Source organism: Diadema antillarum, unplaced genomic scaffold (assembly GCF_040938485.1).
Source record: "Diadema antillarum isolate AM-2024a unplaced genomic scaffold, OU_Dant_1.0 seq00000620_RagTag, whole genome shotgun sequence".
In the NCBI taxonomy this organism is placed as follows: Eukaryota; Metazoa; Echinodermata; class Echinoidea; order Diadematoida; family Diadematidae; genus Diadema; species Diadema antillarum.
Window position 1 is genome coordinate 972902 of NW_027271543.1, and position 113480 is coordinate 1086381.

General features: G+C 38.0%; 3 protein-coding genes across 4 annotated transcripts; 1 reads left to right on the top strand and 2 right to left on the bottom strand.

The window, feature by feature from the left end:
* Nucleotides 1-33467: 33467 nt before the first annotated feature.
* Nucleotides 33468-71011, bottom strand: LOC139736053 (uncharacterized). The gene is made up of 29 exons (XM_071646801.1): nucleotides 70735-71011; nucleotides 66793-66878; nucleotides 64061-64104; nucleotides 62316-62381; nucleotides 60852-61023; nucleotides 60150-60227; nucleotides 59183-59369; nucleotides 57946-58063; nucleotides 56742-56859; nucleotides 55890-55991; nucleotides 54853-54966; nucleotides 51809-51908; nucleotides 50451-50473; nucleotides 48898-49192; nucleotides 48035-48229; nucleotides 47112-47295; nucleotides 45922-45992; nucleotides 44489-44606; nucleotides 43649-43766; nucleotides 42902-42997; nucleotides 41168-41272; nucleotides 40015-40108; nucleotides 39417-39471; nucleotides 38545-38616; nucleotides 37871-37937; nucleotides 37181-37326; nucleotides 36525-36617; nucleotides 35139-35301; nucleotides 33468-33652 (listed from the first exon to the last, which is right to left on the bottom strand). Exons 1-29 carry the CDS (start codon nucleotides 70817-70819, stop codon nucleotides 33611-33613), a joined length of 3207 nt encoding a protein of 1068 aa, XP_071502902.1. The 5' UTR covers nucleotides 70820-71011; the 3' UTR covers nucleotides 33468-33610.
* A 301-nt stretch (nucleotides 71012-71312) lies between these two features.
* LOC139736080 (protein misato homolog 1-like) lies at nucleotides 71313-84953 on the top strand. The gene is made up of 13 exons (XM_071646827.1): nucleotides 71313-71485; nucleotides 73601-73693; nucleotides 74304-74416; nucleotides 75828-75903; nucleotides 77203-77432; nucleotides 78252-78369; nucleotides 79015-79149; nucleotides 79623-79775; nucleotides 80013-80144; nucleotides 80917-81095; nucleotides 82212-82307; nucleotides 82823-82938; nucleotides 84510-84953. The coding sequence occupies exons 1-13, from the start codon at nucleotides 71402-71404 to the stop codon at nucleotides 84758-84760; spliced, it is 1776 nt and encodes a 591-aa protein (XP_071502928.1). The 5' UTR covers nucleotides 71313-71401; the 3' UTR covers nucleotides 84761-84953.
* Nucleotides 84954-102991: 18038 nt separating this feature from the next.
* LOC139736081 (synaptotagmin-5-like) lies at nucleotides 102992-111661 on the bottom strand. 2 transcript variants are annotated; one of them, XM_071646830.1, is made up of 4 exons: nucleotides 111532-111661; nucleotides 105719-106635; nucleotides 104630-104786; nucleotides 102992-104156 (listed from the first exon to the last, which is right to left on the bottom strand). In XM_071646830.1, the coding sequence occupies exons 1-4, from the start codon at nucleotides 111542-111544 to the stop codon at nucleotides 103846-103848; spliced, it is 1398 nt and encodes a 465-aa protein (XP_071502931.1). In that variant the 5' UTR covers nucleotides 111545-111661; the 3' UTR covers nucleotides 102992-103845. The 2 variants fall into 2 exon arrangements, with proteins under 2 accessions (XP_071502931.1, XP_071502930.1); XM_071646829.1 differs by having other exon boundaries at nucleotides 104630-104810.
* Nucleotides 111662-113480: the final 1819 nt, after the last annotated feature.

Below are 113480 nucleotides of genomic sequence, written 5' to 3' on the forward strand. Positions count from 1 at the left end.
CCTTCATTTGAGTAACTTCACGTTTTGTTTCATAATGTATGTAGCCTTAGCGGTTGATCCAACACCTTGTTTTGTGCCCACGTGTGCTTGAGCTGGTTGTGTATAGTGTTGTTTTGCTATAGAAATATTTTGCGATACTAAGTTTTATGAGAATCGTGTTGTATAAATTTGAGCAGAATATGTAATAAAGTCGCAGATAACGATATACAGTTCCAGCACGATTGACAGTTGTTGTTGTTGTTTTTATTCATGGCGTTTTATTTCAAAATTTAAAAGTTCCACGTGACTAACCTATCCTATGTACGCTAGCTGTAAGTTTCAAAGATGAAGAGATAAGGTTTTCTTGCTGTTTCTGGCACTTATTCACCATCTTTTGTGTTCAGAATGAACACTTATGAGAACATGTTGTACTTATGTGTGAGTTTTGATTAGTAAATTATAACAATGATATACTGTACATCGTACTAAAGGCGCATCTTACACGGTACGGTCTCCATGCGCTTTATACAGTTATAGGCATCTTTGATAATCAAAGTAAAATCGCCCGCAATACCATGAATATATTCACATACCTATATCATGTGAATATAATAATCCACACGTGCACATGCATATTCGTATCTATACAGTTAGATCATCCTGTATATAGGCAAAATGGCAGAAAAGGGAAATCAGCCACTCAGTGCAAGTTTTGATAAAGAAAACTTTCTTGTCATAAAACACGTTGTGGGCATGTAATCACTGCTCCAACTATTGTACATTATCCAACGTTGAAAAAAAATATATGCATATTTGATTTTTTTTTTTTACTTCTCTTTTTTTTTTGGGGGGGGGGAGGGGATGGAAGGGATAGGGGAGAGAGATGGGGTGTGAGCCACAAAACAAATATTTCGAGTGACAACTACACTTCGTTCCATTTATCATGCCCATGTTACCTGAATACTTTTAAGGACAACAATAGATATGAATGGGTACGGTAGGACATAAATAAATTATCGTCTACCTGGGCAGCTGTACAATAAGACCAAGAGACAATAGTAGATATTGTAACGATGCATTCTACATTAATACACAGAATAACAACTGATTGATCCCCTCCTCCTTGCTGCTGAAGGTGATGATATATTGTTCCTGCAATATAGCAATGCTTGAAACACCCTATCGTGAATACGCTAAGCAGCTGTGGCAGCTATATTACGACGTGTTTATTTTTCCCCAAACAAAAAACTCAAATGAATTTCCAACGCAAGTGCCGGTTACATGGATTCGGTAATGGCAATTGAAGTATCATGAAAATGTCAATATCTTCCTATCTGCAAAGTTAGATCTTAATCCTCATTTCATAAAGAGGAGTACTTGACCGTGCGTCTCTGATGTCTGTTAAAGGAGACCTCCGGATGATATTCAGACTTATGTATTTGAACAATTAGAGATTGGCTATACAGGGTTAAGAGTTTGAGATTTTATGGTAATTAGGGTGATGAATAAGAATGCTTTCAAAATTCCTAACAAATCACAATGAACAAGGAAGATGGTACACAGCTCCACATAAAAATGCATGATTGGGTGTTCAGGGAAGCAGAACAAAAGAAGAGAGCGTGAATAAATTTTACACAAGTGAACTTCACAAGCAAGTGTTATATTGTAATGGAATTACATCGCTACATGACTGGAATATCTGAGCCTCCTATTTTATCATCCTTGTTCAGTGGATTATATTTGGGTGTTTAGAGAGTAGGCATATATTGGTTTATTTGCTCAAGGATCACAATAATTTGCACAAATCTATATGGCACTATCGATGTATGTAGGCCTACTAAATGTTGAAAAATTATGTAAATCGTCTGGAATGTCCCTTGAATATCAAGAAAAAAAAATAACATATAGTACAGGTGGTTATACCTTGTGCAATGGGTTAACAGAACTAATTTCTAACAATTTACTCTATCTTAATTTCAGATATACCGAGTGTGTTTTTTTCTGGACCCCTCGGTAGAACAGCTCCACCATGAGGGCGGAGCAGAGTAGGGCTATCCAGCCGCAGTTTCATGTACTTTTGTGATAATTTCTTTGTATTATTCAATAAGAAGTGATGTACATATTTTTATTTTGCGGAAATAAAATCAATCAATCAATCAATCTCTCTCCCTCGATCCTCCCGACCTTCCCCCTTTTTTCTTATCTGATCACATTTTGTGGAATATATCCCTTGACTGCACACACCAATCTGATTCATCCACCGAAATTATAAACGAGATAATGAATAAAATTACAACTGTATGTTTTTCTCTAACATATGACCTGCCCCCCTGAAGTTATCGTATAATGATTTAGCATCGGATATAACCTGCTTCCCATTAGCGCCGAGGCAAAGCTTCAGTTTGTTGTCAAGCAAAGGACTGGAGACATTCTTATGCTGTTAAACAGCCTACAGAAGCTTCCTTAACACTTCTACCATCAAAACAAAATCAAATCATGAACAAATATAGGCACAATACAATGGCGATATGGAGTTAGCAAATTGACTCTTGAAACAAAGGTGAAACGTGAATCTCAACTCATCACAGAAACAAAACAGACACAACAGGCCCGTAACTATGATTTTTATGGGGGTCAGATTAAGAAAAATTTGACCTTTTTAGTCCAAGCTTGTGTTCAGTTCCGTACACATTGGGGGCACAAAAATATTTCTGGTGCCACTTCCGGATTTAATCAGCTGACAAGCAAAAAAAAAAAAAAAAAAAAAAAAAAGGAAAAAAGGCTCCCATGTACATTTTTTCTTTTTGTTTGTTTGTTGTGTTTTTTTGCTTGGACACAATGACAAAACGAGAGGAACACTCCGAGAGAGCAGACCTCCGCTAGGCGTGGTTAAAAGTTAAAACATCGGCATTTCTTTGGCAGTATGTTCAATAAAAACATAGAGGCATGGGGACATCTACGCAATACATTTGGTTGAAAATCTGACAGATTAAGCTTACTTCATGTCCGTTATGACCCCAATGAAATTTGACCTTTTGCTTCATGACCTCAATATTTAATCGTTTCTTTCCAAAGAGCTTATGAGTAAGAAGTGAGAAAATTCTCTTCATTTCATACCCTGCCCGATACACACCCTGCAAATGTTGTGAAAATCCATTCTCGAGTTACCCCGTACACAAACAGACAGACAAACATGCGGAGCCGAAAACGTAACACTGGCCAGCCGTAGATTTCACCTAATGGCTGAGGTAATGAAATGCAGATACGCTGCAAATAAGACCAGTGCAACGTGCAGTTATTCGAAGACAAAAATCTTCAACCAACTTGTAACTTTGTAGAGAAAAACTACTCAGTAATGAGATGAATAAAGAAGCTCTTTGTGACGTGTACCTCAATTTCCGTTTTACTACATTGCGCAGTACACAAATGAATGAACAAGGTCTTTGTGACGTGTACCTCAGTATCCAATTTATACGCAGTGTGTTACGCGTATGACCCAATTTGCAGTACGCTTTTATATTTGCGCGTAACAACCTTTGACATCTGATTTCTAACAACGTACCCGATTGGTTGAAAGTTAACCTTTATGCTCTTAGCCTTATATCATCTCTCCCGTGATTGGAGCTTTAGCAAGAGCGCAGTCAGACATCTGCGTGTCACGCATGACGCGATGAACGCCTTGGAGACGTCCTTCCAGCTTGTGTCAACAAAAGGCAGTGATAACTGAGCTTCTCGCTTGAGTACACTTGTTCTCAGAAATTTCTCTAGAAATTTCCTCATTTCTTCTCAGAATCTCGGTTATTTCGTCAGCGAATTTGCTTCAAGGTAACCATAAACCCTCTTTTTCACTTATATCATAACACATATAGATTCCCTTCCAGAAATCTTGGATTTTGTCGGAATTTAAGAGAGCCCACACAGCTTTTAGTTTTCTCAAAGTCACCTCAAGGTCAAAAGTAGCAATACCAAAGTATCATGTATATTGGATGGATGGTACAGTTGTTAGAAACGTGATAATCCCTTCTCTAATATCTCATAAGAAATGATCTGGGGACATTAATCTCTCATACATTTTTAAATTGCTGGATTTATCTTTCAGAATGTTTGAATTTCTGCGAATCTTTTCTCTTTGGTTGATGAGTACATCACCATCTCAACCTCTCAGCCAAGAGATCATCAGAAAGGCGCGGACTCGAACATCTGTGAGTCGGCTTTATTGACGTTGCGTGTATAATTTGAAATGTTGCACGACTTGGCTAGAATGATCACAACAGGTGGCAATACCACGAATACGCGCTACATTAGTACATGCAATCGACACTATTTGTATACCCGAAAATGGTTGTTACATATTTTTTCGTCATATTAACATGATTAAGGAACAGGAAATTTTCCCAGGGATAAAGCGTGTAATTACTAGAATTTCGGCAATTATTTTATTTATTTTATTTATCTATTTTTTATTCCACTTTATTTCTTGGTGGCAATCAAAAATACAGAGTGAAGGTGATCGTTATAAATTGTTATTGCTGATAGCAAATAAATAAATTTATGCAGGGATTGGAGTTAAAAACCAATACTGTCACAGGTAACTTTTACACATGATATTTCATGGGGAAAGACAGGGAATACTGTAGAAAAAAATATCTACACATCAGATCAACAAAACCATGAAAACACAGAGAAGAGACCCTTACGTTTAATGCAATGAAAAGCTCATGAGTAACGCAAACCCGTGTCATTGGCCACCGAGAGTTTATAACAATGAACCAATGAAAGTAGTCCCATAACATATTGAAATCAAAACATTTCACCACACCTATAATAGAACATGCAAGATCTCGTGATTCGCACACGAAGTCAAGAGCGGATCAAGTCTTCCGGCTCTCCTCCGGGGCTCAACTTGTCTGGTGCTTTGCTCCTCCAGATCCTGCACCTCCAGCAGGAACAAAACACTCAACACAGAGGATTACATTCGCGTAAGTATCTTTTCTATAAATTCATCGTATTTTTTTTTCATTATCTTGTTCAGTGGATATCAAATCTGCTCTGATTCTGTCAATCAATGTGAAGACCAGATCGAACAGTTTTAAAAAAAAAATCATGTTTCGCTCTTATAAATAATTTTTCTTCAATATTCTTTAAATTTCAGACTCTGACGAGTAGGATGGAGGAAAGTCGGCTAAGATATCATCAAATAGAGTCTGATTTAGAGGTAAGAGTGTTGATCATGGAAGATAAAGTGCACAAAAACGTTCAATCTTGTTCATGTAAATGGTAAATTTCATTCATAAAATTAAACTGACATGAAAATATTCTTTTAAATTTTCTTACAATAAATTTCGATCTCTAGAGAAAGCCAACTGTTCTGACTTTTTTCGATCATGTGAAGGTTCTTTCTCTGTGAGAGTTGTGGCATTCACGAGTTTCGGGGTTCAAAACTGTAATCCGCTCAAATTCACTCATTAACAAATAAGAATGTGCATTTTTATATCGACAAAAAAAAAATGAACTAATCCAGAATAAGTGAGATAAAGAATGCATGTCTGTCAATTTAACAGAACTTGGCCAGAACTCTGGGAATAAAGGTAAGTAATGAGCGAATCGTCGAAGACATCGAGAAGACGTGGTGGTCGCTGAAGGAGGAGAAGAAGGAGATAGAGAGGCAGTTGGAGAAGGAGCGTTTGAGAGCCGAGGAGGCAGAAGAGACTTTAAGTGTGAGTATAGTCAAAGGTTGGATCTATTCTCTCATTTTGCAGTAATTCATCTTTTCATCGTTACTTGTACCCACTCATATCTTATTGCAAGTTAATAGAAATTTATGGTCAATGCCCAAATGGAATTTAGGATACGCCAATAGGTTTTAGATTTATGCACTGTTTTTATATGTGAATTGAAATTTGCATCATCATGTCAGTTATTTCAGCAGATCTTTTTCCCTTTTATTCAATTGATAACAGGCCTATCTCAGAACCACAAAGCCTACCTTCTCAGATGTAGAGACTCAGACTCCTCAGTCTCAGCTGGAATCAAACACGAAATCTCCCCATATCGCTACGAAACAGGTCCAGACTGTCCACCTGTCAGGATCGCCAGAAGCGGCACGAGAATCCTCCTCCATTGTCACGACCTCTAGCCCTGGACAGTCACAGTCATTGGGAGGTACCAAAGTGGCTCCTTCATCCGACAGACTGGCCGCCATCAGTCCTCAACCAACACGTTGTGCAGCCTCCCACTCCTTGGATCTTTCCCCACCAGCAAAAAATATTTCTGTAGCTGGCCAGGACGATCTGGTCCCGTGGGATGCGTCGGAAAGTTGTCAGGAAATTGGCAAGGGTGCCTTTGGTGTGGTCTCCCTCCATCGCCATGCCGCCACTGGTACACCTGTAGCCCTCAAAATCCTCACCCTTCCGTCTACTACTGCCATCGATTATCAAAAGCGGATCGAGAAGAACTTCCAGAAAGAAATCGACATTCACATGGCCCTAGACGGACTGGAGTATTTCCCCAAGTTTTACGGCGCCTTCCGAAGCTCAGGGGATAAGCTATCAATGGCTATGAAGTTTCTCGGCGATGCTAGTACTGCAAAGGCACATTCCATCGCTGACAAGTTCGATGGAAAAGGACCCGAACTTACATACGTTGCCTGGTATGACATCCTCATTGACGTGGTCTGTGGGCTGAAGGCTATGCACGAGATAGGCATTCTTAACAACGATTTAAAAGAGGACAACGTTCTGTTGGTTTTGAAGGATAGATGGCACGGTAAGTTGATTGACTTTGGAATGTCGTCATTTGGTCCTAGAAAGTTGAACATGAACGACGAGGCCGTCATTGAGTACGAGCAGGGTGTGAATTACAGCCACTACGCACCCGAATGTGCCCTGGAAAACCAGCCTACCTCACAGTTGAGCGACCTGTTCCAGCTGGGCAGATTGATCGGCTTCGTCGGCCAAGAAATCAAGATCGAAGGCCTACTCGATATGGGGAATTATGTATGTTCATGCGATGCCGACAAACGACCGCCTCTACAGTCCTTTCTCGATGAACTTCGTATTCAGAGAGCTGCAGTGACAGCCGTGTAAATAGATCACTAGTGGAAGGTAAGTTTTATGGCCCTTTCATGGCTGACAAGCATTTCATGTCTTTGAGAAGGTAAGTGTCTTTTGCAAATCTGAAAAGCGCAAAATCGTTCAGCTGGTGATGCACAGCAAGTACTGGTATATAAACTCTTTCAATGAGATACACGCGGTAACCGATGGCATATAATGCAAGAAAGCAACGAAACTATGGAGTAAACTGGAAAGACAATGTTAGAATGTCAGAAAGGAACACAAACAAAATGTGACATTTTATCTGGCTGCAACAACAACAGCAAAACAAGACAACCAGAAAGTACTCTAATGCAATTTTCATTTGTCATATGGCACAACGATTCTGAGTAGGCCTACACGTGCATTATGCAAATGAACTTCGTATTCAGAGAGCTGTAGTGACAGCCGTGTAAATGCAACGAAGATAACTAGCGGAAGGTAAGTTTTATGGCACTCTAATAGCTGACAGGTATTTCATGTGTTTGAGAACGTAAGTATCTTAACATTTGCAAACTTTATAAAAGCACAAAATCAAGATGGTGCAATGGTCACTGAAAGTTTACATATTTCAAATGCAGAATGCCATTTCATTATTTTGAAATGCTTAAATAATCATGGTTGCCAAATTGTTCGTTGTCTATCAAATATTCGGATAAACATCTATACCATAGCTGGTGATGCACAGAGCTATACACAGTAGCCGATGTCACAGTGCAAGAAAGCAACGAAACTGTGGAGTTAACTGAAAAAGACAGTACTAAAAATGTAAGAAAAGACCGCAACCAAGATGTGACATTTTAACTGGTTGCAACAGCAACAACAAAACAAGAAAACCATAAAGTACTCCAATGCATTTTTCAATTGCAATATCCCACTATTCTGAGTAAATGCAAATCTCAACAATAATGATGCCGACACTGTTATTGCATGGTTATAAAACAATGCAGGAATTTTACGAATCTGTTGATGAAATTTCGATATGATAACTTCATGAAAATCGTGGCTAGTGTGCAAACAATCATTAACCAATGTTTCAGCATTTCTTTTCAGGTTGGACTGGACTCTATGCCGTGAATGAATTTCATGAAAGCCATTTTAACCGTCATTTCAAACTATTTTCCAAACACGTCATTTCATACTATTTTCCAAACACATCATAATCACCCATAAGCGAATCAACCTCTTCATTACCTGCTCAAAATAAACTGTTTCAAAGAAAAGAAAATATACAGGAAAACATTAAATTGAATAACCCTTGGCTTGTGTGCTACAATAACAATGTGAAACGTATTCACTACTTCAGTAAGAAAATCAAATGCTAGTGTTCCCATGGTGATTGACAACAGACTACAAATCAGGAAACGTTTGTTGTTGTTTTTGGTTTAAACAATGTAAAGTTGATGCATATGAATGTGCCAAAAATGCTATATAGAGTGATCTCTTGGTGCTTCAAAAAAAGTGGCCGAGTATCTTGCAACAGAAGGGTTAATAAAAGATGTACATATTGTATATACGTTTTTTCTTCTAAAATTTACACATGCCTCCTGGAGTAGTTTTTGGTGTCTTGAATTTGTCACAGTCGACCCAATGTTGAGAAATGGTACGGAGAGACATTTTTTTTTGAGAGAGAGAGCAAGGTATGATGAGGAAATGTGCTATCCTACTCAAACCAAAATACAGCTAGAAAAAGGAGAGAATGTAGCAATTACACTCTTAAAGCAGAAATGTTCCCGAGAGAATAATAAAGAATAAAAGAGAGAGGACAATAAAATGTGATGGTATTTAGAGAGAGAAGAGTGGAGTGCACCACGGAAGAAGAGTTTTTTAGAAGTTAAATACAAATCTGGATATACTAATGGACAGTAGATACATGAAGGAATGACATACCTATTGACATACACATATACACATCTGCAGTCACACACACACACACACACACACACACACACACACTCACACACACCAACACACTGTATATGTTTTATATGTTTTATTTGGTGTAATGTGAGTTTGTACAGGTTGAATTGGTTTGATATCATGTGTCATGCATTCAACATATCATTTCACACCTGCACAATACTGTAATCTTATACCAAAATGAAAATAGTATTAGAGATATGAAACAAAGATTCAAATACAGGAGAAAGTTGACTTCATAGATTTATCAACTGCTTCTTTTCTGTCTTGATTCACTCAAAACAATGATGACCTCCAAACAAATTGTTCTCACAAATATAACAAAAATGTAGGATATACACAAACACATAATACAGTGTACACTGTACATAACAGTCCTTTCACAAGTATTAACGGTATACTACAAGTCTCAGTTCTTGTACGTTCTTTACGTTTGTACTCTGGTTACATCTCTTGGCAAACTGCTCAAATGTTTCTGCAACAGAGGAACGCCACACTTGCAAAATCTTTCTCGACAAGTGCTCAAAATGTTGTCACCTGAAGTTCTCAATCGACATAAAAATGTGTTCTTCTTCTGAACACTTGAAACTCCACCATGATACATAATCATAATTATTAATAAAACTTTGTGTCAGCTCTGTAATGCCACTCTGTATGCATTCAGAGCTGCAATGTCAGGGTCAGGAAAATATCGAATGTACATACAAGTCATGATATAAATGTAAAGGCCCTACAACTTCAGTGAGACCTCCCCACTGTCTTAATTTGATATGACATCTACTCCTATCTAGTTTTTCTTGATAATTACAACAACAAAAAATGTATCAGCGAGTGATGTCTTCTTGTGTGCAATCATCAAAAAGCAGCGTCCAGGTTTTCTGCACTTGATCACCATCTAATGTGTTCAGAATAAAAATGTGTGAGAACATGAGCACTATTGTGTGACTTTTGATTCATTAAGTCACCCATACTCCCCATAAATATATGCACATACCTATACATGTGAATATATACACGTATGCATATAGCTACCTATACGGAAAAGGGAAATCATCAACACGTATCAAACTTTGATAAACAACGATCTTATTGTCATAACACACATAATAGATCAGAAGTGTGAATGTGATCTATATTTCAACCTTTTCATGTACAACTGCCACTTTAAACATGGGAAAATGTACGGACACTGAGGAGACGGGGAAGGGGGAGCCATCCCATGAATAGTCCATGTTTCAACTACTGTGCTCCCTTTGCCGTGCCAATGATAATTGAATTCTTTTGAACACGGGGATAAATAGGGGTATTTACTTCTAAATGGTATGACAGACCATATTCTGTTTGGGTGGTTGTACAGCCTGACCATGAGATAGTGGTGGACTTCGTAACATTGCATTACATGCTACACAAAATAACAAATAAATCCCCCCCCCCCCTACAATTACAACATTATTTTTGTTGCTGTTGTTGATGATGGTAAATTGTTCCTGTTATACCTTACCATGAAGTACTTGAGGCAGATGTCTTGAGGTTTTCGCCCAAGAGAAACTGTAATCCATGGACCAGCTAAATGGGCCCCGTAATGGAAAATTTAAGCCTAACTAGGAGGGTGGTCCTCGGAGACCCCCCCCCCCCCTCGAAATTCTGCGAAGTGTGTCACCATCGCAAAAAGTTATCACAGCAATGTTTCATGACTTTTTTCTTTCGAGTCTCCCGCATCTTTTGACACCAAATTTGTGATGCCCAGGCATGTGGTTCCAAAGTTATGCATACATGTAAATATATACATCCATGTCAGACCAAAAAATGCTTGAACACATGAATTCTTATACAATTTCCTGGAAGGACCCCCCACTTTATCATCTACTTAAATTGTCCGGCCTAGTTAGGGTTAAGACAAAACATATCTGCTGTATCATCACATTGTCCATATCTTTCCATCCACAGAGTTTGAGGTCTGTTAATTTCCCACAGATCTAACACATTGTGCTTGCGGTTACATTGTGCAATGGGTTAACAAAACTTAAAGTGTACCAATGCCCTGGAAATCAAAATTTGTGTATGGACAGAATATACAAAAACCAGCCATAATCCACCTGTGATAGCTCCTGAAAGTATACGTATTTCAATAAATCAGATCATATAGCCCTATAACAATTTGGCACATGTGCTTTTTAAGTTATGCTTCGTAAGCGCTGATACTGGTGTGCATGTTCTAGCTATAGGCATACGTTTTTTACGAATAATATCAAGATTCCATGTCGATCGCTTAGCTGATCGCATGCACGCATTGCATATCACTATGGTTGAAGACATATTTGAAAAAAATATTGATACCGCGATCGTTCCGACTGGGAGATTGACTTGTCTCTCTGACGTCATTTTTGTTTTTGTATCCTCTTTAAAACTATTTAAACTCCAATAAATAAAAATCAGAGTGACAAAAAATTATAATATTTTGCACAGGGCATGTCTCGAGTATATTCTTCAAATATAGCAAAAGATAACACATTAAACAAACACAATCACAAATTTAAAGCTCAGAAATTACACTACAAACGCAACAAAGACTCAATAAAATCTTCATACCTATAACGATCACACGTAATAAAGAAGAGAAGATAGATGATTGAACAAAGGTCATTGTGACGTCTACCACAATATACGATGAATACGCAGTGTGTACACGTGTCTGACCCCGTTTTCAGTATGCGCTCCCCTTTGCGCGTAACAGCCATTAACGTCTGATTTCTAACAATGTACCCGAATGGTTGAAAGTTACTCTAATGCTTTTTGGCTTCTTGTCATCTCTCCTGTGATTGGAGTTTTAGCAAGAGCGTTGTCAGACACCTGCGTGTCATGCATGACGCGCTGAAGTCCTTGGAGACGTCCTTCCAGCTTGTATCAACAAAAGGTAGTGATAACTGAGCTTCTCGCTTGAGTACACTTATTCTCAGAAATTTCTCTAGAATTTCCTCATTTCTTCTCAGAATCTCGGTTATTTCGCCAGCAAAATTGCTTCAAGGTAAACATAAACCCTCTTTTCCACTTATATCATGACACAGATAGATTCCCTTCCTGAAATCTTGGATTTTGTCGGCATTTAAAGAGCCAACGCAGCTTTCAGTTTCCTCAAGGTCATCTCAAGGTCAAAAGTAGCAATACCGAAGTATCATGTATATTGGAAGGATGGTAAGGTTGTTAGAAATGTGATAATCTCTTCTCCAATATCTCATATGATTTAGGGACCTTGAACATACTTAATCTCTGATACATTTTTAAATTGTTGGATTTGTCTTTCAGAATGTTTGAATTTCTGCGAATCTTTTCTTTTTGGTTGATGAGCGCATCACCATCTCAACCTCTCAGCCAAGAGATCATCAGAAAAGCGCGGACTCGAACATCTGTGAGTATGCCTTAATGACATTTCATGTATGACATAAAAAGTTGCACCACTTAGCTAGAATGATCATTACAGATGGTAATACATCAGTATACAAACAATCGACACTTAGCTATTTGTATACCCGAAAATTTGGCGCCAAATGGTTGTACATAATTATTTTTTTCGTCATTTTAAGAAACAATAATGTTCCAAGAGATACAGCGTGTAATTACTAGAATTTCGCCGATTATTATATTTCTTTATCTATCTTTCTATTCTTTCATCTATCTATCTATTTCATTTCAGGTTTTTTTTCCTGGCGACCAAAAATAAAGTAAAGGAGTAAAGGTGATCGTTATATATTGCTATTACGGATAACAATATGAATAAACTTATGCAGGAATTGGAGTTTTAAACTAACACTATCATTATAGGCAAGTTTACACTTGATAGTTCATCGGGGAAGACACGGAATACTGTAGAAAAAAAAAATCTACATAACGGAAAACATACAAAGAGAAGAAACCATTACATTTAATGCAATGAAAATCTCATGAGTGACGCAAACCGGTGTCATTGGCCACCGGGAGTTTATTACATTGAAAGTAGTTCCATAACATATTGAAATCAAAATATTTCACCATACCTGTAATAGAACATGCAACACCTCGTGATTCGCACACGAAGCCAAGAGCGGATCAAGTCTGCCGGCTCCCCTCCGGGCCTCAACTTGTGTGGTGCTTTGCTCCTCCAGATCCTGCACCTCCAGCAGGAACAAAACAACACAGAGGATTACATTCGCGTAAGCATCTTTTCTATAAATTCATCGTATCTTTTTTTTTTTTTTTTTTTTTGGGGGGGGGGTGTCATTATCTTGTTTAGTGGATATCCAATTTGCTCTGATTCTATCAATCAATGTGCAGACTAGAATGAAATGTCAAACAAGAACCCAACCATATTTCGCTCTTATAAATAATTTTTCTTCAATATTCTTTAAATTTCAGACTCTGACCAGTAGAATGGAGGAAAGTCGGCTAAGATATCATCAAATAGAGTCTGATTTAGAGGTAAGAGTTTTGACCATACAAGATAAAGTGCACAAAAACATTCAATCTTGTTCATGTAGGTGGTAGATTTTCATTCATTGAAATAAAATTGACATGGAAGAGTTCTGTCATTATCTTACAATAAATGTTGATCTCTAGTGAAATCCAAGTGTTCTGACTTTCTTCGATCGAGTGAATGTTCCTTCGCTGAAAGAGTTATGGCATTAACGAGTTTTGGGGTTAAAAACAGAAAACCACTCGAATTCACTGAACCACAAATAAAAGTGTGTAGAAGTAAATCAACAAAGAATGAAGGACAACTAAACCCAGAAGAAATCAGATGAAGAATGCATTTCTGTCATCTTAACAGAACTTGGCCAGAACTCTAGGGATAAAGGTAAGTAATGAGCGAATCGTCGAAGACATCGAGAAGGCGTGGTGGTCGCTGAAGGAGGAGAAGCAGGAGATAGAGAGGCAGTTGGAGAAGGAGCGTTTGAGAGCCCAGGAGGCAGAAGAGACTTTAAGTGTGAGTATAGTCAAAGGTTGAATGTATTCTTTCGTTTTGCAGTAATTCATCCTTTTATTGTTACTTGCGCTCGTTCATACTTTATTGCAAGTTAACTGTAATTCATGGCCAGTGCCTAAATGAAATTTATGATACACCAATATGCTTTTGGTTGACGCACCCTTTTTAGAATGTGAATTGCAGATTCGCATCTTCATGTCACAGTGGTTTCAGCAAATTTTTGCCCTTTTGTTCAATTGATGACAGGCCTATCTCAGGACATCAAAGCCTACCTTCTCAGATGTAGAGACTCAGACACCTCAGTCTCAGCAGGAATCAAACACGAAATCTCCCCATCTCGCTACGAAGCAGGTCCAGACTGTCCACCTGTCAGGATCGCCAGAAGCGGCACGAGAATCCTCCTCCACTGTCACGACTTCTAGCCCTGGACAGTCACAGTCACTGAGAGGTACCAAAGTGGCTCATTCATCCGACAGACTGGCCGCCATCAGTCCTCAACCAACACGTCGTGCAGCCTCCCACTCCTTGGATCTTTCCCCACCAGCGAAAAATATTTCTGTAGTTGGCCAGGACGATCTGGTCCCGTGGGATGCGTCGGGAATTTGCCGGGAAATTGGCAAGGGTGCCTTTGGTGTGGTCTCCCTCCATCGCCATGCCGTCACTGGTACACCTGTGGCCCTCAAAATCCTCACCCTTCCGTCTAGTACTGCCATCGATTATCAAAAGCGGATCGAGAAGAACTTCCAGAAAGAAATCGACATTCACATGGCCCTAGACGGACTGGAGTATTTCCCCAAGTTTTACGGCGCCTTCCGAAGCTCAGGAGATAAGCTATCTATGGCTATGGAGTTTCTCGGCGATGCCAGTACTGGAAAGGCACATTCCATCGCTGACAAGTTCGATGGAAAAGGACCCGAACTTACATACGTTGCCTGGTATGACATCCTCATCGACGTAGTCTGTGGGCTGAAGGCTATGCACGAGATAGGCATTCTTAACAACGATTTAAAAGAGGACAACGTTCTGTTGGTTTTGAAGGATAGATGGCACGGTAAGTTGATTGACTTTGGAATGTCGTCATTTGGTCCCAGAAAGTTGAACATGAACGACGAGGCCGTCATTGAGTACGAGCAGGGTGTGAATTACAGCCACTACGCACCCGAATGTGCCCTGGAAAACCAGCCAACCTCACAGTTGAGCGACCTGTTCCAGCTGGGCAGATTGATCGGCTTCGTCGGCCAAGAAATCAAGATCGAAGGCCTACTCGATATGGGGAATTATGTATGTTCATGCGATGCCGACAAACGACCGCCTCTACAGTCCTTTCTCGATGAACTTCGTATTCAGAGAGCTGCAGTGACAGCCGTGTAAATAGATCACTCGCGGAAGGTAAGTTTTAAGACACTCATTTTATGTCTTTGACAAGGTAAGTGTCTTTTCATTTGCTAATCTGAAAAGCGCAAAATCATTCAGCTGGTGATACACGCCAAGTACTGGTATATAAACTCTTTCAATGAGATATACGAGGTAACCGTTGACATATAATGCAAGAAAGCAACGAAACTATGGAGTAAACCGGAAAGACAATGTTAGAATGTCAGAGAGGAACACAAACAAGATGTGACGTTTTATCTGGATGCAACAACAACAGCAAAACAAGACAACCAGAAAGTACTCTAATGCAATTTTCATTTGTCATATGGCACAACGATTCTGCATAGGCCTACACGTGCATTATGCAAATGAACTTCGTGTTCAGAGAGCTGCAGTGACAGCCGTGTAAATGCAACGAAGATCACTAGCGGAAGGTAAGTTTTATGGCACTCTAATGGCTGACAGGTATTTCATGTGTTTGAGAAGGTAAGTGTCTTTACATTTACAAACATTATAAAAGCACAAAATCAAGATGGTGCAATGGTCACCGAAAGTTTACATATTCCAAATGCAGAATGCCATTTCATTATTTTGAAATGCTTAAATAATCATGGTTACCAAATTGTTGGTTGTCTATCAAATATTCGGATAAACATCTATACCATAGCTGGTGATGCACAGAGCTATACACAGTAGCTGATGTCACAGTGCAAGAAAGCAACGAAACTGTGGAGTTAACTGAAAAAGACAGTACTAAAAATGTAAGAAAAGACCGCAACCAAGATGTGACATTTTAACTGGTTGCAACAGCAACAACAAAACAAGAAAACCATAAAGTACTCCAATGCATTTTTCATTTGCAATATCCCACTATTCTGAGTAATGCAAATCTCAACAATAATGATGCCGACACTGTTATTGCATGGTTATAAAACAATGCAGGAATTTTACGAATCTGTTGATGAAATTTCGATATGATAACTTCATGAAAATCGTGGCTAGTGTGCAAACAATTATTAACCAATGTTTCAGCATTTCTTTTCAGGTTGGACTGGACTCTATGCCGTGAATGAATTTCATGAAAGCCATTTTAACCGTCATTTCAAACTATTTTCCAAACACATCATAATCACCCATAAGCGAATCAACCTCTTCACTACCTGCTCAAAATAAACTGTTTCAAAGAAAAGAAAAAATACAGGAAAACCTTTTAGATTGAATAACCCTTGGCTTGTGTGCTACAATAACAATTTGTTGTTGTTTTTGGTTTAAACAATGTAAAGTTGATGCATATAAATGTGCCAAAAATGCTATATAGAGTGATCCCTTGGTGCTTCAAAAAAAGTGGCCGAGTATCTTGTAACAGAAGGGTTAATAAAAGATGTACATATTGTATATACGTTTTTTCTTCTAAAATTTACACATGCCTCCTGGAGTAGTTCTTGGTGTCTTGAATTTGTCACAGTCGACCCAATGTTGAGAAATGGTACGGAGAGACAATTTTTTTTTTTGAGAGAGAGAGAGCAAGGTATGAGGAAATGTGCTATCCTGCTCAAACCAAAAGACAGCTAGAATGTGAAAAAAAGAGAGAGTGTAGCAATTATACTCTTATAGCAGAAATGTTCCCGAGAGAATAATAAAGAATAAAAGAGAGAGGACAATAAATGTGATGGTATTTAGAGAGAGAAGAGTGGAGTGCACCACGGAAGAAGAGTTTTTTAGAAGTTAAATACAAATCTGGATATACTAATGGACAGTAGATACATGAAAGAATGACATACCTATTGACATACACGTATACACATCTACAGTCACACACACACACACACACACACACACACTCACACACACCAACACACTGTATATGTTTTATATGTTTTATTTGGTGTAATGTGAGTTTGTACAGGTTGAATTGGTTTGATATCATGTATCATGCATTCAACATATCATTTCACACCTGCACATTACTATAATCTAATACCAAAATGAAAATAGTATTAGAGGTATGAAACAAAGATTCAAATACAGGAGAAAGTTGACTTCATAGATTTATCAACTGCTTCTTTTCTGTCTTGATTCACTCAAAACAATGATGACCTCCAAACAAATTGTTCTCACAAATATAACAAAAATGAAGGATATACACAAACACATAATACAGTGTACACTGTAAATAACAGTCCTTTCACAAGTATTACTACAAGTCTCAGTTCTTGTACGTTCTTTACGTTTGTACTCTGGTTACATCTCTTGGCAAACTGCTCAAATGTTTCTGCAACAGAGGGACGCCACACTTGCAAAATCTTTCTCGACAAGTGCTCAAAATGTTGTCACCTGAAGTTCTCAATCGACATAAAAATGTGTTCTTTTTCTGAACACTTGAAACTCCACCATGATACATAATCATAATTATTAATAAAACTTTGTGACAGCTCTGTAATGCCACTCTGTATGCATTCAGAGCTGCAATGTCAGGGTCAGGAAAATATCGAATGTACATACAAGTCATGATATTAATGTAAAGGCCCTACAACTTCAGTGAGACCTCCCCACTGTCTTAATTTGATATGACATCTACTCCTATCTAGGTTTTCTTGATAATTACAACAACAACAAAATGTATCAGCGAGTGATGTCTTCTTGTGTGCAATCATCAAAAAGCAGCGTCCAGGTTTTCTGCACTTGATCACCATCTAATGTGTTCAGAATAAAAATGTGTGAGAACATGAGCACTATTGTGTGACTTTTGATTCATTAAGTCACCCATACTCCCCATAAATATATGCACATACCTATATATGTGAATACATCCACGTATGCATATAGCTACCTATACGGAAAAGGGAAATCATCAACACGTATCAAACTTTGATAAACAACGATCTTACTGTCATAACACACATAATAGATCAGAAGTGTGAATGTGATCTATATTTCAACCTTTTCATGTACAACTGCCACTTTAAACATGGGAAAATGTACGGACACTGAGAAGACGGGGAAGGGGGAGCCATCCCATGAATAGTCCATGTTTCAACTACTGTGCTCCATTTGCCGTGCCAATGAAAATTGAATTCTTTTGAACACGGGGATAAATAGGGGTATTTACTTCTAAATGGTATGACAGACCACATTCTGTCTGGGTGGTAGTACAGCCTGACCATGAGAGAGTGGTGGACTTCGTAACATTGCATTACATGCTACACAAAATAACAAATAAATCCCCCCTACAATTACAACATTATTTTTGTTGCTGTTGTTGATGATGGTAAATTGTTCCTGTTATACCTTACCATGAAGTAGTTGAGGCAGATGTCTTGTGGTTTTCGCCCAAGAGAAACTGTAATCCATGGACCAGCTAAATGGGCCCCGTAATGGAAGAGTTAAGCCTAACAAGGAGGGTGGTCCTCGGAGGCCCCCCCCCCCTCGAAATTCTGCAAAGTGTGTCACCATCGCAAAAAGTTATCACAGCAATGTTTCATGACTTTTTTCTTTCGAGTCTCCCGCATCTTTTGACACCAAAGTTGTGACGCCCAGGCATGTGGTTCCAAAGTTATGCATACATGTAAATATGTACATCCATGTCAGACCAAAAAATGCTTGAACACATGAATTCTTATACAATTTCCTGGAAGGACCCCCCACTTTATCATCTACTTAAATTGTCCGGCCTAGTTAGGGTTAAGACAAAACATATCTGCAGTATCATCACATTGTCCATATCTTTCCATCCACAGAGTTTGAGGTCTGTTAATTTCCCACAGATCTAACAAATTGTGCTTGCGGTTACATTGTGCAATGGGTTAATAAAACTTAAAGTGTACCAATACGCTGGAAATCAAAATTTGTGTATGGACAGAATATACAAAAACCAGCCATACTCCACCTGTGATAGCTCCTGAAAGTATACGTATTTCAGTAAATCAGATCATATAGCCCTATAACAATTTGGCACATGTGCTTTTTAAGTTATGCTTCGTAAACGCTGATACTGATGTGTGCATGTTCTAGCTATAGGCATACGTTTTTTACGAATAATATCAAGATTCCATGTCGATCGCTTAGCTGATAGCATGCACGCATTGCATATCACTATGGTTGAAGACATATTTGAAAAAAATATTGATACCACGATCGTTCCGATTGGGAGATTGACTTGTCTCTCTGAAGTCATTTTTGTTTTTGTATCCTCTTTAAAATTTACTATTTAAACTCCAATAAATAAAGATCAGAGCGACAAAAAATTATAACATTTTGCACAGGGCATGTCTCGAGTATATTCTACAAATATAGCAAAACATAATACATAAAACAAACACGATCACAAATTAAAAGCTCAGAAATTACACTAAAAACGCAACAAAGACTCGATAAAATCTTCATACCTATAACGATCACACGTAATAAAGAAGAGAACTAAAGATAGATGATTGAACAAAGGTCATTGTGACGTCTACCACAATATACAATCAATACGCAGTGTGTACACGCGTCTGACCCCGTTTTCAGTATGCGCTCCCCTTTGCGCGTAACAGCCATTAACATCCGATTTCTAACAATGTACCCGATTGGTTGAAAGTTACTCTAATGCTTTTTGGCTTCTTGTCATCTCTCCTGTGATTGGAGTTTTAGCAAGAGCGTTGTCAGACACCTGCGTGTCATGCATGACGCGCTGAAGTCCTTGGAGACGTCCTTCCAGCTTGTGTCAACAAAAGGCAGTGATAACTGAGCTTCTCGCTTGAGTACACTTATTCTCAGAAATTTCTCTAGAAATTTCCTCATTTCTTCTCAGAATCTCGGTTATTTCGCCAGCAAAATTGCTTCAAGGTAAACATAAACCCTCTTTTCCGCTTATATCATGACACAGATAGGTTCCCTTCCGGAAATCTTGGATTTTGTCGGCATTTAAAGAGCCAACGCAGCTTTCAGTTTCCTCAAGGTCAACTCAAGGTCAAAAGTAGCAATACCGAAGTATCGTGTATATTGGAAGGATGGTAAGGTTGTTAGAAATGTGATAATCTCTTCTTCAATATCTCATATGATTTAGGGACCTTGAACACACTTAATCTCTGATACATTTTTAAATTGTTGGATTTGTCTTTCAGAATGTTTGAATTTCTGCGAATCTTTTCTTTTTGGTTGATGAGCGCATCACCATCTCAACCTCTCAGCCAAGAGATCATCAGAAAAGCGCGGACTCGAACATCTGTGAGTATATGCTTTATTGACATTTCATGTATGACATGAAAAGTTGCACCACTTAGCTAGAATGATCACTACAGGTGGTAATACATCAGTATACATACAATCGACACTTAGCTATTTGTATACCCGAAAATTTGGCGCCAAATGGTTGTACATAATTATTTTTTTTTCGTCATTTTAAGAAACAATAATGTTCCAAGAGATACAGCGTGTAATTACTAGAATTTAACCGATTATTATATTTCTTTATCTATCTTTCTATTCTTTCATCTATCTATCTATTTCATTTCAGTTTTTTTTTTCCTGGCGACCAAAAATAAAGTAAAGGAGTAAAGGTGATCGTTACATAGTGCTATTATGGATAACAATATCAATAAACTTATGCAGGAATTGGAGTTTTAAACTAACACTGTCATTATAGGCAAGTTTACACTTGATATTTCATCGGGGAAGACACGGAATACTGTAGAAAAAAAATCTACATAACGGAAAACATACAAAGAGAAGAGACCATTACATTTAATGCAATGAAAATCTCATGAGTGACGCAAACCGGTGTCATTGGCCACCGGGAGTTTATTACATTGAAAGTAGTTCCATAACATATTGAAATCGAAATATTTCACCATACCTGTAATAGAACATGCAAGACCTCGTGATTCGCACACGAAGCCAAGAGCGGATCAAGTCTGCCTGCTCCCCTCCGGGCCTCAACTTGTCTGGTGCTTTGCTCCTCCAGATCCTGCACCTCCAGCAGGAACAGAACAACACAGAGGATTACATTCGCGTAAGCATCTTTTCTATAAATTCATCGTATCTTTTTTTTTTTTTTTTTTTTTTTGGTGGGGGGGGGGGGGGGGGTTGTCATTATCTTGTTCAGTGGATATCCAATTTGCTCTGATTCTATCAATCAATGTGCAGACCAGAATGAAATGTCAAAAAAGAACCCAACCATATTTCGCTCTTATAAATAATTTTTCTTCAATATTCTTTAAATTTCAGACTCTGACCAGTAGAATGGAGGAAAGTCGGCTAAGATATCATCAAATAGAGTCTGATTTAGAGGTAAGAGTTTTGACCAGACAAGATAAAGTGCACAAAAACATTCAATCTTGTTCATGTAGGTGGTAGATTTTCATTCATTGAAATAAAATTGACATGGAAGTGTTCTGTCATTATCTCACAATAAATGTTGATCTCTAGTGAAATCCAAGTGTTCTGACTTTCTTCGATCGAGTGAATGTTCCTTCGCTTAAAGAGTTATGGCATTAACGAGTTTTGGGGTTAAACACAGAAAACCACTTGAATTCACTGAACCACAAATAAAAGTGTGTAGAAGTAAATCAACAAAGAATGAAGGACAACTAAACCCAGAAGAAGTCAGATGAAGAATGCATTTCTGTCATCTTAACAGAACTTGGCCAGAACTCTAGGGATAAAGGTAAGTAATGAGCGAATCGTCGAAGACATCGAGAAGGCGTGGTGGTCGCTGAAGGAGGAGAAGAAGGAGATAGAGAGGCAGTTGGAGAAGGAGCGTTTGAGGGCCCAGGAGGCAGAAGAGACTTTAAGTGTGAGTATAGTCAAAGGCTGAATGTATTCTTTCGTTTTGCAGTAATTCATCCTTTTATTGTTACTTGTGCTCGTTCATACTTTATTGCAAGTTAACTGTAATTCATGGCCAGTGCCTAAATGAAATTTATGATACACCGATATGTTTTTGGTTGACGCACCGTTTTAGAATGTGAATTGAGATCCGCATCTTCATGTCACGGTTGTTTCAGCAAATTTTTGCCCTTTTGTTTGATGACAGGCCTATTTCAGGACATCAAAGCCTACCTTCTCAGATGTAGAGACTCAGACACCTCAGTCTCAGCAGGAATCAAACACGAAATCTTCCCATCTCGCTACGAAGCAGGTCCAGACTGTCCACCTGTCAGGATCGCCAGAAGCGGCACGAGAATCTTCCTCCACTGTCACGACTTCTAGCCCTGGACAGTCACAGTCACTAGGAGGTACCAAAGTGGCTCCTTCATCCGACAGACTGGCCGCCATCAGTCCTCAACCAACACGTCGTGCAGCCTCCCACTCCTTGGATCTTTCCCCACCAGCGAAAAATATTTCTGTCGTTGGCCAGGACGATCTGGTCCCGTGGGATGCGTCGGGAATTTGCCAGGAAATTGGCAAGGGTGCCTTTGGTGTGGTCTCCCTCCATCGCCATGCCGTCACTGGTACACCTGTGGCCCTCAAAATCCTCACCCTTCCGTCTAGTACTGCCATCGATTATCAAAAGCGGATCGAGAAGAACTTCCAGAAAGAAATCGACATTCACATGGCCCTAGACGGACTGGAGTATTTCCCCAAGTTTTACGGCGCCTTCCGAAGCTCAGGGGATAAGCTAGCTATGGCTATGGAGTTTCTCGGCGATGCCAGTACTGGAAAGGCACATTCCATCGCTGACAAGTTCGATGGAAAAGGACCCGAACTTACATACGTTGCCTGGTATGACATCCTCATCGACGTAGTCTGTGGGCTGAAGGCTATGCACGAGATAGGCATTCTTAACAACGATTTAAAAGAGGACAACGTTCTGTTGGTTTTGAAGGATAGATGGCACGGTAAGTTGATTGACTTTGGAATGTCGTCATTTGGTCCCAGAAAGTTGAACATGAACGACGAGGCCGTCATTGAGTACGAGCAGGGTGTGAATTACAGCCACTACGCACCCGAATGTGCCCTGGAAAACCAGCCAACCTCACAGTTGAGCGACCTGTTCCAGCTGGGCAGATTGATCGGCTTCGTCGGCCAAGAAATCAAGATCGAAGGCCTACTCGATATGGGGAATTATGTATGCTCATGCGATGCCGACAAACGACCGCCTCTACAGTCCTTTCTCGATGAACTTCGTATTCAGAGAGCTGCAGTGACAGCCGTGTAAATAGATCACTAGCGGAAGGTAAGTTTTATGGCCCTTTCATGGCTGACAAGCATTTCATGTCTTTGAGAAGGTAAGTGTCTTTACGTTTGCAAATCTGAAAACCGCAAAATCATTCAGCTGGTGATGCACGGCAAGTACTGGTATATGAACTCTTTCAATGAGATATACGAGGAAACCGATGACATATAATGCAAGAAAGCAACGAAACTATGGAGTAAACTGGAAAGACAATGTTAGAATGTCAGAAAGTAACACAAACAAGATGTGACATTTTATCTGGTTGCAACAACAACAGCAAAACAAGACAACCAGAAAGTACTCTAATGCAATTTTCATTTGTCATATGGCACAACGATTCTGAGTAGGCCTACACATGCATTATGTAAATGAACTTCGTATTCAGAGAGTTGTAGTGACAGCCGTGTAAATGCAACGAAGATCACTAGCGGAAGGTAAGTTTTATGGCACTCTAATGGCTGACAGGTATTTCATGTGTTTGAGAAGGTAAGTGTCTTAACATTTACAAACATTATAAAAGCACAAAATCAAGATGGTGCAATGGTCACTGAAAGTTTACATATTCCAAATGCAGAATGCCATTTCATTATTTCGAAATGCTTAAATAATCATGGTTACCAAATTGTTCGTTGTCTATCAAGTAATCGGATAAACATCTATACCATAGCTGGTGATGCACAGAGCTATACACAGTAGCCGATGTCACAGTGCAAGAAAGCAACGAAACTGTGGAGTTAACTGAAAAAGACAGTACTAAAAATGTAAGAAAAGACCGCAACCAAGATGTGACATTTTTACTGGTTGCAACAGCAACAGCAAAACAAGAAAACCATAAAGTACTCCAATGCATTCTTCATTTGCAATATCGCACTATTCTGAGTAAATGCAAATCTCAACAATAATGATGCCAACACTGTTATTGCATGGTTATAAACAATGCAGGAATTTTACGAATCTGTTGATGAAATTTCGATACTTCATGAAAATCGTGGCTCGTGTGCAAACAATTATTAACCAATGTTTCAGCATTTCTTTTCAGGTTGGGCTGGACTCTTTGCTGTGAATGAATTTCATGAAAGCCATTTTAACCGTCATTTCAAACTATTTTCCAAACACGTCATTTCAAACTATTTTCCAAACACATAATCACCCATAAGCGAATCAACCTCTTCACTACCTGCTCAAAATAAACTGTTTCAAAGAAAAGAAAATATACACGAAAACATTCAATTGAATAACCCTTGGCTTGTGTGCTACAATAACAATGTGAAAAGTATTCACTACTTCAGAAAGAAAATCAAATGCTAGTGTTCCCATGGTGATTGACAAAAGACTGCAAATCAGGAAACGTTTGTTGTTGTTTTTGGTTTAAACAATGTAAAGTTGATGCATATGAATGTGCTAAAAATGCTATATAGAGTGATCTCTTGGTGCTTCAAAAAAATGGCCGGGGTATCTTGCAACAGAAGGTTTAATAAAAGATGTACATATTGTATATACGTTTTTTCTTCTAAAATTTACACATGCCTCCTGGAGTAGTTCTTGGTGTCTTGAATTTGTCACACTCGACCCAATGTTGAGAAATGGTACAGAGAGACAATTATTTTTTTTTTTTGAGAGCAAGGTATGATGAGGAAATGTGCTATCCTACTCAAACCAAAAGACAGCTAGAATGTGAAAAATGAGAGAATGTAGCAATTATACTCTTATGGCAGAAATGTTCCCGAGAGAATAACAAAGAATAAAAGAGAGAGGACAATAAAATGTGATGGTATTTAGAGAGAGAAGAGTGGAGTGCACCAGGGAAGAAGAGTTTTTTAGAAGTGAAATACAAATCTAGATATACTGTGTACTAATGGACGGTAGATACATGAAGGAATGGCATACATATTGACATACACATACAGTATACACATCTACAGTCACACACACACACACACCAACACACTGTATATGTTTTATATGTTTTATTTGGTGTAATGTGAGTTTGTACAGGTTTTGAATTTGTTTGATATCATGTGTCATGCATTCAGCATATCATTTCACACCTGCACATTACTATAATCTAATACCAAAATGAAAATAGTATTAGAGGTATGAAACAAAGATTCAAATACAGGAGAAAGTTGACTTCATAGGTTTATCAACTGCTTCTTTTCTGTCTTGATTCACTCAAAACAATGATGACCTCCAAACAAATTGTTCTCACAAATATAACAAAAATGAAGGATATACACAAACACATAATACAGTGTACACTGTACATAACAGTCCTTTCACAAGTATTACTACAAGTCTCAGTTCTTGTACGTTCTTTACGTTTGTACTCTGGTTACATCTCTTGGCAAACTGTTCAAATGTTTCTGCAACAGGGGAACGCCACACTTGCAAAATCTTTCTCAACAAGTGCTCAAAATGTTGACACCTGAAGTTCTCAATCAACACAAAAATGTGTTCTTCTTTTGAACACATGAAACTCCATCATAATACATAATCATATACGTTAAACTTTGTGTCAGCTCTGTAATGACACTCTGTATCCATTCAGAGCTGCAATGTCAGGAAAATATCGAATGTACATACAAGTCATGATATAAATGTAAAGGCCCTACAACTTTAGTGAGACCTCCCCACTGTCTTAATTTAATATGACATCTACTCCTATCTAGTTTTTCTTGATAATTACAACAACAAAAAATGTATCAGCGAGTGATGTCTTCTTGTGTGCAATCATCAAAAAACAGCGCCCAGGTTTTCTTGCTGTTTCGGGCACTTAAAGGGATCGTACAGTTTTGGTTGAGACCTAATTTCAGTACGATTGCTTTGTTTTACTTTGTTTTTGGATGTTTCAGTCATTACAAACCCGATTTTCATCAAATAAACTTTTAATTCCTCTTAAAATAGCATGCTCTGTACTATTTCATAAGTGTTTTCTTGGTATCTCGCAAAAAGTTAAAAGCCCAATTCTCATCTCCACCAATACTGTACCATCCCATTAATCACCATCTAATGTGTTCAAAATAAAAAAATGTGAGAACATTAGCACTTTTGTGTGACTTTTTGATTCATTAAATCACCTATACTCCCCATAAATATACGCACATACCTATACATGTGAATATATACACATATGCATATAGCTACCTATACAGAAAAGGGAAATCATCAACACATTGCAAACTTTGATAAACAAGACCTTCTTGTTATAACACAATTAATACATCGGAAGTGTGAATGTGATCTGTATTTCAACCTTTTCATGTACCACTGCCACTTTAAACACGGGAAAATGTACGGACACTGACAAGACGGAGGAGGGGGAGCCATCCCATGAATAGTCCATGTTTCAACTACTGTGCTCCCTTTGCCGTGCCAATGAAAATTGAATTCTTTTGAACAAGGGGACAAATAGGAGTATTTACTTCTAAATTTTATGACAGACCACATTATGTCTGGGTGGTTGTACAGCCTGACCATGAGATAGTGGTGGACTTCGTAACATGGCATTACATGCTACACAAAATAACAAATAAATTCCCCCCCCCCCCCTTGACAATAAAAACATTATTTTCGTTGCTGTTGTTGATAACGGTAAATTGTTCCTGTTATACCTTACCATTAAGTAGTTGAGGCAGATGTCTTGTGGTTTTCGCCCAAGAGAAACTGTAATCCATGGACCAGCTAAATGGGCCCCGTAATGGAAGATTTAAGCCTAACAAGGAGGGTGGTCCTTGGAGGCCCCCCTCGAAATTCTGCAAAGTGTGTCACCATCGCAAAAAGTTATCACAGCAATGTTTCATGACTTTTTTCTTTCAAGTCTCCCGCATCTTTTGACACCAAATTTGTGACGCCCAGGCATGCGGTTCCAAATTTATGCATACATGTAAATATGTACATCCATGTCAGACAAAAAAATGCTTGAACACATGAATTCTTATACAATTTCCTGAGAGGACCCCCCACTTTATCATCTACCTAAATTGCCCGGCCTAGGGTTAAGACAAAACATATCTGCAGTATCACCACATTGTCTGTATCTTTCCATCCGCAGAGTTTGAGGTCTGTTAATTTCCCACAGATCTATCACATTGTGCTTGCGGTTACATTGTGCAATGGGTTAACAAAACTTAAAGTGTACCAATACCCTGGAAATCAAGTTTGTGTATGGACAGAATACACAAAACCAGCCATAATCCACCTGTGATAGCTCCTGAAAGTATACGTATTTCAATAAATCAGATCATATAGCTATATAACAATTTGGCACTTGTGCTTTTTAAGTTATGCTTCGTAAGCGCCGGTACTGATGTGTGCATTTTCTAGCTATAGGCATACGTTTTTTACGAATAATATCAAGATTCCATGTCGATCGCTTGGCTGATCGCATGCACGCACTGCATATCACTATGGTTGAAGACATAATTGAAAAAAATATTGATACCGCGATCGTTCCAATTGGGAGATTGACTTGTCTCTCTGAAGTCATTTTTGTTTTTGTATCCTCTTTAAAATTTACTATTTAAACTCCAATAAATAAAAATCAGTGACAAAAAAAATTATAATATTTTGCACAGGGCATGTCTCGAGTATATTCTACAAATTAATATAGCAAAATATAATACTCAGAGTATTGGTACACTTTACGTAATCTTTGCACCTTACTCTTTCTCCTTCGTATCTCTACATGTCTTTCAGATTCAATCACATTTTGAGAAATATAACTGTATCTCTTGACTGCATACACCAATCTGAACTATCCAGTGAAGTTCTTAAACAGACATATGTCACTATTAAAATCACAACGGATATTCTTGTGTGTTTTTCTTTTTATGTTTATGAATTGCTTTCCTGAAAGTATCGCATGATTGGACCACCTGCTGCTACTCAGTATCCAGGTATTAAAACCTCTGCTTGTCGGCAAACAAAGGGCTGGAGACATTCTCCTACGATGCTAAACAACCTACAGCAACTTCATTAACACTACTGTTACCAAAAAAAAAAAAAATACAAATCATGAAAAATATAAAGGCACAATACCATGGCAACATAGTTAATTTTGATGCATGTTACAAAGGCAAAACATTAACCTCAAGCATATCAAAGAAGTATAATACAAAAACAATCATAAAACAAAAATATAGTTACACTACGAATAAGTCAATAAACAGGCAAGAGAAACAAGTGACAAAGAATGCTGACTGCTCTCTTTTGCTCAGTTTTACAAGAAATAATGGAATGTTATCACATACAAAGACAAGGAGATGTTCCATGGATGGTCCTTTGTTCGAGAATATACATTTTTTTTTAAATCCACAACAGTAATTTACAAGCACATCTTGCAAAATCTTCACCTGGGCCAGACAAATCAAGAAGTCTAAATCTATACTATGAAAGGCAATCCACTAATATCAGGACTATTTCCTTGCATCCTAGAAAAATAGTATTATTTTGGCAGTGAAGTCCTATAAACTCATGCATAGTATCTCTTACTTCTGAATGATTTACATCCCACAGCCCTATTGAGACAAAAGATGTAAATATAGAATGTAGGTTGTACATGTATGCTATATGATAAGTTTTGTGATGCAGCCAGGATGAAAGTGATATGATAGTTAGGAAAGATGGAGATTCAGAGTGTGAATTATCAGTGGGAAGTACAAGCGGGAGGTGTAGTCTGGCACTTGAGATACAACAATACTTAGTTTTATATGTAACATCACTGTGCAGAAATAACATTGTCACACATTACTAATTAATGCCTATGTTACAGCCACTAATGCATGATGACTTCAACCCAGCTTTGGATCAATTTCCCCCTCTTCTTCTGAGAACAGTTTGACATTCCTTGGTTATCTCCCCCCCCCCCCCTCCCCCTTCTTTCAGGATCAAGGCTGAATGGGGCAAAGCAGGTAAACACAACCAAGAGAAAATGTTTAATAAGTATACTACCACCACACATACTGACAAAGAAATCTGATATCATATTCCAGGGCATGGAACAATAATTTTACCAAGCTCAAACTGAAACGGTAATACCCCTAGAAAATCTATATTCAATAAGATAATGACATTGATTTAGTATTTTTTAGCTGAATTCCTGCTATAAAATTGTGGGGAGGAATAAAAGTAATATATGAAAGTGTAATCTAATCACTCACGGGAAAAGATACAAGATAGAAATGGCTATTAAAGTTAGCAATTACACTAAAGTATCGTGAAATATATAGTGAAAATCCAGAAGTAGTGTATGATTGATCTTTTAATGTAACTAAGGATTGCACATCAAAAGCACATGCTAACTGTAGTCTCCCTTTCTCTTCTCAAATTTATGTTGTATTCCTATATTTGACTTTGATATGTATCATGCTTTTGTAACTGAAAATAAACCTTGACCATTACTGCAGGTTTGTGTAATATATACAGTACTAGAACATAGTGTTTAAACTTCCATGGAGAGTGGTTACCATCAATGAATACTCCCTGCACGTGTCTGACATCTAAAACGATTACACCATTTTCACACCTGTTTGTCACAGCTAAGCAAATAGGTCTCTACTAGTTCCTTCATGGAGATCTGAGTAACCATTTTAGCACCTGCAGAGAAGATACTGTGCAAGTCGGAGAGAACAAAATGTATTGTGAAAAACTAGAAATGGCGACTGGTATGCCTCCGCTGTATCACATCATTCTGCAAAGGTCTACAGTACATCTTGATAATGTGTGACAACAGTTTCACATGATTGGACAGACCTCTGACCCTTCGACCTTTGACCCCTTGAAACAAATCTTATATAGAATCATTGTGCGATGATGCACGTTTATACCAAGTGTATAAAGTGAGTCATTTCCAAGGTATGGACAAAATAATGTAATTTCAGCAGTAAATAGTAAGTGTAATTTTAGAATTTTAACCTGACCTTTGACCCCACACTTCCGAAGAGAATATCTGTCAGACAATACATGCATATGTGCTAAGTTTAATGAAGACACCTCACCCCATTTCCAAGATATGGAGAAAAATGCAAAATTTAAGCAACTTCATTTGACCTTTCACCTTCCTTTTCCTAGAGAATCTCAGTCTGGTAATACATGTATACACCAAGTTTCATGAAAATACCTTCAGGCATTGCAGATATGTGGGAAAATGAGTGAAATTGACCTTGTCCTACCCGTGAACTTGGGGCGCATGCACCAAGTTCACAGGTTCATAGCTTAGCTGCTCATACATACATATGCCAAGTTTTATTTAAAAACCTCAAACGGTTCTTAAGTTACATCATCCACAAAATACTGACAGATGTACGAACAACCCCAAAACATAATGCCTCTGGCAACATTTTGTGGCAGAGGCATTGTCCTGCAAACTCCCCTAATCGCTTAATATTAAAACATTTGTGAGAACGGTAGATGTTACAGAATCAGTTTGTAGGTGCAACTCTAAATAACAAATAACAAAAGAACAAATCCTTTGGTGCAACAGCTAGAGCTATAAAAGAAACAACATGGACTACTTTTCACCGCATCATTGGACTGACAAGACAATGTCATGCATTAGATTCATCCACAAGACTGAAACAAGCCATTATGTAGGTCACATGTTTAGATATCCGTATCACAACCTATGCCTACTGTTTTTCACCACACAAACCCATGGAAATACTTTGAATTAGGGATGAGTAACAGACAGAGTCCCAATTTTACTTTTGCAACAGCATGCATAAGACAGAGAACAACTATCAACACAAATGCAGAAATGTGTGATTAGATTTTTGAACACAGTAGTAACTTTTCAAAAAACACAATCACAAAGAAAGCAGCAATATGATCTCTATAGTGTAACTCCATATCAGTTTGTACACATGATTAAATTGTCACTGGTCTTGTGGCCTTATTTCCTTTTTTTTTAAAACATTTCTCCATGGTTGAAAAAACAAAGGCATGCTTCTAACTACTTGAGGATTACGGGAGAATAGTATCTCTTCCGTATCAATATACTACAGAACAACAAAAAACAACACAAAAATAGAAGTCACACAACAGCACCTGAGTTTCACAATAAAGCATTAGAAGCCTGTACAGACTGCCAAGAAATTGATCGACGTCTAACCCTCACTGCAAGAACAACTTTCAATCTGCACATGCACAATTTCCATCAGATTTCTGGCACTGTATACCTTGAAAACATAGAATCCCATGTAGCAGACTTTGTACCTAAGAGCATGGTGCTACTGGCTCCACCCTATGAGCATATCACCTGCACCAGCTGTTAACTTTACATTACACAAAGCATGTAAGAAAGATGGCACCATATTTGCACATCCTGACAGCTTTCACAACATAAATATTCCTAAACAGCCATAGAAATCACCATGTGTGTAAAAATCTATGTGCTTGTTTAAAAACCAGAACAAACAAACTAAATAAAAATGACATAACCCCTGACTTTCTCAAGGTGTTGACACATCTTAGACTACCCGACATGTCACAGATAATTATGCTCTGTTGATATCTCATCACAGAGTAGGGGACTTTTGTGGCTCCTTGATGGTATGAAGAACTGATTTCAGCTACAAACATTCAATGTCTTTACAACCCTCACCACTTGGTCCATTACCTACCAGCTTCAACACATCCTTCCTGGGTTAATGCTGTAAGTCTGCTTCACTTCCACAGGACAGCTTTAGGATGAATGACATTGTGGTATTTCAAAAAAATAAATAAATGAATAAAAATAGCTAGAAAGTACCTGACTACATGTGGGTAGGTAGCTCCCAAATACACCCAAAGTAAGTTTCATAACAAGAGTTGAATCCCACAGGACTACAGAAAGCAGATAGACTTATTACCTCTGCCAAGGAGGTCATGTTTTTGTTGGTGTTGGTTTGTCTGTCTGTTTGTTCATTTTTCTGTTTGCAAAATAACTCAAAAAGTTATGAACAGGTTTGGATTCAATTTTCAGGAAAAGTTGATGACATTAAGGAATAGATGATTAAATTTTGATAGTGATCCGCATCACCATCTGGCTCCAAGAATCAATTTTTGAATTTTTAGGATTCTTCATCATTGGGAAATAGGGTAACAAAAAAGGGAATTCATGCTTGAGGTGTGCATATAAGCACTGATTATGCTTTTGAGACACAGCAAGAAGTTTTTAAAAATAGAGACGCTGGAAAGGACTCTTATCATTGGGAAATAGAGCCATTTTTAGTATATGAGTCTCTGGGTGGAAATGAGCTGCGTGGCGGAGGTCTGCACTCTCTGAGTGCTTTGTGAGTTTATCAGTTGATTCTGATTTGGACTCCACTCATGCATTCACAGCAAAATCATGGAGGGATAAGCTTCAATTTAAGTATATTTTTACAAACCTGAAAGAAAACCTCATGCTACTTCTTGTTAATTCCTTATACAAGCATCGGACGTTCTGATTCATCGAGATTCTGCAATAACACGTTGCTCACTCTTCACAAGCTGTTGGTTTGATGATAAAGGATGTGGCATCACCAGCCAACGTCCTATAATAAATATTTCCACTTTTATTCTTGAGCTCAAGTTGAACAACATCAAGTTAAGTAACTTTCAGAGTGTGTATAGCCTTGTGTATAGTGGTCCTACAGATAACAGTGCATCAAATAGGTAGAAATCCACCAAATAAACACGACAAAGGCATAGAAAGTCAGCTAATACATATCATAGGTATGATTTAAGCTCTTGTATTGTCTTCAACATCGTTGACAATTGCACATACATTTTTTTTTTCTCTGTGTCACCAAGAAGGCCAACAAAAAGTGGTGCTCGTCAACTAAAGTAATTCATGCAAAGGTTCAATGACAAGAAATATATAGAAAAACATCTAAATATCATACAAGTATAGACAGAACCCACATTTTCACAAAGAAAAAAAGTGACTTCCTTATGTAACAATGCCAGAAGTTGTGCTTTGTGCGGTATTAGAATTGAGCATGAAGTTTCCATATCTCTCTTCTTTCCCTGTACCGGACACCCTTTTCTGGCATATGAGAAAGAATATATCCAACAATCCTCTTTCAACATATCATGTGAGTGTATGGGAGGTAACTCAGCTTGCCAGAACACAGTGGTCAAACAATTGCTGGCTGCTGCTTCAGTGTGTCCTTAGTTCCGTCTTCCACCACCGCCTCCACCTCCTTTACGACCCTACAATTTGAGAGACATAAAATTACCATACGATGTATTTCAGACAAAAAATTACCATGCAATGTATGTCCGAAATCAAATTACCATACGATGTATTTCAGACATAAAATTACCATACGATGTAGTTCAGACAGAAAATTACCATACAATGTATTTCAGACATAAAATCACCATATGATTTATAACACACATAAAATTACCATACAATGTATTTCAGACATAAAATCACCATATGATGTATAACACACATAAAATTACCATATGATGGTATTTTAGACACAAAATTTTCTATATCGCTGCTGGGGTGATAAAACCTCATACCTCTAAAATGTCAAACTGTTCAGGAGAGAGAGAGAGAAAAAAAAAAGCAGGGCAGCTAAAACACTATAACAAATGGGACCACCTTTCCTTTGACATGTCGGTTTCATGGTGGCTCTATTCTTGGGGTAAGACAGTTAGGATTTGGACAGGACATTACTTACTTAATTATCTGAGAATTGATTTTTTTTTTTAAAGTGATTGCCATCAAAATTTGAGATACAAGGTGTTGTCATCCCAGCAACAATATGATGCTTACTTCTGCAAATATTCTATTTTCTCCAAACATTGGAAATCTGGATCTTGTATCATTTCAGTGGTAGCTTGTTTAGCAATGATGTACAAATCAAAATAAAAATATCAAAAGAAAGCTCAAAATTATGGAAAATTTGAAAATCGCAAATCAGGACATTACTTTTGAATACCAGGCTTAAAGGAGACGAGTCCAAAATTAAGTTTACCTGACATCATTTATTTTTTTCTTACACTAAACCTTGCTGCAGTTGAAGCTCAATCACACTGAATAACTTTACTGTTAGTAAAGACAATACAATGCACAAATTATTTTCGATTCGATTTCAAATTTCCACTTTACAGAGGGTAAACTGTGGATGGTAACAAATTCTTTTGGCTTAAACCATTATGATCTTATCATGATGTATTTATTTTTGGACAAATTTTACACAAGTGATCAACTCTCTTAAACCTTACATATCATGACTACTATTTGTTTTTGTTTGGTCTGGTTTTGCATTTCGATCTACTGGTTGCTCTATACCAATCTGATATTGTTACTACAGTATCTACAAGACCCATTGCAAATTGAATGACCACTGAAGAAAACCTGATATCAGTGTGTACTCCCAACATTAAAACTTTTTGTATCATTTGCTCATTAAAGTGGTAAAATTATTATTTCTTAATCCTGATATACGTATACTATTTGAATCATTTCACTCATGGTTTTTTCTGTTCCAATATTAATGCTAAAAACATTTCTGGACAAGGACTTGAGAATAAGACCTTGATTACGATTGCCCTTATCTTATACTTACTCAAGATGACTTCGTAGGGGGAAAAGTGGACCAATTTGACCATTTAAAAAAATCTAGACTCCTCAATAACTGGAAACCAAGTATGATAGATTGCTCGAGGTCTTTCTACCCACCTTCCTGCCTCCGTCACCACCCCACCAGGATGGCTGCTTGCCTCGGTCCCTTCCCCTCGTCATCCTGGGGCAGTTGGACTTCCTATGGCCCATCTCCCCACAGTGATAGCAGCATTTGGTATCCTCCCGGACATTGCCTCCCATGTAGCGGTTATCTCGCTCGCTAGTTTGAGAACGGAAAACACACCATAATGGGGGAATATCTCTCAACGGTCATGCTTCACAAAGTGGAATAATGGTATCAGGATGCATTTCATCAATAAAACCATTCTGTGTATACAATGTCTAAGATGCTTGCCTCAACCACAACTTATAGATTAGGTGAAATGTTGTTGGTTGACAAAAGTACATAACAATGTATGCCATGGTTTAATCTTATGTTACGGTTACACAAAGCTTGTCAGACTTCAAAATTATGCAGCATTTTGAAGTTTCCTATGTAAGAACACAACTCTATTGTAATAGAAGTAATTGGGTAATAGAAGTATACACCAAGTTTCGGAACAAAAATCCTGCAGGCATTGCATAAATATGAGGGAAAAGGTGAAATTTTGAAGAGTTGACCATGAACTTTTACCCCCATGACCTTTGACCCCATGACCCCAAAATTCCCTGGATAATCACTGCCAGTCATTACAGGAATATGTAGTATGTTCCATGAAGATACCTTGGATGATTTACGAGATATGGAGGAAAAAAGTGAATTTTTATCATTTTCACTTGACCTTTGACCTCATGACCCAAAACTCTAACCAGAGAATCTCATTGGGTAGTACAAGTATAAACTAAGTTTCAAGAAAATACCTTTAGTCATTGCATAGATATGGGGGAAATAGTGAAATTTACAGCATTTGAACTTGACCTTTAACCTTGAGCATCTGCCCAAAAGTTGATCGGCACAACTTCACTCCCTCATACATATACATGCCAAGTTTTGTTAGGACAGCTCAAGCAGTTTTTTAGTTACGCTGTCCTCAAAATTGATGATGGACGGACGGACGGATGGACGGACGGACGGAAGGACGGACAACCTGAAAACATAATGCCTTCGGTACCACTTTGTGGCAGAGGCATAAAAAATGGCAAAACTAACATGGTGACGTCATGACACATGACACATGAGATAGATGTCCAGTATCATAACATTAGTCTACAATTGGCATCAAATAATTTTCAGCAGTCAATACACACAGCCTTCTTACCAGGCTTTCGGCTAAGCATGTCCATAACTTTGTCAGTGAGACTGCTAAGAAAGCAGTTTGGCATAACGAATTCATAAGTTTTAAAACTTTCTGTCAAATATTGCAAAGGCACTGTCTTCAAAAGAAAAGACTAAAAACTAAATACAGTACAGCCTAGCTTTTGCTTTGCTTTTTTTTCTCTTACTTTACTGGATCATCCATAAGTCCTGGTGGACCACTCCTGGGTTCATTCTGACACACATCTGTAAGGGTAGGGGATGGCACAAAGCTCTGTCCTCTGTATACACACAAACATTAAAACAGTAGGAATGTGTAAAAAAAAAAAAATAGAAAACTCTTAATGCATATTTTCTGTTCAAATTCATATCAAACTTAACAACATGCAGATCTGAGATAATCACATGTTTATTAGCATCAAATAAGTGACATCTTTAAGAATGTCTGGCAGCAGCAAAAAAAAAGGTTCTTGTCTAATCACAATCTGCTATAAAACATACAAGGATGACAGACAAAAAGAAGTGGTGTAAGCCTGTATTTTTCATTTCAATGTGGCATGATTTCTTGAAATAACCTTGTGATCTTCTTTAGGTTGCTTCCACATCACCTGCTATTCATGCTTACTTTACAAGAATCATTACACTTGACAAGAATCATCTGGAAAATTCCCATATGACTTGTAAAGAAAGGACTATGGAGAAGCAGTCCACTGATTAAGGAATCCCACATGGCATCCAAACAGTGTGGAAGGCATTAACCCAATGCATACTGCAGCCTGCTGGGTCCTGTGTAATGCCTATAAAAAAATTTGAGAATCTTGCAGGGAATCGGTTAAGCTCTGACCTGATTGCCATGACAGTGACGTGGCGTGCGGCGTCCTGGTCGTGACTGTCTGACGACAGCAGGTAGCTCTCTGCCAGCTCATGGATGAATGCACGCTGCTCTCGGGACATTGGAGGGAAGGAGAACGTCTGGCTGCTCTGTTTGGACTTGGGTGAAAGTATCAATTTTATTATTGATGATCATAATAATAATAATAATAATATTAATAATAATAATAATAATAATAATAATAATAATAATAATAATAATAATAACAATAATAATAATAATAATAATAATAATAATAATAATAATAATAATAATAATAATAATAATAATAATGATAATACTGATAATAATAATAATGATAATAATAATAATAATAACTTGCATTCATACAGCACATAATAATCTCAAAGACTAGTTGCACTATTCAGGACTTCCAAGATATCAGAAAAAAAAACAACAACAACTTTAATCCACTGGATAAATCTTGAGGCTTACCATACAATAAATGGTAGAAATATGTTACATTTATCAAAATACCTATCACTTTAATGAAGAATCATATCAAATAGCTTGCTCTCACAAGTTAGCGTTCCAAAATATGAGAACTTATTGCAGTGTTGCCACACAGTTTCTCCTACAAGGATGTTTCTGTCATGACATCGTACATTGCTACAGCAACATGTTTATGACAACTTTGATTACCTCATTCACATCATTAATCAGAGCTGCAAAGTCTCTCTCCACATCAGCAACAAAGGGTGGTGATTTCCTGAAAGATGTAAGAAACCAGAGAAGTTATCTCAAATTTTGACAACTCCAAGGCCCTTTTTCATTCACATGGGAAACAAGTAATATCAAGCCAAACATGAACCTATAGTAAGGACAGATTCAGATCAGATCTGGTTGGGAATGATACATGGACATTGTTGATGTAATCTAGAGCATGGCAAGATGGGTGCAAGATATTGTTCCCAAATGGCTTGGTGAAACAGTTCCCAACTTCTAAGGACTAATTGACCTCAAAATTGTCCCTAATGTCAGTTGAATTGAACTTATGATTGATTTTAACTCGTACTAAAACAGCTCAAACAGTTCATAAAATCTCATCCACAAAAGTTTTGTCAGATATCAAATAGTGAAGTGCTGCAATTTGCTACAAATAACAAGCAACTATTCATTAAAACAAACAGATCAATGTTACACACAACAAAAATATCACTGAAGTGCATAAAGCTTATCAATAAGATCATGAAGCTAGTAGTGCCAATATCCTCTAACAATCTTTCTATGGTCTAATGACTAATACATTGATCACAAATGATTGTCATGGATACCAAAATAAAACCAAACTCAAAGATCTACACTTTCATTGATACCTGTAGACTTCCTTCAAAAATGACGAAAAGCCTGCTTTAGGAGCTGGTTTGGGTTGGCTATTGCTCAGATTTCTGCAACAAAATAACAATTAGAGAACAAAATCAAATATAAATACAATCAATCAATCAATACCAAATAAAATGGTCTCTGTTTCCCTACTTCCATCAATATTACCACATTACTTACATCAGGTAAAATCCAAGATTTCACCTGAATGGTCCTCCACATATGGGTGGGTGATATTTTCAAATGGTTTGTAATTTGTGCAAGCCAGCATTGTGCGCTGCACACCGACTCAATATGGGGCCAGGTGCATGTGTATACAATGTCTACAGCAATGAAATAGATTATTTTAAGACTCACAACTTTGTAAGTTCATCTGATATCAGGGGTGATTTCATTCAGACTCCTTGACATCAAGGAGGACCCATTCTACCTAATAATAACATCTTGATACATCTACAGGTAATTACCAATATCCCTTTGGAGTTTCCATCCCCTGGAAACTAAGTGATCACATCATAGAACTTTAATGTAGTGTGTTGCATTAGCCATGAACATAAAATTGAAACATAGCACTTTGGACACCTCAAACATATGTACTCTCGGAAATGAAGAGAAAGACATTATTTCTATTCAACAACAACAAAAATGGTCTGTCACATAGTCTACGTGAATTTCATTCAATTAAATTGCACTTGAGGTCCATACCATTCACCTGTAACTCCACAGCATGATACATCGCCTTGTATCATCTTATTCAAAAGTTGTCATCACAGTCAAATGACAAGGATATAAGATACCTCTGTGTTTTCAAACAGAAACATTGTACTGATACAAAGTTTGACAGAAACATATCAGCTTCACTTACCCCTGAGGTGGCACAGCACTTTCTTGCTTGGCTTTCTCGGCCTTCACTGCGTCTTCTGTTGAACACAAAATAATATTTGGCACCATTTGAACAGTGGCTGAACAAGATAAGCTAAGCACTATCAGCCACTCCACTTGTATTTACAATTACATCTTGTGTACAAGTCACATTCAATAACACAGCAAACTCTTTCTTATACTTACATCTTTGAATTTGTGATGACAGCGAATCCAACAGATATTCAGAAGTTTTGCCTAATGTATACGACATATATTTAGCATGTCTAATATTTCGCGAATTTGGACTTCCCGACAACTTCACGAGTTAAAGTCATGATTGTGGAGTACAGGACTGGACGGAGAAATGTATGCATGCACATCACAATTATGACGGGATCAGAATTGATATTTTCATGTGTTTTTAAATGTGAAAATAGTACCAGACTCGCGAAATTCGTGAAAGTAAAAACAATGCGAAATATTTTAGGCATATACAGGCATATACATTTCATCTCGTGTTTATCTGTTGCTAGTTACCACTTTGATATATAGGTTTTGGATTTTTGTTTACTACTTAATGGAGAATTTGAAGGACATACCATTTTTCGCCAGTTCTGCAAAGACGTCAACCACTTCACCACTCTCACCAGTCACATAGAGAGTGACAGATACTAAAACATCTGATGCTGCATCCTATAAAATAATCAGCGGGAGGTAATTCATGACTTGTAAACATTAATGAAAAAATCAGATGTCAACATGTCTTTTCCAGTTCTCATTTATTTGACCCTTGCACTTTGACCTGTCACCTGTTAGCCTGTCCTAACATTCACATCCTGAACATGTTCAGTGACATTAAAAACATCATGAAAAAAAATAAGAAGAAAAAAAAAAACCTGTCCATGAATCTATCTGTCATTATCATGTCCTGCATAATTTGATTTGATTTTTCTTGCTGTTGTTCATGAACTGTGCATAGTACTGATATTTGGGCAGTATTGACAGTTGGCCATTATAGTTTAATCCTTTACAGGAAATATAAAAAGGAGACAAGACCAAGACAGAGGCAAAAATTTGTCCTGAGATCTTGACCTTCGTGGCCTGGGTATGCAAACAGCAGACAGTAGGTGTTCAAATATCAGACTTGCTTCTTGCTGTCCCAAACACCACAATTCAAAATTCCATAGCAGGCTTTCCCGATTTATTCATAGTTTGGCGTACCCTTCAAGTCTTTCAGGTGATAATAGTGGCAATTATTTCAAGTTTTTGACTTGTTATACACTTAACCTGCAAGTAATAATCTCCCTTCTGTCATGCAGTTTTAAGATATGCAACATAACGTGAAAATAATTCCCAGAGTTGACTACACTAATCAAGCAATATAAATTCTGGAACACTCCAGAGCTGATGAATCAAATCCACATCACATGGAAGCAGATTATCAAATATATCAAAAAAGGAAGAAAAAAAAAAGAATAGGAAAAGAGGTGTGAAGCACCTGCAACATCAAGACACTATCATTCACGTGATTATATCGACAATTAAACAACAGCCATTAAAATACAGACATTTGTTAGGGATGTTTGTCACATTGTAGGGTGTGTATATTTATTTCTTTGGGGTTGGAATGGGGAGCAAAGCTTATTTGTCCCAAGATACATGATATATGCAAGAAAGTCACTGTACCTTTCAGTATGCATTGTACACAGGATTTTTTAATCATAAAATGCAATGTATAGCACTGATCCTTACCACTTTTGCTGTAGCATTCTTTCCTACAGTCAGGTAGTGGAAGAGTTGCCGAGAGCTCTCTGAGAAACTTGTCAGGTTTTCCTTTGCCAGGGTGCATTCCAACGCCTGTACAAAGACAACGCAAACAATTCAGCATCCACCATACTTGTCTACTGCCATGACCTTAATGATCCCATATTTTGGGGATTTATGAAGTTGGAAGGTGGATCCAGTTCGGGTACATTCCAGAATAATTGTAATGAATTGTGTGCAGCTTTATGGCTGATCTCTGTGTGAGTACACACACAGCCAAAGAATCTTGACTGGAGTGAATAGTTACTGATGAGCGTGCACTTTGATACACATATTTGCTAACATGTGGCTGATGGGTGCTATCCGTGGTTTCGAATGTAACCCCGATGGGCAGCAAATGAAGGTCAATTCAATCAGACCACTCTTGTTTCCCCACACTATAGGGTCTTTAACCCTTTAAGGACGAGTCCCGAGTATATTCAGGCAGGTGTCTCTGGGAAATGTGTGTTATAGCAAAATATGCCTGTCCTTAACGGGTTAACATCAGTCAGGAACCAGCTCTTCTTGAATGTGATTTTTTTTTTCTTTGCCCCCTCTGCCTACAAGAGCCTGGTGGGCCATGTGGACAGGTCTATGTCAATTTCAGAACTTTCTATGTTTTGGGTAAGATTTAACACACAATGGCAGGGTACAAAGATTGCTGTGGTTTGATCCACATTCCCACGAAAGCGTGCTAATTTATTGGAAATGTCATCTGCACATACATCTAGACTCCTCTGGAACTAAAAGCTTGAAAGTTTTCCTTTACAGTCAGCATCCATCCTGTAGACATGCTTGCATGATCTTAATTACAGATTTGTCACACAGTTAATAGGCTCTTCACACTGACAAATATATCATGACATCATGACTGAAGACTTGTACAGATATCATATCCTTCACCGTTCTTCTTTTATTACCCTAACTGAGAAAGAATGATAAAGTATTGTAATTCTTGACATAAAACAATGAACTGGTGATTGTAACAAACTATATATATCATGTGTCAGCTTAGGGCACTGAGAGCAGCTTTATGTCTAACATTACAAAAAGCTACTGCATAAGCTGTTATTTTCGCAAGGGTTTCATTTTCACAAATTTCATGAATCACTGTTGGATCACAAATTTAACAACGTGTGAAAATATCTAAAACTGACTGGCATCAGTGCACACCTGATAGCCTCGGTGTCAAAATCAAGAAAGCAACATCTCGCCAAAATGTCTGTGACCTTCTCATTCCCCAAAATATCTGTACGCAAAAATAACAGCTTATCAGTATGCAATTGTTAGATCTTGTCAATATCGCTGTTAAATGAGGAGATGTATACATAAGTATATCAAAATATTAGGAATATGGCAGGACTAGAAGTTTTCATGTTCTTGATCCCTGACTCTTGATATTGTAAAAATTTGTATCACAAGATGCAGGGCTAAAAGCAAGTATCAAACATTACCAAAAACATGCACTACTATGACAAAAACAAAACAAAACAAATCAAAAAACTCAAAACCTGGACAAATGGAAACTTTTTTTTTTTGGTAGTGCCCATCAATCAATTAAACTAGGGTATTCCCCAGGTGTTATTTGAAGGCCCTAGCTGCCATTCAAAAGACATGGTCATTGGTAATACCAGTATATTATCTACAATCACTAACATCATTGCATCAGCTTATGAAACTCACCTGGAAAGACATGTTTGTGTGGCTGATGTCCATTGACTTGAGCTGCGTAGAGTCTAGAGAGACGGCTGACCCAAAGTCACTGAGTCTTACGTACACCTGGAGGAGAGTATTGGAGGTATCTTCATTCAATTATGTCAAAAAACGTTCCCAAGTCGTAAGCTCTCCAAATAAAGCCGTTAACCTTAAACCGCCCTTCGTAAAACAAAGTACAACAAAGTGGTCCAACAAAAAGTGGGTCCCACCCTTTATTAGGACCTTCTGTTTTTTAATATCTCAGCCATTTCAAAACCGATTTTCATCAAATAAAGTTTTCACTCCTTCTAGAATTGTATATTCTCTGATATTTCATATAAGTGGTTTTAATTATCTTGAAAAAAAAAATTGAAACCAGAATTCCCATCTAAACCAAAACTATACCATCCCTTTAATGAATAAGAAACGCAGACAGTGATCTTCAATACAGAGAACTTCAGTCATCCCTCCTTATGCTTGCACAATTTAAAGTAAGAATATTCATATCATAGATTCCATTTACAAAGAAACAAGGAGAGACTTGAACAGAACATGATGATTTTTGCACAAATACATCTGTAAGAGAACAGAGTAGGGAGTAAACATAATTACGTGGAGATGACTGGTCAACAATTACTGCTGTCTGTAATCATCTGCAAAAGAATAAAAAAAAATCATGTGCAGATTCGAATGATGGTCATACAATATATCTCATTGAGCATATGACGGACATACCATGTCTTTTGAAATTTCCTCCACTCTGCCACGACACCAGTGACCCATCTCAGGTGGGAAGGCACACACCAGCTTTCCACGGTGTAGCTGGTCCATTGACAGAGGATCAGATGGGGCACTGCACAACAGGTTTTAAATGTTAACAACACAGCTTAATCATACACATTGCTACCTATGAATATCATGATGATTATAGTCTTGGTATATATTGTAGGACAAATTATGCCAAATCACTAACACAGAAATATGTGCTACCTCTATATAGTGAAGTAAAAACTTCTGCAGGCTTTATCGTGAAAAGTGAACACTAAGCACACACAACTACAGATTATTGGAAGATCTTGTTTTGTGCTATCTATTCATTTCATAACCTGCATAATTGAGTGCTTTTTACATTATGGCACAGAACACATACTTGGTACTTTCTTTTTGTTATGCAAAGACAGTTAAGCAGAATTTGAAACAAATACATTTCTTTCGTCAAATAAATACATTTTTCAGAAATACTTTCACAAGTATCAAAACAGAAGAGGAAAAAGACTTACAAGACAAAGAATGGGGGGGGGGATATATATATATATTTATATAACGAAGAATCAAGAAATAAACTAGTAATGCATTATTTTGCCAATAAAGAATGAGTTTCTTGATTCTTCGTTGTATTGGAGCCAATACGTGAATTCGCAACATATATATATATATATATATCATGTCTTCAGGAATTGCGCACAGTATTATATCAGATGGACACAATCAATACTTTTTTGGCTGCTTTGTCAACCCTGACACGCACTCGACTGACTACTGCACACCATATACTGACAAATTCCTCACACTTACCCAATTTCTTGCATGAGCCTCCTGAATTTGACTTCTTGGTCGTGACCTCTCACCTTAGCAGCCCAAAAGGTTCCATCGGCAGTTAAGGGGGAGGCAACATGTACCCCATGGCAGGAGCCTGGCAGAGTGATAAATAGTCAATGGGTTATCACATCATTCCCTAAATCAAATTATGTGCACTGCACTGTTAATCAATTCTCTCCAGAATTTGTACATCTCTGACCTACTGTCACAGGTGGAGTGTTGACAAATACCATATATTATGATACTGTGAATTGAGTCTTCAAATAATGCCATCAGAACTGACCTAAGAATCTCAAAGGCTCGTTTAAATGCAAGTTTCATATTCAGCTAAACAAAAAGTCACATTTTAGTCATCACTTCAATCATTGAAATGCCATGAACAACTGTATATGGATACCTACATAAAATACTTCTCTTTTTGTTTGTTTTTTTACTGTGTATGTGACTTGCATAGCATTAATGTTATTATCAAAACTTTGAATATTTGAGGTTCACTGCTTCTGGGCAGTCTAACTTTGCATCTTTACATCTGCTCTGCATTCTATATGTTTGTTAAAATCTGATCATGATCACCTCATTAAATGTTTATTTTGCCTATTGGGCCATTCCAACTTGTTTAAAGATACCTCTTAGGTGCTCAATCCCTACCACTAACACAAACATATTCTTTACTTCTCAAAGCATTTAAATGCAATACAACAAGGTTGTACTACCTCTAGATTGTGAAAAAAAATATTTGAAATTCATGCAGTTGGAGTGGTGAGTCCCACCCCAGGCCCCAATGGGGACTATCTACATTATTTGTACAACTCTAATGCCACATAGAATGATGCACAACAAATTAGAAGCAATCACAATAGCTCCATTGACCCTTTTGCTAAGAAGAGTAGTAAACAATCAAAACAAAACAAAATAAATGCATAGTAAGGATTGGAAGTTCAATTGAGTCCTTGTCTCAGAAGAGTAAAAAAAAAAAATACAAAAAAATACAAAAAAACTAGAAAAGCACTCAGAGAGAACAGACCTCCGCCAAGGCAGCAACTCATGCAATATCCCAAAATAAAAACCTTTTGTTTACATTATTGCACGGCACCTTGCCGAAGCAGAGCACGCGCTTTAGTGTGCATATGTAAACCTCCAGTACAAGCAGCTTGAACCCCAAGTTCGTTGACCTTATATGCCAGGTGATAAAAAATCCTTCAAAAATCCATGAAAATTTCCGGATCACTACCAAAATTGAATGAGGTGTTCCTTGTTTCAATATTGACTCCTTATGCAAGTTTCATTTTAATCCGTACACAACTTTTTGAGTTATTTTGCAAACAGACAAACCAACACCAATGATCACTTAACCTCCTCCTCCCTTGGCGGAAGTAAAAAAAATACAGGATAAGGTTTGGTAGACTTACCCACTCCATAATTATGGCCATTCATGGATAGGTTAGCAGTCACAAGGTGGGCCTCATCAGCTCCAGAAGCTCTATGAAATTAATAATTAAGAAATTAAAGTGTAGTGAATCAACATAGACATTCAACATCCTGAAGATAATTTTGCTTACAGATGATAAAACAAACATGCACACAAACAAACAAACAAACAAAAAAACAGAGCAAGAGCCTCTTGCATCTCAGTAACATAGCACACATACTGCATTGGGTTGCTGTTGTGTTTTTTAACCAGTCACATGGTAAAACAGATCTGCAGTTTGTCCTTCCAGAGTCAGGAAAAAATTTTCCTGGTATCGCATCGCAATTTGCTATGCATTTTTAGACCACTGCTATGCAAACTAGCTTTTGTGTAGCAGTTTTCTTCCACAGAAGTGTATGGGATACCATTTGAAATATTGTTCATCAGCAGAAATTGCTAATCAAATTTTAGTTGGAAAATTATTCCCTGAGAGTTATGATTGACAGTTTAGTAATAAAAGGCTGCAAACCACTTAAAAGTGGCTTTAAAAAATAATTAAAGAGCCATAAACATAATAAAAACCTCAAAATATGAACATACGCAGTTATTCAGCTATCATTCTTCAACCCATTTGCTGCCCTTTCCTTCATATGAAAGAGGCTCGTGTACAGTTAAATACATCATGCAAAGCAAACTTTCTTCCTAAGAACAGTCTTTGAGGCAATTTTTCCTACACACAGGTTCTCTGTAAAGATCTGTAAATCATTTAGTAGTTTCTTACATGATGCATTGACAGATTGTAACATCATTTGAAAAACAGAAATGAAATCTTCAGATACAGTGTCATAATATTGTGATCTCACTAGGCCAGAACAAAAATGTAACAAACAGCTATGCAATAAAAGCCTTATCTACAAACTCTACTCCACACTAGCAGTAAAGGAATATTGCAAAAATATAATAATGATGTTAATAATAATAATAATAATGATAATAATAATAATGGTAATGATGATGATGATGATAATAATAATAATAATAATAATAATAATAATAATAATAATAATAATAATAATAATAATAATAATAACAAGTAGAAGAAGAAGAAGAAGGAGGAGAAGAAGAAGAAGAAGAAGAAGAAGAAGAAGAAGAAGAAGAAGAAGAAGAAGCAGCAAATAAATGGCTCCTCACCCCAAGTTTGGAACAACAAAATGGCTGCCGTAATGTTGGTACCATCCCATCCTTGGGTCTGTCTGTGGCATGCCATATGGTGGTAATGCGTTGCTGCCATCAGCACCACTGCCTCCACTGACTGCTGTGTAGCTGCCATGAGCTGCGATGAATGCCATGGGGGACGTCTCCATTTCCTCCAAGACTAGAGTGATGAGACCGGGAAAAACATTAATATGACTACCTGAAATCCATCTGTCCACATTAAAGAAAGAATCTACCTACCAGTTACTACTCAACATACATTAGAATATGATGCCTAGATATAAGTACCAAGATCATTTGGCAACAATGGAAGAGTGCATTTGGACTTTTCTATTCTGCTATCTCTATGACCATAGCACTCTAAAAGTGGACATTTTCGCTTAAGTAAATTTATTGCACACGGCCACGTAAGATGAATTTTGTGGAATGAAATATTACATAGTGATACATATAACAAGTAGAAATATTCACGTGCTACTATTTTCAAGCTAGCTTCTGGTTGCGTGAAATGCATGCGTGAAATGCAAAAAAAAAAATTCCACTCATACACTTAATAGTTCTGTTGAGATGCCATCCTATCAAAAACACAAATTCCCAAATAATGAAAATTGTGTCACAACCACCTTTTCATTTTATATACTCAGATTTAGTCATGTCTAGTCCTGACACCACTTTCTTGCAGAATTGCAAGACAAAAGAACCCCATCCTGCCCCTCTCCCCTGTTTACTTGAATGTCTCTCAGCATTTAATTCTTGCCATCAAGAATCACCTCCATTTTGACTTTAAACCCTTCAACAGGATGTACAAAAAAATCAATTCAAATGGCAACCATTTGTCTCTTTTCTAAGTATATTCTATCCTATCCATCCTTTCCTAGACCATGCGGAGATCTCCTTACCCGTTTCTGGCTGTGCTGGAGCAGAGTCAGCTTGCTTCTCCAACGTTTTGGCCAGGTTGAGGTCATCCAGGGCTTCACTTGCATCCTTGAAGCTATCGTCATCGTCTCCCTCTCCGTTCTCAATTTCAGCCTTGGCCTCATCTCCATCTACATTTGATCCAGAGTTTGCCGTTTCTTCTTCATTGCCTGTATCATCTGTGGCAATCAAACCAACAAACAGATATCAAATGAACTTAGAGATATTTTGTATTGTTTTGTTTTTGCATTTCAGAAATCACTTAAACTCTCCTGGTTCACTGTCACATATTTCCATCCAGTTCAAACTATGTATTCTTTAACATAGGTACAGTTCAATGTCAAGTAGAATATATACAAATGAAGTCAAGCAAAATTCCCTAAATTTGAAAGTAAAATCAAATATTCAATTAAATAATTTCATTACTTTTAAAGCAATCATAGGTGTTGATATAATATCTATACCTGCTTATCAACCTAGACATCAATTACAAAGCACAAGAAACACAAAAATAAATGAGCAACCTTCAATCACCCTATATGCAGCTCTAAGTTTGCAAACTAACCTAGTGAATCCTAATGGTCACCTCCAGACACACAGCCTCACATACTCACACTTGACCAAGCACACATACATGAATACACACACAAATACACACATGCACACTCACACTCACACACCCCAAAAAAACACACACCCAAACACAAACTCACAAACACACACACATATTAAAGACAATGATGGATTTTCTCAACAATGACTTCAACGATGGGCTCCTGTTGATTGCCTTTAGATAAGGAGTTAAATTGTTGACTACTGTCAGTCTTGGAGTGGTGAGAATCCTTACTTTTGCACCCGCTAGTTTCTCCCACTTGTCCCTCACATGTTGTTCCATCTTCTTCTCCTCCTTCTTCTTCTTCTCCTCCTTTTTCTTCTTCTTCCTCTTCATCTTCTTCTTCTTTGTCTCTACTGTCCTCACCCTTCTCTCTGTCCTCCGTTTTGCCGTCGGCTTTCTCCTCCTCATTGCTTCCCGACTTTGGCTCGTCTGAGGTCTTCTTGCTGGAGTTCACCACCTCCTTGGTCACAACGATGTCCTTGGAATCCTCGTGCGTGAGGCGTACGTCTTGGTATGCGATTGGTCCCTGTCGACATGTCAGAGAAAGAGATTGATTATGATTCTTCACCGATCAGATTCAGGCATTGGGGGACCGGTGATCAACTATTCAAATTGTGCATAGTCATCCATAACTCAATCCAGAGGTTTGAGTCTTTCATTTATCATTCATCTATTCTGTGAGTTTGTGTGTGTAAGATTTGTTCCGTCAGTTAGTAAATTAGAGAGAATTACAAGATATCATGTCGCCTAGAGGTGTTATCCCAGGCTAGTCAACTGCCTATAACAGTCTCCTCCATTGGTACCTTAAATTACGATAAAATGTAAGTTCATGTATACATCAAATCATATTTATTTACTGTAAGCACTTATTACATGTTGATTTTGCAGGTGATTGTTCCTCTATTTCTTCACACACTCTCCATTATTTTCTCCTCACTTGAAAAAACACTACATAGCTTATCTTTTGTGAGGCTATCATGTGACAATCTGATGATGCACATGTGAAAAATCACGTGACATATCTACGGATGACCATGAGAAAAATAAGGGGAAATTTCGATGACCAGGGGCCCGTTTCATAAAACTTGTCATCAGTGACAAGTGCCACATTTCTATGACAAATTTGCTCTCAGCAAATCAGATTCAAGGATTTCGGTAGCTTGTCACATCTATGGCAACTTGTCACTGATGACAAGTTTTATGAAACGGGCCCCAGGTGATCTCAATAAATATTTCGCTGCCAAAAATTTGCATGCCCAACATAAAATTGATTTATTTCATTCCAGTATTGTGGTACTGCAATATTGCTGATTTTCATTTGAATGCAGGAAAGGTCGATCTGGCAGTTGTTGTATTGCAACAGCACTCAAAGAAGATCCTCCTACAGCATGCTTGTGAGAGAAACTTACCACAAGTACTCAGGCTGACTGCCAAAACAAAAAAGATTCTAAATCTTTATGCTTTGACAATGCTTGATAAGAGAACTAAGAGAATCAAATATATTCATTGTTGCATAAACTTCAATGCCTAAAGGCCAGATACGATGTATGTATCATGGTTTACTATTACGTAGTGATGAGGAATCTTTTCACAAGCAAGTATGCACTGGTCACCCATCATGATTCTAGTATTTAGAATGAGCTACATCATTTGTAACGATAAAATATATTTGTCACAGCCTTAAAACTCTTGTCTATTCTTCCTTTAGATGTTCTTTTACTGCAATGACTCACATAGGTTCATTGTTATTTGCATATTGAGAAAGTGAAACAAAAATTGTTTACCTTTTTGCTCTTCGATTCTTCAGCTGTTAGGAAGATAAGGGTAAAGTAAAGGTCACAACAACCTGTCTACAGAGAAGCAAAAAAGTTCTTATCAAATTAACATGGTAGTGAAAGGAGCAACGATGAGAAGGAAGAAAAAATAGGTGTGTGACACATTACCAAAATCTACAAATGCAAGAAAGCAGTACATCATAGACAACAATTTCAGTAGGTACATGTAGGTAATTATGCAGAAGTAGAAACTTTCAATTATATCTGTGGTGTCATCAGGTTGAAAATTATATATGTGTGGTATGTGGTGTCTTCTTTTCCACCACATCGTGCAACATCTGGTTTACTGGCACTAGTATTCAAATTACAAGAGACACAATGACATCTTTACCATGGATTTTTTTCCCCCTACACGATGTGTTAAAGTACAGATATAGAACTGAAATCCTCATATAGTGATGACATCTAACATACTTTCAAACAAGTGAGCTATACTACACTTGCCAATATTTCAACAATGCACACAACTGCCTAGTAACTATTATTGTGAAGTGGTATAACTTTAATCAATGAGAAAAATAAATCAAACCACCACAGTGTATCTTTACCCTTATATAGTTCTTACAAAGCTGATATTCTAAACTCCAGCTTATCATTCTCCCACAAATGCACTTAATTCAATTTCAATCAAATTCAGATCAGCCTTTTCTCCAATATCACATAAACCTTTTCCAATATAGAAATTACAGAAAAAAAATCAATGTAACATAAAGCATACAAACATACATTTGAAAGCTGAAAAAATATAAATACATAACCTATAATAAACTATCTAAATAAAATAATCAGTGTGGAAACACAACGATGCAACATCTAACTAAATAAGCCTCATTTAAAATACCAGTGAGGTTTAATGGAGTTCAGCTACATCATACTTGCTATGCCAAATGTCAATTTGCCTAGCTTGTTTGTCTGTTTTTCATTTTCCATCCAGCAAAATGGCCGGATACACAATATTCAGCTGCACTTGCTGGTCTTTCATGGGGTACAGTTGTGAGTACTCGATACGGACCACTTCACCAGGTTTACACCCTGCTCTTTGCAATGAATGAATGAAGTGGGATCTTTCACATGGGTTGCGGGTAGTGACTCTCTCACACATGGGACTTCCATTCTTTAATACGTCCTATCCGAAGGACAGACTGGTTTACCTCTACCAGAGGGGATGGCATGCAGACACCACAACACTGCTTAGTAAGACTCACTAGGGTTGGAACCCACATCTGAACCCCAAGCAATTTGATTGCATGCCAGACACACTACTGACTTAGTCATCTCGTCACTGCAAGTCACGAGTGGTGTCTTACCCTTTTCCCACACACTCTTGTTGACGTCCAGGTGTTCCTCTCCTTGCAGCTCTAGCTTGACCAGGTAGATGGGCATCTTCCTTCTTCTATCCATGCCAAGCTGACAAATAAAAACATGTTGAACTAATCAATCTTCTATGCCAAAACCCAACATATGATATGGCATTACATGCAAACAAAATTTAGCCTCTTTAACCTGTTGAGGACGAGTCCCGAGTATACTTGGGCAGGGGTCTATGGGAATAATGCGTGTTATAGCAAAATCAGTCTGTCCTCAAAGGGTTAACTGGCAGGAAACCATTTTCTGAAATTATTCAAACTGTGCTACATTAATTCAAGTGGACAGGCTTTGCTTTGCATTTCAAGCATATTTATGGGTAAATACAATCTGAATTCATACTCTAATAAATGCAGATCTGTAGCTGAACCTCTGAGATTTTTTGTTAGTGTAAGGGGAATTTGGTCGAATGTCAATGTCTCAACATATTTCTCAAATTTGTAGTACTGTTACGTTTTATTTAAGAAATATTGCTAGGATTAGGAGATTTACTGATCAATCTGCATGTCATAACGCAGTGCGTTCTTTAGTTCTATCCCGTATAGATTATTGTAACGGGCTTCTCTCTTCCATTCCTTCAACTCAACTGGATCGTGTGCAGCGACTTCAAAATTGGGCAGCCCGATTAGTGTTTCAGGTTTCTAGGGACTACCCATCTCAGCCACTTCTGAAGTCGTTGCACTGGCTTCCTTTGAAGCAACGGATAATTTTCAAATTAGTTTTGTTTGTTTATAAAATCCTTAACGATCAAGCTCCAAAATATTTAGACGCCTGTTTGACTTTATATACACCTACTAGAAATTTGAGGTCATCTAGTGATCCGCTTCGTCTCACATACTCTGTTACTCGCACCTTAGCCGGTGATAGGACATTTACTGTGTCTGCTTCAAAGCACTGGAACAATTTACCACTTACCGTTAGACAGTCTCCATCAGTCAGTGTGTTAAAAAAAGCCTTGAAAACACATCTTTTCAGTAGCAACTAGTTCGTAGCTGTATATATAACATTTATCCAATTATATATACTGTCGTACATGTTTTGAATTGATTGTAAGCACTTTGGGCCTTGTGGGAAAAGCGCACTATAAATAATAGTAATAATAATAATAATAATAATAATAATTCTGGAAATTCTAGTCACAGTTGCAGGTTCAATTTCATAATTGCTTGTAACATGGAGTTTATGCAGCTGTATATGGTGATGGTGCTTGATATCACTTACTAATCAAAACATTAGTCATCAAGATAATTATGAAAGTGAAGTGAAAACAAGATGCATGTATGAAAACTAGAAATGTCGCTACGGCGACTGGTGTATGCCTCCGCCATAATGCATGGTTCTCCTAATAGGTCTATAGTACAATGTCTTGACAATGTGTGATGAAAGTTTCACACAATTGGCAAAATATTAAAATGACAGGTTTGCCACAAGTGTGCTGAATGTTCACTTTCCTAGAACTAGGTTCAATTGGATGAATGATTAAAACGTCAGAGTGCAGGTATTTGGGGGAACTGATGATTTTTACTTGACTTTTGACCCTTTTATAAGTTTATGCATTGAGTAATTTTCAAGGTATTGAGAAAAAGTATAATTTCAGCAACAAATGGTAAAATAGTATTATCTAAACCTGGCCTTTGACCTTTGACCTCACAGTTCCAAAGAGAATCACTGTTAGGTAGAACATGCATAAATATGTAAGTTTCATGATAATACCTTGAGTTACTTTTGAGATATGGAGGAAGAAGTGCAATTTGGCACTTTCACTTGACCTTTTGACCTTTGACCTTTTGGCAAGAAACTTCCCACAGAATATATATTGGGTTATACATGCATACATCAAGTTTAAAAAAAAAAATCTTTCAGGCATTGCATAAATATAAGGAAAGCAGTGATATTTTGAGGAGTTGACCTTGACCTTTGACCCCCTGACCTTTGACCCATGACCCCCAACTTCCCTAGATAATCACTGCCCATCGGTACATGCATATATACTAAGTTCCATGAAGATACCTTGAACCATTTGCGAGATATGGAGAAAAACATGAGATTTCAACCTTTTTTTCACAAAATAACCTGTGACCTTTGACCTTTGACCCCGTGACCCTAAAATCCAAACAAAGTATTATCCCCCCAGGATATACCCTCATACCAAGTTTGATGCAAAACCACCTCACGGTTCTTGAGATATCGACAAAAACAAAACGGGACGGACGTACGGACGGACGGACGGACGGACGTACAGACGGACAGACGGACGACCCAAAAACATAATGCTTCCGGCCACTTCGTTGGCGGAGGCATAATAATTTGACAATGACTTCATGAAGTTCGTATGACCAGCACCTATGGTCATAATTCAAAATGAAATATGAAGAGACAAAACAGATTTAGATTAAATACAATATACATGCAAGTAGTAATAGACGTCTACACACAAAACAAAAAGTCTAAATGGATCTCTATCTCTCCCTTTCACTTCTATGACGCCACTCCAGTTTTTTATTCCAGCCACCAGAACTTTGAAATTCCAAAGTGTTAGTGGCTAGAATGTGTCACCAGAGAATAAATTAAGTGTTGAGCCCTAAATGCTATTCACGCTAATGCTTTGAATAAAATCCTTAATGATACTGGCATACATATAGACAGCGAATCTGGCTGTATCAGACCAATTATAAAGGACAACTACCCCCCCCCCCCCCCCCCCCCCCCCCCCCCCCCCCCCCCCCCCCCCGCTAAATACTGGTTAGTGATAAGGTTAGAGTAAAGATTAGGGTTAGAGTTAGGTTTAGGGTTAGAGTTTGGGTAGGGTTAGGATTAGATTCAGGATTAAGATTAGGGTTAGGGCAAGGGGAAGGGTCTGGGGTAATTGTCCAGGGGGTAACTGCCCTAGATCCATAGAAAGACATCTGTAGGGATTTTCACTCACACATCTACTTTGACCTCATTTCATTCCAGCACACACTGGACTGATTTGCACCATATCTACCTTTTTGATGATAGTACAGTCCAGTAGTACATTGGCAGTCAGATCGGAGAACTCCCAGCGTGCTTGTCGAGGAATATCATCTGACATATCTTCAAACAGTGTACACACCAGGCCCTGTCAAAAAGGATCACATATTCCATCATTGTGTTGAAATGGGATAAATACAGTGTGGGACTTCCCAATCCCTTTTTACTGGACATTACTTTCAGGATGTCTGTGCTGATAAACAAACAGAGTAAAGAGTTGAGCTTTCTAGCAAACAGCCAAAACTGATCTAACAGGCATCATTTATTTCTATGTCCTATTGAACGGATGTGAATTAGTCTCAGACAAATGCTGAGTGTTCAAGAGAATTACCACTTGAAAATAAAACAAGACAAAACTGAAAAAGTATCTTTTAAAGTTGGCTACAACTCTGGAAAGCCTGAAGCATGGTTTTAGACAATCTCACACAGTCTGGCAGTTGTGATTCATTTCTACGTCTATCAAACAGAAATCAATTTGTCTCAAACAAATGCCAAGTGTTCTAAGAACTGATACTTGAAAAGGAAATAAGACATAAATGAAAGTGCCTTTTAAAACTGGCTACAACTCTGAAAAGCCTGAAGAAAGGTTGAACATAATTGAACACCTTAAACCAAATAAAAGTTTCTTTTTTTTTTCTTTTGCAATTATCTGGAAGACATTGGTTTATCTCTACTAGCACATATTGCTTGGGCCAAGGAAATATCCTTGACCAAGAAAGGGCATACTAAATCATTTAATTTTTGTCCTGTAAGTAAACTTCTGTTATCAAAGTCATACTGAAATGTAATTATAAACCTTGTTAACAGTTTCTACTAAATCAAAGATCACCAATCAACTATCAACTGTCAGCTACCATTATCAACTATCAACTACACACTATCAAATGTAAACTTTCAACAAGAAGTTACTGAATATCAACTTTTAACTGTCAACTAGCAACTATCAACCATCAACTTCAACTATCAGCTAACCATCAACCATCATTTATGTAACTATTGACTAAACCCTACCTGGAATGGGATGTCAAGGAATTTTTCTCGTAATGGCTGGATGTGGCTGAGAGGCACTTCCCCTGGATGGGCATAGTCCAGCCAGCGAATTTCAGCTGTATGCTACAGACACATCAGAAAACAGTAATACATTTAGAATCAAATGGAAAGAAGGAAACACATAAAAATTACTTAAATCAGAGGGACAAAACACTCAATGGCACAAAAGGCTTCTTACTTGGAATAAGAGATATGATACAAAGACAATTTTGCTATCCAAAATGCATGTGGCAGATGAGATTGCAAGAGTTCAATTTTCTTGATATTTATTAAAGCGAGTTCAGAAATTAATATCATTGCGGCAATTTTAGTCTGCTAGGTATGTGACATGAATCATTCTAGATACAGTGTAACACACTCGGTCATTACAACTGTTTTAAACAATTGATGATTTGCAACTGATTGACAAATTGCCCTACATCGACGTAAATAAGCACTGAATTGATCAGTGTTTTAGTAGTAGCCAAGATAAAAAATCATGGGCGTACATACTTGAGCAGGATTCGAACCCACGACCTCCTGATCACCAGACAGGCGTCAAATCCTGCTCGAGTATGTACGCCCATGATTTTTTATCTTGGCTACTACTAAAACACTGATCAATTCAGTGCTTATTTACGTCGATGTAGGGCAATTTGTAAATCAGTTGCAATGAAAACATCTCGACGGAAGAACTTCATAAATTTGAATAATTGATGATTTGTTGTTGTTGTCGTTGTTATGGGACATCATTTGTCTGTGTAGTAATCATTCCTCCACTGAAAAACAAAAAATTGTTTCAAATGATGCAAGGACTTGTCTTGGTCATCTTACGTCCTTGAGTTTCTCCACTTTGGCTCTGTACCAGCGGTGATCCTGGTCATACTGAGCCACACAGAAAGATCCCTCCTTGACCAGCAAGTCCTCTAGGCCGTGGGTTATTATGTCTCTCCTGAAACAATCAAAAGAGAGAAAGACAGAGATTAAAGGGTGGAGTCATCTCTTCATCAAAATTCTTCACCAGCGTTTCCCATTATTACAAAGTTATTGGGACCAGTAGTTTTCTTTGGTTATATCAAAATTTAGTTCGCCAAACAGTAAAGGATGAAAATATAATTATATAGACATTAATTTTTGAACATTAATTTTTACTTCATTGTAATGACAAAGTTGTTAAAACTGTGTTCATTACAACAGAAGTACACTGTATGTTTTTTTCCCCATCCCCACTTGGGGTACCAAGTCAAGCAATCACAGCATTTTCTTATGGCCTGCTTATGCTTTTTTAATTGTAATTCAAGTCCACTAACTGAAAAAAAGATCAAGGATTAATATAAATGAAGCCGCTCAAGTACACTACTGGAGTAAGAAGTTGGACACTACGCTCAACTCTTACATATGTGATTGCCAAGCTAAAACCCACAAAAAGTCACAGAATAGGATTCTCTGTAATAAACCAAAATATGTCATTTGCATTGAACAACTCAAATTTCTAAGATTGTAGTACCTAAGAGTAAATCTTTTTCTCTACCTACTGTCAGATTTGGCAGCTTAAAAGAAAGCCAAAATTGAGATGTTAGCATTTTTTTCTGGACCAGATATTTTTTCATTGACGCTTCTGCACAGCACACCCAAGTGACACTAATCTTTAAATCCTCTTTTCTCCCTTTTCCATGAAACTCCTAACCCTCTCTTATTTCAATCACTTTTTGAATGGGCTAGGATAGACCAATTTTAACAAGTTATCTATCTCCTAACTCCCTCTTTTTTTAATCAATTTTTGAATGGGTTAGGTTAGGGAAATTTTAACAAGTTACATATGATTTTAATGCTTGGAACATACTCTTTTAACTATGTAGATGAGTGGAAATTCATTTCCGCCTACTCTGTGTGAGTTTTGAGCTCTGCAGTCACGTATGTGGACATTTGGATGATTGGTTAATTAGAGCTAAGCATTCTGCCATGTCTTTTGTCCTTTTTCCCTGTATGGCAAAGGAAAGGAAAGAGCATTTCGATGTCTTGGCATCCGTCATCATACCTGATGTCGAAGCTGAGGTCATCTAGGCAGTCAGTGGTCCCTTCCTGCATGTCCGGACACAGCCAGAAACAGCCTCGGTCATCCAAACGGCTCTCCACATACCCCTGGAGCTTGTTGCCTTCAATCAAACACACCAACCAAGTGGACTGAAATGACCAACTCGTCAGAATTGTCTACACAGCTAGAATTTTCTCTTTGAATAGACAGTTCAGAGTACAAATGACTGCATTGTATCCAGCATAAAAACTTGCAAAAGATAATTCTGTTAATGCTTTAGTCAATGAACTACATTGTATACTAAGGATGATTATGATTTCAACAACAGAAAATAACTAAACCTAAAGAAAAGAGGACAACCATACATGTATGCCTATCAATTGCATGAACATATGTGACCCGCTACAACAAAAGGATCCGAAAGTTGGGGAAGGACAATATTCTGAAAATGGCATGACGTTATTCCCTTACTCTTCTACTTTAATTTCATATATAGTACAACTCATAACAGTACTCGGTTGCAGAGATATTGATGATTTTAACAGGCATGTCAAGTAATTGATGAAATCAGAGTTTCAAGAAAAACGCCTTCAAAGTTTTCCTTCCGACGCTATCACAATCAAGCAAAGGCGAGACAGTTTTCACCGCTTGACGATAGAAGGCATGCTCCTGTGTGTAGGTGGGAGTGTGAGACATATCAAAATTCTGGAAGCTGTTTGTCTCCTTGCTTAAAACTCCACCATTCCCTTGTGGGGGTACTCGCAGAAACAGGTCTATGCTATGCCACCAGCCAACTAAATGGATAGTGAATTCTTGTGCAGCCTACTTTTCATGTTCTTTACAAAAGTGGGTAGTGCTCACTTACATGTTGCATGAAATATTTTCAGACTCTTTGGAGTCATATGATAGAAGAGACATTCAACAAACATATGTATACAAATTTCCACAGGAATTACTTTCTTTATTTTCTCTAGGGCTGTGTTTTTAATGTGTATCAGGTTTTTCGTTCGTTTGTTTGTTTGTTTGTTTTTTGGGGGGTCACCTTCTAATAACAATATAAATATTTCATTTTCCAAAGTAGATAATTGTATAAAGTTCATATGCAGGTTGAGTTGAGGAATGTCACAACAGTAAATCATTGACCTTCTTCCTCAACAGCTAATTGCACTCTCATACCAGCAGTGATGAAATAACAGCAGAAAATTATGCACCAGTGGAGGGTAACAAGAACTACATTTACCTTCTTTCACATCTTGGAGCTTCTCCCTCAGTGAGGCTTTCTCACTGGCACTCTGACTAGCCAGCCATTCTGAAGCCAAGCTCCTCAACTCCTCCACAATCCTACCAACATCCAGTGCATCCATGGAGATCGGTGTGTTGAGGGAAGAGATGCCACCTACCACCTGCTCCTTCAGAAGGCCTTCCATCTAAAAACACAATTTCCAAAATAAAGTATTTGACGATGGTTACTACCATAAATCATGACGATGGTGATGATGACGTTGTTACCAGGGTTCGAAATTGGTGATGGTCCGCTGGCCATTGGCCATCTGAAATTACGTCGGACTAGCTAAAAATCGTAAAATTCTGAAGTTACTAGTCCGTCTGGCTAGCCAAAATATTGCTTCAGTGTCAAAATTGATTCTAGGTAGTCCGCCTGGCTAGTTAAAAAAAAAGTTAAGCGCGTCCCCTGATTGTTTATCATTATTTTCTTCCTATTCTTATTCTCGTCATCATCATCACCATCATCATCACCATCATCTTCATCATTACTTTTATTTCTCTGATGTTTGACAAATTTGATAAAGGCAGTTGAATGTGCTGTATGTCTTGACCAAATATACCCTGTAGTGTACAATCAGTTACATGTTTATTACTATTATCATAATTGTGGCGATGATACTTATGATTACTTTTTATTCTTTTTATCATCATCATCATTATCATTATCATTATCATCGTCACCATCATCTTCATCGCTACTGCTATCTCTTGGATGTTTTTAACAAATCTTATGCAGGCAGTTTTACGCATGTTGCTACAGAAAGCACAAGAAATTAATCTTGACACAATACAGAGAGAAATATGGAGATGTACAGACTAGCTCCACACACACATGGATCTATGTTTTACCGTCCTTCATAGTAAAGAGACTAAAAAGACTGTTTGGATGGCTTCATTGCAGGCAATCATCTCATACTCCATACCTCTTCAGAGATCTTGGCATGTTCACTCATGAACTTGCTGGCATCTGCAGAAATCAATTTCTCAGCCTTCTTGTGACACTACATAAATAAAGAACAATTATGAAATACTTTGTTCCTTTATCACTGGATTCTATGTATGGTTTACACAGATCACGGTTTCTTACTTCTATGGCACTATAAGCAACATGTAAATGAGATGTCAGAAGGGTCAAGTTTTTCTAATTACAACATTCATAAAAGGAAACACTACAACCTGTATTCATGGAAAAAGGTTGACATTAATATTTTTGTTTGCTTTAAAATGACAGGAACAAAAAGCATTACAATAAACAGAAGACAACACAGGTTCATTTTTTGCTGAAACAAATATGAGCAATAACTTAGTCAGAGAGCAACTTGGCAACAATTGCTAATTTTATAATCATGTAGGGATGAACTTCCTTTCAACAACAATTTGGTGAATAAGGAATATAGACCCAAAAAAATGTTCATATAAATTATGAGAATTATTGACTAAGAAAACTGGGGGCATTTCATGAAGCATTTTGTCTGACAAATTTGTTGGATAAATTTGCTCCCAGCCAATCAGATGCAAGGATTTTGGTAGCTTATGCTTCATGAAATGCCCCCCTGGTCTGTAAAGCATCTTCCTACTCCCCTCAATAAACCCTACAAACTGTGTCATGGAGAACAAAATCATACATTCTGAAGTTTCTGCAGCTGTTTCTCCAGCTCCTTGTGTCCCGCAGCTAACTCCTGCTGGAGGGAGCTACCCGTCTTCTGCATGCAGGCCGCCAGCTCCCCTTCCTTCTTCTTCAGCTCCTGGCTGATGGCCCTCAGGGCCTGCTGCACCGAGTACTTGTTGTTCTCGAACCTGTCACGGGGAGCAGACACAAGACGGGGCCCATTCAGTTGACCCTTCTATGGAAAGTCCATCAATCACCTTGACCATCCATGCCATGTGCCATCCACTAACACAGGCAACATACTGTTCAATAGTTAATTTATTCACTCATTTGTCTATCTATCAAATCATTAATGTGTGCCTCTATCTGTTCATCTATACACAGTATGTCTATATTCACTTTTGATACCTAACTATTCATTTGTATACATCTCCATTTATCTATCAACAGATTCCAAGTGCTTCCATCTAATAGTGTTAGACTATCATTACTGTTATTATTATTATTATTATTATTATCATTATTATTATTATTATTATTATTATTATTATTACTACTACTACTACTACTACTACTACTACTACGACTACGACTACTACTGTTACTACTACTTCTACCATTACTACTACTACTACTACTACTACTATCAGCATTATTATCATTTATACGGCATTTCAACATAAAATACAAGCAGAAAATCATATTACATGATATAAAGAATGCTGTGATTCTAGGAGCATACCGCTGATTGACTAGTGTTACTTCATCTGTCTTCACATGGTTTCTTCTCTTTGATTTGTATAAAACCCTCAAGAACAGCACACATGCAAAATTCTACATTGTATCTGTATCTACCAGATATTCCTTGGCAAGTCCGCAATATGTTAGCTGTAACAAATACTTTTTTTTCCATGTGTTGTTGTTGTTGTTGTAGTGGATGAAATTTCTGGCAACCAAAATTTCTTAACAATTTTTGTTAAATTTACATATTCATAAGAATTACATTGTACAAGAAAATTAATCTCAAGTGGAAAAAACTCGAGGTTTTTCTTTTATCACCGATGTTCTACCTTGCTTACTGTAAAAGTGGATATTTTCACGCGACTTATTTTTCGCGCTCGGCGGGGTAAGAAGAGTTTCGAGTGTTTTTAATTCCGCAGAATCAAGTCATCAACTACTGGAACATATGGGAAGCAAAAATATTCATGTGCTTTTATTTTCGCGTTAGTTTCAGGTTGCGTGAAATGCACGAAAATTTCAACACTGCAAAAATTTCCACTTTTACAGTATTCTATGACACATACATGAACACGAATGTTTATGGTCTGTCAGAAGCTCATTTGCTTATTTGCTTTTTACAGCAATCAAGTGATTTAATACACAAATTAGCAGTCACTCCTCAATTAGTTACCTCTCATATTGCTAGGCATACTGAAAATTCATTTCAACATATTCCTTCAAGAAAAAAATAATGGCTTACCTGCTAGAGATGTTTTGTTGGGCATGTTGAATCTCTACCAAGCTTCTTTTGAGAACCTGCTCTCTCCTGTTGAAGGGCAGAATAATAACAAAAACACTCATATTCTCATAATTTATTTCTAGCTGCTGTTATCTTGATACTAGGTGTTTCAAAAAACATTTCCCACTTTTTATTCTTAATAATTCAAAAACTATATAACAGATAACACTGTCATTGATATGAGTGATTGCTGAATAGTGTACAATTTTGTTGGAGGTGGTTTGAATATGAAAGCATAAATCAGTTTCATGAAATCCATGATTAATTTCACAGTTAGGTTCCAGATTTTGCTCTATTTTCAACCCTCCGTACAAAACTTTCACTTCGCACAGGGGACAATGGGTGTGTATGGGAGTGTGTGGTTAACACCCTGACAATGGTCCTGAACAATGGCCAGGGTTTGAATGCTTCATTATTTATTCATGAGAAATTCCACTATCGCAACTAGTCTTTATTCAGCCTCTGGCAGTATCTGTGTAAAGTCAAATGCCTGCCGATACTGTCGTTGAGTCGCGACAGTGCTCTCCCTACTTCTGAAAAACGAAATTACAATGAATACCTTCTGTTCTGTCGTAAACATGGTGACAGGAAGCAAAGAGAATCAATTAGAGTATACACTTGTGTATATGGAGCCTTAAATAAATCTACTGTGAAACAAATCGCCCCAATGAAAAATGCTGCTGAACTCTTTACAAAAAATGATCTTTTTATCGAAAAAGTGACAAATTTGTCAGACTATTAGCAGACAGTTGTATTAAAATGAAGAACTTTAGATCATTTATGCTTATTTATATCCCAAATTTAGTGATATGTGAAGCAAAATTTGAAAATGATTGCCAGCAAATGTGGTGTTTGCAAGCACATGGAAACATGTGCTTACTTTTTCCATGTGCATGCGTTTTACCCTTTACCGTACATGAATTCAGACTAGCAGTGCCCAGGGCAATCCACATGAATTATTGATTAAGCATTCATGTGCCTGGGAGCGCGAGACTGACGCCTAGTCAACAGGTGGTTCAGGCATGTCCATTGTTCAGGACCATTGTCAGCACACACTCACATACACATCATTGGTTCCTGTGCAAAGTTCAATTATTGTACAGAGGGTTAAAATTTGACCAAAATCTGAAACCTTACTTCAAAATCAATCTTAGATTTAATGAAACTGATTTATGCTTTCACATTCAAATCACCTCCAACAAAATTGTACACTATTCAGCTATTACTCAAATCAATGACAGTTTTATCGGATGAATAGTTTTTGAACTATTAATGATAAAAAGTGGGAAATGTTTTTTGAAACACATAGCACAATGAAGTGGTGTGCCTGCTAAGATCATTGCTAATTATCAGGTGAGCACTGTATTCTTCTTATGGCCTGTAATTACATGACCCTCATCACCATGTCTGGGAAGATGGGGTCTATCACACCACACACACACAATACCACAGTGGTCTTGCCCGAAAAAGACTAAGGCTATAGGTTCTGTTGTTTGAAAGACTTTTGTTAGTTATTTTTCACAACATCATGATACAGCCCCTACATATGACGGTCGCTATCATAATCACAGTAAAGTCAGTTTCCCAAAATGTCTTACATGCCCAAATACAGATGACTAATCACTAAGCTACAGTATTTACATGTAACACTTAAAAGCTACAGCTGAAGTTACTAGTTATGTACAGTAACAGAACCTTGTTCTTACTTCTTGAAATTCTTTATGGCCTCTTTGAACTCAGCTTTCTTTTCCTGCAAAGAAAAATACAAAGAAATGTACAACTGCAAGTGTGCTGAAACCATGTTCTAGAACTGTTCCTTATCTTTACCCACGCCGATGAAAATCGGCAGGGGGTTATGTAAAGGGTTCCGTATGTTTGTTTGTTTGTTTGTTTGTTTGTTTGTTTGTTTGTTTGTTTGTTTGTGTACAAGATAACAAGAGAACGGGTAAATGGATTTGCACGAAATGTTCAGGGAATGTTTGGATAATGACAGGAAAGAATCGATTAGATTTTGGTGATAATCGGTTGACCCTTGCAAATTCTGTGTGACCTTGAAGTTTTGACCCCATGGTATAGTGACCATTCCGAAAATTTCCCGTTTCTCACTTTGCGATTTTCCGCTACCATACGAAAACATAAACTCCCCAACGATCCGACTTCGCTGCTCAAATGTTCGTAAGAATTCCGAAATTTACGTTTAGGCCTATTTGAGGGACTATGTCCTTCTAGATTTATGAAAGTTCGTTCTCCGTCATCACAAACTGGCCCGTATTTTGATGATTTTTCAAATTAACATTGATTGTTTTTTTCGTTGGAAGAGCATTTTGCTCGGTCGCAGTCACACTGCACGATATGCGTGCTCAATGTCAATGCGTGTGCAAGGCCGCTGAAAATGCATCGCGCTCTACACTGTTGGTGCAAAATTGCACCGGGGACGTTGCGGCGCTCGTTGGTGGCCGAATACTGGTGCAGTAGACATTTGCATTCAACCCTTGCATTGACTAATTCCCGTAGACACTAATCATGGGGGTAATTGCCTAGGGGGTACGTAAATTTTGTTTTTCTTTTTTGCTTTTGTGGATACCATCAAAGATCGTACACTCATACGACCTTTGATATTTGATGATTTTTCAAATTAACATTGATTGTTTTTTTCGTTGGTGGAGCATTTTGCTCGGTCGCAGTCACACTGCACGATATGCGTGCTCAATGTCAATGCGTGTGCAAGGCCGCTGAAAATGCATCGCGCTCTACACTGTTGGTGCAAAATTGCACCGGGGACGTTGCGGCGCTCGTTGGTGGCCGAATACTGGTGCAGTAGACATTTGCATTCAACCCTTGCATTGAATAATTCCCGTAGACACTAATCATGGGGGTAATTGCCTAGGGGGTACGTAAATTTTGTTTTTCTTTTTTGCTTTTGTGGATACCATCAAAGATCGTACACTCATACGACCTTTGATATTTGATGATTTTTCAAATTAACATTGATTGTTTTTTTCGTTGGTGGAGCATTTTGCTCGGTCGCAGTCACACTGCACGATATGCGTGCTCAATGTCAATGCGTGCGCAAGGCCGCTGAAAATGCATCGCGCTCTACACTGTTGGTGCAAAATTGCACCGGGGACGTTGCGGCGCTCGTTGGTGGCCGAATACTGGTGCAGTAGACATTTGCATTCAACCCTTGCATTGAATAATTCCCGTAGACACTAATCATAGGGGTAATTGCCTAGGGGGTACGTAAATTTTGTTTTTCTTTTTTGCTTTTGTGGATACCATCAAAGATCGTACACTCATACGACCTTTGATATCATCACACTCTCGACTTGCTATAATCAAAATATCCCGCAAGAAAACGGCGTATTTCTCGATTTTTAGCGCTTTTTCCGCGACCCGTCGCGTAGACAATACTCTTAAAACTGGACTTAATTCGCGCGCGCTTGGAAAAGTTCCGATTCTGCACTTTTGACGGTGGAATTTGGGATTTTCGATGGATTTTTGGAGGAGACTTAAGGACTTTCCTGTACGTGAATGAGTGTTAATACCGTATGTGTAATGATGTGATTTGCGTGTGATGTGACTGTAGAACCAAAGATCGTACACTTCAGTGTACGATCTTTGGTAGAACTCACTGGCTGGTGATAAAGCACACTGGCAATTAAGTGGCCGAATTCTGGTAGATGACCGAATGCACATTATGTTTACCCCGACTTTGTACTTAGGCGTGGGTCTGCCGCCTTTGACGGCCCCTCTCTAGTTTAATGTTTGTTGGTTTGTTTGTTTGTTTAGTAACTCTCTCACACAAGCCTCTTTCCACAATTCTTAGTTTTTCTCCACCTGAATACAGTAGCAATTCCAAGTTGAATGAGAAAGTGAAAACTTGCTATAACAGTGGCGGATCCAGAGGGGGGCGCAACCAGCGCACGCTCCCCCTTTATTTTTCGTTAAAAACCAAAAGAAATAAAAAGAAAAAAAATGAAATGAAACCCGGAAGTGGCACCAGAAATATTAGTCATGCCCCCCCCCCCCCTCTACAGAATTCCTTGATCCGCCCCTGCTATAAGCATATCATGTTGACTTGTCATATGGTGTAAATCCATTGGCGAATGCAAATTAGCACAGAAAATTCAATAGCATTGTACACACTGTCCAAACTCCCTGGCACAGAAAGAGTAAACATGATTTGGAAAATTTGGTTCCAATGTTTTACAACCATACATGAATATGATGCACCATATAAGTCTTGTTCAAAACACTTTCAGCATAAAGGAGACAGAGCCTACAATGTAAAGTGTATGAACATGACATCACTTGGGATTATTGAGAGGATCAAGTTCACACTGCCTACAGAAAACCAATGTGCTAATTCAAAATCTCCAGAGATTATTGTAACAAGTGAGTCAGACGAGACGGTGCCAAAAGTATCAAAACAAATTACCTTGACTTCTTTGGTCTCTATATTGTGGCTCTTCATGAAGCCGACATGGAGAAGGTTGGAACATTCAATGCAGAGCGGAATTCCTCCTGCAATAAAAGAAGAATAAATGAAACATTGATATTCACTGATCAACATTTTTGAAGCTGTAACATATTGCAACATATATTCTTTCTCTCTTTCTATTTCTCTCTCTCTTTCCTTCCTTCTGTTGTACATTGTAAGTCAAGTAAATTGATTTTTTTTTCATTCTCACGCACATCCAATTTTTTGTTTACTCTTTACTTTTTACAAGATGCCAGTGAATTTTTTTTTCACATCTCCATTTGCATTTTTTTTCCACGTCAATCTCGTTTTTTTATATATTTACTACTTTTGGTTGGGCGAAAAAACATCCGAAATTCAGCTACTGATCATGATAACCTAACGATTGTGATGTCATGCACGCATTGCATTAAAATCTATCACTGTTGTACAACTGTACATACTGCTAACCAAGAATCCTAAAAGCCAGCCGCAATGTGATACTGTGAGCTCGGACAGCTCGCTGTACTATTAATAAGTACACATGTACATACAAACGTCGCAAATACATGTAGATGTCTCCACACACACTCCTACTCGTGTACATGCATGAGCCTGGTGGCGGCAAACTTGGTTTCAGGGGATATGCTTGTGCTTGTGCACTTCTATATCGCACTAGAATGCTAGTGGTGTTTCACTGGCACTAGAATTCTTGTGGTGTTTCACTCTGTGCATGATTTCAGAACATGTATAAATACACTTGTACATCCTACTTGTAAATACTAGTGTACATACTTCACATCCTCAACACACTAACATTTGGGTCTTCAAAGTTAGTTAGAAGACACTTTCATACATTATGGAATAACTGAATCATTTGAACTGAAGCTCTAAGTTGCCAAGCAGACAGTAGTTGGTTGCAGTACAATACAACATGCACATACATGTAGTAGTGCACACGGTAGTGCAGCTGTGGGTACAATACACACACACACACACACACACACACACACACACACATACACACAAACAGCATCACTGTAAACTGAAGTTGTTCTGAAATGTGTAGAAAACATCAAAATGGTTGGTAAATATTAAACTTTTACCTGACATTAAAGACTAAGATTCAAGTACAGTTGTAGTCGCTGCCAAGTAAGTCAGGTCCAGGGACAAGATTTGGAGGGGAGAGTGACCTTGGGGCGTAAGTTGATAGCGTCCAGCTGACTGCTGCGGTCATCAAATGTGCGCATGCGCTATGCCTGGTTTCAAGTAGCAGAGCTCGCCCAGAGACCCAATTGCCCCCACAGCTCGGGGACAGATGAGATAGCAGTGTGGACGGTCAGTCGCAAAAAAGATAAGATCTCTGGTGGCTGTCCCCGCATCACGGGGACTAATGTGAACGCAGGGATAGAGAGCATGTGTGATAACTTCACATGCTGGCTATCAAATTCGATTAACCAGATTTTTATATTCTCACTGGTACAGGAGATTCTGTTTATAAAGTCACCCTTGTACTGGCATCAAAAGTTTTGTCAAATTGTCAGTGGGTGAAAATTCTCCTTGTTTTTCTTCTTTCCTAATCTTGAATGGCTCAAAGGGTTATACATGTACAGTGTATATATGCAGTCTATCATGAAGATGAATGTGTGAATTTGTTGTCATTACAAAAGAGAGATAAATTAATAAAAGCCAACTTCATGCATATATTGATAAAACATGACATGGTGTCAGAGCAATTCTCTCCTCACACTTCTAGAGGAAATCAAGAAGTCGAGCCAAGATTACTAGAGGGTAGAATCTTCAATATCAAAAGGGATTCAGCATTCTCACTTTCAATGCCTCTTATAATCAACTCAAATCAGTAACAAGTAAGAAATTTCATGAGACCTGAAGTATTTATCCTAATCCTACCTAATTAAAAGAACTTTCCAAGTGAATGTCTCCTGGTATCTCATTAAACTGAGACTACTGCACAGACTGGATGGCTGGGGCTCAAACCATCAGGTGTGTGGACTGCAAAGTGAACTTACTGATAGGAATTCAAGCTTTTGTAAAAGTTCATTTTCTACTGTTATTGGCAAATCTCAGATCTAGGGGGCATGCACTGTTGACTTTTTGTCATTTAAACACTGCCTAAGTACAAATGGAAACATGGAATATTTGCCTGCAGTGTACTCCCTGTACATTGTATGAGTCGCATACTTTGATGAATATAACTACACTGTACACACATTGTATTCTGTCAAAATTAGCTGCTGTGATCAATTATTAATTGTTAGGGTATGAAGATTTTAACTGCTCCTGAATGATGGAAGAATGCAGGTGTTTCTTACTACATATTAGTGTTTCATCCTTTTCTTTTCTTTTTTTTTTTAGAGTTCCAATGTAAATAATCAACTTCTGTGTCTTACTTAAGGCAATCAAGAAACAAAAATTACATTAAAGAATGCTCCTGCATTCATCTGTCATTCACAAGCATTAAAAGCCACCAAACCCTGACCATTCATCACTGTCACCAAGACTTAATCACATAAGTTAAGCAAGTCACACACATTTGAACACACCACAGGAGTGGACAGGCCATGGTGACCAGCTAGAAACGTGTAATTTTTTACATGCATCCAGCAATGTTTATGACAATAATTTAAGACAAAAACTATCACATTTCACCAAGTACTCAGCTAATGACATATGACTATGGAGAAGCTGAAACATGTGACAACATCTTTCTCTGTGACCAAACTGCACTCACTGGGTCTGCTTCTAAGTTCTAGACTCAAGATTAGATTGAAGTGTCATTTAAAATTCACAGCTGAGCATGTCCCCTTGTAGCCTGACCAGCACAGCATCTGGAAAGTATCCGTACAATTTTATAATAATCGGGATACCCCTCAAAAATAGCAACAAGATATAAACAATTCTACTTTTTACCTCTAACCTTGTGTTTTACTCACATGAAAAAACAGATGAAATCGATTGCTTGGGCTTAAATTGGTGTTACAATCCATACTTAGCAAACATGCAACAGCCAAGGGACAAAATTTGTGTAATACCAGACTGCAAAACCTGTCCATCGCTGCATTACCAGTGTAGGCCCTACCACTAATTCAGAGTGCTTCATAGCGAGCGCGGCGTGTGCATCACCTTTGGTCCTCTGCTACAACTGCGCGCTGCTCGAGTGTACCGCTGCATGGCCGACAGCATGACCTAATAAAGTGCAGGGATGACCATCCGGGTAACTTCTGCCTTTACCAAGTGAATAACCATGCTGAGAGAGGTGATCTACAGTGTGCAGACGAAGCAACAAATCTTTGTTTTCAGTAGGTTGTAAATAATTGTGTTCAAAACTTCAAGTAAAAAATCGATAACACCAACGCAAAGCAGAAATGAGCAAGTTTATGTAATAAACTGAAAAGCTGTGTCATTGCACTGAGTTGCCAGTGGGTAGCCAGGTGTTTCCACAGCAACTTAGTAACTGGTATGGTAAGTGGTAGTAAATTTACCTGCCTGGAACTGGCATGGGTTGCATGGGTAAATTTACATGGGTATTGCGATGATACGTTTACTTTAGTCCCCGTGAAAATGGCATTGCCTTGTTCTCATTTGATACGAATCTTTTTTGTTCTCTTTTATTCCTAATCTCTTTTCTCTTGTTTTGGAGATTGGGCTAGACCGGGGCCGGGGGGGGGGGGGGGGGGGGGCAAGAACATTGGTAACCAGAGAGCAGAGCAGGTTTACTCTTTCAGTCACACACAGCAGTGTTCATCAGTGGCAGAAAAAATCTCAGTAATGTTTTACAGCCTCAGGTCCATAAAAGGAGTTGAATCTCACAGATCATAAACTAAATTAAAGGAGCTACTAATAAAACTCATATTAAGTGCCTCGATAAACTGACAGATAGTACACTGTACGATGATCTACCTTGTTTGTCGGTCTTTCCTCCACCGCAGTCGAAACATTCCACCTCCGATGGAACTTCACAGCATCTCTCGCACTTTGTAGCCATTCTGCCGAACTGTCCAAGTCACCTCACATTCACACCATCTAATGCCACATTTGCTGAGATGAAAGGGAATCAAATTGAGTAATAATACAACCAATACAGTTTCTCGAATCCGTATAATCTTATGAGAAAAGCAAATAAATAGTTAATATCATGCCGTAAAGGAAATCTTTAGGGCAGTGTTACGCGGGTACAACTACTTTTATCAACGAGAAGAGTGATTGCATTGAGAGCAATAATAATGTTCCTGCCTGGTGAATGAACGGGTTGTGCGATGCGGTATGTTGTACGGACGTGGTGTGTTCTCGTAATGCGATTGTATGCGGCCCACATGTGTGCACACACACGGCTTGTCCTTCACACACGTGCGAATTGTTTTCTCTACGACAGGAGTACAAGGATTTACGTGTAGACTGTGCTCACATTTCATTCATTGATCGCCACGGTGTGGTACAACGTGATTTCTGTGAGAAATGAGCGAAAGAAGAGACCGTACCAGACGAATTCGCCTAGCCCTTCCCAACTTCAAGCAGAAGGAATAGAATTGCTCGCACAAGATACAGCAAAGTTAATTTCTTTTGATAAATGGACGGGAAGACAAGAGAAATTGTAACACTCCAATGTGGCCACTATGCAAATTTTATTGGAACACATTTCTGGAATATTCAGGTAAGCAAATTTGTTCAATGTGTTGTTGAGAGGTGGAAGATTCGTGGTCCCACTCGTTGATAGCGCTGTATGGAAAATTTTGCTTTCCGGTTTCAATGTTTTAATTTCAATATTTAAACTTACTTCTTCTCTGTGGCAAAGTGAATGCAAGTTATAATCAAATGGTGATTATATTGATGGTCATGGTCTGAAACTGCACACACTTTTTTCTCTGTCTTGAAAACGAACAGAATTGATTGAATGTATTGTTAATGGAATGAACACAAATGTGGCTAACAATTTGATTAGCAAGAATTATCATGATTAAATTTTATGCCTATTCTGATATAAATTAGCTGATGTTGGACCCTAGATGAATGCTAAAAAGTATGTTGATTTTCAAGAACGGACTCGATGGCTGATACTATGTAAATTCAATTCGACAACTAGATACGTTTTCACCATGCTGCCCATCAATTGATCTCGAAACATGCACAAACTCACTCTCAATTCATCAACAACCAAGAATATTTGCATCTGAGTGATCGGAGACCCAAGTCCATTAGAAGTGGATTATTCAACACTTTTTCCATGTCGGAATACGCTGATTGCTGCTATAGATTGCTCTGTGCTAACTGTGTTGCACAGGAGCAGACAAAGCGGCATCATGGTTGTTGTTTGAATGAAATAAGATTTTGAAAAAGACAAGGGTGGACAAAGAGAAAGGATGGGAAAGGGGGAAATGGAAGTAACTGGAAAGTTACTAAAAAGGCAAACCTGGAAAAATGAATTTAAAACGAAGGATTTAGGGTCCCCTACAAAATAGAAACTAGATGGGTTTTTTTATATGATAATGGAAGGAAAGAAAAAGAGAAAATTTAAACACTATCAATTGATATCAAGGAAGTAAAGGGAGAGATGGATATGTTTGAAAAGTAGAGAGAAATCAAGAAGGAATTAAAGATTTAAAACAAAATAGCACCAGGTAGAATAATAAAATAAGAGATGAATCAAAACTGGATGAAAGGTAAGATGAATAGAAGGGAAAGAAAGAGAATTAAACAGGCTGAAGAGGAAATAAAAAAAAAGATACATCCGAATAAAACATAAGTAGGATTTTGGAAAGGAGAGAAAAGAGAGGTATAATGTAGGTGGAGAGAAGATGACTAGAAGGAAACAACAGATAGGCAGAACATGAGATTGGATACTCATAGGAAATTGAACAAAAAAATTGGACAAGAGGAAACTCACAAAGACATGATAGGAAGGAAAGGGAAAGTTAGGCTGCGTTCACATAGAAGTATACTATTCGGGTATTCGGGGCTCGTTTTCGAGGGCACACGAATAGCTTGAATCGAACGATAGGATTTCCTCACACCGGTTCACATAAGAGGGCACTATTTGAAAGTACCGAATAGCTGCGAAAAGTTTAGCAAAGTGGAAATCGAGCTTGTTCGATTTTCTTGCAGCGCATACCTTCCCTCGTTTATGAAATAATGCAATTTTGGTCTGGATTTGCCCTTTAGCAAAAATAAGCATGTAGACTGACATTCTGATGCAGTTTAGAAATTGTTAATAAGATTTGCTGGGATGTAGGAGGAAGAAATCCTCACTGCATGGGATGGTGAGTTGACGGTGCGGGTGATGGTGTACTCGGTGCCCGAATAGCGAATAGCGAATAGCGAATAGCGAATAGCGAATATCGAATACCGAATACCGAATACTTCTATGTGAACGCAGCCTTAGGGATACCTGATAATGAAAGAAAAAAAAAGAAGGAAAGAGAAAAGGAAGAGAGAGATATAAGGAGATGCACACACACACTCAACTTCTATCTGACTCTGGAGACTCAGAAGCAATTATTTTAGGTTACTGAATAACGAGGGTGAGTTTGTGCATGTTTAGAAATCATTAGACAGGGTGGTGCAAAAGTACACTTGCACCAGAAACTATTCTAGTATGATATTTAAGGGCGAAAAATTTGTGTGAACATTTCATCAGGCATTCACTGTCATTTTTGCTGTTCACTGTAGTCAGTGGATTTGGAATGATGAATACAAACTGTAAATTTATGTTGGTGTTGAAAATAACTTTCCTGTCATCTTCTCTGTCAATTCAATTATACACCACTATCAGGAATCCACATTTTCCTATGACCCAAACCCTGCCCAGCTGGTCCCTAAGGATATCAACAATGATGTGCTCTTCAGAGAAGGAAGAACATTACAGGTTTGTAACCGTTCAATGTACAATGTACCAAAATTAATGTAAGTTATGATCACTATGTCATGATCAAATTTCCATACGATGTACAAAGTCATAGCTGTATCTTGATGCATGTTTACATGCCTTGGTCAAGCTATGAGTATGATTTTAATGGTTTTCTTTGCATTCAGATATGTTTCATAGTGATAAATGAAGCATTCATTTGATATGTAAGGTGAATTGCATTCCTTGTTTTTGTCTAGTTAACCAATTCAGTGTAGGAAGGACAGTATCAACAGAGATCAATGCAATGTTTATCAGTTGTTACATGATCAAACTGTAGAAGTAATCATGTGAATGTCATAATTATGCTGACCATAAATTCTAGATCATGTTCTTAAATTGTATTACATACACCTGTAGCCATTCTAGGATGCAATGATCTTTCTGTTTGAGACCACACCAGTGCTTCAAAATGAGGATCATTACATTTGGTACTAAGGAGAATCATCTTTCAGAATGATATGTGTACAGCTGTAGTGTCTTCACATAGCCAACAATGTAGTGTTATAGGGGAAAGATGTGTTACAATTGTTTAATGTCTATTAAGTTTACTCTATTTCTGGCTCTGTAGGGGGAGGTGACATACACCCCTCGCTTGGTGTGTGTGGACCTGAAAGACAGTCTGAACACATTGAGAGCAGAAGGAATCTTGTATGACCTCAAGGCTGAGGAGGATGTGCACTGGTAGGTACTAGAAATTGATTATCATGTTCAAAACCAGTCTGCTGAGAATCTGTGGGGTAACGGTGTAATGGAGATACAGTGTACAGTATATCAAATTCATACTGTTATTCTGTCTTGCTATGCAAAATACAGTAAACCTCGGATAAGTCGACGTCGAGTGAGTCGAAAATCACTTAACTCGAAGCAAAATAAAAAGTCCCGATTTTTCCCTATGTATTTTCTCTAAGAAATATTTGGATAAGCCGAAGTACGAGAGTCGAATTTCGGCTGTGTCGAAGTAAAACATTCAGTCCCTTTTGTACAAAATACACGTAGTTTACATCACTTGAGCCGAAGAAGATTTGTCTGGCATTCTCATTACATTTAGAGGAGAACAAAAAAAAAATCGGCATGTCGCAGAACCCCGTCCCTGGCCTGCTGCAGGTAAGCATGCACACTCACCGTACCGCTCTGCACGCATGTCGAATACTAGTACATACACATGTATACATGTATACACACAGCACATCGATCCATATACTTTATCCATACACACAGCACATCCATACTTTATCCATGTCAAGCCATAACTCCTTGGTCAACCAATCGCTGCTTTAATATTTTAGTGACAGGCCAAGTGGGCGGAGCTTGTTTGTGCGTGCGCTCGGCAGGCAGTATAGTTTTGTTCAATGGAGTGTGGGATGGGCCTGGGAGAGTGTTTGTCTCAGGGTAGGTTGACAGAGATGGCTACCTATGTTGCACCATAGACATTATCTTCAAGAACAGACAAATTTGAATGCAAACACACACACGCACGCACACACACACACACACACATGCATGCAAATGTACTATAATACATGTACATAACTGTGAGTCGAAAAAAAAATCGACTCTCGCGAGAGTCGAATTTCACTTAAGTCGACGCATTTTCGTCAGTCCCGAGAGCTTCGACTCATGCGAGGTTTACTGTATAAGTGTTTCTATCTGAACAAGTGCTACATGAGTAGTTGCAAAATTTAATGAAGTGACATGTTTTTTCAAGTACATTTCAAACTGCACCCAATTCAATTGTAAGATTCTTAAAAATCGACAGAGATATGGAGCAGTATTTATAAGCAAAATAGACAATGAGTGGTGTGTATGTTGTATATTATATTGAGGAAGTGTCTCAGTATTAGTAAGAAAATTAATCTTTCAGCTTTTGTGTATACTATTTTTTCATTTTCTTATTTCAAGTCCATATCTCACAGATTTTTTTTTTATTTAACCTGCAATACTGCAATCCCCTAAGAATACTCTAATATGAACGAATCTGAGAGTCCTGTTTTGTTCATGTGTTATTGTTGTTTTTTAATCAACTATTCACATTCTTCAATAGATATTCTGTGCTTTCTATAACATATGACAAATTGATTGTCTTCTTTTTCAGGGGCGGAGATGTCACTCTTCACAAAAGCAGTCCTGCTCATAAGAACCAGTTCTTAGCCGACCTTGAAGCTCAAGATGTATGTTCATAGATGGATTTTGTGATTCACTTATTGTAGTAAAAGGCATATGAGTAGTTGTTGTAATGTGTGACTGTGCCTTTTGTGTACTATCCTTGCATAGTAATGCTAGAAATATGATGATGTCATGATGGGCAGGTGTATTTCTGTGCACACATGTACGTGTACTTAATTATTTTTCACCACTGTGGGTTTGTGAATGATATTTCTTTGAGTCTTTGTTTTTTGTGATATGAACATTAAAGATGACAGATCAAAGGCCCTTTCCATGGAAAAAGATTGTGATCACTGTAAGCTGCAATAGTTTTGTCCATTAATTAATTTGATTGACATCTTTCATCACATGAGTCATGACGTGTAGCTACAATGAACTAGACACGGAAGCATGGGGATTCATGGGTTGCTGAGTCATTCGCTGCCAACTGGAGTACATTCAAAAACCACAAATAGCACCAATCAGCGTCCAATGTGCATCAAAGCGTACACTCATCAGTCAACTCCTGTTCCAAGCCAGGCTAGCCTTCCCACTCCATAGTACAGTGCACTCCCGTTATAACGAAATGCTCGGGACCGGCAGTTTTCTTTCGTTATAACGAAATTTCGTTATAACCGAACAAATACAATACATAACAAAAACAAGGAAGCCACGCATATATGATATTCTGTTTGTTGAATACTCGTTATACACTGGAAAGCTATGTGAACGATAAAACAAATAGTTAATCTATTTCAGATTATTGTATTACAATAACGCAAGTTCCCCTCGGAAATTGTGCGTGACACACCAAGCGAACACACAGTGATGTGACGCGTTCGCCCATGCAGAGACACTGTAAATGCCTTGTTCCACTGCGTATTTTCAAAAGCGATCTGCATTTCGTTATAACGGAGCACATTTCTTTTGTTTTTCTTTGTCAGTGGTGCTCGGAAAAGACTTCGTTATCACGAAAATTTCGCTATAACCGTGTTCGCTATAAGCGAATTTTGTACCATAGACTTTAGTGGCGATAATTTTGGGACCAGAAGTTTTACTTCGTTATAACGAAATTTCGTTATAACCATGTTCGTTGTAACGGGAGTGCACTGTATTCCCCACCCTACCTGGTTTTTAATCGAGACTTCCCTCTCCTATACCTCGACTTGCAATGATTTTAACTGCCATGGCACAGACAAGTAGATTTCGTGACCCCTCAAAACGAGTGGTGCAACACGACACAAGAATTATTTCTATTTAAATGTGAATGTTGTGTTGTTGAGTAATGTGGGAAAAGCCTACAAAGATTCAACTCTTTTTTGCAGGAGATGTTCGAGCATGGAGAATGCCGACCACCAACCAGTGGCAACGACCTCTTGACCCCTGACAATGACTCCACCGAGGCAGATACTGAAAGCGAGGAGCACAAGGGTGCAAAGTCTGTGACCAAAAGGAGCTACAATCTGAATGAGGAAGTTGCTGTGTGGTCAGACTACCTTTATGGTCACCTCCATCCTCGCACGATCTCCATTGTCAAGGAATATATGCACAACAGGTCTGCACATAGCGCATTCATTTACTATTTTGAGTTATCGTAGCAACTCAAAAATGTTTTGAGGTTTCAAAATGAGAAATGGGCAATGGCATGTGTAAGGATCATTTTATACAGTCATTTCAGAAGATTATCAGTTATTAGACCAGGGGTCAAGGGATTAAGGTCAAGGAATTAAATCAGTTCTAGAAGCCATCTATGAAATTTAGTGGAAGTTACCTCAAATGCAAGCCACATCGAGACAAGTTACTTGTGTACTTTGTAATGTATCTAGGAGCAGTCCATGCTCTGAGTCCATTGCTTAAATGGTACATATCTTTGCCAGTACTTACAAACTTGAAATTCTTGACATAATCGGCTAAAAGTGTTTACAGCCATAAAATGGGGAAGAGCATTTATTGGTGTAAGTGTGGAAGAATTCTTGCAAAATTCAACTTCTTACATATCACTCTAAACATTGTACATGTACTTTTATTGTCATCTAACTCAAAATGCCCATGAAATACATCGGTTACGATTAAGAAATTGGCTAGGAAGTCTTACAATGATTAATGTGATATGGTAAACACTTCCAACAATATTGATTAGGTAAGGGCTGTCAGTGGGAGGCATGTCAGTCAACATCATGATGACTCGTGAAGCAGCATCTCATCTGGAAACACCTTGATATTCTCATATTTTGTGCTGGTAACCTATACTTGATGGATAGATGGATATTTTGGAGGATGAGACATTTGGGATATTTTGTACCATATGTAATGCATTTTAGTACGTATTCACATGCTCATGATGACACATCTGTACCCTTGTCGTCTATTCCAGTACTATAGGACCGTTTGATTTGTACACCCAGGGAAAGGAGTTACTTAGCAGGAAGGATATATCCGATGACATTGAAGACCGGCTGCACTTTTTTGTTGAAGAATGTGACCACCTGCAGGTAAAGTACAATGATGGAAGAAAGCTTTGAGACTAATACGGGAGGGGATTTACAGAATCTTTTATTCAAAATGCCAACAAGTGTCTGATATGTGCTAACATATCGATTTGGTGATTAGCAGCAGTTCCTGAATTAAGGTATTTCCATTTCTACATCTATTTTTTTCCCCTACACTTTGTCAATCCTAATTTCTGTAGTTGCCACCACATACAAATAAAAAGCTGGCCCAGACTACAAATCATTATATATGGTTTCCTTTCCACATAGATTGGGCAAGAATCTGTCATAAATCTGATAAATGTAAAGTACACCTGAAAAGTTATTGTTAAGGCTCTGTAGGTGAGTTGACTTTGGTTGTTGTAGTGTCATAGTAGACATTATTCCAGTGAACTTTAGGGGCATTTAGATGACTGTTCTCACACAATCGAGATATTCTTAACTTGTGACATTTGCTTGTCCAGTTTGTAACTGTATCTTGTTTTCTGTTACCATCTTATATATGTATGTTTGTTTAAAGGCAGTTGAAATTGTTTTCCCAATGTTTACTCTCTTTATATCACACTAAATAACAATTTTCCAGTTTGGATGATTTATTCATAGTCGTTGTTTTATTTTTTTTTTTCAATTGTTTTATTTTGTCTGTAGGGTTTCCAGGTGTATCTTGATTTCTACAATGGATTTTCAGGGCTTGGATGTGGTGTACTGGAGGGACTTGCTGATGATTATCATGGCAAGGGGATCTTGACGGCAGGGGTAGCCCCCACCTGTTTTGATGATTCCGTAAGTGTGTCATCAGAAGGCAGCCATGATTATTGACATTTAGAAAGAAAATGTTTCATATCTCTTAAGTAGCAGTTGCTGGGACTAGCAAGAAATACTAGGATTATGGAATATATATTTAGCAACAACGGACAAGCTAAATGATAGTAAGATAAAGCAATGAAGGAGGCATGCAGTGTGAAATGACACCATCCACAATGCTTCTGTACATTACATGAATCTGTCATCAGTCTACTCTTGACACATTCTGTGCCTTCTCACACTGATGAGGTGTGCAAACCCAACAATCATCTGGTGGATGTATCAAAATGAATTGATATCAAATGTTATTCCAAACTGCACAAAAACACAAGCAAATCACATGATTAGAAAGCCTACCTATCATGCTGTAAACATGGCAAAGACTGTATATTGCTATGATGAACAACAGGCAGAAGAATAAAGATATCTCTCTTTTTTTTTTCCACTCACAGAACCCCTTGCTTGACAGCTATCGTGTAATCAACTCCGTCCTGTCTTTCAGCAGACTTGTAGCTCACAGCTCTATGTTTGTGCCCCTGTCTCTCGCCTCGACATTGTGGAGGAAAGTGGGGTCCCCTGTCACCTTCCCACACCTAGAGTACAAGGTACGTTAAATTCGGTCTCTGTACATCCAGGTTATGACAGGACAGGAACTGATGATTCTACAATACTGGACCATTTGTGGTGTGCCCCAGCTGATAACAGACCATTGGCAGACAGCAGTCTCAGCATATCTTTTTAGGGAAGAAATCTGTTTCTTGAAAATTTTACAACCGTGTGTGATAAGAAAAGTACTCCAAAACATGTCTCTACATCCTATAATGTTCATATTCTCTTTACAGCCTAGCCTACATTACCATACATCAGCTGTACTGGCATGTGCAATGGACACTGCCACCTTACCACTCAGGGCCACAGAGGGCGCTGTCTCCCTGTCCATGATGACAGATGCTATTGCTGCAAGAGGCAGGAAGGTATGTTGTCTCAAACTGTGTATAGTGGCTTCAAATTTAACTCTTTTATTCCCATTGCCAGCCTGTTTGCAAACTGTGTCAGTAGCATGAGCCTGTGGTGGTCCTATTAGGGTTTATGTGCTCAAAGCATTGCTCAAAATGAATTCCACTGTCATTACATTATTATACAACTGACCGACAGGACAGGTTTGAGTGGGTCAAAAGAAACTGTGTACACAAAGTACCTCTGAATTGTTTGAACCCACAAGTCATAGCCGAGTGGGTTCAGATAGTGTAGAGGTACTGTGTGTACACAATTCGTATTGACCTGCAAAAAGAACCTGTGAGTCGTCTGTTTTATAAAATGAATAAAAACCTCCTAAAATTATGGCTGAACTATGTGCTGACTGTAGTTTACTGTATGCATGAGAAAAAAATCATGCATCTGTAATTATCAGACAAAACTAGTGACAGACATACTAAGTTTATTCAGGCACTTGCCAACATTCAGTCATGGCATTCTTACCCTATTGCCATGCCATGTTAAAATTCCTTGATCTCCTGTGATATATTCGATATATATGGCACTTGTTAATTCCATTACTTGCTAACATTTTGCCACCTTGTCATTACCCCATGAAAGGTAACAATAAAGAATATCGTGTTTACTCAGTTTTAGAGTGCAGGAATGATTTTTTTTTCACTCTCTTTACTCCTATCAATTAAGGTCTTCTATCACAAGAATTTTATGTTTACCACAGTGATATTTTGCTATCATTGCCTCCTCTCACAGATTGGAAGCCTTTGTGCAAGTCTTCCGCTCCCACTCCACCATCAATCCACGCTGGCAGACATGCTGTCAGCATCTCCGTTACCATGGCAACCAGTCTCTCCTCATCATGGGATGGACCTGGTCGATCCTTTCGCACAATCTGTGGTGCTGAGAGGCGTACCTCCAAATAGATTGAAAAGGTGATGCACTCATTATACCCTCCAGAATTCTCCATTCATGTGTGGTAGTATTAAAGTAAGCTGTTTATGTGTGCAGAGTACATTGATATAATTGAATAATTCAAGAAAAGTTGAAGTACATGTACAAGGGGCATAGCTTGAGCCAATCTCTACTGCCATATTTGATCGAAACTTAAGTGTTTTTGTGTTATTTTGCTACAGTAGCTATGATATCAAAGTTGCCCCAAAGGGTACAGTTACAGAAAGGCGATGTCTGTACTTTAGGTAAACTTTTCGTTTTAAATAAGTAGTCCAGGTAAGCCATAATATGAGGTGTGGCTGTTTGTTTTTTTGTTTTTGTTTTTGTTTTTGTTTTGTTTTTTTGTTTTTTTGTTTTTTGTGTTTTTTTTGTGTTTTTTTTTTGGGGGGGGGCAAAATCCCTGTAAGGTCGTAGTCACTGGACATTTCCTACACTTCTAGTAGAAGTCTCCCATGATAATATGAATGTGTTAGGAGGGAAAGTGATGACTAGACAATTATAATGAGGAATTTGTATTGGTCAAATGTCAAATGAGGTCAAAGATTATTAACATTGGTCTGATAATGTCCTTTCCATCCATAATTATGCTATCAACTGTCTGTTGGTAACATTATCTTGTGAGAAAGAAAGGAATGAAGAGGCATTAACTATAGTGTTGTTTTGTTATTTGTTAAAGGCTGTTAAAATTGTTTGCCTAGGGCTTTTTTAAGAAGGAAATCGAGTAAAATTTGTCTGGAGCATAGGAGGATCTCTGTAGCTGTAAATTTTCCCAGGTATTGCCTCATGAAACAATGAATAACAAATCATTACTCTTTTAGGTTGAATGCCAGACTAAACTTTTATGCAAGCATCGCTCAGCCGATGCTGGATTGATATTATGGAGCATTTCATCCCAAGGACATTGCTTGTGGTTAGGTCTAGACACAAACTTAATCCAGCATATGCATGGGCCTCCATTTTACATGAAGGAAAGATTGATTAAAACATGCTCCTCTTTGCTGAGCATCTGTATAGAGATGAAAGGTCTATTCAAGTGATATCACATGCCTGGTGAATCCTTGAAGTAACTTTGCTTCATGATAACTTGTTTTTCCTAGGCCTCCCGCAGCCAACCTGAACCCCTATCACTCTTGCCATGATGAGGAAGAAATGCTGAGGAATCATCTCATCGCCAACTACCCACGGACCCTTAGGTTAGATCCTATGTTATACTATGCTATGCAATTTCATGCATTTTCCCCTTAAGCTATCTACATTTTGTAGATAAGTCATTATCTGTCATTTGTTATGATGTAAAATTGAGCAGTAAGTCACAAAATTTGTAAAAATCAATTTAGCATTTGCTGGTGTAATATTTCAGTAGTTTTGGTAGCAGTAGAAAAGTAGTTGAAAGACTGATAATATTGGTAGTAGCAATTACAGTAGTAATAGTAGTAGTAGTAGTAGTAGTAGTAATAGTAGTAGCAATAGTAGTACAACTAGTAGTAGTAGTAGTAGTGGTGGTGGTGGTGGTGATGGTGGTGTTGGTAAGTTTATGTGTAGAAGGTTGTGGTTGCAGGCTTCTTCTATGCATGTAAATACATGTTTCTTGATATTGAATAAGTTTTTGAGTTCTTCCAGAGATCCGTATACCACTCCAGTACAGCTGCAACTTACACAATTTTGTCAATGTCGCACAATTGATGCAGAGTTAATTTATCCTTCACAGTTCAGGAAGATGCATTAATCCACCTTGCAAGACTGGAGCTCCATTTCCTCATATCTTCAATTCAAAAGTCAACAGAGAGGGGCAGTTGATGGACGAAGATAGAAAAGAAGAACAAGGTGAAGATATAAGCTTCATTGGAAATGATGATACAGTATTCATTGCATAATCGGGACAGGTTGGGAGTAGCAAACACGGCCCCTTTAAGCGGGGTGCCCGATTTCGCGATGAGCATTCACCATGCACTAACGGCATACGACATGTACATGTAGTGCACACACACACACACACACACACACACATGCATACTGACGTACTGTACATGTACATGAATACACAACCACGCTACCCCTCGGCGCGACCCTCTAGCTCATTCACAACTGAGGAAGATTGTGATGTACACACAGATCACAGTGTATTGAAAGTTGAAACACTCAGAGACGAGGAATTTGGACTTTGCCCTCAAAGTGTATGACTGAGATTAAACAATGTACACAGCCTGAGCTGTGTGAGTGAGGCATGTTTCTTATTGGATGTGAGTAGGAATTGCAAGCGAGCACATGGCTTTGCTTATGTAGGGGAGAAGAATGTTCGCGAAAGCATGTGTTTCGCGATGGCATGGATACTTATACACGGTGCTTTCATGGCTATGCGTGTACGTGTACTGGATGGACGGAGGTCAAAACACACCAGTCGAAGCTTGCTTTGTAAGTTCGATGTAAACGACAACTGATAGGAAATCTTTGAAATATTGTTGTGGTATTTTGGTAGATTTTTTGCGTAAAATATCAACAAAATCAAAGATCGCTTGAAGAAAAAATGTCCCGTTTATCAGAGGTCCCCGCTCGATTATCCAGTGAAAATAACATGCATTGGAAATGTTTCTGGGAAGCGTATGTCATTTAAGCGAGGTTCCCGGTTATCAGATGCCCGATTATGCAATGAATACTGTACATGTATTAGGGCTTTGAGTGTGTGTGTGTGTGTGTGTGTGTGTGTCTGTGTCTGTGTCTGTATCTGTATTTGTGTCATGTCTTTGTTTCACCGAGTGTGTGTCTTGTTGGTATGAATACTTATTTGGAAGTGAGTGGTAGGTGTCATAGTCATTGTTCGATCTGTAATGAGATGAGAGAAGATAAGGGAATTGCCACAGCATTCTTCTCAATTGAATGTTGTTGCCAATGACATTCATGTGGCTTGAAAGTGATTCTATGCAATGGTTTCACACTTACTTCAGCAATCAAAGTGTTGTAGACAATGTAATGAATATTTTCACATTTGCTGTAAATAATCATTCAAGCTTTGTACCGTCCAACTCTCAATAATTTGGTACCTGCTAAACTCCTCATTTTGTGTGTGTGTGTGTGTGTAATGTTTAACATAGACAATTTACTAGTAGGTGTAGACAGAGCTCATTTTTTTCTAATCTTCTATAAATATTAGTGATGGAGGATAGGAGTATAGTGAAATAGAATCCATAAAAGTACAGAGCCACAGAGAAGTACCAGTTTTAGGATGAATGTCAAAATTAGAAGCAAAGGCACCATTTGACGTACACTGTCACCCCCATCTCCGCTAGTTCTTTTGCTTTGTGCTTCTATGTACTGCTTGAATCCTGCAAAGTATTTCCTACATCATGTAAGGAGCACTTATCAAAGAGGGAAATCAATTCTCTGGTACTCCTATGCAGGTGTTGAGAGTGTCCCCATGGTGACGAGCCTGCAGTCCAGCCCAGCTGTCAGACATCTCCTGTCCTCGCTGGTCAGCGAGGCTGGACGTCTGGACATCCACAAGTTCCACGGCTACACGGAGGAGGGCTTGGAGGAGGATGAGTTCAAGGAACACATCCAGGAGCTGGAGCAGCTCCTGGGTTGCTATGAGACGGAGACTGACCGCCAACTGGCCCAAGATGACCTTGATGATGATGATGACGATGTCTAGACAGTCGGTCATTTTGTGTGGATGGTCAATTGGACGGTTTATGTGCAGAGGGCAGTGTTTGGGTGGCCTCTTTAAAGAGGAACCACACTGTCCACACCCAGATGAGATAGAGAGAGGCGCAGCATTCCTGGGTCCACAGGAAACAGATTCTTCAGGCACATTATGAGTTGACTGTCAAGTTTTGGTAGATCTCGGAAGGAATTATGACTACATGCTTGATAATTCTGTAACGGAATTGAGTCCATAGTGTCAGTGCACGGAAATATATCACTACTGTGTAGTGAGGAGTATTTAGCAAAGAGAAGTTTACTAAAACATTGATTCTCTCGTCTGAGAGAGAGACAGTTTACATCTTTGTTTTTAACTCGTAAGAAAGGAGAACTGAGGTGGAAACAAAAATAGTAAAGAGATGTTTGGCTTCTAGAGAGGAGATTGTTATGGCAGAAATAGTAGCCATAGGAGAAAAATATTCAAGTGAGATAGGAAGAATCTTTTCAGCTTCTCATAAAAAAAAAGTCTGTCAAATGTTTGACAAGATTAAGTTGAAAGGGCAAACTCTTGTTCGTGATGGTGTGTAGCCAATTATTGTGGTCATATCTAGTGACCAGTTCATGGACAGGATGAACGAGGGATGGCATTTAAGACTCAAATTTTGAATGTCTGCATGGTATGTGAAGGTTCCTAGTTGCAAAATCTTCAGGGTATGACAGATGCCTTGCTTTTATGACCTTCTTTTGTTTTGGCCTAAAGTACCTTTGGAGGTAAGGTGAACCTGGTATGTGACATAAAACAAGGTTTGTTCAAGCCCCCAAAATCATCAAATTCCATTTTTTGGTGGTCCTGACATTGAAATGTGTTGGCCTGAAAAAAATAAAGAAAAACATTAAACAAAGTCATGAATCACTTAATATAACATTAAAATTTCTTAAATAGGTAGTGACTGGACATTTATTTCTAGTAAACCCTGGCCACCAAGCCGCAGCTAATGTCAAGCCTAACTTAAAATGTCCTGAAAGTTTAGTGAAAGAAAGAAAAAGAACCTTTGCAACTCATTTCATCCTGCAGATAGATGAACGGTTTACCGCCAAGGCATGTTAAGACTCGTGAGTAACATTGAGAGTGACAAAGATTGGTGTCTTACTGTGAAATTGACGGAGAATTCTTATTGTGAAATATTTCAGATGTAGGAACAGCCAGAGTGGAGATAAAAGAGTAGCAGAGTGTTAGTCCTAAATGAGAAGAATGAGAGCTCCGATATTTGTCATCACCTAACACTGTGCATTAACCTTGTCGTGCAATATCAACGGAGAGAGTACAAAATGATGTACAATAATCTTCGTGTTACAACAGAGGGTTTCTTCCATTAAACCAACACAGAATTATCGTTTATCAGTTCATCCTAATGGTATTTTTTAAAAGATTGTTCCAGCTGCTACAGAGTTTCTATGTCTGCCTGTTGGTTTGTATCTTAGACAATTTCCTCCATCCTGAAGTACAGGTAGATTTACATCCAAATCCTGTACCCTAAGCCTAATCCTGAATCTTTCATTCCTTTTTTGCGCCTTTAGACAAGGCAAGAAATATATTCAATGACATTACATCTTATCAAAAGGAAAGACCTGGATTGTAGTGTGGTGGGAAGAGGTATCAGGGTGTGTAGATTTGACCATGATCAGATGAAGGGAAAAAAGACAAGTTTTCCTTTAACCCTATCTGTGCCAAGAACTACAGACAGTGTAATATACAACACCTAATTAAAATGTAGCTATCTAATTGGTCGATTGGTCGATTGCCCATCACGTGACATTTAGTTAAAAGTTCCATCGCATGCTGTGGCTGTCAGCCGTGCAATTTTGTTTGAGCAAAAATGGATAGCGCATGGCTGACGTCACCCTTTCCATTGACCCCCGTGTTAAACTCACGATTGACCCCCAAGTTTTTGTTCCATCACACGGCTCTGATGTCACAATAAACAAACATTTGCCGCACACACTCAACAATTACAAGCGCACTTACAAGCGCGTCCTTTTGACACTCATTTTTGTAAACAGCTTCATTTCGCGTATGTACGTACGTACACGGTTACTGCGACTGTGCAGCTACTCATTCGTCTTTCACAGGAAATGGTTGCCATTTCTGTGCAAAATTCAAGAATCTCTGTGGACCACATCTGTTTACGATCGAGGTGTCTTATAAAACAAGTAGTGTATGGTCTTTGCTCGTGCAATGGAACAAGATTTCGCACTTGGTGAAAGATGAGGCGCACTATTCAACTCGGCTTTTTCTCATTGAATAGAGCGCCTCTATCTTTCACCTCGTGCGAAATCTTGTACCATCGCACTCGTGGCCAATGGTGTTTTCTGTGCCAGTCAGCACTCAAAGCGTACTGAGGCTTAATGCCTCTGGGGAGCTGTTTGATGTAAAGTAAAGCATTTCTGTGAAATTTAGTGTTTGGTGTGTTGTCTGTGCAGATTTGCTGTGTAAGCGTGAAAAACAACAGTATATTTATGGTGTTCAACTGTTTACCTTGTGTGTAAGGAGGAATTCGACAATTGTGCTGAAGGACTTTTTTTGAAATAGAATGTGTAGATGCGTACATTGAAAATTGAAAATGTGCGGCATTCTCGTGATGGTTTGAGTAAGCATCAATTCATGTTCAGTCTGTAGGTTGAGGCTGCTCAATGCACCGATACCCAGGTACTGTTACCAGGATCAAACTTGCTTCAAAGATGACATTTAACAGACTGGAAACATATGATGCAGTTCACTACTTTGATGCAATGCTAAGAGCTAGGTATAATTGGATGAAATCTAGGGACGAAAAGGTCCATAGACCTTGACTTTTCTTTCAGTCAAAATTTTGGAGAATCAGACAGGCTGAGGACATCAATGAATTTTTTTTTTTATTGAAGTGTGATGGATTCTAGGAAATAGTTCAAGAAATAAATTTTGACATTTAATTTCTGAAATGATAGTATTAAAAAAGAAAGAAATATAACAATAGATATTACAATGAAAGTAATTCTAATAGTAATAGTTTGTTGTAATGATAAATGATAATGATACCAATGTCAAGAATAGAAAGAAGAAAGAAGTAAAAATCAGAATAGATAACAATTATAAGCATTCCTTGTGGTACTTTATCTGTGTCAAAAAAAAAATACATTTGAGTAATGTGCTTCATTCTGGACATATATTTTAGCTAGCTTCTATCATACATTGTTTTGCCACTAAGACTGCTAGTACTTAAAGGGGAATTAACCCCAAATATACATGTGGATTGAGTGAATGCAGCAATATTAGTAGAACACATCAGTGAAAGTTTGAGGAAAATCGGACAATCGGTTTAAGTTATGAATTTTTGAAATTTGGTGACGAGACCGCTGGATCAGGAGACTACTACAGATCATGACATCACATATGGACTGCCATATAAAGAAAGTATAAAGAAAATTCCACAAAATATCATTTCATATGAAAAGTACACATTCAATGAACTTGTTACTGTAATATTATGTCAAGGGTAATATTATTCCCCCTACTTTCTGAAAGAGGTAAGTCTAGTGCTCTTTCATTATGCTAGAAAAGTGAAAAAATTTTTGATTTTCATTATATTTTCTTTATATGGTAATCCATTATGTATATGATCTCATGATCCGTAGTAGTCTTCTGATCCAGTGGTCTCGTCACCAAAAATTCAAAAATTCATAACTTTTGAATGGATTGCCCGATTTTCCTCTAACTTTCACTGATGTATTCTACTGATATTGCTTCATCCACTCAATCAACATGTATTTTGGGGGTTAATTCCCCTTTAACCCTATAAAGCCCAAGGGAGGGGGGTACACTGTGCCCCCCCAACCAGATTTTCATTTGCCACTCCTTCTCCCCTACTCCAATTTCAATCAAATTTGGTGACTTTTTCTAAAATCTTATTGCAAACATTTTGATATATAATTTAGTTATATTTGATATCGCTCGTTGCCATGGCAACCATACACTGACAACCATGTCAGAGTCAGATTTTGCATTTTTTTTTTTCCAATTTCATTTAACAGTATTGATGTGTATGAAATGGGTGTTTCTTGGCTGAAATATGCTGAAAAAGCAAAATATGAAGTAATTATGGTCCTGGAAAGTTTTCCTTGTTATTTCCTTTGTTTTTTCTGTGACAAAGGCATAAAACAATAGATATGATAGAGATAATTGAAAACAATGATATTTTCCAAAGATTGCCCTTCCATTTTGTGTCATTTTGATACCTTCACCCAAGTTATGCCTGTAATATCATTAGTTTATCATATTATCAATCTGCAAACTCAAAATTCCACTATTATGCAACTATGAAATGTAATAACTATACATGTATCCATCCCAAACATTTCATCACAGGTCTCATAATGTATTTCTTTATGTTATGCATAGCACCCCCATGTGGTGACCTTGAGAGATTTCAACCATAACAAATAATAAGATTCCACTTGCTTATCATTTGAGGACAATATGAAAATGATTGATCTATAATAAGACATATTATGGGGATAAAGAAATAATACAGAAAAATCATGTTTTGAGCATATTTCCTATGTATTTCTTTATATTTTAGTAAATATATAGCGCTCTCCACGGGTGACCTTGAGAAAATACAAATGTGCAGTCATGTAGAGTGTGAGTTACTCTACCCATGTGCCAAATTTGACGATGATCAAAAGTTATGGGGGGGGCTTAATAGGGTTAAGCCTTAAAGATCAAACCTACACTACTGTCATGTCTCTCCATTCCCTTTTTTTCAGTAATAAACAGGAAGAAAACAAATGCATTTGATTAAGGATTTGACACACAAAGTGTTACACAATCAAACTTTTCTCAAATTGGACAAACGGTTCTGAAGATGTCACTAAAAATCTGTTTCCACTTCATATGTGATTTAGCCCAAATAATGAAAAAAAGTAGAAAAGTAGCATTTTGGAATTTTCAAACAAATGAGTATCAGGTGCATAGACATGAATTTACCTTCCACACCAATGTCTCAAAGAACCTATTTCATTTTGTGAAGTCATAAGAAATAGAGCTCCTAGTCATTTTAACCTCTTTTTTTTTCAGAGAAAGACCCTAGAAATACATTTATTAAAAAACAAATATATATATATATATATATATATATATATATATATTGAAAGAAATTAGACTTGAGGCGGACGTTGCTCTCGATCTTGTTCTCCCTTTTTGATATAACAATTTATAACAATATGACAAGATCGAGAGCAACGTCCACCTCAAGTCTAATTTCTTTCACTATAATCTGTATGCTACCCACAATGAGGCGCCGCATATGTTTGAGAAAGGAACAATCATTCGCTATATATATATATATATATATATATATATATATATATATATATATATATGTATATATATATATATATATATATATATATATATATATATATATATATATATATATATATGTGTGTGTGTGTAGAGATAGAGAGAGAGAGAGAAATATGTATAGTAAGTGTATATATACATATACACAGTGTGATATATCATTAATGATGTCGGTGATGGAATTAAATCATACTTTGAAAAAGCTCATCTTCATGTATATCTGGCGTAAACGAGACATAAGACCATAAGCAATCCAGTTTAGTGCACAGATTATTACGAACAGGTCTCACTACATTCTGAAGGAATGAGACAGAGAATATTAGTACTTTTGATATCAGATTGCTACTTTTTAATTGGTTGATCAAGCACCATGTGAAATCTATTGTCACAGAGAAGTCATACCATACATAAATGTGCTACAACAGAGATATTCCAGACTGTACTCTTGAAATGCAATCTTATAGCCCTCATTCATACAACCTCTTTGTATAAATAGCCGTTGACTTTGGTAAAATTGAAATGCAATTGGCTAATCATGGCATGCATAATGATATCAAAACGACACCACATTTTTTTCAAGGATTTTCTTCAAGGTTGTGCTCTGAATTTTCATCCTACACTGAATGATTTTACTGTAACAAAAGTTACTTCCACTAAATTCCTCGGTGTTTCTTTGGACAACAAACTTTTCTGGAATGTATAGCTTCATCTTCATGATATATTCAACATGCTTAAGGGAGAATGATACACGATATAATTCAGAGAGGAGAACCAATGGAAGACAGCTAGGGAAGAGAGTGAGCAGAAGCACCATGTGTTGAGAATGTGGATATTATAGACTTTTATCTTCACAGCCAAGTTATGTACACATTTTACGATTATTTTCTCTTGAAACTGATCGAGCGGAAACAACACAAACAGATAACTATCCACTCACAAAACTCCCATCATTTAGGCCTACTGCCTATAATATATTGCTTACACACACACACACACACACACACACACACACACACACAATCACACGCAATCACACACACACACACACACAATCAGTGTGACGCGGCGACGATGTAACGCTGCCCAGAATGATGCAGAGTATCCTACAACTTCATGGGTCAACACTACGATAACATGATACTCTTACTGATAACTTTAATGCTGTGCACTATATTTCACTCTTTAGTGCTTCCGGCATGGAATAATTGAATAGTTCTAGGTCAGTTGACAATCCTTCGCTCTCTGATAACAGCTTGAGCTGTTCATCTGAAAGCTGCGAGTAGTAGCTCCTGAGAATGTCGTCACTGGAACTATGCGTTGGCACCTTTTGAGGATCCGGAAAACGCGTGCTGTTCGGCGCTCGTATCAAATCGAGTATGTAATCTGAATCGGGTTTAAGAGTTTCGTAGTAACCGATGAAATCGTAGTCAACGGTGCACGGATCGCAGAGTTTGTTCATATCCTCCCAGTGCGTGTTCTTTCGCGAAACCTGCAGGTAGTATGTGACAAACTGAGGGAAGGACACTTTGGACCTATCCGATGTGTTCTCCCTAAGCCACTGTCTAGCATCCAAAGACCAGGAGGATACCTGATAGGCAAATTTGTCTCTGTAAGCTGAAAGAATCCTAGAGTAGGGATTCCGAACGAAAAGAAACTTCGTGTACGTCCTTAATACTTTTTCCCTCTTTGTAAGTGACAGCTGACTTATCCATGTGAACTTTTTGCGGAAAAATGTGTGTGGATGCTTGAGTTCGTCGACGTCATCAACTAACCCATGGAGAACAGCAAAGAGTCGCTTCCAGCTTGTGCAGCTTGCCTTTGGAACGATACAGTACATTAACTTGTACTTAGGAAATACTAACATTTGTTCGGGGTGATGTAGTGTGTTGCTGATTGTGGTGTAGTTTTTTGGAGAATTAAGCCCAAGACGAGAACAGGCCTTCTTCAAATGATCTAGTCTTTTCGCCTGAAGATCAGTCAGTTTTGTAATGGTTCCTTCTTTCGTCTCTGGCATAGGCTAATGAAAGAGAAAGAGATAGAGAGAGAGAAGCTGAACTTACCGCATATGCTCAAAATGGCTTTAACTGATGACGTAAAATTTGAAGAAAAAATAGATCGGAGGGTTTTCACCAAATTCATCAACATTAAAAAACGATTTATATTTATAAGATTCACATATATGTTTTCACAAAATTGTCATATTGTTCATAAACAAATCAGAAAAGCTGATGATTATCATTTCATTACAGCTTCCAGATCTGTTAAACATGTAATACAAATGATATTCAATTAATTAAATAAAATTATTCTAGATGTCTCTCTTCTCCCTACTACATGTACTATGAAGGCAGGTATCATTGCCACTTCAAAGGAACAGAAATCCATCATTTTATGGGAACACTCTTGTTTAAGTTGAAACAAAGATATTCTATATGCACTATCAAGTGTCAATTCATGCAACATGTGCAACAGAAGATGAACGAGTATAGATCTATAGTTCGTAATGGCATATAGTATTGATCCCTGGGTACTCTTTACCATTAAAAGTAAAAGAAAATTGACGACCGGCAGAAAAAAGAAGAAGAAGTGTTGAGTACTTCATATAACTGATTACATAATGTCAAATATTTGGATCCAGCATATCCAGTAATAATCATAACTGCAATCGTGATAAAATTCTGTTAAGGCACACTCCTCCATATACGTTCAAAATGTTCCCCACCCCGTCCAGAGAATAATAATAAAATAAAAAATGTAGCATTTTATGTTTTTAAAGAAGACGAAGAGGCTGTATTCCCCCTCTGCAAATTATTGAAGATTTCCTGATAATGATTTTCAAGGGATGTATACGTGCTCGATGGCTCATTGAATATAAATGAATATATATATATATATATATATATATCGTGTTGTAATCTGTGTGCGTGTTAAACATGATGAACATAATTAGATCTAACAGAAAACGGAATCTTGAGATGATAGGCGTAATAACTTCGTAAATACCTTTACGAATATAGAAAAGTATGGGTTTTTTGTCCGACTTTTTCCTGTTCCATTTCTTTTGGCGCATTCTATTAATGAAGGTCAACTTTAACACCCATTTGGCTTGCCATAACACAATATCAATAAATTATTAAGAATGCGTATTGGGCCAATACTAGTCGTTAAAATGTCGGCATAGAAGTACCTCAAGTGGTTCTGTTTTCTGGTTACTAACCTCCGGTCGACTCGATTTTTGTGTGATCACAGGACCCCTCATCCAATGTTCGTGTTTGTACCAGGAATCTGCAAAGGTTCAAGATTCAGCATTACAACTGATGTCTTCACTTCCTTTCTCTTTTCTTCTGTAATAGTCATCAGCGTCACTTACGATGTTTATCGGCATTGGGATACATATCAATATTTTGCCATCATTATCATCACCGCAATTAAAAGTCATGAAAAAAGAAATCACAACTAAATACATTTTGATTGAGAGTCATTTTGAAATCGCCTGATATTTTAAGGAATGATCGCCGACTAACTTTTCATTGTTATTGTCCTGAATAGAACATGTCGTCTGTTGGAGAATGAGAAGGGCTTTAAGTTATCTCGAACACGATGGGTTTTGTGGTCACTTAACACCCTTATCATTCTCAACTGGCGATGTTTATTTTTGAGATGTCTGTGAAGAAACGAAGTGTTGCTGTTTTACAATTCGCTAGTAAACTGAAAATAAAGAGAGAATCGGGAGATGTATGCATAATTCATTTTTTGTATACTTTGTTCTATATTCACATTTTCAAATTCGTAAAATTGTACATTCCATTTGATCTCGAGGATAAATTCGACACAAGACAGTCAAATCAAACAAATATTATATATATATATATATATATATATATATATATATATATATAGGACTCTACTATAAAGCTAAAGCTAAAGCTTGAAGGATGTAGACTCCGTAGTAATAATGTTAGCGTTTCGTACACTGTGACAATGACGAAATATGACGAAACATTCGGTAACACAAGATGTCGAGAATGTAATGGAAGTTAATGTAATGCATAAATATTATACGATGTTCATAATTAAACTTAACTCACCAATGCTAAACAAAGTAAAAGTAGCAATTTATGTAATACACAAAATATCACAGTTAAACTTACCTAACCAATACTAAATAAAGAAGGAATTTATGTCATACACGAAACATTATAGTATGTTCATAACTATGCTAAATAAAGTAACAATGTAGTCAAACAAAATGTAGTCACCCGAGTGAGGCTCATTGTGAACACATAAATATATTTTAAGTGATCGCGGCAGAAGAATTAAACGCAGGATTTTACGAAATTGGCTTTGACATTTTGCTCAAAGGAACTTAAAAACTTGATTGCAAAAAAAACCCCGTAATCTTACTCATTCCAGTATGAAGGGCTGATAAAAGTAATTGCCTTACGGGCTAGAACTGTACGAACGAGGAAAAATATTAGGAGCCACTATGTCTTGTCGTGCTTGTAGGCTAAGTATAGATATCACTATTTATTTTCAACAAACATTGAAGAAAATATACTAGGAGGATTTTTAATATTCAACTTTATACATAAATATTCCCACGTGATACAATTTGATAGAAATATAACATTTTGAAATGATGTAACAAATACAGTGAAATAAAAGTGAACATCTGCGCCATATCGTTCGACGTTGCGATGCTACCACAACAAGGTAAACTAATGCGTTTTTGTCGATTTACAAGAAAGTGTATAATCTATCAAAATACATGTATGTCACTTCTTTGCGTAACACACTGTTTATAAAGCGGTTCAACAATGCAAATGAATACCACGATGGTTAGAGAGAGGATTTTAGAGACAACTCATACCCAAGCCTGATGAAATCAGGATAACAGCCAGGAGAAGCACAGAAAACACGGCACTTAGGATCCGTTTTGAGGGAAAACATATCTGATATTTCTTGGTCGGAGAAAACATGACTACCCTTTGTCACTCTTAGTGTGGGATCTGCAGCAGCGGTGGCGAAAAGGTCGTGGCGATTCCAAGCACAACAACCATTGCTGTATAATAGAGACCGCAGCTGGGTATATGCCTGAAATCAAAATTTCCATGAAATTATACAGGTGAAATACTAGTACATGAGTCGACAGAAATTGTGAGCGAGGAATTTACAATACAAACATCCAGTCCCTTCCGCAGTGCCCTCACACACACACACACACACACACACACACACACACACATACATTCACACGCACACAAATCCCCATAAATTATCACTTGAATTAGTTAAAATTACCTAATCTGCATATTGTCACTTCATCGATTCAATGGAATAGAGTTTCTCCGAAGGGATAAAATATATATGATAACTTGTGATTCAAATTTGTTCTTATTCTGCTTATCATGATCATATTTAGGTTTTTCATTATATATTTGTTTGTATCCCCCCCCCCCGCACCCTGAACTATCAATCTATCAATTCATTTATCTTTGTAATACAAGATAATTCTTACGCGATGCTCGCTTCTTGCCCACTGACTTTACGGCTCAGCGATTGTATCCGAACAGATGAGATTATTATTTTCTTTCCCATTTTTTTTAAAATAGTCATGTATAACCCTACTCAAATAACGTAGAGTCACCTTTGATACTACAAACAACGATGGTTGTCGAAGCTTGGAAAAATATTTGATGTACTGCTTTAGTGATTGGTTTGACAACAAAAGTAAACCAACAAGTGATTCATGCACGAAGCCAACCTGAAAATAAGTCCAAATAAGCTCATGCAATGTTAATATGACGCTATTAATTTCTTGAATGATGAATAGTTTTCTTTGTCAATCAATTCATGGTCAGTTTCATGGTTGTATACATAAGGGATTAAATAAATAAATTCATGCAAAGGATATTCGGTTTCAGTATTGAACCAAGGAGATTCAATAGATGGAGTCACAACAGTCTTCAAAATAGTCCCTTTGATCCCATATTCGATGCCGCCACTCGAAAATATTTGAAGTAAGTGACAAGCTGGATCTGTCCCAATGACAGGTCTGGACGATAATGAATTCCCGTCTCCCTTGGTGTAATAACTAGCCACTCTCCAAAGTAGACGTGTGTTTATGATGGTAATCACTCTTTGCCATCTCTATATACTTATAAAAGATGTGGGGCACATAATGGTAAAGGCATGGGGTTGCGCAAATATGAATTGCACAAATCGCTTAAATCAAAATCAAAATTGCTCGATTGTGACGGGTCTAGACACTAATCTCACCCTCTCCCCCCCCCCCCCAACATTACCAATTCATAAATTCATATGCAAGGTTATACCATTTCAGTTTCATTAAGAATTGTCGAAAAAATCGGAAAGTGATACATTCTGCCTTCAAGGAGAATATAATTTCAAACACTTTTACAATATATAGCTCAGATTTACACTTTTGTACAGGGATCGACATTTTTTTTGCATGCTTCATCATCAAGCGAAGTTTCATTTGATTCAATACATAAAACAAACAATCTAATACCCGATGTCACGTTAGCATTAAAAACTAATCTTTGGATTGCTCAGAAACATGACAGCATCGAACCCCAATTATCAAAGGTACAAATGCACCTGTAGAATTCGTGTATGTATAAATAGAAAACTGACAGCTGTTTGAAACATTATAGCAAGTTGGAACTCCCTCTCTTGAATCTCCTTGATTGAACTTATTTTGTTTGAAAGCATGCAGAAGAGGGAAATTCGGCGAGGATCGCATACAGGCAAGTGGGAGTCCCGTTAGGTTTATTATCTATTTAATTATATTGTTTATTTCCTTGATTGTGTGATTATGACCTCATTACCTTCTGGATCATGGTAAAGACACAGATAACTCTTATGTAAAAGAAAAATAGATTATAGGTTATTATATATTATACGTATTTACAATGATTTTGGTTTACTTTTGATATCACATTACGTCTACAGTGAGTTTATACATCAGGGTGAAGTAATTATGTACATATACGTGCATTATGATACAAGCAAGGGGTGATAACAGCTGATGAGGCAAAGGGGAAATAGTCTCAAGAAAGTCTAAGACATCATGAACAAATGTCATTAAAGATAAAGTATAGAGAGTCAACTTACGTTGTGTGTGGTGAGCGTGTCTTGATGAAAGAAAATTCCCCTCCGAAAGTTGCTTTCAGTGAGGAAGAGTCGAAAATACTTCTAATTATTTAAATCCTTGCCCACTGTCGTTCCCTTTAGTGAACAGGTGTTTCTGCGAGTTTTCCGTGCACACGACATGTCATGTTCCGGGGTCCATCAACTTCTTTGATAACCGTAATATTATAATCGCTTAAGAAACCGTACGAAACTCTAGATCATCGCTGTCTTTACTCTTTGTTCGTTAACTCAGCATAGCATCTCAAGACATTGTATTCACAGGTAGTGAGAATACAGGATCATAGTACATAGGGCCTATTATTACACAATCAGTAGGCCTACTTGTACTACCAAAGCAGAGCAACGGTCGACTGAATAGGTATACAGTTCGTAAAACCCATAGCTCTTCGTATTATATCCCTTCGGTGGAACCATATCGATCACCATTCTAACCTCCCTTGGTCAACAAAGGAGAACTTGCTCTCACGGTTATACTTGTACCTCTATAGGACCGTCCCGAACCGCTCCTTGGGAATACAGAGAGATCATCCGGATTACTAAAGTACAAGGTCTCAAATCGATACGAACGGGTTGATCGATCACCATTGATCGTATTTGAGAGGCCAGTGGCGAGCTCATAGATATGAATAAACTGCAAATATCAGTAGTCTCCAAGGCATATCAGTTTTTATTATTATAATCATCAAGAAGCACAAGCTAATAGTCAATAAGAAAGAAGACTCCTGTTTTTTTTTTAATATCAACTTTAATGTCAACTTTCGTATAATATATACTAAACACGAAGCCATAGAGTTTTAGTTCATGAATTATAGTTTTGCATTATTATTTTGTTGGCTGAAAATGTGAACTTAATTGAGATTCTCATGATTTCAGGATAAATTTCGAAAACTGGAAGAGAAGTGAAATATTTCCATCCACTACTGGTTCATGGCGTTCATCTTCACTAACACGATCCTTTTCAAAAGGTTCCAAATTCTCAACCCAATTTTGATTGTAAGGAAAAACACCTGTATACGTCAACCCAAAACAAGTGTGAAAACGTGTTGAATAGTTATATATATCTAAAGCCAATTTTCATTTAGATGGTAAAATGGTTTCAGAGAGCAACTATAGTATGTGGAATTTAAACATTTTAGCCTGACCTTTGACCCCAAAATTTCCAAGAAAATCATTGGCTGGCCCAACACTTAGATATGCTAAATTTCAGAGAGATATAATGAGCCATTTTTTAGATACAGAAAAAAAAGAGAAAGTTTAGCATATTCACTAAACTTCTGACATTTGAGCCCATGGCCAAAAATATGTTCATAAATTTGACATTATTGAAAATTGATTATTATTATTATAAACACGTAGGGGGTCACGACGTCACCACTCATAAGTTAGTTTTTCTAAACTTTGATTTCATAGCTAATTTCCCTCGTCTAATTAGACAATATCTCACTTTACGTTTTACGCTACAAGCCCCTCCCACCAACGCTAATTACCCAAGTGAGATTACCTCTGGAGTCAGAAAACCCTTCATCATTCCTATAGGGCTTACTTGGAAACGTACGTGACTGAAATATTAGGTGTTCGAGCAAGTGACGATGATGTGAAATATAGGTTTTCCCATCCATTTTCGCACTTTTGTCATTCAATTTCAAAGATTTATTATTCAATTTCGTCCCGAGAAGCACGTGGAACGCAAATCCTAACTTCAATTTCGTCAGTTGTCATTGTAATTCGTTTTTCGTCAAACATTTTCGAAGACATAGCATTCAAAATCGTCAATTGTCATTCAAATTCATCCCTCCCGCTGACGGATCGCAGAATGTGAAGATCAAATTCGTTTTTGTTCACGCAATTTCATGAATTTTTCACTCAAATTAGCCAAATGTATGCGAGACGGTACGTCTGTTTGTATCAGTGTGTACTCGGATTGCTTGTGTGTGTGTCTGTATCTGTGGTTCCGTGTGTGTGTGGGGGGGGGGGGGGGACACTAGTGTGTGTATGTTAACTCCTGAATGTAAAATGTGAACGGTTACAGGAAAAAAAAAAAATACATGAATGACTGGGAAATCACACCGGATAGAGATATGAGACGAATATGAATGAAAATTTAACGAAAATGATTGACAAAAGACAAAATCGATCCTACTGTTTTGAGTGCGAATTTGAACTGTAAATGACAAAAATGTATGCCAAATGACTAAATTGAATGGACTTTATTTGAAAATGAACGACGAAAGACGAATTTGAAAGTAAGATTGGCCTATTCCCGACATCCCGCGACGAAATTGAACATGCTGAAGTATATAAAAATTTGTGAAATTGAATGACAAAAGTTTGAAAATGAATGGGAAAACCTATAATATTTCTGGGATGTCATTTACTTTTGAAATATCTTTCACTTGCGTGCAAGTATATGGGAGTGAAAAATTACGAGTGAAAAATTACGAGTGTGTGTTCGCGATTCTTGTGTGTGTGTGTGTGTGTGTGTGTGTGTGTGTGTGTGTGTGCTTGCTCATCCATGCCATCAAGGTAGCTTTATTCATATTATACTCCAGAGCAAGATTCCTCCAAGGGCAACAGTATTTGCGTTTGGCACGACCTTTGCAGGCATGATTTTCTGTAATTTATAAGCTTGCCAAAACTCTTTGATACACAATTCATTTCATCCCTTGACATGAAATCATGACCAAATAAATCCACTTGTGGATTGATGAAAATAATCATCATTTCCTCGAAATCATTATACAGGACATAAAATCATTAATAACGTTAATATTAATAATCATTAATAAAAAAAAAGGCCTTCAAAAACAAAAACAAAAACCACCGCAAAACACCGCGAAACACCGCGAAACACCGCAAAACAAAGCGCTACCGCGATCACACTCCAAGGTTTCTATTCAATTCTTTCTAGTGCCACTTACGCACTTCCGGGGTAAAAAAAAAAGTGTGTGTGGGGGGGGGGGGGGGGGAGGGAGCCAAAGTGGTGACACCTTATGTATTCCTTTGTATGGTGCAAAAAAGTGGGGGCCCGCCCCCCCCCCCCCCCCTGACTAGAACCTCCATACGCACTTCCGGGGTAAAAAAAAAAAGTGTGTGGGGGGGGGGAGCCAAAGTGGTGACACCTTATGTATTCCTTTGAATGGTGCAAAAAAGTGGGGGCCCGTCCCCCCCCCCCCCCCCCCCCCCCCCGTTCCGCCGGCCATGCGTCGTGTGCCGACCCGAACGCTGGCGAGGCTCACAAGTTAGTGTAGCAAACTCCTCGCGTGCGTTCGGGTTGCGTGCGTTCGGGTTGTTCTCTTGGGCACATCTTCCTTGAATCGGGTGACTTTGCATTATTTTCCCCGGGCCCACGACGATAAGTCACAATTCAACTCTGTAATGACACTGTTTGGTACTTGGTTTGGCCAAGGAGGTTCTAGTCACGCAACCGTCTTATTTCCTTTGCTAGATGTTCGAAGCCGCCGCTCAAAAATACTTGAAGCATGTGGCAAACAGGATCTGCCGCTCAGATAGGAAGACAATTGACTCGTGTCTCATTGCATAATCACCAGCCACTTTCAAAAGAAGATATGTCTTTGTGATGGAAATTACTTTTCGCTATCCCTTCTTATAAAAGGTAGGTGGTACAGACACGAGGATGCGCGAATAGAAATTGAGCAAAAAATGCTGAAATAAAGATGAGAATTACTCGACTGGGCATACCCGGGCACTAATCTGATATATCTATCAATAAAGAATTATACTTGAAAATTATTCCATATTAGTTTCATTTGTGGAAATTAAGCGGAAAAGTGATAAAACCAGCTTTCAAAACCTTTGAATTGAATTTGAAACCAGCTTTCCAGGATGATACAGTTTTAAACATTTTCACATGATACAGCTCTGATCTACACTTTTGCGCAAATTTCTGGACGGAATTGACGTTTGTTTTACATGCTTTATCATTACGTAAAATTTCATTTCATTTAATAAATAGGTATGAGCAAAATATGGCCAACATTATGAAAACGTTCAAAATGAGTCTTTAGATTGCTCAGCAAGACGGCGGCTTGGAACATCGATCATCAAAGGCACAAGTGCACCTGTGGAATTCTTTTGTACATCAATAGAAATCTGACAACTGTTTGAATAATTGCAGCCAGTTGGAACTCCAATGTATCAAACCTCCTTGGTACGGCAGAAATAAGACATAGTTTTATGAATATGTTGCTAAACCGCATGTAGTCTGATTCAATTACATTTGAATTTGCACTCTTGTTGTTTTGTTGTAGAACAAGAATGAACAAGCATTTTTGGCTGCTACACAAAAAAAAAACATTACACTGTTGTCCTGTTGTTCATAAACTTTTATTACATCATGGAACTCCCTTATTCGCTAATTGCATATACATACACTAACAATTATTTACAACAAATTTATCATGGTAAATTTACACCTTGCAAAATAAATGTATAAATCGAGAAAGAATTTAGGCAGAAGAAATCGGTGACTAGCCTCTGAACAATCGTGGCGACTGCAAAGAAAACTTTAGAGGACAGGAAAAAGCACAATTGATTTATAGTCTCGTGGTGTTTTGCCCTTTTGAAACGACGCATAGTTAATCACGAGTCGGTTATTTCTCTATTCTATACTGGTTGTAATGGTTGAGTTACTCCCATAATCACAGGTTGGTATAAAATGAACAATGAAAAGACTGTATACGGAGATAGCCTACACGTGACATAATATCTCCACCAGCTATTTATGATTTCACGCAACAGTAGGCATTTCTGTACGCCTCTCGAAGGTACCCTTCGTTTTCAATAAGGTGGCGAATAGATACTTATACATTAATTGAATTTTTTGGTCTTAACATCGTGGTGATAAAAAGTGGGGATATCATGTGCAGGAGTTCGTACATTGATTCAAAGTATAGTTTTAACCTCGCTGTTCAAACGTTGTACTGTAGATACTTTTCAAGGACAGATGAGACCGGGAAATTTGGGCATAATATTTTTATTAACAATGCATTTACATGGAATAGTTCCAACATGTATTTGTGTGCCCTCATGGCCGTTCAAGATGAACAAAAGTGTGGACGAATCACGAGATATACCAGCGACGACGGCTTTAGATTGGTTCATAGCCTACATTAGAAAATGTCATAGACAATGATACATTTACAAGCACTCTCGTTATGTTGAACGCAGAGTCATTATTATTCTCGTATAATATTATACTTTTCATCGGAACTAAGTTTTTTTTTCTTAATCTTCTACTAATAGACCTGTACCAATGATTACACAGAATTGCACAATGACATGTTCATCAAACCTGTTTTAATTTGAACTTACAAACCAATGTGTATTCTTCATAGAGAACTACACGAAGAATACCCAGCAACTTGGTGTCATGGCAGCATACTCGCAAGTGGAGTCATGCATTCATTGTTCCCTGTTTTTTACTTACACGGTAAAAAAAAAGAACAAAAACAAAAAACAAAAACAAAAACAAAAATAATAAGTAAATAAATATGAAAGGGGTGACTTTGTGTTGTCTCAGTAAAGCATTGAAACACATTACACTTTCATCATTTGGCCAAACACGGAGTGAACAAAATAAATATCACGAGAGAAATACAGCGCTTTGTAATTTGTGATATTGATATAGAATTAAAATGGCGTATCCATTCTTTAAAATATACAAAACAGAAAAATACACCAACGTCATTCATTCTTGATATCATCATGGGTACGTTGTATAAAGCAATTGCAAGTCCGCGAAGCAATACAGATCCTTACCATATAATACATGCATAATACTGATGCATGATGATTAAAGCGTATAGCAATATTAGTGTCCTTTATAATACATTCTACCGTATCCAACGTATAATATTCATATTGCGTATAAGATAATAATACAACATGCAAACGATTTGAACTGCGACGATGTGGGACTGAGTTTTACCACCTTGGTTGATTTTTCATGATAGCATATTGTCGGGCCTAGCTGATTTTTTTATAATGACATAAAGTAATGACATCGGGTAGCATGTTTTTACAACTACATCGTTATTCTGCAAAGAACTAGGCTTCATTACCAGTGCAATTTATTAATCTTCAACATTTCGGATATTAGACATGCAGATCATGATATACATAAGAAATATGGATTGCAATAAACATTTCATGTTACAGTTTGTCGGCCGTCATCATTAGACCTTCATATTCCATGTTTCACGAGATGCCAGAATGCAGCCACATATCATTAAACCGATATTGACGATGAATTAGCTTTTCGAGCAAAGTGTAGATCAAGATCTAGATCCACAAACAAGATCTGATCGAGATAAGTCTATAGGTGAGAATACTATACTTTCTCATCTTTTACGTTTCTGTACAATATCCAATGCAAGGTCATCGTCTTTTCGTCGTTGGTATCCTCCACATATGCGCAGCTCCAAAGAATTTAGGCTTTGTGTAAACTATATGGAGATGAGACCTCATGGTAGGCCCTACAGTGTAAGTCCGCGCGTTTCGAGTTAGCTGAACGGTGGTTTGATTCGATGCCATTTGGCTACTTCTGTCCCCCTTGGCCGTAGCATCTCCTCCCAATGGGCCGTGCCCGTTTCTCCGGAGCCCGGGCCCATTTCCACCTTGCCCACCATGACGTCACTCGCAACCCGCCTTCCCCGGTGGATCGCCAGCAGGAGAGAGATGTGTGGTAAGTCACTGGATTCCGGGTGGAACAGAAATGGCTGGTTCCACACGGGACTGGTACCAGAACGTCTCTGCGTGCTGTGCTCGTCCATAACTTCCCGGTGCTTTAGCAGCCGGACTGACACGTAGAAATCTGCGTCAAATATTTGTATTTTGAATAAAATGTAGATTTCCTTATATGGTAACATGTGAAAAAATGTATGCATGCATGCATGTATGTAAACAACCATAACGATCACAAGTAGATGCGCATATGTATTAAGCAGAAGAGCCATCCTCTGGTTTCCCTTCCTTATTGGCCTAAGAGACAGGCATCGACACAGTGAATACAAAAAATAGACGTTGAATATCATCATGAATAGAAAGAAACCATAGGAAGCTACACTGTATAGAGAAACGATAGCGTGATGCAGAACGACAGAGAAAAGTATAGGAAATGCGGGATAGTGGAAATATACAGATATGATGAGCATGGGTGCATGAGAAGGAAGAGACAGATTAGATAGATAACAAAGAATAAACAACGTTTATCAATGCAATAGAAAAGAATTAGGATCCATGGTGAGATGAGGTGACCAGGGTAGAGCTGAAAACGAAAAGACGTACCTCCGGTGCCCGGAACCACAGTGTCAACCATAAGGTTCTCAGCCTTCCGCACCATAACCTTGAGGCGGTCCGCTGAGGCCTGGTACTGCAGGGAGACAAAGAGGTCGCCCAGGTAGGGACTGCGTGACGTCAGCTCGGAGGTAGATTTGGAGCGCATCTGTTGCAGGCAGGGAAGTGACATCTGACAGTGATTTGAAAACGAACAGTTCCTACAATCTGTAAAAAGTCCTCACAGAATATACTATGTTACCATCTTGGTTAGACAATTGATTTGAAAACGAACAGTTCCTACAATCTGTAAAACGTCGTCATATAGAATATACCACATTACCATCTTGGTTAGAAAAGGTCAGAGTAAAATATCATTTTCTGTGCGACATTTCTGTTCTTTCAACAGTTGATTCAGTCATTTTTATTTGTATGATTCTATGGTAAAATACTCGATTTTCAAATGATTTGTATGGTTTTCCCGCGCACCTATGCCAAGTGACGGTTCTGAAGGGTGAAAAAAAAAGCTTTCCGAAAACAACTTTCTGTCCAAAGGACGGATATGAAGGAAAAGATTCTACTTGAACTTGAAACAATTCCAGGGTGAAAATTGTGTATATTTCTTGGAGGAAATTTATGTTTGAGTCATTTCTTCAATAATCTTGCCTTTGCTGCATCACGTTTTAAACGTGTAGCCCGAATAACGGTTCTACGGTAAACACATTCAATTTTTGCAAATCATTGTTTTACTAAGTAAAATTTGCCTTGTTCGTACAGAGCGTGTCAGGAATCTCTTTCCTCAAAGTTCTGTCCATTGCAGTTCCAAGGGCATCCAAATGCTAAACTTGGAAGAAACAGACCCATGACATGCTTTACAACGATCCATATTTCTCTGTGACCACTTAACCAAACTGAATGGGGTTTTCTGCAAAAATATAGGTAAGATATTATATATTAAAACCCTGAAATAGCATTAAGACAGTTTAATCATATCAAAATTCAACAACGTGGAAATCCTATTGTTGTTTTTTTTTTTTTGGGGGGGGGGACGTACTCTATATATGCTTTTAGAGAGACGGTGAAGTTGTAGTATATGCTTACCCGTTTGAGATTTTTCTTTGGAAGTTTAGTTCGCTTTGTACTGAATGTCCGCTGGAAGTCGAGAAGTCTATCAGATTTGTCTATAAGCTGATGACACTCGGCGAAAACCTCCCCGCTGAAACGGGCTTTGCGATTATATTTATCTTTGATGTAGAGTTTGACCTTTAGGAAGCTGCCTTGCGCTTCTGCCAGACTCAACTTGCAGAACTGAAATGACTCGTTGAAGTAGGGATTGAGGGACTTCCTCACGGCGTCGGTCTGGAAGCCATCCTTGAACTTTGGCAGCAGGCGTACCTTGAGGAACGACGTGCACCCTGGGTAGTACTTCCGGGCCAAGCCGGATACAGACTTGAGGGTGACGTAGAGAGTATCGTCCCGCGTAGACATGAAGAGCGAGAAGTGCAGCACTGGCTTCTCGCACATCTCCGTGGGCGACACCAGCCAGTCGGAATCATGTCCCAATTGATCAAGTTCGGGTTCCGAGGTCATCGAGGCCAAGGAAGAATCCGACGACGACGGCGTCAATGAAGATACGGCTAGTGTCTTCCGTCGTTGTGCATCGATAGCGGCCAACTTCGGGCGAACCGCAGGCGTAGCTGTCCATGATTGCGACCTTATATAATCGGTATTCGGCTGCGGTGAAGAAGCGTCTATCGCCTCGTCGATCAGAGCATCGCTGTCGTGATCATCGATGGTAGGCTGTTGAGGCAAGGTGAGCCTCTTCGGGTGCTCGTCTCTAGCCTTGTCTCTGTAGAAGTCGCTCTTGAGAGGAGTAACGCCAAGTACACGCTCCAGCTCTGCCCGTCTTTTCTGCCGTTTCTTCTTTCGACGAGCACGGAGAAAGTAGCACAGAAAGACCACCAGGGCAACGAAGCCAATGGCTGCCACCCCAGCGCAGACTCCAAATATCACAGTCACTGCAACAATTAAACATGAAATAAAAAACACAAATGAGGAGGAAATAAAGGCAAAACTGAAGCCGCGTTTTAACAGAGCCTTTCAAACCCGAGATTTACCGCAACAACGTCCGGGTAGGTCTGGGTATCCTTCTTAACCTGCCCGTTAAAATGGTCCCCGCAAAATGTTGCTCGGATGTTGTAGCGGTAATTTTTGCTTTTTACTACTGTAATCTCCTGCTGCTTGTTTTATTGTTCGAGGAGAGGAATTTTGTTTTCCGGACGTTGTTGCGACGTTGCCGCGGTAAGATCTGATAAATCACGGCTTTAAGTCCGAGTCACACTTTGTCGGATAGACCCACCGTACAAGAAACGGGCGATATTTCGCTCATCAATTTTCTCCATCATTTTCATCAAATTTTGATGAAAATTGGTTTTGAAATGACTGAGATATAAAAAAAAACAAGCAAAAAACAAAGAGGTCCTAACAAAAGGTGGGACCCACCTTTTATGAGGACCACATTGTTTTACTTTATTTTTGTGATATGTCAGATATTTCAAACCAAATTTTCATCAAATAAACTGCATGCTTTTCAATATTTAATAAATTACACAAATATCTAAAATCTGAATCCTAAATTTCAACCAAAACTATACCATTTTTTAAAAGTTAGAGTTGTGTCAAAACGCGTTGGTTTTGAAATCCAGAAGCCTATAATACTTTTTACATTTTGAAAAATATTGACATTATATTGTTCTCTATCATGTCTACAAGCACAAACATGTACATTGACTAATCCCGATTGTTTTGAATAATTTAATGAACAGAGGCGAAGTGTGTAGAATTTGACCAAAACCTGCGTGATTGTTTTCATTTTCGCAGTGTGTGTACAAAGGCCGCTTCTTTCTATACAGTTTACTGACAAACTTAAAACGAAAACCAACATCGATAGACCGCAACTATTCGGGGCGAGTATTAGAATTTATCTCAAAAATCCTTATATACATTTCAAGAGAATAATCGTTGGGTGATCAATCATGACATAAATCCTATTTGATTCGCTGCCCTGACCCAAAAAGAGGAAAGCAAAGTTTGCTCTGACGTCAATGACTATTTGACCAGTAAAGAGAGAATGAGACAGAGACAGAAAGAGAAAGAGAGTGTGTGTGAGAGAGAGAGAGAGAGAGAGAGGGAGGTGGGAGAGATCCCTGGGAGAAAGAGATAATGGGATATTGGTATATAACGGGAAGAGGTTTAAATCAAGGATGCAGATACGTTCATCATCTATAAACTGATAGTGTCTATATTATGTTCTGCCTTGTGTTATGAGAGGGGATGATATGCCTAAAAGTATCATAGTCTCAGTCAGAAGTACAATGTATCGAAAAATAAAACATGAGACAAAAATGTGTTAAATTCATGATGACGTTAGCGCGACCTTTAACACGAAAGATGCACTTGGTCATGTTGCTATGCAAATCAGACGTCAATTTCATATCCAGAAACACTTTTTTAATTTACCACGATGTTGACCAAGTATACTCATTCTAAGAGTGTTGCAAATAAGAGAATGAAAGACCAGTCCAATCAAACTAACATGGTATATTATCGAAAATAATCTTATCATTTCATTGCGTGTACTAACAAAAAAAAAAACTCCACTTCGCACTTGATGGGAATTCTTATGAGATTTTTCAATCCCGTCACATACTCTGTTACATGAACAGAACCACCACGATGTGATCATGAATATTTCTAGCTACAACAAATCCGTAATGACATTGTTGCAGAAATCTTTTTTTTTCAGTGAATGTCTACGATCTTCTTACTTTCATAGCTATAGAATATACACATTTTGTTGGGAAAGACATTACAACAGCACGTTCTTTCACAATGATAGATGTTACCATCAAGCGAGAATAAATTTCCACAATTTTTGTCTCACCTCCCTAGTTTGAAGCAAGACAAAGAAATCACGTAATAACATTACAACATCACTTTGTCCTGAATTTCAGGGATGTGAAAACCCAAAACTGTGTGAGAATTTGACCAGCTGTCCGAGCGCGATAACTGATCAATTTGTGTTATCTGCATTGGTGTTTACCCAACAAAAGACAAGCCAGTGCATGCGCCGTTAATATTCAACAACTTCGCTAAAATAACATTGAAGTAAGGCACGGGGCACGGGCCTCCCTCACTGTGATGTGACAATAAGCTTATAAGTCACATTAGCAGTTTTTTTTTTTTTAATACATCAAATTTTGTGTGAGGTATAGACATAGGATTATTCCGGATGATCCTCCGGGAAATTTTTGGGAACGAATTGAGGAAACAAACCCAGTATCAGTGTGTTGAATATTGCTGATACTGATGGCGTCCCGAGGTTGCCTGCATTTCTTATTGCGTTTGTAGTCCAAGTAAAACCAGATCATTCATGTAAATCATTATGCTATGCTCTAAAGGTGCGGAATACTAAGTTTAGTCTGCACAATTTGATGTAATTTGAATTGATTTGTTTTACATGACAACCATAAAGGACGAATTAACGGCCATATACGCAACCAGGATCTCGACTGTTTGAAATCCCCTCCGAAAAACTACCGATATACAGTGCACTCCCGTTAATAACGAACACGGTTATAACGAAATTCTTGTTAGAACGAAAGCAATTAATTTCCACTTAATCCGTAATAATGCAATGATGTTGACAACTGAGGGCATGATCATAATTACAATTATATCAGCTTTCCCAGCTCTTCAAACTATTTTCGGATTACTGGCATGGCATGCACAAGAGACGTGGTTCGCGTGCTTTCCTCGGGAATTCGACGTGCCTTGCCTATCATGGCAACTATGAATGTTTTTTCTGCAGATAAATAAACATGGAGTTCTCCACTAACTGAAACGAATTTAGACACGTGCATGAACCGGAATAGCTGTCTTATTTGCTTCCAGCAACCGAAGTGATTTTTCTCCTCCTACATGTTATCATGAAGGCAAAAGGCATATAAAATGAAGTATGATTCAGAGGCTTTTCTGGATTACTCAACAAACGGAATATTTGTAATTCTTTTCATTAATGCATTCATTGCAAGGGGCAGCAGAGCTGTTCTCCTGACATTAGTCCACAAAGGAATCAATATCTTTGTTTTCCGGGGATTTCGGAGAAATGATTCAGCTTTAGAATCTCAATTGCTAACACGAAGAGCAAATATTCTGCGCCTGTTGTGATGGCACGTTCATGGGGTGCATAACGACGGTATGCCGGGGACATGTTTGGTGAATTTACTTTGAAATACCAAGGTAATGGAGCGTTCCGCTTTTTTCCTGTAATGAGGATGGATTTGTCATTAGCTATCAAAAAGCATTAGTTGCGACGTATATACTTCTTGTTGGGTCTCAGGTTTTGTTTTGTTTTGTGCCTTTTCGTGCTTGTTTTGATTTTCGAGGGTATATACAATCACCGAGGTAGTAGGTTTACAACCCAGTATATCGTAAGCTTAGTGATTATGACCTTAAATTGCTTATTCCACAGAGGACTTGGAATATCTGCTGTCTTCCTCTTTGTTGTACATTAAAACACACACACACACACACACACACACACACGACAAATGGATTGGTTTTAATATCCTGGGTGCGAGAGTCAATGTCTTTTTCCATTATGGACAAATCTATCATAGTCTCGGACGATGAACATTATCATTGACATGATTGAAGAGAGCCATGCATGCAGGCCTGCGTACCCATCAAGATATTTGATTCAGCAGAGAATACAGACCAGCTGACACATAGTTTTCATACATAATTTTGAATGCCACATATACACTGATTGTACAAACTTCAATCAAACATGAGTTCGCAGTAAAATGGAAAAAAAAATCGGTAAAAATTGTGTGAATATCCCGCGTGTCGTTATCTGGGCCCTGTTGCATAAAACCCTTACCGCTGGACTTACCGCTCCTTTCTAGCGGTAAGTCTTCAAATTAGCGGTAAATTTTATAATCCTTGATGCTGATTGGCTGTGACGCCTGATTTTGACGGTAGTTACCATTGAAATTCAATGGTAAGTTTTATGCAACGGGGCCCTGAGATTGCACCTGCCATTGTATAATAATGCGAATCTTCGCAGATGGCTGACTGGATTGTATCCCTGCAATAGTCAGAATCTTTTCTTTCAAGTATAGAAACGAACGATAGGACTACGTCACGATGACAGATGGAACTCAGCTTTCTTTTGCTTTAATCCTAATCAGATGATTATAATTTAGGTATTCTAACTGTAGATCTCGGTCTATCCTTTGGACAAGTGAGAACAAGAAAGGGTGGTTGTTTTATAACTATATAGTTTGGCTGCAAACGACCACTATTCATTCAGACATTAGAGTCTTTAATTCGTTTACTAACAAAATGCAGCATTGTCTTGCATTCATCACTGGGAATTGCCATATTAAAGGAAGCCTAGTATATCTGCCACACACACATAAAAAACCCAAAACAAAACACCGTCTTCTTGTAAGGACATGTTCTGTGACAACATTATCATCCTCAACCCTAACGATGAACATAACACATGGATTTATCTTAAGAATAAGATTATTGCTAGCTCTAACACGATAAAGTTTAAATTTATACGCTTTTAGTCTGTAGCTATTACTTTCTTTCTCTTCAAATGTGATGGTTCAGAGGGTAAGGAACTCTCATCATGCTTAATACCTGTCGTATAGACATACACAGGCAATAGATGGTATGCCTACATGCCTGCAAAAGAAAATGTGCCGAAGAATAGGTTTAATTTATTGCTTCAATAATAGCGTTTAAAGTAAACGTTATATTTTTATACGAACAGGAATAATGTATTGGGAATTAATGACGCCAGAGAATGCAATGTATAATGGTCAAAACGGTATACTCACATTGGACTGCCATTCTATGCAGATGTTACGAAAAGTGAAGACACATCCAGTGGAAGACACGACTGGGCCAGGCCTCGGGCAGACTTGATTCTGATGTCATGTGGAGATAGGGAAGGCGAGTGTGGGCTGGCGTCGCCAAAACACTCTGAGCGGCGACACCTCGAAAGCACGCCACACACGCTAAATGCACCGCGCCACCGATGGGGCGTGCCTCCGAATTGAGATTGTCCAACTTGACGCAAAGATTACCAATATTTCGCAGTGATTGAAGAGGTTTTCAGCCGATGAAATTATATCCTCTCAAGAGAGAAAATGGAAAAAGAAGTAGGGATTGCACTCACAGAAAGTAGGACCTAAAATGGCACAGCAAATCAGCAAATCCATTGTCCCTTTTACGCAGCCGACCGTTATCACTCACATAGCAGTATACCATGGCGAAGTCCAAATGAGGTCATTCAGAAGAAATAGCTTCCACATGAGGATTTTTAGACTTGAGAAAATACTGTCGGTCCACCTTTTGTTAGCAGCACATACTCACCCGCGCTAATGAAATCGCTCAACCACGGTGAATTTATGTCAATGCTCCTTCGATTTAATTATCATGATAATAAGCTTTGGCTTTATCTGGTGCATAACTGTTTAAATAGCTCGATAAAAAGTAGATAGGGGTGTTGTTTTCTTCAGACTCTGTAAAGGAATTAAGCGGTTACGCATTAGGTTAGGATTGTAAGAAGAATGGTCTCAAGAATTTTCCTTTTAATTTCAATATTTATCTATAATTATCTTCATTCATTTATTTTTCTATTAATTTATCTCTCTATTTATCTCTTTCTGTCAATATTCATTTCGATATACTTATTTGTGTTTATTCACTTATTTATATATTTATCATTCATTATTTTATCTGTCTGTATCAAGTTTACATCTTGGATTTTGTGCATTAGACCCATATGAAGGTCTGTAATAGAACATTGCTGGCAATCTATACTGAAAAAGTATGTCGATAGATTTATAAACTTTGGTAAACATGATGTTCTTTGAAATGTCCTTTGATAACCACTTTCTTTAACTGGCTGCTCTTCAGTGTTGATACAAATGAAAAAGAGTGTCTGTGGATACAAAATTTTCATGATCCTATTAATCGAAGACTTGTTTTAGAAATATGTTTGATGCAGTAATTGCAACGATCAGCGTGACGATAATCATAATGGTAATAGTTATAATAACCATGATTATGACAATGATGAAAATAGTGAAAGTGCATCAATAATGACGATAAGAAAAATAAGTTTTGGTCCCAATTATCATTATTATTATTATTATTATCATCATCATCATCATCACTTCACTATATTCCCAGAGGGTTGTAACAAGATAAACCATCAACATTTTTAGAAGCTGATGGTATATCTTATACCTTATCGATATGTCAAGATGTATAATTTATGTAAAATATGTCCAAGTATTTCTGCACCAATCTGGATTCGAACCTGACTTTCCATGTTCAGAGTTCAGTGTGCCTATATAAACCACCGTAACCACCGTATTATCAATTGGTTTCCTGTAAACCGTGCCGTGAATCTCTCTCTTGTTTACATTCCAAAAATAACAGGGAATCATGCATATAATTAGATAATTTAGAGGTACGGTACAGTGTAGATACAGCTCGAAATGATGTGTTTGGAGGTATTGAAATAAAAAGTCCAATGACATCACATTTATAGATTAATGACGAATGACATTGTTTTTATTTCAGCCACAAGCCAGATGCACAAAATGTATCAATGGTTCTAGAGCAATTGCAGTTATGGTAAAGTGAAATGGAAAATTATTTCATAAAACGGCCAGAGCCCATCATAAAGTGGACTTTCAGCGCACAGCTGGAATTGTGCCACGTGCATAGATGGGCACTTTAGTAGGTCCAGTGTGAAACCATAACCCATCCACAA

Excerpts from the sequence above, each read along its gene's own strand:
- LOC139736081 (XM_071646829.1), bottom strand. Across the intron at positions 104,811-105,718 it reads CAAAGAAAAATCTCAAACGG|ATGTCACTTCCCTGCCTGCA; the intron begins GTAAGCATATAC and ends AATCACTGTCAG. Across the intron at positions 104,157-104,629 it reads TGTGGTTCCGGGCACCGGAG|ATTTCTACGTGTCAGTCCGG; the intron begins GTACGTCTTTTC and ends TATTTGACGCAG.
- LOC139736053 (XM_071646801.1), bottom strand. The coding sequence starts at position 70,819 with ATGGCTACAAAGTGCGAGAGATGCTGTGAAGTTCCATCGGAGGTGGAA. Across the intron at positions 45,993-47,111 it reads TTTGTTGTTCCAAACTTGGG|AGCTTCTGGAGCTGATGAGG; the intron begins GTGAGGAGCCAT and ends TTAATTTCATAG. Across the intron at positions 39,472-40,014 it reads TGCAGAACTGGCGAAAAATG|AAGACGCAGTGAAGGCCGAG; the intron begins GTATGTCCTTCA and ends TGTGTTCAACAG.
- LOC139736080 (XM_071646827.1), top strand. The coding sequence starts at position 71,402 with ATGGACGGGAAGACAAGAGAAATTGTAACACTCCAATGTGGCCACTAT. Across the intron at positions 74,417-75,827 it reads GCTGAGGAGGATGTGCACTG|GGGCGGAGATGTCACTCTTC; the intron begins GTAGGTACTAGA and ends CTTCTTTTTCAG. Across the intron at positions 80,145-80,916 it reads TTGCTGCAAGAGGCAGGAAG|ATTGGAAGCCTTTGTGCAAG; the intron begins GTATGTTGTCTC and ends CTCCTCTCACAG.